General features: G+C 33.7%; 11 protein-coding genes and 1 long non-coding RNA gene across 15 annotated transcripts; 8 read left to right on the forward strand and 4 right to left on the reverse strand.

Annotated features, from left to right (window-relative positions):
- The first annotated feature begins 15,682 nt into the window (after positions 1-15,682).
- On the forward strand, positions 15,683-16,819 carry LOC105799347 (uncharacterized). Its single transcript, XR_008188525.1, has 3 exons — positions 15,683-15,836; positions 15,960-16,131; positions 16,437-16,819. It is a non-coding gene; the product is annotated as an uncharacterized LOC105799347 (long non-coding RNA).
- A 13,854-nt stretch (positions 16,820-30,673) lies between these two features.
- On the forward strand, positions 30,674-32,614 carry LOC105797678 (protein LATERAL ROOT PRIMORDIUM 1). The gene is made up of 2 exons (XM_012627618.2): positions 30,674-32,102; positions 32,176-32,614. The coding sequence occupies exons 1-2, from the start codon at positions 31,382-31,384 to the stop codon at positions 32,523-32,525; spliced, it is 1,071 nt and encodes a 356-aa protein (XP_012483072.2). The 5' UTR covers positions 30,674-31,381; the 3' UTR covers positions 32,526-32,614.
- A 12,069-nt stretch (positions 32,615-44,683) lies between these two features.
- On the forward strand, positions 44,684-48,474 carry LOC105799348 (uncharacterized). Its single transcript, XM_012629856.2, has 4 exons — positions 44,684-45,037; positions 45,276-45,406; positions 47,551-47,655; positions 47,833-48,474. The coding sequence occupies exons 1-4, from the start codon at positions 44,966-44,968 to the stop codon at positions 48,269-48,271; spliced, it is 747 nt and encodes a 248-aa protein (XP_012485310.1). The 5' UTR covers positions 44,684-44,965; the 3' UTR covers positions 48,272-48,474.
- A 457-nt stretch (positions 48,475-48,931) lies between these two features.
- Positions 48,932-49,699, reverse strand: LOC105797679 (AT-hook motif nuclear-localized protein 29). The gene has a single exon (XM_012627619.2). It carries the CDS (start codon positions 49,697-49,699, stop codon positions 49,016-49,018), a length of 684 nt encoding a protein of 227 aa, XP_012483073.1. The 3' UTR covers positions 48,932-49,015.
- Positions 49,700-54,009: 4,310 nt separating this feature from the next.
- On the forward strand, positions 54,010-56,241 carry LOC105799351 (ABC transporter G family member 23). The gene has a single exon (XM_012629859.2). The coding sequence runs from the start codon at positions 54,139-54,141 to the stop codon at positions 56,116-56,118; it is 1,980 nt and encodes a 659-aa protein (XP_012485313.1). The 5' UTR covers positions 54,010-54,138; the 3' UTR covers positions 56,119-56,241.
- Positions 56,242-69,196: 12,955 nt separating this feature from the next.
- Positions 69,197-72,846, forward strand: LOC105799352 (hydroxyproline O-arabinosyltransferase NOD3). 3 transcript variants are annotated; one of them, XM_012629861.2, is made up of 10 exons: positions 69,197-69,426; positions 69,701-69,760; positions 69,841-70,301; positions 70,581-70,648; positions 70,740-70,941; positions 71,085-71,182; positions 71,280-71,349; positions 71,442-71,513; positions 71,640-71,753; positions 72,315-72,846. In XM_012629861.2, the coding sequence occupies exons 3-10, from the start codon at positions 69,918-69,920 to the stop codon at positions 72,384-72,386; spliced, it is 1,080 nt and encodes a 359-aa protein (XP_012485315.1). In that variant the 5' UTR covers positions 69,197-69,426; positions 69,701-69,760; positions 69,841-69,917; the 3' UTR covers positions 72,387-72,846. The 3 variants fall into 3 exon arrangements, with proteins under 3 accessions (XP_012485315.1, XP_052477322.1, XP_012485316.1); XM_052621362.1 differs by having other exon boundaries at positions 69,701-70,301; XM_012629862.2 differs by lacking the exon at positions 69,701-69,760.
- Positions 72,847-78,832: 5,986 nt separating this feature from the next.
- LOC128032599 (secreted RxLR effector protein 161-like) lies at positions 78,833-79,450 on the forward strand. Its single transcript, XM_052621247.1, has one exon. The coding sequence runs from the start codon at positions 78,833-78,835 to the stop codon at positions 79,448-79,450; it is 618 nt and encodes a 205-aa protein (XP_052477207.1).
- Positions 79,451-82,392: 2,942 nt separating this feature from the next.
- On the reverse strand, positions 82,393-88,555 carry LOC105799349 (nonsense-mediated mRNA decay factor SMG7). 2 transcript variants are annotated; one of them, XM_012629858.2, is made up of 8 exons: positions 88,388-88,555; positions 87,236-87,339; positions 86,553-87,158; positions 86,293-86,415; positions 85,481-85,713; positions 83,463-85,393; positions 83,204-83,342; positions 82,393-82,873 (listed from the first exon to the last, which is right to left on the reverse strand). In XM_012629858.2, the coding sequence occupies exons 2-6, from the start codon at positions 87,308-87,310 to the stop codon at positions 83,476-83,478; spliced, it is 2,955 nt and encodes a 984-aa protein (XP_012485312.1). In that variant the 5' UTR covers positions 87,311-87,339; positions 88,388-88,555; the 3' UTR covers positions 82,393-82,873; positions 83,204-83,342; positions 83,463-83,475. The 2 variants fall into 2 exon arrangements, with proteins under 2 accessions (XP_012485312.1, XP_052476648.1); XM_052620688.1 differs by having other exon boundaries at positions 83,454-85,393.
- Positions 88,556-93,226: 4,671 nt separating this feature from the next.
- LOC105799353 (protein CLT1, chloroplastic) lies at positions 93,227-105,511 on the forward strand. The gene is made up of 10 exons (XM_012629866.2): positions 93,227-93,807; positions 97,564-97,709; positions 98,133-98,170; positions 98,760-98,875; positions 103,525-103,624; positions 103,720-103,755; positions 103,881-103,931; positions 104,059-104,185; positions 104,608-104,733; positions 104,973-105,511. Exons 1-10 carry the CDS (start codon positions 93,377-93,379, stop codon positions 105,137-105,139), a joined length of 1,338 nt encoding a protein of 445 aa, XP_012485320.1. The 5' UTR covers positions 93,227-93,376; the 3' UTR covers positions 105,140-105,511.
- A 1,600-nt stretch (positions 105,512-107,111) lies between these two features.
- Positions 107,112-110,662, forward strand: LOC105799354 (ABC transporter F family member 4). The gene is made up of 2 exons (XM_012629867.2): positions 107,112-107,396; positions 108,185-110,662. The coding sequence occupies exon 2, from the start codon at positions 108,198-108,200 to the stop codon at positions 110,373-110,375; it is 2,178 nt and encodes a 725-aa protein (XP_012485321.1). The 5' UTR covers positions 107,112-107,396; positions 108,185-108,197; the 3' UTR covers positions 110,376-110,662.
- Positions 110,663-110,791: 129 nt separating this feature from the next.
- Positions 110,792-112,069, reverse strand: LOC105799355 (uncharacterized). Its single transcript, XM_012629868.2, has 3 exons — positions 112,001-112,069; positions 111,473-111,682; positions 110,792-111,370 (listed from the first exon to the last, which is right to left on the reverse strand). Exons 1-3 carry the CDS (start codon positions 112,016-112,018, stop codon positions 111,323-111,325), a joined length of 276 nt encoding a protein of 91 aa, XP_012485322.1. The 5' UTR covers positions 112,019-112,069; the 3' UTR covers positions 110,792-111,322.
- A 1,909-nt stretch (positions 112,070-113,978) lies between these two features.
- Positions 113,979-116,298, reverse strand: LOC105799356 (calcium-dependent protein kinase 17). The gene is made up of 8 exons (XM_012629869.2): positions 115,589-116,298; positions 115,352-115,495; positions 115,123-115,275; positions 114,929-115,044; positions 114,672-114,839; positions 114,452-114,579; positions 114,257-114,356; positions 113,979-114,065 (listed from the first exon to the last, which is right to left on the reverse strand). Exons 1-8 carry the CDS (start codon positions 116,265-116,267, stop codon positions 113,979-113,981), a joined length of 1,575 nt encoding a protein of 524 aa, XP_012485323.1. The 5' UTR covers positions 116,268-116,298.
- Between the last annotated feature and the right edge of the window lie 12,829 nt (positions 116,299-129,127).

Below are 129,127 nucleotides of genomic sequence, written 5' to 3' on the forward strand. Positions count from 1 at the left end.
TAACGTGATTCTCTCCGAAGAAAACAAAAAAAAATGGTAGCACCATAGGAAAAATGTGCCCGCACTTCGGAGAATTCATTGAATCCAAAAGCCTACAAGACTTGGAATTCCAAGGACCCTCGTTTACTTGGCAACGAGGAGAAGTCTTCGAAAGATTAGATCGAGCGATAGGTAATGAAGCTTGGTGTCAATCATTTCCTCATTGCTTAGCAACACATCTCACTCGAATTAAATTCGACCATAGGCCGTTGCTTGTAAACATTGCCCCAAACTTTAAACTCTCTAAAAGACGGCCTTTTAGGTTTCTCGCTGGATGGACACAACGCCAAGACTTCCCAAACATAGTTAAAAATTCATGGAACTACAGTGGAGACATGTACAGCTCCTTAAATCAGCTCACTGTAGGTCTTAAAGTTTGGAACAAAAACGTATACGGGCACATTGGATTTCACAAATAGAAACTAATGAAATCTTTAAGCTCGATACAAATGAAACTTGAAAGATCATATTCGTATTCCCTAGCCCAGAAAGAAATGAACATTAGAGAATAACTAGAAAATGTTCTTAGTCATGAGGAACTATTGTGGAAGCAAATATCCAGATGCGGCTGACTCAAACTGGAGGATAGGAATACAAAATTCTTCCACAGCTGTACAGTGCACAGAAGGAATATTAATCGTATTACTGCACCTCAACATAAACGGAGACTGGTTGTATGACCCAGAAGACATACAAGAAGAAGTTGTTAATTACTTTCAAAAATTATATGGCGAAAAGCCAAGTAGATTAGAAAAGCCACCCCCAAGTCGCTTCCCTTCATTAGAAAATAGTGACATTGATTTTTTTACAAAAAGAAGTCACGAATGAAGAAATCAAAACAACACTCTTTGATATGGCTCCCCTAAAAGCACCTGGAAGTGATGGATATCACGTATTTTTCTTTCAAAACCAATGGGATAACATAGGACGAGCAGTATGTGCTTGGGTCAAAGATGTATTCAATGGGCGACCCATCGGCCAAGAACTTAACAACACATTAATCGTCCTAATCCCAAAGATTGCTCAGCCCGAAGAAATATCTCAATTTAGACCAATAAGCCTTTTGTAACGTCCTTTACAAACTAGTCATGAAAGTAATAGCCAATAGATTCAAAATAGTCTTATCTAAAATCATCTTACAAGAACCAGTTGGATTTATCACCGGAAGGAACATCACTGATAACATCATCATAGAACAAAAGGTCATCCACTCGATGCGTGGAAAAAATAAGAAATGGATGGCGATTAAAATCGACTTGGAAAAATATTATAATAGAGTCAGTTAGGATTTCATTGGAAAATCTATCCAAGCTGCTAGAATTCCAGATTATCTACGAAAAATTATTATGTCAGCCATCACAACGGCTACTATGCAAGTCTTATGGAATGAGGTACCCACTGAAAAATTTAAATCTGCAAGAGGAGTAAGACAATGTTGCCCTTTATCATTTTATTTATTCGTTTTATGCATGGAATAGCTAGGGCATAGCTTTCAATCCTCCATTTCTTCGAGAGATTGGGTCCCTGTAAAATTATCCAAAACTGAACCCAACTTGTCATATTTATTCTTCGTGGATGATTTGGTAATTTTCTCAAAAGCAGATATCAAACATGGCATGCTGCTAAAGAACATTCTTGACTAGTTCTGCAGTTTTTCAGGACACTGTGTCAACATAAGAAAAACTAACATATATTTTTTCAAAAGGAGTAGCAGAAGACTTAAGCGATAGACTTAGTAGGATCTTGGGGTACCAGAAAGTATAAGAATTAGGCAAATATTTAGGTATCCTTTTACTCCACAAAAGAATCTCTAAATCTACAGTACAAATTGTGATAAAAAAGGTCCGGTCAAAATTATGCAATTGGGACGCAAAGCAACTATCCATGGCAGGATGCTTTACCCTTATACAATCGGTTCTCTTAACTATTCCTAATTTTTTCATGCAATCAATGGAAATTCTAAAAGGGGTGTGCGATGAAATTGAACACCTAGCAAGACAATTCATTTGGGGATCCAACACGAGAGGTAGGAAGCTAGCACTTGTTGATTGTGGGACAATATGCCAACCTCGTACATGTGGTGGTCTAGGCCTAAGACGTTTACAAGACCAAAACAAATCCTTCTTGTTAAAATTAGGAATTAATCTCATCTCCAACCAAAATGCCTTATGGACGCGTGTGTTACATTCAAAATATGGAATGAAAAAGTTAATTCCAGGGAGTATAGGAAAAAGAAATAGTTCTGCACTATGGAAAGCAATTGAGAAGGTTAGACCTATATTAAAAGACAACCTATGATGGTTGATTAAAGCTGGAGCAGAAGTCTGCTGTTGGAAAGACAATTGGATTCCTACAGTTGGGCCACTGATCAAACATGTTCAAAATCCGAATAGACCAACAGATGATTGTTTGCTCGAGGACATGATAATAGCGGAAGGGGTCTGAAACCTAGAAGCATGCAGAGAAAACTTAGCAGACGAAATAGTACAAAAAATTATAGACATACCTCCCCCACATCATTTAGCAGGGCCCAATATTAAATGGACTCCTGCCTCTACTGGAAAATTCTCGATAAAAAATGCATACCAAATGGTAACAAAAAATTCATGGAATACTCGAGACACTAGGTGGAAGAAAATTTGGAAATATCTAAGTCCCCAACGTATTTGGTTCTTCTTATGGTTAGTTTGCAAACAACGACTACTCATGTAATGACCCAAAAATTCACGGGCATCGGAAAAGTATATTATCGGGCCTCTGTCTTAGTAAATTGAGTTTGAAAATAATTATTAGAAATATTTATTAGACTAGTTGTGTGTTTAATTAGGTTTTAGATGGATGAATTTAGCTTAATTAAGAGTAATTAGTAAAAGGATTAAACTACAATAGAAGTGAAAGTTTAATTATAGATTAAAATAAAACATGAGGGACTAAATAGGTAAATAAGCCAATGGCTTAAGTTTAGGCGACAATAAATGGAAAAATCTTAGATTTTTCTTGATTTATATTATAAAATATTATTAAATTAAAATATTGCAAATTATTTTAATTAAAATTAAGATAATATATTATAGGAAACAAATAAGATAAAGACAATTGTGTGGTGATAAAATAATACATGTGTAAAATATATAAAACACACTTGTAATAAAATAAAACATTTTCTTATAATTTAAGTAAAAGATATTTGTGAATAAAATATTATTATATGATTATAATAATAATATATTATTATTATTATTATTAACTAATGCATAAAAGAAAACAAATGAAATAAAAGAATAGAAAAAGACAAACAGAATAGCTAAAAAGAAACAGAGAACAGACGAAAAAGAAAGAAAGGAAAGGGGAAAGAAAAATAAAAAGGAAAACTAGGGATTTGAAGCTTGAAGTTTAATAGGTAAGCTAAATCAAGTCATTTTCTCATAAATTTGATGTTTTGGAATCCTAGAATGAAATACTCTTGGATTTAAGTTGAAATTTTGAAAGTTAATAGATTTTTGAGTAGGGTTTATGTTGAATAAATGATGGAATTGAGGGTTTATTTGATAGAGTTTCTAGTTAGAGTTAATAAAAGGATTAAATTGTGAACTAAACTATAAGTTTTGAATTTTAGGGATTAAATTGAAATAAATTCGAAATTATGAAAATATGATAAAATTAGATAGCTAAATGTGAGTTTGGTAGGAAATTAAGTAGTAAAAGGTATGGATTGAGAAAGAAAATATATAGGCTAGTTAGGATTAAATTAGAATTAAAGTAAAAGTTAGATAAAAATTTCAGCAATTAAATTGTTTTGTGCTAATGATTGTGAAATTATTTTAATTGTCCGTAGCTAATATCAAGCCTGAAGCATCGGCCCAAAAAGGAAAAGAAAATATCGTTGAGGATTAAATCCGAAGAGAATTCCGGTTTGTATTACTATAATTCAAATTATTTATTATTTGATGTTGAATTTAAATTTTGTGTATGGTAAGCATATAATAAGGTAAGTAACTTTATTGAATTGAATTCGAAAAAAATTAAATTGAATAAGGAAAATATGTGTTGGTATTGAACTGTGTTTTAATTAGTGAAGGGAAAAAGTATAATTGATATTGAAAATGAATTCTTGAAATAAAATTGAAAATTAGATTGTGAAATTTATATACCCTATTAACTAATTGGGCTGAGTCGGATATAATTGGCATGCCATAGGATTTAGAAGAGTACGGGATTTATTGGCTTTGCCGATCAGGCACTTTATGTGTCGTATCAAGCACCTCGTGTGTCGTTACAGGCACTTAAGTGTCGTATGCTGATCAGGTACTATGTACCGTTTTAGGCACAATGTGCCGTACTGGTGTGTTTGGGTTGGAATCCGTGTATCCGTCAAAGTCCAGATTGTTAATAGGGTGAATAATTGAAATGAGAAAATCAAATGAATTTGATCGATAGCCGTATTGAATATGAGAAAATTTAAAATTATGATAGGTGATTGAGATTGAAGAATAGCTTAATATTGTATTGTTGTTGTCAAATAATGAAAATTTATGAATAAATTGATATTTAAGAAATTGGAGAGTTACATGCTTGGTAATTATAATTCTTTATTTCTATTATAATTTGAATTATAGTAATACCACTGAGTATACAATACTCGCTGTCACAGTTGTTTCCGTCTGCGAGTTGAAAAGGGTCGAGTCTCGGTTCAAAGATCCGGGACAATCCCGACTCCTGCATAGAGATTTTGGTGATGTTTTCTTCCTTAAATGAAAGTGGCATGTACATAAGGATTATGATGGTTATTTTGGTATGTTATATAGTTTTGTTGTAAAGTAAGATATTATGTGTTTTGATGATTATATTAGTAAAATTGTAGAAGTCCTTTATGGCATTGGTATCAAATTGAAATGGCTTGATTAGTTTTATGTGTTAATTAGAAATGATAATAGGATTTTTATTAATTAAGTTGTTATGTCAATATGTCAAGTAAGATTTAAGTATATAAATGCCTTGGTTGAAATACTGGAATTGGGTTGCTTATGTTTTGAAATTTTGCAGGGGGTTTTATGTAAAAATAAGCAGAAATGCTGCCAAAATTTTTATAAAAAAAATGAAAATGAATGGAGTTAATTAGTGAAATTTATATGTATTTATGAATTATTTTAATATGTTGGTTATTTATTTGTAAATTGTTTGATATGTCCGGTAATGCCTCGTAACCCTGTTTCGACGACGGTTTGGGGTTAGGGGGTGTTACAGCTCACCAATTTAGAAATAGCACGAAGAGGGCTCAGCCACAACACCTCTTGCCCGGTCTGTCAACATAACACAAAAGATGTTCTACACATTCTTAGAAACTGCCCGACAACTAAAGAAGTTTGGTTAAACATTGTCCCTTTAAGCTGGCAAACCCAATTCTTTTCAAGTAATATTTTTGAATGGGTGAAGGAAAATTTAAGACATCACGAGTGGCTGACATGGGCTAAAGCTTCCTGGCCCACCCTTTTTAGGCTACTAGCATAGCGTATATAGAAGAATAGGAACCTATTTGTCTTTCAAGGTTTAACATGGAGTTTAGCATAGACCATCAAGATTTCTATTTGTTGAGCAAGACAGTATACCAACTCTCATGCGTGGGATCCATCTCAAGATTTAAATAAATAATTCGAGCAGAACTTAGAAACAGTTGTTGAGTAAAGACGTAGATTTAGGCTTTGTTTTTCTTTTAATTTAGCTTGTTTTTTCACCAAAAAAAATAGATAAGAGAGATTATTGCCTAGAGTTGGTATTGCACATAAAGTCTTCTACAAACTAGAATCATATTGTTGTTCCTATCCTCAACCATCGTTGCACATCCAAAGCTTTCATTTCTCCTCCTCTTTTGATTAATAGGGACAAATTCCTTTGAAACTCATTTCCTTTATCCTCCCTAAGCTTTGTCAACCTGTGATTATCAGCTCTTATGTCACTCGAGACCATGCAAGTTCCTTCTCTCCCAAAAGACATAAATTTCTAATAAATCACGGTGTCTTGCCCAATTTAGGTTTAAGATTCTCGAATATTGCTTCATTTCTTGCCTTCCAAATTCCGTATAAATGAAGATAATAGAACTCTCTTGCTTCCTTGGCACCAAGATCCTCCATCATTAGTCATTTAGAAATCCATTTCAAAACAATATTGAGACTAAAAGCTTGTATTCTCAAAGAAAGTGGTCCACCAAATCAGATTGTCCTAGCAAACTCATAATTAACAATAATATGCTTCATAGATTCTGAGTGCATGTAGCTTAGAGGGCATTCAACTGTAACAGAAACATTTCTCCTGATTAGCTCATCCCTTATTGGAATGCTTCCATGGCATATCATCCAAAGGAACACAATAATCTTGTAAGGGAGATTGAGTTTCCATGGATTAGACCACTTGATTTGATGCGGTCTCCCTTGACTCCCTCAAAGTTGTTGTAATTCCAAAGAACATAATAAGATAATTTAATAAAAAATTTCTCATTAATTTCAAATTTCCGAATAAATTTGTCTTTCCCTCCCAAAATATAAAAAGTCCTACTCATGATCTCTTGCCTAGGTTATCACCTAATGCGGTCTGATTTTTTTGTAATCCTATAATATGCCATTATTATGCATTAAGTCTCGACCATTATTATGCATTTTGCATGATCCTTAAGTAAAATATTGCATTTTAGTTTAGATTGCTTATTTTGAATCTCATTTGCATTTATTCATCTTTTTTTTCCCTTTATTTTATGTATTTCTCAATAATTAAATTTTAATCAAGTGTTTTTGAGGTTGAAATAGGTGCACGGAAGCTTGAAGCTAGAGTTTTGAAATCATCGAAAGATTAGACAAAGAACCGAGGCAAAGCATAGTCGAAAATGAGGAGTTTGGAGCCCCGACACAGCAATTTGGTGCCCCACACACGAGCAGCAGCGCCCCAACCTTAGCTGACACCCCAACATGAGAAGCGAAGCACCTACGTTAGCACCCCTGTGCCGAATCACTTCATTTTGACTTGAAGTTTCGCTTCATCATCAAGTGAATCAAATGAACTAATTCTAGGATCACTTGTACGTTTATTGAAAGTATAAAAAAAGTTATCATATCTTTATGAGGTATTTGCATAATTAATAAGTATTGCGTGTAGTGATAAAGTATATTGCATTTTCAAAAATAGAACAGAGTAATCACGAATCTCGAACATAAATCATAAAACAAATATGAAAAAGAAAAAAAAGTATTTGCATAATTACGTTCTTGACTTAATTTAGTAAAACAGATAGTTTGGGTTTTGGTTTACCGAAGCAAACCCCGCTTTTGGTCTCCATCTTCTTTCATAAAATTACTGAAATCGCCAAATGAAACCTCATCAATCATCACCCAAATTAGAAGTAGAGATCAAAACCTCGTCAATCATAATCATGGGTCAGGTAGACAGGCTGGGCCAGCCTACAACAGCTGGACCTCCATGTTAGAGATAAAGAAATACTAAGCCAAGCATATACGAAAAGAATTTGACAGGGTTAAGTTGAGTGGGCACATTTTCCATGAAACTTGCTTATCCATCCGATCACGTAAGTTGAAGATTCGAATTTAAATAGAGCTTGAGTCGAGAATTTTTATTTATTAAACAGTGGTTGACCAAGAATAGATTGATCATAAAAGTAAAACACTACTTCCTTGATCATCACAGCAATATCTGCACATGACGTTAGATCATATTAACCAAATGACAGCCGAAAATTAGACCCAACAAGTCGTGTATTTGTGTCTCAATTCCGTACACCTTGATAGCAGCCAAGAATCCAGTAACAGCCAGTTAAGATACCGAAGTGCAGGCTGAAATGGAAAGCTCAACGAGCATGGATAGCAGACCCTGACGTGGTCTTGAGAGAGACTGCACCATCAACTTTAAATACTAACACTGCTTTTCGGACTTAAGTTCAAACAAAACTAAAGTAAAATTTAGGAGTTTGATGAGCGTGACACCACAAAATTATGCTATCAATTGGTTTTAAGATTAACGAGTTTGATGGGTGTGGCTATATAAAAATATATATATTGATAAGAAACATGTCATTATATGTCTATATAAGAAATTTTGATCTTTGGAAGTAATGACTACCGTATTAAGTCCACAAAGAATATGTTAATTGAAAGGTTTGAAATTAAAGTTTTGGGTGTTGCAAATACTGTATTAAGAAATAAAATTTTAAGATGTCTGGTGGATTTTATCTCAATCTCACACAAATCTTCTTAAATATGAGAATAGCATTATCAAAACAATGATGAGCTTGAGTTTGAATCAAGAGAGAGAGGAATACACCAATTACATATTTGAGATACAAATTAGATTTTGGACTTTATTATAGTAAACAAATTAGGTATTTGGTACTAAAGATTTAAAATCCATAAATGGATATGTTAGACTTGAAGGAGTTCACTGTCGTAGAAATCCTTTATGGATATGTTAATCAACAATTGGAAGGGTTCAGAGTAGTGATATCATTAAACAATTTCTTTTTAATAGAGTTATTTTCATTGACCATGTAAAGCCAAGAGAAGATATTGCAGATCTGCTAACTAAAAGTTTAACAAGAGAGCTATATATCTAGTTCATTGAAGGGAATAGGCTTATAGCCTTTAAGAGACCAAAATTGATGATGATAACCCTACCTAGTTAACTTGAGAACCCAATATCTAGCTTCAAAGGGGAAATTAGGTTATATTGCATTTTAGTTGCCCCTGTAAATTATTATCTCTTATATATTATTCCTATGATGAAAATTAAAAGTTTTAATTGCAGAGAAATAAGAATGAGTTGTGCTCTTAATGATTTTCATACCTTGATGTCCAAGTGAGGTATAAATAGAATACTCTTAGTGAGAGACATATGGTCGCTTCTTTAGAAATTTCTAATCATTTGTATTCTCTAAAGTACTCATTGAACCAGGAGTTGTTCATTAATAAACACAAATGTGAGAACTAATGAAATCTTAAAGGAGGTTTTGATTTACACTACAGGTTTGTTAGTATTGACTCATGAGAATCCCACACTGAATGGGATTAATTAATTGTGGCCTCACCTTTACCGTATAAGAAGGTTTTAAGCTTTCGCTTTGTTTTATTCCAAAATTGTTCTCCCTTCTTATAGGTATACTTTGATATACTTTAGGAAATCCTTTAATTAAGGATTTTATTAGTATGTAAACCTCTGATATTAGTAAAGTTATCATTTGGTGTTGGTGTTGGAAGACGTAGGTAATTTGCTAAACCTTGTAAATTTGAAAGTAGTTATTTGTTGGGTTAATTTGCTACTCTTGGGTAGTCTCAATTTGGATTCGTTGTTCCCAAATTAGTATTGGTGTTCAATTTTGAAGTTACATTTGTGTGGGATATTACTCGATGTCTCCAATAATCGGTTTCAAAGCCTTAGTGAAGAAGTGTGAGATATAAGTATAGTTGTGTGAAAGTGCATGTCTAGGAAAAGTTTTGAATGAGAAAGATTTGGCATTTAAAAATGTTTTTATAACCCACTTCTCTTTCCTGCAAACTTACTTGGTACACTCACTATACTATTATCAAGTACTTATTATTGAATATTGTTAGTTGGTGTTAAAATGACATTGATGTTGACTTTTAAGCTCGTAATCTATATTAATGAGGACAGTAATGTCAAATGCAAAGTTTTCAGTGGAGTTGTTTGAGGAAACTGGTCATTTCGACATGTGGTAAGGTAAGGTATTAGACACTTTATTTCAACAAGGTTTAAACATTGCCATTGGATAAGATAAACCTGAAGAAATCGAGAATAATGAATAGAATCCTATCAATCGCTTGACATGTGATATGATTTGATCTTGTCTTTTTAGAAGCCAGAAGTATAGCTTCAAGAATAAAACTTCTACATATACGTTGTGGAAAGATATAAAATTATGAGCTTAATCAAATAGTCAAGTATAAATAGATATGAAACCATAATAATTACATATATACCATGGTTGTTTGAACTGGATTGGACTAATCGATCAGATTGGTTGAACGAAAAACGATTAGGGTATCAGTTCGGAGAGAGACATCAGACTGGTTGACTAGTGAATTGGTATGGATTGGTTGAACTAGCGATTGGGTTAATTTCTTTAATATTTTTATGAATTTTTAATGATTTATTTAATTAAATTGTATGAATCGATCAAACCGATGACATGATTGATTTCGCCACCAATCTAGTTCTAAAAACAATTATATATACAAACATGTAAGTGTTAATTTATACCATTTGGTCTATAAATAAAAGGAGACATAAAAAGAGACTATTAAATGATTAAAACTTAGATGATTAAGAGTAAATTACATTTAAGGTCACTAAACTATTAATAAGTTTACATTTTAGTCATTTAACTTTAAAAAGTTATAAAATATTCACTAAACTATTTGGAAGTTTTCATCATTAGATTGTTAAGTTTTTTTTTTATAAGTCCGGCTAACGAGCTCCAAACGATAATTGGTTCGATGGATTAGTACTCATCGATGAGTAAAACATACCTTAGATCTAAGTCCAATTGACGATCAGTGTTAAAGATCAAAGAAGAAAGTTGTTTGGTTTTCGATTCGTAGATTCATAACATTTAAAGTTGTTTCATAAAAAAAGTGAATTGTAGAAGAGAAAGGGATACGAGCTTTCGGTTGGTGCAAGCGATGCAAACAGAGAAGGCCATGCAACAACGACTTTAATAGTCTATTAATTTAAATGAAAATATTTTAATAGTTTAATGACCATTTTGTAACTTTTTGAAGTTGAGTGACCAAAACGTAAACTTACTAATAATTTAATGACCTTGAGTGTAATTTACCCATGATTAAAGCTTAAACGACTATGTACATGGAAAAAGTACTATAGAAACATACAAAATATCATTATTAAATTCTCAAATAATGAACAAGTTTTTTAACCAAAACATTTAACCATTTGATATCAAAGATTGTTAAAAGGGAGGATCCACTTATATCGATGTAAAACTAAAATAGTTTTACACTATTTCATATCTCTTGTAAGACTAATATTTTAAAGATTTAACCATTGAATTTATCGGTAAAATTGTACTTGTGATGCATATAAAATTTTAAATGAATATGATATTTATATAATATTGATTTAAAATACTATATATTAATATTTATTGAACGGTTAAAAGTTTTTTTTACATAAAACAAATAGTTATAAAATTTTAATTTACATCAAATTTAACATGCATGATCTATGTGGATGAAATATAAAATATGACTGTTTGATCATAAAAATATTAATCGTACAAAGGATACGAAATAAGGTAAAATTACTTTAGTTTTACATTGGTATAAGTGGATCCCGACCATTTTACCAATAAAGGCCCATTTCCAACTTTATTTCCGGAAATCGGCCACTTTTTTCATTATTTACTGGAATGGGCCGAAAACTCCAAAATGCGTCCACGTAGGAGTATTTTAGGGGAAAATTCTAGCAAAACGCGTCTCTGAGGGAGTGATTTTGCCATGTCAGCACAAAACGTGTTGACGTGGATGCGCTTTGCTGACATGGCGAAATTGCTCCCTCATGGATGCGTTTTAGCCCGTATTTTTCTAGGGTTAGGGCTATTTGCATGTTTAGTGCCTAAGGTTTGTGAGTTTAGGTTTTTAGGGTTGTAGTGTTAGTGTTTTGTTAAAATAATTTAGGATTTTATTTATTTAGGATTTAAAAATTTTTAAAAATAAATCAGGGTTTAGAGTTTTTTTAAAATTAATTAAATTAGGGTTTATGGGTTTTAAATAAAAAAATTAAATTAGGGTTTATGGATTTTAAATAAATAAATTAAATTAGGGTTTTTAAAAAAAATAATTTTTGTGTTTAGCATTTAGGGTTTTTGTAAAAGGGTTTAGGTTAAGGGTTTAGAGGGGTTTATATTGACAAGAAGGATTTTTTTTCTACAGTAGTTTTAGAAAAATTAATTTTGAGAAGACAATTCTGAAAAGATAATGTTAAAAACGCTTCAAATAGGATGCATAATCAGCAAAATTACTGAAAAAAGCTCCCACGTGGCCGCTCTTTTTCTACAGTAGTTCCTGTAAAAATAATTTTGAGAAGACGGTTCTAAAAAAATAGTGTCAAAAACATTTCAAGCAAGATGCACTGTTAGCAAAATTACTGAAAAAAGCTCCCACGTGGATGCTCTTTTTCTACAGTAGTTTTAGCTTGGCCTTAGGCTATAAATAAGTCAAATTTCATTCTCATGTTGCATAAGTTATAGCAAAAAAAATTAGAGAGGCTAAGCAGAATAAAAATTGAAGATGAGTGAACATATTAGTGTTGTTATTTACTCCGTGACACCGAGAACGGCGTTGTTTTTTTATTAGAGAGCACAACGCGACTGGTTTTTAACTAGAACATAGATTTGACAAAACTTCGTAAAAGAATTAGGCGCAAAATCTTCGGAACAATGCCAATGAGAGTTTTGTCTATTAAGTATCAATTTTGTGGTTCGGTTGATCCCGTGACATATGACTCATTTGATATCAAAGGTGGTCGTAGCTTGGAGATAATGGTGCAGACTTATCTCGCTAGTGGATCACCCTATCTTGAGTTATATGTACAGTTTTTATCGTCAAATGAAGCATTTGCTACTTCAACATCTACTGCTGTTCGAGAGGAATACACGACCCCTACCAGACACTCCGTTAGTAAGAGGCAGAACATAGAAGCGCCCGTGTTTGGTGGCAGTATGGAATACATAACTCATGCACGACACTCTGTTAGTGGATGAGACATGCACCTAGTAGGTCATTGTTCGATGCTGGAAATATGTATTAGCGAATGACATCAACTTCTAGTGATTGGCAATCCACATCTGATTGGGGACATTACGAAACATCCACAAGAAAAGATGATGTACTCCATACGACGTCCGCAGGTGAGGGGACCTCGTACGTTGCAGATGATGGTAGGTTGGATGATAAGTCTGATGTGGATCCACCTCAAGAGCCCAGGCTTGATAGTGCAGAAGTTGCATTATTTTCTGAACCGGAGCTTGTTCCAACCTAACCTGAAGATGGTGAAAAGGGTTTAGATGAAGATGAAGAAGAATATCCACGATTCATGGTGTACTCGCCTCTAGTCCACATGCATAATGTCGATCTATCGGCAGGTGATGCGTTAGAGTTTTCAGATCTACCACACAAAAGGCGTGACCCTACAAGTTCGTTATTGGATTCAGGTGAATTGGAAGTTGGTAAGGAGTTTTCCAGTAAGGATAATTTTCTTGGTGTATTGAAACAACATAGCATCATGAATGGGGTTACCTACAACGTGGTTAAATCTAAATCCGATAAGTTTGAAGCCAAGTGTGTTGTGCAAGACGATACATGTTCATGAAAAATCATGGCTTCGGTTAGGAAAAAGAAAAGACTGTGGGAGATAAAAAAGTACAAAGGTCAAAATACTTGTGTTGCCAGTACAGTATCACTAGGTGTTAAGGGTTTTTGAATAATACAGTTATTGCTTAATTTTACATTATTTAACATACTTCATTGACAGGTGTTTCACAAGATCATCCTAAGATGGATTCAGATATAATAGCTAGCTTAATACTACCGATTGTGAAGGAGGATCCCAAGACTTCTGTGTCGATCTTAATTGCCAATATTTGTAGCCGATTGAGGCACGCGCTTCTTACCATAAGGCTTGGATAGCTAAGTAGAAGGTGTTGAAAAAGATGCATAGTAAGTAGGACGTTTCATAGAATCACTACACTAAAACAGGCTTTTAGCGGTATTTTTAGTGGAGTTTGGACAAAAAACGCCGCTAAAAATTGAGCATTAGCGGCGCTTCTCATAAAACGCCGCTAAAAATCGAGCATTAGCAGCGCTTCTCATAAAACGCCGCTAAAGATCGAGCATTCACTAAAAATGAGCATTAGCGGCGTTTTTTGGAAAAACGCCACAAAAAATCTAAACCCAACGGCATTGTTTTTTGACCTTTTAGGCCTTTAGCGGCGTTTTTAAAAAAGCGCCGCTAATGCTCAGGCTTTTAGCGGCATTTTTAAAAAAGCGCCGCTAATGCTCAGAGCTTTAGCGGCATTTTCAAAAAAGCGCCGCTAATGCTCAGAGCTTTAGTGGCGTTTTCCAAGAAGCGCCGCTAATGTTCGGGGCTTTAGCGGCGTTTTTAAAAAAGCGCCGCAAAAACATTTTATCTGTCTATTTACTATTTAATTTGTTTAATTATATTAATTAAAATTCAATTTAATTTTAATTGAATATTTTTTAAAATTTGATAAATTTGAAATAATGACACGTAGAAATAATTTAAAATAAAAAACATAGAAAAATATTTGTTAAAAATAGAAAAAGTAAAATACTATTATTTAAAATCATTTTAAAATTTTTTGGGTACATGACTGATTGATTTTTAATTTATATATTAAATAATTTCATATATAATTGCAAAAGATACGATAGTATTAATTTTAAAATATTTAATTAATTATCATTATAGTTTAGGGTTTAATATATATGGTTTAAGGTATATGGTTTAGGGTATAGGGTTAATTTATGATTTAAGGCCGGCTTAGGAGTTACAATTTTAAGGTTTATAGATTATGGAATTAGGGATTATGGATTAGGGATTAGGGATTCTGGTTTAAGGGTTGTGTTTTAGGGGTTAGGGTTAGAGATTAAGAGTTAGGGATATATTTAAGGTTTATGGATTCGGTGTCAGGTTAGGGCTTAGGGTTTAGGTTAATTAGTATGTTTTAATCTATATTAAATAAGGTTTAGGGGTTAGGGGTTAGGGATTTAGGATAAGATTTAGGTTTTAGATTAATTAGTGATTTTTTAATTTATATATTAAATAATGTTTAGAGGTTAGTAGTTAATGGTTTAGGGTTTGGGGGTTGGGATTAGAGGTTAAGAGTTAGTGATTTAGGATTTAGAGATTCGGGGTCGGGTTAGGGTTTAAGGTTTAGATTAATTAGTATTTTTAATTTATATTTTAATTAAGTTTTTATATAATTGTAAAAGAGGGGTTAGGGTTAAGAGTTATGGATTTAGGGTTTAGGGATTTTAGGGTCGAATCAAGGTTTTGGGTTTAGATTAATTAGTTTTTTAAAATATATTTTAAAATTTAATCTAAACCATTTGATATATTTAAATATTAGTTTAAATAGAATTAATAAATAAGTTAAAAAAGTATTGATATATATATATGGATGGATATATATTTAGGTGCGTATAATTAATTATTTTGGATATATAGGACCAAAATTCTAAGAAATGAAATAAAAATACAAACAAAAAATACAAAAAAACCTAAAATTTATAATTTTATATAATTCTTATATTTTAGAAATGAAATAAATTAAAATTTTGTGGCCTTTTTTTTTTTGTAAAAAACGCCAGAACTATGCATTAAAACTTAATAAAACGACGCCGTTTATGATTAGAACTTTAATTTTTAGTGGCGTTTTTATAAAAAAACGCCGCAAAAGATAAGCAATAGCAGCGTTTTTATAAAAAACGCCACAAAAATTATTTTATTTAAAAAAAACGCGCCTTTTTATCCAAATTTTCCCCCGCTGAAACCCTTAATTTTTTCCCCTCTTCTTCGTGGTCTATGAGGATTTCGCTTCTTCACCCTTTTCAAACTCATTTCTTTCTCCTTTCTTTTTCTCGGATATTCTTTCTCCCTCTCTCCAAAGTTCTTCGATCCTTTCCGTCTCCAAAGCTCTCCAAAGTTAGCTGCATATGATTCGATTAGAAACTGGATATTGCAAGGTTCTCCAAGTTAAATAAATTTATATTTAATTTCTCTAAAAAAAGTTTATTACTATTTTCCCCAATCTCTTTCTCTCCCTAACAAAAAGGGGTCGTTTATCTTGTTCCGTTTCAATTTTTTAGGGTTTCGTTTAATCAAAGGCCTTTGAAGGAGGACGATTTAATGGCAGCGACGACGGCGCAAGGGATGGACCCAGCAGTACTAGACGATATAATCAGACAGCTGACGGAAGTTCGGTCAGCCAGGCCAGTGAAACAAGTTTGCTTGAACTCGAAGCACCCATCAAAATTTGCGGTAATGTTTTTGGGCTTTTTTTTTAATTTTTAACTTTATGTTTCATTGGGGATTGTTATTAGAAAATATTTTGTGGGTTTTTAAAGCTTACTTTATCGTTTTTCTGGAGGTGGAAATTGGGTTCCTGTTGTTTTGTTTTAACTGTTTGATTGATATATGAAGCAAATAAAATCATATATATGACATGTTTGAATATGATTGTAAACTCGGATGAATAGAAATGGAGATATCATTCAAATGGGACTTAATAGTAGTACCATCATTTTCCTGTATCTTAATTGTAAAATTTTTGTTTGTGTTTTTAGGTGACATACATGGGCAATGTAGTGATTTACTAAGGCTGTTCGAGTATGGGGGTTTTCCTCCTCATGCTAATTACCTATTTCTAGGCGACTATGTTGATCTTGGCAAGCAGAGTTTGGAAACTTCTGGAGATAACCGAGAAGTGGAACATGGTTTGTCTGTAAAATTGCAAGTTCAAAAGTTAATTCTCCAAGCTACATCACATGAAAATTTGTGCCAGAACTATGTTGGGTATGATGCTCTGCTATTTTACTACTTTCCTTGTTTATATTTGTGGTGCATGTCTGTCTATATATGTGTTCTAGAATTTTGTTGAAGGGTATATATTGGATTTTTATTTACATAGTAGGATATTAAAATGACAAACAGGAAGGCACCTCAACATATTTTGAGCATTATTTTTGGGTTCGATGAGCGACAAATGATGCTAATGTGGTGAGATTGGTGCAGTGAAGATTGCTCTGTAAGTATTTTTAGCTATGAACTGGAAGATTAATGATTCTTTATTTATTGAACTTGGTTCATTGGTGGTGTTTTCTTGGTGTGCTAACAAGGTAATGAGACCATGGTCTTCCATTTATGTGCAGATAATTTACAGCCATAATGTGAATCTGATGTCCATCTATAAGGGATTGTCAGATTAAGTGTCAACCTTAACTAGAAGATAAGTCATCAAGAATCCCTCTTGTTTCTTCAAAAACGGTAGTTCTCTTACTCTCTTAGACAAAATTTAATAATATTGTCTAGCATTGTAATTAAAAGCTCATTTTAAGTCCACCTAAAATACACGTCTTCCAATATAGAAGTTCTTAAGCTTTCTCAATTCATTTGCTCTTATTCAAAAAAAGTTTGGAAACATTTGCATGGCTCCTATGTTTTACTTTAAATGAATTTTCCACAATAATTTTGATTAGATTGTTGGGTTAACATGCTTCTTGCCAAAAGCAGCTAGATCATACATGACTGTTGGGTTAAAATATATGAGTTAAATTCTGTGAATTGAATGCTCCATGATGATTAGTTTTTGCTAAATCGGTTGGGATACTTTATTCTGCTCAGAGGATATAACCAGGCATTTCTGAATAGTTTTGCCATTATTTCTGAATCTTCTAAGCGAGTTTGTGACGTTCATATGGATGATACCCATAGGCCTTCGCATGGACAGTTTTTTAGGCCTTCGAATGGCTATTTCTTCTTATTTTTTTCTACGATTTTTTTGTGTTTTTTGCTTAGAAGGAAAAAGTTAGTTTGTCGAAGTATAGACCAGTAATAAAAAAAGTAATCTGCATTGCTACAGCATGCAATGGTAAGTAGAGTGTCTGTCGAAGTATAGACCAGTAATAGAAATCACCTTGGGGTAATCTAACTCCTGAAATCAAGTTCAATGAAGCATGTCATGACATGATAACAAACAAATTTCTTATACATAATTTTTTTCTTGATTTATTTATGTGTTCTTATTCTTGTAAAATTACATATACAACATGAATTAGTGTAAAAGAAAAAAATGATTCAAGGGTAGCGTTGATGAATTTGTTCACATTTTAATGTGCATTCGGTTTTACTAAGGATAGTTACTAACATATCCGGTTCGAATCTGGATACAATGTATTCTTGTTGAAAGTTTCTTGCTTATGAAGGATACCTTCTGAGAGGTTCTTTTCCCACTACTTTAAATATTTTGCTTGTTCTTCAAGCATTTGGATCTGATACTTTCATCGATATTGCAAATTTCCATCCTAAGTTTGAAATTTAAGTGACAACTTGTAATATACTCGGTAACATTTTGATGGTACTTAGAATAATAGTGCATAATGGTCATGTTCATCTTTTGTAGGTTACTTGTGTTGAAGAAGAAGTTGTCTGTCGAGAAGCCTACATTTTGCTCTATGCTAAACAGGTATACATTGGTTTTCAACTGTAATAGAAGTGCAAAAGCCTTGTGCAGACCACGAATTTCGATTCTTGACCAAAGTCCTAGATGACATAGACTTTGCCTCCAATCTTGAGGTGGAAAAGAGTGCCAATTGCAGCCAATGAAACTAAAGATGTTGCTGATAGAGCTTCAACTCAATTCTCTTGCGATGTGTATAGTCATAGGCAGGTTCAACTAGTCAGTCTGTTTCTCATATGTATTATTTATTTTAGTTTTGATTCCAAATTTTTATTTTTACTTTAATATTTACGACAACTTGAGTTCTAACTTTTGAATTTTAATTGTGTTATTTAATTTATTATTTTAAATTCTAAAACTAAATTCATTCATTTTATATTTAGTTTTAAAGTTAAAATTTTCATAAAAATTTAATTTAAATAATATTTTTTATTTATCCTTAAAAGTATATTTAAAGTTCAAATTTAAAAAATAAAACATAATATAATATTTATCATAAAAATAAATATTATTTGATTAAAACAATTTTTTTAAAGGTTAAAAACGCCGCTAAAGGTCATGGTCTTTAGCGGTGTTTGTGGGAAAAGCGTCACTAAAGGTCCGCTAAAGGTCTTGGTCTTTAGCGGCGTTTGTGGGAGAAGCACCGCTAAAGGTCTTGGTTTTTAGTGACGTTTGTGAGAAAAGTGCCGCTAAAGGTCTCAGTCTTTAGCGGCGTTTGTGGGAAAAGCGTCGTTAAAGGTCTTGGTCTTTAGCGGCATTTTTTTCTAAAAACGCCACTAAAGTTAGCGTCGCATTCTTTAGCGGTATTTTTTTCGGCGATTGTCAAAGCGCCGCAAATACTTTTAGAAAGCGCTGCTAAAAAGCCTGTTTTTGTGTAGTGAATGAGATGTTGTAGTGGTGTCAGGTGCTGGAGATGTACGTTCCAAGTTGCATAACAGACCTTGAAACGGGTCCTGCGTACTACAACAACTGCTTGCTCCGTGGATGCCAAGTGGTCAAGCCTCTATTTTGGAGCTTTAAGTAATATTAGGACGCATTTGTGTACTAAACGTCTGTTTTAGAGCTTTAAGTAATATCAGAACGCATTTGTGTACTACAAGCCATTGGTACAAATTGACGATACATTTATGTATGGTAGATATAGCCATCGGCTATTACTAGCTGTGGCACAAGATAGCGGTGAGAGAATCCTTCCAATTACGTTTGCAATAACACTAGAGGAGTCAGATGATGACTGAGATTTCTTTCTTTCTAGGTTGAGGATGCATGTCTGCCCCAACTTGATATCTGTGTTATATCAGATTGGGACACTGGAATACTAGCCATAATTGATCGATAAGGAAGCCTATGGGATTGCACACACCATCGGTATTGTCTAATGCACGTTGCGTCTAACTACTACGGGCAATATCGATCTACCACTGAACGACGGCAAGTGACTAATATGGGTATTTAATCTCTATTAATATAATTTTATTTGTAATATTCAATTTATTCTGAATGGAATAGCGGTATGTAATTTTCGCTATCAACTTATATTGACAGGGTACGAGATCAATAAGGACCACTTTCATGAGATGTTGGAGATTTTGCGGTCAGTTAACTATTAAGGAGCAGACTACCTCTGTAACATACCTTTCGATCAGTGGACACAAGCATACAACGACGACCTACGATATGATCATATGACCTCAAACCTAGCTGAATGCATAAATTTTGTTTTAAAAGGAACGCGTCATTTATCGATAACCTTGGTTGTGCGAGAGACATATTTTACTGTGCCGGCACTATTTCCAAAGCTAGCAGCAAGTTATAAAGGCCAAATGCAATGAGGCCATGTATGGTGCCGAAAAGTATTGTAAGAAATTAACAAGGCGAAGGCGTGGGCCAATACCATACACACAATGTGTCACGATCGCGACAACCTATGTTTTATGTGACGGAGTTTGACAGACCGAACCAAGGTATTACCGATTGACAGACCATACCAATACCTTTCGATCAGTGGACACAAGCATACAACGACGACCTACGATATGATCATATGACCTCAAACCTAGCTGAATGCATAAATTTTGTTTTAAAAGGAACGCGTCATTTATCGATAACCTTGGTTGTGCGAGAGACATATTTTACTGTGGCGGCACTATTTCCAAAGCTAGCAGCAAGTTATACAGGCCAAATGCAATGAGGCCATGTATGGTGCCGAAAAGTATTGTAAGAAATTAACAAGGCGAAGGCGTGGGCCAATACCATACACACAATGTGTCACGATCGCGACAACCTATGTTTTATGTGACGGAGTTTGACAGACCGAACCAAGGTATTACCGATTGACAGTATCGTGTATATCTAAGAAAAAAGACTTGCGACTGTGGAACGTTTGACGCATTTCATTATCCATGCGCTCATGCAATTGCTGCTTGTCAGAATCTTTGTTTGGATCTCATGAGCTATGTTGATGAAGTGTACAAAATAGAATACATGTACAATGTGTAGAGACATGTATTCCCACCAGTCCGAGATGAACGTAAGTAGCCGTCTTTATCGCTTGCTCTATTTAAGTTGTTATCAGATAGATAATTGAGTCACAAACCAAAAGGTCGACCTTGCTCGAGTAGAATACGTGATAATATAGATATCTAGAAAAGAACGAACCAACAGAAGTTGTGCGGATGATATAGAAACCCAGGTCATACAATTCGAGCATGTCCAAATCGAAATAGTTGATAATTGCTTAAATGAAACTATGTTGTATTATTTTTATTGTCTTATTTAAAAGAACTTCTATTTTATTAAATAGGAAAAAATATAAAAAACAATTTACTATTAAAATATTCAAAACAAATTTTATTTTATTAAATGAAACAATATAAAAATAGTTTATACAAATATATTAAAAAAATCAATATATGTGCCGATCGAAATCAGTTCTACATGGGGGTGGTTGACGGTTATGCGCTGAATTCCTTCTTGGTTCAGCTTTCGGCAGGGTTGTGGTTGCTCCAGTGAGGGTTGTGGTTGCTCCGGCGGGGGTTGTGGTAGTTCTGGTTGTGGGTGTTGGGAGGATGACCCACCTTGATAGAATAGAGCATGCGGAGGTGTTTGCATCACCCATGGTTAAGGTGTTTGAATCTCATAAGGCGATGGGGATTGAAAATGAGATGAGCTCCCCGACGGTGCCTCGTGCGATCCCTCCTACGACGATGGCCTATATATCGTCGGTTGAGACGGAGTCATCAGGAAAGGAGATGCACCCGACCATGCATTCTAATCTGGCATAGAACTGGGAAAAGGAAACATATAAGGGTTAGGATACATATAAGGGCTAGGATACACACCTGGCATTATCTGAATGGGCTGTGGTATGGGTGTTGTCGCTTGAGGCGTTGGGCCTGGTGATTGTGTGGGCACTGTTGATGGGCCCGTGCCGTCATCCATTCTCATTGGATTTAAAAGGCCCCATCGTTCCCTTTCGACACGAATTTGCTGACACATATGCTTTTGTAAGAGTAAATATGGCTTGCTATGGATCCTAAACCATGACATGTAATTCAGCGTATACGCTAACTCTAGAATGATGATCGATTCACGAGTAGGTATATGATCATACCGATTTTCCCAAATGTCAATATATTGTAAGAAGAATATCAGTCAATTCATATTCGATTACCGTAAGTAATATTTTGTGCTCACCATCGAGCACCTCAGGTGTCACGAGAATCAATTGTCGGAATCTAAATTGTCGCAACACTCTATCCATCTGGTGCATATCGACAGTAGCATAGTTGACCAATGGGACCTTAACATGCCAAATATTTAGATTTTGAAAGAATTCATCCGGAATTACTGCCCAAATTATCGGATCCTCGTATGGTGTCCATTGAAACTATATGAATGTGATAAAAATATTAGTTATATACATAATACTAAATACTAAATATGAAACGACTATGTTATGTATATATATTATTTAATACTTATATGTGCTTCCGACTGTTGGTCTAATATAAGCCGTATTTCTTCAAGAGTAGTAGGTATTCCAACATGACTTGCCAAATGTTTCCACCTAGTTAAATAAATTTTTAGCATAAAATTATATTTTAAATATATGTAATAATTGTAATATCTAATATAAATTTTACCTTGTTATGAGTGAGAATGTATATGGGTATTTCATTCGAGGACGTAAAAATGGAAAGTTAAACCAAGCCCATGATTGTAGTAGTGATAGGGAACCTCCGATTTTGGCTTTATTTGGTGGCGTCGCCCCACACATCTCCCGGTACAATGTTGCAACACGGTAGACCCTCAACTAAGTTCGTCAGCTGCTCTAAAATCAACGAGTTCTAGTAGCCACCTCAGATGTACGAGGTTTCGTGACAAGTCCAGCATCAGATAACCTCTAATGATCTCAAGGATGTATGTCCGAGCATATCGTATTCTTTCTACTTTAGTCGAATCATTAATCGGCTTCGAGAATGTGTATCGTAACCAGCCCATCTCAATTCGATCTCCGTAAATATTATCCGGAATCTCACCTAAAAGATCGTAGCATATGGCTCCCCAATCAGTAGATTGAACGGACCCAGTGAGTAAGGGCCCATCCACCGGAAATCCCAATTGTAACTGCATGTCCTCCAAAGTAATGGTACACTCTCCGCATGAAAGATGAAATGTGTGCTTCTCGGGTCTCCACCTCTCTATGAACGCGCTGATGAGTTTCGGGTCCAACTTGCACCCCCGCTTCCCTCAAGTAATTTTCTATCAACGGTGATGAAAGACCAGACATATTATGAATATAACATTGTAACACTCGATTTACAGAGCTATTATAAAAATTATAAAATAAAAATTAATTAAAATTAAATAAATGAAAATAAATTAAATAATATTCAAAATTGAAATTAACCCTTACCATTTTCATTTGTTCGACGGAGATATGTTTATGATTGAGACAAATTAATTCTCCAACCATTGCTAACACGATCAAATATTTTTAAAATTATAAAAAAACACTAATTTAGAAAAAATTAAAGGAAATAATTAATTAAAGAGAGCTTTGAGAAATTTAGGGAGAAATTTGAGATCTTTTTTGAGAAAATTGGAAGAAATGTTGTGTGAAAAAAATAGAAATGGGGTTTTTATATTTTTTTTACCATTGGACCCTTAACGGTCAAAATTTTAAATGACCGTTGGCAAAAAACACGGGCTAAAACGTGTCCCTAAGTGAGCGATTTTGCCACGTCAGCAAAGCGCCTCCACGTCAGCGCGTTCTGTGCTGGCATAGCAAAATCGCTCCCTCAAGGACTCGTTTTGCTGGAATTTTCCCCTAAAACGCTCTTACGTGGACGCGTTTTGGAGTTTTCGTCCCATTCTAGTAAATAATGAAAAAAGTAACCTATTTCTAAAAATAAAGTTGGAAATGAGCCTTTATTGATAAAATGGTCGTGGATCCCTCCCTTTATTGGGATTGAAATTCCAACAAGAATAAAAATCAAAACTATGTTCAACATTGCACTCAATAAAAGAGCTAAATCATATTTCAATTAAAAGATTTGTCTAATGTATTGAAACTCTTCACTAAATTTAAACTTTGCCCCTACCATTTAAGGTTTTGGATAAAAATTATAGAGAATAAATTTGATCTTTTAATACAAAGAGATTATCTATTTTGAGTAACATTGTGTTGATATCATGTTATAAAATTAAAAGAAATATTATAAAAAAAATATAATAAATAAAGAGAAGAAAAAAAATAGAGAATGTAACGGGTTTTTTACAAAAATAATATAAAAATAAAAAATTACCAAACTGTTATAACTTTTTTTTATTTACCAAAATATATCAAAAAAAACTAAAAAGTAAAAAAAATAATAATAAATAGAAAAAAAAACCTGAACCGATTTGACAACTCCCTGGGTGGAGGGAAGCAGGTTGGCGGCACCAAACAAGGGAAGCAGGTTGGCGGCACCAGTCGAGTGAACCAGGTTGGCGGCACCAGTCCTGCCAACCAGATTGGCGGCACTACTCGTGTTATTAACACGACCTCTGTCCAGCTGAAACAAGAAAAATCAGAAGAAAAAGAAAAGAAAGAAGAGGTGCTGTGGAAAAAAAGAGAAAAAGAGAGAAAGAGAAGAGAAAAATAAGGTATTTTTTAAAAATAATTGATTATGTTATTGTTATTGTTTTGTATAATTTGTATTTTTTTTTTGTTTTAGTTTAGTTATTAAGATTAAAATCAATAAAACTCAAATTGATAGTTTTAGTTAGAGTTTTTTACCAAAATATTACAAAAAATAAAAATTTTATATTATTATTATTATTATTATTATTATTATTATTATTATTAAGATGTTACTTAGTATTATTGTTAGTAAAAACTAGTATTATTTTTATAGTTAGTTATTAATAATTTTAGTTAGTATTATTTTGTATATAAAATTATTAATATTATTATTGTGTTAGTTATTAAGATTAGTGGTTAAATGGCTTTCATGTACAAAATTGAATATTGAAACATTAATTTTTTTATTTAAGTTATTTATTATCCGTGCGAGATGTTTTACGAGATTTTGTTTATTTTTTGACAGATTAAATATTGAAGATGGATGCTAAGTTTTTTGTATGCGTTTATTTCGACGGAGTCATCTTGACAACAAGTGTTGGATGTGTATTTGAATGTCAGCAACAAATAGTAATGAGATTTAATAGAAATGTCTCGTTTGATGAAATGAAGGCAATGATTAATGCAAAAATTTTAAGACGTTGTGGGAGAAGGATAGTAAAAATTTTCTACAAGTTTCTAGTTTCGACAAATCCAGTCAAATTCGTCGAAATGGAACTTGCAGACGACGAAGACGTTGAGACAATGGTCAATCTCTACTGTGGGAATGAGAGTGACAAGAATGCACCGATTCACTTATTTGCTGAGTTTGCCGGTATGGAGCAAAATGAAGATGTCAATGCATCTGATGAAAAACACGGAGCTCAAGAACCGTGGATGGTGGCTCCAATATCATACGTTGATAGTGAATCGACTATGGGTGGGATGGGTATCTACCTGAATATTACACCCGATGTTGATATGGTTGGTGGTGAAGAAGAATGTGGTTGCGAAGAAGAAGGTGGTGGCGATCATTGGGATGAAGAGGTCGATAGTGACGGTGATCCGGATATAGACGATGTACCTGATGATATCGACGATGAAGACATTAACGCTTCTTCGATCGGGGAACAAATGCGGCATATTTTGATACACAATAATCCTGGGCCACACATGTCACTCATAGACCCCGACGCAACGTATGTAGCTGAGTTCCCAGAGTACCCTGAAATAGTTCATCGTCACGGGCTGGCCGTAACATCTGATGATGAGGAGTTATTCATAGGCCAGAGATTCAGCTGTAAAGAAGAGTGCGTATATGCCATCAAACGGTACAGCATGAATATATCGGTTGATTATAAAGTCGTAGTGTCTACTCCGACAATATATGTTGGGGAGTGTTGAAGGCGTGAAAGGTCGCAATTAGCGCGTCTGTTGCATTCATTAAAAGTTCTCAGATGTGGGAGATACGAAAATTTGTTGGTCCTCATACATGCACATCAACACGTATGACAGAAGATCTTGGAAACCTTGATTCAAAAACAATCTGTACGTGTATCATGCCAATGGTGAAGGACATGCCGACCATTAAAGTTTCGGTACTGATTGCTGAAATGCAAGCACGATTCCAGTATCGAGTCTCATATCGGAAGGCAATGATTGCTAAACAGATGACGATGGAGCAACTGTATGGGGATTACGATTCATCGTATAACGAGCTTCAAGGTTGGATAGCTGCTATACGGGAGTATGTACCGGGGACTGTGATTGAGTTGCAGACAAGACCATATTACGGCCGGACGGCGATTCTGATCGAGTCAGTAAAAAAGATTTTCCATCGGATGTTCTGGACGTTCGATCCATGTGTGCGGGCATTTCCCCACTGCAAGCCACTTGTGCAGGTAGATGGGACCTGGCTGTATGGAAAATATACACAGATCCTACTTATTGCGGTTGCTCAAGACGGCAACAGAAACGTGCTCCCGGTAGCATTTGCTATCGTAGATAAAGAGAACATGAAGTCTTGGGAATTCTTCCTCACAAACCTGCGGAGGTATGTTATTTTCCTAGCAAAACTAATTTCAACATCCTAAGTCAATTTCATAAAAAAATTCCTAATCAACATATAATGTACATACCATGAATTTTTTAATGCTAAATATATCTCAAAAATTATATATCCTAAATAAAATAATAAAATACGTAAAATGTACTTAACATTATTTTTTAACACACAAATATTACAAAAATCTTAAATTAATAATAAAAATTACCTTATTTTCTTTTTTTTCCTTCCTTCCCTCTTCTTCTTCTTTCTTTTTTTCTCTTCTTCTTTCCTTTTCTTTCCTTATTTTTCTTTCTTTCCTCCCCTTTCCTTTTCTTTCCTTCTTTTTCTTTCTTTCCTCACCTTTCCTTTTCCTTCTTTTTCTTCCTTTCTTCCTTTCTTTCTTCTTCTTCCACTGTCCTTCTTCCCCCCACCAACCGACCACCCTTAAATTCAAGGGTGGTGCTGCCAACAGGGTTGCCTCAACTGGTGCCGCCAACCTGCTTCCCTCCACCCAGGGAGTTGTCAAATCGGTTCAGGTTTTTTTCTGTTTTTTATTATTTTTTTGTTTTTTTTTGTTTTTTTGATATATTTTGATAAATAAAAAAATTATATATTTTTTGGTAAATAAAAAAAAGTTATAACATTTTGGTAATTTTTATTTTTATATTATTTTTGTAAAAACCGAATGTAACCCTTATTGTCTTTTCACATTCTCTTGAATAGTACAAGAGTAGAGAGTAAAAGATAATAATAAATGTTTACAAAGGTAAATAACTAGATAAATGAATCCATATTGATAAATAAAAATTATTGACTTTAGATAAAATAATAATTTATCTCCTATAAATATCCATTATAATATATAATTTTAAAATTAAAAAGAAAAATTATTATTAAATATGTCATAGATCCTTGTATTCTTCATAAATTTAGAATTTAATTTTTCAAAATTTAAAATGTAAATTTAATTATTAATATTATTAAATATTTATTATTAAAATTTTAAATTAAAACAATAATCTTAACAATATTAGTAGTTAAACTTAAAATTGTAAATAGCAAGTAATAATTTAATTCAAGATGTTGCTTATATGGGAACAATCACAGGATCCAATTGAAAATTCAGAGGTGGGTGATATAATAGTAATAGTAAAGTAGATAAGGCTAAGAAGTGTATAGGGCACCCATCCCTTAAAGCAGGGACTAAAGGGCCCATAACTAACCAAAAAGTGCTGTATTTTTATTTCAGAGAAGGGGCCAATCACTATCACCTCACCTCTAAAAGCCTACATCTTTGCTAATAGGGTTTAGGGGAAGCAAGGGACCATTCTATTTTCTTAATATTGTCTTAAGTCCATTAGTTTAATTAATATGCATAAGAGGCTATGGAAAGTAAGCTATACCTTTAGATGCCTTTCAGTAACCCTCTACAACCACGTGTCATGAACCCATTTGCTGTACTACATTAGAAAGAAAATTATGATAATATATAATTTTAGGTGATATTTTGTGTATAAAATTCTCCAACCTAAAAATAGACTCATAAAAAACTGACACGTAACATTCTATAACCCTATTCTCTGTCACTTACGATTCTCGTAGGCTTCTCCTTTTATAGTTTTGCTCCAAAATCAAATTATTATTGGGAAACTCACCATATTCCCACGCGGCAGTCTCTGTGTTTTTCTTTTAAAACACAAAACGCATCGTTTTTATACCATGCAGCAGCAGTGAATTATCATTAACTCCTTTTTTTGGGGGGGGCTATTTTTGTTAATAATATTACATAAAAAAAATTGAATATGAAGCGCAGGGCTCGAGGCAATACCCACTACCTTTTATATAATTTTTTTTTTGTTTTTTTGAATATCACTAACTTTACATTTGGTTTCATTAAACATAAACAAAAAGTAACAAGTAGAAATAAAGCAAAAGGGGGAAACAGTGATGTGGGCATGTGAACCCTAATAACCTATACTATGCCTATACCTAACCCAGTGCCGCTATACCTACGCCTACGCCCGTCGGCCTACTCTCTCTGCTCTGCCGCCCACTACCATTTCCATTTTGAAGCAGTATTAGTAGATCTGTGCTGTAATACAATATCACCACTGCCTTTTACTTTTCATCCCACTTTCTCATGCAACGCGTGTGTTTCAGACTCCTCTGTCCAAACCAGAATAATGCATGGCTGACATTTTTTCTATACCGCCGCTTTCTTTAATTGTATGCCTCACTTCTACTTCTAATCTTGCCAAAACTATTTATTTATTTGGGATTTTTTTTATCACTGCTCTAATAAGTTTTTTCTATTTTTTCAACTCAACTGTCTTCTCAGTATGACTAACTATTAACAAAAGCCTTAAACTTGATCTTATTTTTCTCCATATAATTTATCATTAAAAAATCTCTTTGTCAATTATTTTGTAACATGTGTCATTTTAAAACTAAAAAATTTAAAAGTGTTAAATAATATTTCGTTAAATTTTCTTTTTAGAAAAAATTATAAGCCTCGACAACAAAATTCAGATTTTGATTCCTTTCTTACTATAATTCAAAACTCATCAATCATTTTTCTTAACTATGATATTTTTTATTTTTTATATACTTTGCATAAAATAATTTAACATTAGGTGAATCTCTACAATAAAAAACTCATAAAATATAAAACCCAAATACTTGTAAAAAGCTGAGTAAGCCATGAAAAGAGAATTGTAAAAATAAAAAAAGTTATTTAGCAATTAAAAAGCGCATTAAAAGAGAAAATGGATAGAGGGTAAAAAGATTGAGAATCTTTAAATAATTAAAATTGGTATTTTATCATTTTAATTTTTTGTAAATAAAAAATATTGTGCCAACAAAATACATATGACTATCACTTGTAATTCAATAAGTGTATTTATATAACAGTTTTTGTAAAATCTTAGTAATGTTGTTATAAATAAAAATAAAAAAATGATTTTTTTCTATAAATTTAAAAGAAAGAGAGAGTAAAGACCACGGCAAGGAGGACGGGGCACGGTGCTCGAGGAGCGGAGATGATGGATGATATTCACATGCCTATCCACTTAAACAGCGATAATTTTAAGCTTTTATTTCTCTTAAAAATAATAATCATCTTTTTTGGGGGAAAATATAATTATTCTTAAGTAATACTTAAAAATTTAATAATATTATTATATAATTATAATTATAGCTACAACTTTTATTTAATATATATAAGAGTTTAACTCAGATTTTTAAAAATAAATTAACTTAAAATAAGATTACCCTAAAATTGCTTTTAAACATCCAATAATAACATGCCATCTCATATTCTTTTAGAGTGCATGAATAATATAATATATAAAGCAACATCAAATTAACCCTTATTATCAATTTTAACTCTAAAATTAATATATTTTTATACAAAATTCTAAAACACTAAATTTAGACCTAAATCTTAATCTACCATACCATACCATAAATCATAAATTTAGTCCAACAAAAAAACTTAAATCTTATATTACTCTACTTATTTGTTAATTTTATTTAAATAATCAACACTAATTTAAAATATTATTAAAAAATTGATTTAGTGTTAGAAATTGCATAGTATTAATTGAAAATAATTTTAGAAATATGATGTAAAATAGGTAATGATAAGTATCATAAGTTTTAATGTTTAATTATATAGGCATATTTTTTAACAAATTAACTCACCATAAATTTACTTTTTAATAGTAAACTACCCCAAAATTTATTTTAAAATTTCATTAATATACTGTTTAATCCTAGTGTGTTATATTATTTCTTTAAGATTTAAGATTAAATTTTTAATATTTATTGTTTAGAATTCAATCATGTTGAAGATTAATGTTTGTTTCTTTAACTTTTGGGTTTTATAAATATTTAATATTGTAAGATTTAGGGTTTTATAATTTTATAAAAATATTTAACTAATTTTTAGAATTATATTAATAATAAAATATTATTATAAGTGAAAAATAAATAAATCAAAATTTTAAGTGACTAAAAAATAAAATTCTACTATTAAATCTAAAAATATTAACCGCTTATATTGGGAGTAAATTTTATTGAATCGTATGGACTGTTAGGGAAGTCTTTCTTTCCCTGAAAATAATTATTCTCAGATTTTGACCTAAAATAAAGCAATTTCTATTAAAGTTTTACCTTATTTACAGTAAACAGTAGGACTGCAGCAGTAGCCAGCAGAAGGTCAGTATAGTGTATCAGCTTCAGCTTGCAGCTCAAATTTCCTCTCTTTTTATTTCTCTTCAACAGTCTCAAAATCTTTAGACCTTTTTTCCCAACAGAACCCCAAGAAACTCTCTCTCACAGAGGATTGCAGAAGCCAGAAGAAAAAAATAAAAAGAAGAGATTTAAAGCTGCACTAACTGGAAAGCCACCCAACTAACGTCTCCCTTTCCATGTTAAAACCTTTTCCTCTATCTCGTGCTGCTATAATTTCAGAGATCTTGATAGACCCCACCCTTCTCAGTTCTCACTACCTCATATATATAATATATAACACCCACATATCTCCTACATCGTTTTGTTTCCTATTTCGTAAAGAAGCCTGAGTTTTGATTGTGTATATATGTTTTATGTTTGTAAAGATTGAGTTTTTAGCAACCAAAGGAGAAATCTATATTTATGTAATAATTTTGTTACTATCATCGTCATTGTGGCTACCACAAGAAGGCAACTACCGTCGGACTCTGGAGGAGCCTTTGCAGATTGGGCGACTTCATCGTCCACAGCAATCCGAGCTGGCCCCGATGACCTTTCCCTTGGCTTCAATGCTAATGCTGCCGCCGCCGCCGCTGTTCCCCCTGGATCTACCAACACTCAATGGCCACCCTCAGCTCGTCCAATCAACTACGGGCTTCCCCCTGAAATGGGGATGGTTGGTCTCCGAGATTTCGTCGTTGTTGCTCCTGCCTCGTTTAACCACCACCACCACCACCATCATCACCACCATACTCAAGATCCCATCATGTCAAATGATCAAATCAGTGGTCCAAGTGCTTCCACCGCACTTGGTGTTGGCGTTGGCGTTTTCCCGCTTCTTACAGCAGCTCCATGTTTAGCTCCACTGAATGTGGAAGACCCTGATTTGTTCAATAACAATGGTCGTACCAAGCTCAGCGGGATGCAGTTATGGCAGGATCAAAATTCTTCCCCTCACAATTATCTTAAGAAACCATCCTCATTCCCTGATAGCAATAATTCGTCTTCTATGAATTTGATACAAAGCAGTGGCGGGGGTGGGATGGGAGATAGAGAGAGTGGTGGTTCGGGATCAAGTTCAGCGACCACGTGTCAAGATTGCGGGAACCAAGCTAAGAAAGACTGTTCCCATAGGAGATGTAGAACATGTTGTAAAAGCCGAGGTTTTGATTGCCCTACTCACGTGAAGAGCACGTGGGTACCCGCTGCTAGGAGACGAGAACGTCAGCTCATGGCGGCTGCAGTCACCACTGCTGGTGCTGGCTCGTCTGGGTCGACTTCCGGAGCTAAGAAACCGAGACTAATAACTTCGCAGAACACAACTACTTCTCATACATCAACTTCAAACACTACTCCTAGAAGCTTTGACACCAGCTCAAGTAACCAAGGTTCATTTTAGTTTTATTTTGTTTATTCATGGAGACTGGAAATAGTAGGTTTTGCTTAAGTTTCTATTTACAGACGCAGGTTTTAAAGAGACACTGCCGGGGCAAGTACGTGCACCGGCGGTATTCAAGTGCGTAAGAGTGACAGCGGTGGAGGACGGTGACGATGAGTTTGCATATCAAGCAATCGTTAAGATTGGTGGACATGTGTTCAAAGGGTTTCTTTATGATCAAGGAGTCGAAGGAAGAGATGGATTCCCTAATATATCTGAATTGCATTTAGGTGGTGGCCCAGGCAGCGGTGGCAATGGTGGTGGTGGGAGAAATGGCGGATCATCGTCTTCTCCGGTTCTTGATCCTTCTGAAGTTTATGCAGCCACCGGAGGTTGCTTGCTTGGTTCAAGTTATGGTAATCCAATAAATTAATATCACAGTGTATTGATCAACTTATCAGTGTAGCCTAATTCTTCTTTTGTAGACCTGTATCCTTATTAAACATATGCTTTTTTTCTTCATTTATTTTGATTTTCAACTGTTTTCGACCTTTGATTTTTATTGTTTGCCTTTGCCTATTTGCCTTTGAAATTGAACTGAAAGGATCAGATACTTCATTTGTCCACGAGTCTACAATTCCATACACTAACTCGGATATGTTTTGTACGGTAATTGCAAATCATATAAAAGAAAAGGTAAGAACAAGAAATCCTATACTGAACATTTGAATTCTTCAAGTTGTTGCGTTTGTTTTGTTTTCTTGTTCTTTTCGCATTAAAGTTGTGATTTGCAGAGGTGAAATCTATAGTGTAGAAGTGGTTTTCACCATTAAAAGACATTTGTGTTATGAACCTTGCTTTATGCGTCCGTTGATGACGGTCGTCTTGTATTGAAGGACAAATTTTTCATGGAAAATTTCTCCATGAAAATCATTTCTTTTGTCTCTTCTAACTCTTTTTTTTTTCTTTCATCATTTTGATCAAATAGCAATCATTATGAGATCTAACACAGTTACGCTAGCATTTGTTGTGCTGGTTGGGTTTTTGGTTTGGATTGAACCACAAAGTTGATGTGGAATCGATGAGACTTCAGTTTGAGAAGTAGTTGTTGTGTCCCTATCATTCATAGCCAATGACAAAAGTGCATTACATTGATGTCGCTGTCTGTGGTTGGTCCACTTTGCTGGTGTGGGATTCCTGCAATGTGGACATGCCTTAATGATCTTGCTTCGCCCCACCAGTCCCAGGAGGCACATCTGAACCTGCATGCATTATAGGTCTAATGCCATAGCTGCTTTTTTTAATTAATTAAATGTTTTCTTCCTGTTGCAAATTAGCATTATACAATATATAGGAAATTATGCAATATCCCATTGGTATTCGTCCGGCTTTTATGCGTCTCTTGTGGAAAGTTGGAGATGTCATTTTGGCTTCTGAAGATACTTATCCCCTAAGATACTGCATGTTTCATTCAACTTTTTGACTATATAATCTGTGTGTAAATGTTTGACTAATGTGAACATAAAATGAAGTATGCATAAATTATAGTAATAGGTGGACTGCATTGTGATTCTCTATGGTATTATTAATCTAGAATGCAAATTTACTTGTTTGGTTACAGGTTGATGTGTAATGCATTACGTTGTTTGTTGTGAATGCGAAACGTTTCCGAAATTAGATTTAGGAAAATATTTCTGACATGATCTTTACTATCGATTAATGGAACTCTCGGACTTCATGTTTATGTAGAGGTCCATTTTTTGTTGCATGCAACTGCACATAAGTTAAGGGATTTTATGTGTTGTAAGTAGGTATTATTAGATTGTCTTTGAAGCCCCTTTTTACTCATTTTTTTATATACAATTCTTTAGGTTGTTATAACAAAGATCAACTGAACTAAGACTCGATCTATGAGTTATATTTTTTCATGTAGTGTCTATGCCTATCTTAAGCTAGATTTAGATGAATTACAAGAATTCACGGTGCTTTGCAAGCTGCAACACGTTAAAACATGGTGGTGGCTTGCGAATATTTGTAGGTGATTTGGACTTTGGTGCGTTGGACACTAGTATTTTTATTATGGGAATGCTTGATTATTTTAAGCTTATGAACTCGGAGAGTTTTTAAAAGAGTAATATTTTTGTCTTCATTTTTAAATGCTTTATATATATATATATACAAGTATCCAATTTTAACATTTAAACAAAAAATAATGTGGCATGTATAAAATTTATGATATGCGGCTGGAAAAGCTTCTAAGACTTGTTTACTGTGGTGAATTTACTTGGTTCGGATATTTAATTGTCGTGGCTCCTATCCCGGTTTTTGCAATGCAATGCATTGCTTCAAGCTTCCCGCTTCCATTTGCAACAAGCTTAGTGCTCTTCTCAATGAATTTTAGTGGGAGCGAGAGGGACGAAGATTATGGCTAAACCCATTGGTTAAGTTGGTTAAATTTGACAAATTAAAAAAAAAAGTGATGGGGGCATAGGCCTCAAAGACTTTCAAGGCTTCAATACGGCTTTTAGTGTAAAACAAGTTTGGGGACCCATCAAGAATCTAGAGGCACCTTAGGCTTGATTTATGAAAGGAATCTATTTTCACTCTACTTCCTCTTTTAATGCCTCGCTATCTCCTCTCGATCTCTTTCTTGGGTTTGGAAGTCTCAAAAGAGGAGATCCTTCTTATTAAAATGGGTTCTAGATGGAATGCTGGAAATGGAAACCTCATCTTTATTTGGGAGGATAGATGGATCCATTTTTTATTCTTTCTTTTAGGTCTCTTTCCATCCTCCCCGAATAATGATATTCATTTGGTTAAACATCTCATTAACAATGATGAGAAGGAAGGATGCTGTGACACTCTCTCTTCCCTTTTCAATGCCTTTGAAGTCGAAGTTAAAAAACAAGTCCCGATAGGATCTACTTTGGAGGACTATATTATTTGGCATCACATGAAACATGATCATTTCATAGTTTGATTGAGTTATCACTTTCTTCGTCAATCTCGTGACAACTCCATGAAAAATGCCTCTTGTTTGAATCACACTTGAAAGAAGAAAAAGAATGGGACACAATTTAGAACCTAAAAGAACTCCCCAAAATCAAACACTATTTAGCAAGCTTGCTTTCATATAGTTGTTTCCAATGAAAATCTTGTATGAAGACAACGAAGTTTCTTGGCCTCTTGCCCAAGATACAATGATCACTTTGAATCGTTAGAGCACATTTTCTTCTTTTGTCCTCTGACTTGAACGACTTGGCAAGCTTCACACTTTCATTATGATCCTAATCCAATAAGGTTTTCTATCATTTGCCTAATGGTGGATTCCAATTCAAGATATGTTCACTTCATAAGATTCTTTCCTTGTCCTTGATCTTATTGCATTTATTTGTTGGGAGATTTGGAAAGCTCACGGTATCGCCATCTTCGAAAGGAAAATTGAAAGATTCGGTCAAAGTGTGGAATGAAGTGTTCCAAAGTTACTCTTTTCTATAGGCAAATCCTCCTTTTACTCCAATTTGATCCTTTCAAGATTTGGTTTGGATCCCTCACCAAAAGAGACATTAAAGATTATGTTAGAAGTTGTGTGACCCAAATTCCTGTTAAAATAAAATACAAGTGGCAAGATAGGAGGATCTATAAGGGTGAAGGCCAAAACCTATCGTAGATCCCCAATAAGCAAAATATTGGACTGAGGTCGCAACCGGGGGTGTGTCCGACCTCCGCGGTACGATACAAGCTGCACAAGTAAAATCTATATAGAAATTTACTTCTTCTATTTGATTTTGATTAGAATAAGATGTTTTAATCTTATTGCATTACTTCTATTTGACTTTGATTAGAATAAGGTTTTAAACCTATAAATAGACGTAATCGTCTCTCCTCTTGCATCATTCGAATTTGACGTAGTGAATTATCTTCTCCCCTGCCCGTGGTTTTTTCCCAAAAGGGTTTCCACGTAAAATTTTGTGTGTTCTATTTTCTCTCTTTCTTTGCGATTCATTATCATTATCAATGTTTAATTTTCAAAGATTAACTATGATGTGATTTTCTCTTTTGATTCACCCAAAGTTGGAATAGTGGCCCTTGTACACAACCATCTTAGAAGTGTAATTGCTAAAGCCAACGCACTAATGCCTTCCTCTTCACTATTGGCAGCTGAAGCTTATGCATTGAGGTTTGGCTCTAAGTTAATGCTTAATCATCAATGGCAACTAGTTATCTTGAAATCTCACAACAAGCTATGCATCAGCACTCTGAGCTGAAACTTGGACCACCATTGGGAATCCTCAACCATTGTGGTGGACATTCACTTATTCCTAATGGTTGTAATTGTTTTTTTTTCGATTCACCCCTAGGAATTGTAACATGGTTTGTGATTGGATTGCTAAACTTTCTTTATATGAGGATTGCCCATCGGACTAGGTGCATAACCCTTCGACTGAATTACAAAAAACTACTAGAGTCAATATCCAATTTATTATTTGTATTACCTTTTATTGCATTAATTTATCATTTATAAAAGTTGTTGTATTGAATGAGAGTACAATAGATATGCTTAAATGTGGATTTGCTTATTATGGGCATAATTTATTTTAACATTTTCATTTATTTGATAAAATATATATTATACATAAAATAATAATACAAAGTAATTACTATTTTAGTTCTTGTCTTCCATTGATGATTGACTTTCCTCGTGTTAATGAGACGGTTACCCTTAACATATTTACTAAGTTTATGTTTGAATTGAACAAAAATAAGGAAAAGAAAACTAAGGAAAACAATACCCTTTCTTTTGTGTGGATAATTTTTATTTAAGCAAGAGAAAGTAAAATGAGTTGAATATCCTTTATTTTTCCTTGAGTTACTCAATTTTAATTACCTCAATTTAAAAGGAAACCTGAGAAAAGGAAAGTGATGTTTCTTTTAAGATGTAGTATACCATTTTTATCTTATTAACCTTTTAGGTAAGTTATTTTATAAGAAGGATATAATTGAAAATTTTTATTATAAATAATCATTTCCTTAACTTTTCACGGTTTAACCAAATCAAGGTAGAGAAAATCATTAACTTTTCTTTCCTTTATTAATTTTAACTATCCAAACAAAATAAACATAAACTATTTCCTTTTCTTTTATTATTTTCCTTTCCTTTACAATTATTTATACAAACATAGTGTAAGTAAAAACCTTAGCCCACATCTTATCATTTTCATCTATCAATCTCCAATCCATTTAAGGAGCTCTGTTTCTTAGGGCATCATTCTTTTAGTGCTAGTCACATGGGATAGGTGCAACTCTAGTTGCAACTCAACTTATATTTGGCAAGCAATATAATTTGCCATATTTGATTAGCGTTTTGACCAAAAAAAAAATTTGGGACTCTTAAAACACACTTATGAGGATTTTTAGCCGTACTTTAGTGAAGCCAAAATGTGAAGGAAATCAAATCATGTAAGGATATTTTGAAGACTTTTAATTTGATCAAGTTTTCTTATTTGAAGAGATTTGAATTGTAAAAAAGATTACATCGATAAGATCTTTGTTGATTCATTCCATATTAAAGACTTTACCAAAATGAATTCAAGGAGTTAGAGATTCACATTGATTATACTTTTACAAGCCATTATACGATTGCTTAAGAAAATGCTTGCTATTTTTTTATGTACAAGATTGAGAGATAAATTATCTTGTTCGTATGAGGAACTTATTTTTGTGTAAATTTGTTACAAGCAAGTTGTTCTTGTCATTCAGTTTGCATCTAAGCTTTCGAGATGAAAGTCTTAGTGGGGTAAGTGATCTAGATTATGTATAGGAGTGAGATTGCAACTTGATGAGTGGATTGAATTTAAATCATGCCATGTACAAGGAGATTAGGCATTGCTTAGGAAAATTTGTCACTATTCCCTCACCTCCCTGCATAAAGATGTCAAAACAAATTTTATGACTCATATCCTTAACCAAATGTAATAGGACCAAGAACAAGGCATTTGAACTTGTTGGAAATTGCCAAATATGCCAATATTTATAACTACTTGGGCGAGCTTAGGCACAAAAATCCTAAGACCAAAACTATATGTTACCTAGAAAATATGTTATTTTAAAGGATATAAATACGTCTACAAGTTGTGAAATGTGGGTTTAAAGCTAGATGCTAGTGAATTATCAACCTCGATGTTTGTTTCCTGAAGGGGTATTACGGTGGACACTTGTTGTTTGTTGTTGGGATTGGTCCAAATGATTGCATTCATCATGTATCATATGTTGTTGTAGAAAGTGAGTACTGTGCTTCTTGGAGTTGGTTCCTTGATCTGTTGAAGAATGGTTTGGATAATACAAACTCCTACCACATCCCAGTTATGTCTGATAAGGAAAAGGTACCATGCTTATTAACAACATCCTAGTCATGTTTTGGTTTAGTATTTATATTTTTCTTATTAGTAGTTTCGTACATTCATGTTACAAGGACTTGTGGAAGCATTGGAAGAAGTTTTTGTTAGTTTAATTAATCTTCGGTGAGGAAAATCTCGAACACACAAACGGAACTCGAACAGAAAAAAATAGGACAAGGCTCCAAGACGTGTATCAAGCCACTATCTTTAAGGTTATATTCACCCCCACCTATCTTCGGTGTGCAAATGAGTTCCAAGCAAATTAACCTCGAGGATACAATGAAGCCAGTGACTATTTGTGTTTTGCACTGACGAGAATAGTCCACTACGCACTGAGCAATGTATAACAAAAACTCAATTTCTACAAAAGATTTCTGCAGTAATTCATTATAGAATAATCTAATAATATTAGAAAATGAAGGAAGGAAAGAAAGAATATTAGAATTTGTTGGTGTGTTTTCCAAATGAAATCCTATTCCTATTTATAGGAATTTTCATGTCTCTTCATAAATACATCTTTCATCAATATGTGTCTTTCTGAATAATAATGTTTTAAATTAAACACATAATTATAAATTTAATATTATAACTATTCAAATAATATTATTTAAATAGTTATAATTTTTTTCAAAAATCAAATATTATAATCTTTTGATTAATTACACCCATTCTTTATAGTTATTGGAACACTATAAATATTTGAAAATGTTCCAACAGTTTTCTCTAATGAATAACACTAAACTTGTGTTAGGCACATTTACACAAATTTCAAGTCTAAGCTTACAAATAAAGGGAAAGCATTGAAAGATGTCATTTGGAAAGTTGTCAGGGCTACAATAGTGAAAGAATATGAGGATGCAATTATTGAATTGAAGTTATTATCAGTGGAGGCATACAACTAGCTGAAAAAGAAATACCTTCTCTAATGGTCTAGATCTCATTTCTCAACTAAGAGCAAGTGAGATATGTTGCTAAACAACAAGTGTGATTAGCAACTTATTTTACAATAAGCTAGTTCATTTTGGAACAAAGATATGTTCCTATCTTGGCAATAATAAAGGCAATAAGCACAAAGCTGATTCAAAGGATGGTCAAGAAAAGGATATGCAACTAAGAAGTACAATGAACCTTTGTGTCCAAAGATTTAAAAAAGTTAGACATCGTTATCGAGCAGTCCAATATGTGACTCCCTCCAACATGTTTTTTTTTCATTTTTTATAATGGATACTAACTATGTTTTATTCTCTGTCTTGGTGGTGCAAACATGTTGGTGGCCCAAGGTGACAAGTTAAATATGATTCAACCAACTAGCATGTGGTAGATCTAGACTCTCAAAGTCGTTCACGGAAAAAAGGGATTTGATAGGCATCCTATGCAACCATGTAGTGTCAGTAATGTTGATAAAGAATGAGAGGCCAAAAACTTATGTTAAGGAGTGTTATACTAAGAAAAAACGAACCCTATGAACCTATCTTCCACTACCTATGAGAAATCCACTATGAAGACCTAACAAAAATAGAAGAAAAGAAGTTCATGAAACCTCATCTACTAGTGGTAGATTGAGCAAGAAAAGGCAACAAATCAATTTCCCAAAGTAAGGTAAAATAGGCACAATGTAAGGACATATAAAAGGATAATTGGTGACGGTAACAGACTACACCAACATGTGAGTATTCCTTAGAATAAATTTCTTGATATGTCATTTTTATGTTTTTGGCAACTTGTCTAACTATGTTAGTTGTCCATACAGGTTGCAAGAGACCTAGTTGTTACAACAAGTCAAAAGGCAAGGCAACAACAACCTACAACACACCAACCTTCAACTCAATCAATGCAGCAACAACCTCAAACTAAACAACCTTCAAGGCATAAGTTACTTGTAAAGAGAAAGAAACCTCAACCTTTAAGTCAACAACAACCACCATCTATATTCACTTTCGATGGATGCCTATTGTGATTGAAATTTGTAGAGTGACCATTCCACTCAGTCAATAAAGTTATCTCAAACCTTGTTAAAGATGAAACACTTCGTACAAAAAAGCCAATTATGGATTGAAGGATACATGATTGGAAATTAATTTTTGTAGCTTTTTGTCTTTTGAGAAATATTGAACGCTTGAGTTCGAAATTATTGTATTAGTTGTTTCCATTATTTTGTGATTAGGTTATTTGGCAGCTTGTTATATTAACTACTTATGCCTACATTGTTTTGTAATTAGGTTCTTCATTACATTATTGGTAGCTTACATTACTTTTTTGATTAAGTTCTAAACAATTGACATTATTGACCTTTAATGTTTTATAATTAGCTTCTTTACGACTTACCATATTAATTTGAAATCTTTTTCAATTTCATTTTCTAACACTTGTTAAATTCTATTCTCATTCAAGCTTACTGAAGTTTACAATAAACATTAAAATTTCAAGTTCTATTGAACTTTCAATGTTCCAGTACAACCCCAAATTTCGTTACAATTCCAAATTTGAACTTAAAAATAACCTAAACCCCACCATACAAAAAGCATATCAACCCACAATATAAAACCCACAACACTTTGTTCATAACACTAAATACAAACTAAATTTTATAATTCTTTCACTTCATAATCCATACCAACAAAACACAAGCAAACAAAGAAAAAAATCCACAACATTCTCTCATTTCTGTTTTCCTCTTTCCCATGTTTTGATTTTTATTAATACTCAAGGAGAACATCTCTTACACAAGGAATCATCAGTGGATCATACCATTTAAAAAAGCAACATGAATTACGAAATTGATCTCCATAGTTTTTGCTAAAAGAATTCTTCTACCTAAACTATCATTGACCAAAAAATTAGTTGAAAAACAACAATAAAATAACGAAACCACATTGGGTACCTTTATTCTTTTTGGCATTCTCTTATTTCCTTCTCTTCTTCCCTTTCTTCATTTCTTTGGTACGAGAAATACCAAACTTAGGGTTTAGTAAATAAATTGTGTTGTTTCAATATTCAAACAAATAAGCAGTAAAAAAAGATTTTGGATATTAGGTTGAATTTGTAAATCCACGTCATTCTTTTGTTAGTCATCTAATGGTTGGGTGACCAAAAATATAATGTCGAAGATTTGAATGACCAAATTATAACCTTTCATAATTAGATGACTAAAATAAAACTTACATATAACTGAATGACACATTTATATAATTTACCTTATTAAAATTACAAACTAAAAAAATCTTATTTTTCTGGTTTTCTTTTAATTAATGTGCAAATTTGCCAAAATTTAAAATTTGCAATATATAGTTTAACTTGTTCTACTTATGAACTAAAAGAAAATTACCTTTATACTTTAACTTTATATTGAATTTTATCATTTTACTTTTATTTAATTGATTTTTCCATTAAAGTTGAATTTTTTATTAAATATTTCTATTCAATTTTAATTTAAAATAATTTAAAAATAAAAATATGTTATATTTTATTTTAATATTTAACAACAATAAGTTAATTAATATAATATTAAAATTAATAAAATGGTTATCATATATCATACCATATAAATATATTATATTATAAGGTCTTAGTGCCACAACCGAGCGTGAACAATATAATTTTTTAACACGTGACATATCCATTTTGTCGACATGTAACAATTCTTTATATGATCCATTTTAAACCTATATCAACTAGAGAACATTCTTATAGCTCACACTTACTCTATAAATAAGTGTAACTTTCTTCACTATTTTCATAAGCTCTCTAGATTTTCTTCCATAGAAGAAATTTATGAGAAAGAGCTTACAATTTAAAATTATTTATATATAATAATATCTATTATATGGAAGAGAGAAATAATAATATTTCTATTTAGACCCCAAAATAAATAAAAATCAATTCAATCCTCTTATAAATAGAGAGTATAAATTAATATATAGTGAAATTGAACTTTGTTCCCCTCAAAATGAAAAATTTTCTATTCAATACTCTTATAAATAAAGAAATTATAAATTAACATAGTAAAATTACACTTTAACTCCCTAAAATGAAAAAAAGTATGTTTCAGTACCTTAAAAATAATGAAATTATAAATTAATACATATTAAGCTTATATTTTGATCTATAGAAAAATTATAATTAAATTCTAGCCCTTGCTAAAAAAAATCTAGATTCACCCCTATTTTTATTGGTTCAAGAATAACTTAGAACAATGACATGAGTTATCTGGATGGGTTAGGCCGGGTCAAGCCCAAGCTCGGACTTAGAATTTTGTTTTTTTTAAATTCAGGCTTTGACCTGGTTCATGGACATGTCTATTTATTAAATATTTACAAAATAAGTTTTTAAAAAAAATAAACTTGTCATTAATTTTTTTACTTTTAAAAATAATTTTATTCATGAAAATTTTGCAAAAAAATTAACAAATAAATATAACACATTTTAATAAATATGTACAACCAATTTGTGCGATGCACCGGTTTTGAAATTTTACCGTGATTAGAATTAACAATATTTTAAAATTTTAAGTATTAATACAAACACACATACATGATTATCGTAAAAATTAAAACGAAATACGTTTTTCTTTTTAATGAAGATACCTTTATTAATTGTATACAATTATATTAAATAGAGTAAAATTTTTATTTTAATAGATTTTGGAATGGATTTTACTTTTTAAATTTTTTACAATTTATTTTAAATATTTTTACTAATAAATAAAATTTGATTTTATTATAATTTATACTAAATAAATTTTTATTCTAATTTTGATTCATTATATTCATATGGATTTTTTATTCTAATTATACATTATATGGATTTCATTCTAATAGATTTCATTATATGGATTTTATATAAACATATATGCAAGTAATATATTTAGGCTATTATTCTAATTGTGATTTGGATTTTATATCAATATTTACAGGATTGAGTTTTAATCCATATGAAACTGCTTCTTCGAATGGAACTTATGTTGATATTGGGGGAGTGTTTAAAGATGCTGATGCTAATTGGCTCTGGGTTTCTCATGGTTGCTAGGTAAGGAAGCAATTTTTAAGATCAAAGCAAGAGCTATATTGGAAGGGCTCTGTTTAGTATGGGAGAAGGAGATTTGTCACTTAGAAGTTGAGAGTGATAATGCTCTTTTGATAGAAATGATTGTAGAGGGAATTGCAGAGGATAGTTAGTTAATGGAATTAGGCGGGATTAATCAAATGGTGTCTCAAGGATGGAAGGTTTGTTTTCAACATGTTCCAAGGACTCACAATGTAATCGCCAATCATATGACAAAGGTTACATCATCAAGATTTACTGAGATCCAGGTTTTTGAGTTTTCACTCGTTCCGTGTGGGATTTAGTTCAAAAGGACTATTTAAGATGTTCAAAGTCGAATGAGCTATTTATTAGTTTGGCTTAATGCTATCTTTATTATACAGAAAAAATTAAATTAAAATGAATTTAAAATATTTAATTTAAATAGATTTCATAAGTAAGAATTTAATATATTCTACAAACACATTTTCATTTATGTTTAATATAGGAAATTGTATATAGCATATAACAACAATTTAAGACCTTATTTTTATCAAATACAATATTGAATTATAAATATAAAAAATATAAAATAATTTAAATTTATTTATAGTATTAATCATAAAAGTAAATTTATATAAAATTATAAAATAATTTAATATATTTAATTGATACATACAATCAAATCATGCATCATCATGTAGGAAAACTAATTTTATAAAAGATAAACTTTTTTATATGTAATTTTATTTATCAAGTATTTCTTTACTTAAAATAAAAATCTAAGTTATTTATTAATTATTAACACTTAAAAATTAAATTAATGTTAATTATTAAAATAAAATATTTGAAATTTTTTCTTATTAAATTATGTTTTCAAATCAATATAAGTAATAAGTAATATGGAGTAAATTTATTTGCGAATCACATTATCCGTACAAGCCCAAATACCCGTATGAAATTTAGGAGAATTTAGGTAAAAATAATTTTTAAAATATAATTACAAACCTGAATGAAATTTTGCTTGAATATTGATATTTGCTATTTTATTTCGAGAATTCAAGCAAAATTTCACTTTAACCTGATTTATTTTTATTTTTTATCCTTTTCCGACTTTAGAGGAAGCGGTGAAATGAAAAACATACGTGTTCTTAACAGATACCTGCCACCTTCCAAGCGAATGACTAGTGTCAGCTACCTATGCTCCCAACAGACGGAAAAAAAAGAGAAGGTTTTTTATAAAATTTATAAATACCACATCTTTTTGACATCAATTCTCGGTTTCGACCCCTCTCTTAGCTATTAATCCATCTTCCTCTTTTTCTTTGGAATCATCAGAATAATTCTTTGGCATCTCCACTGTTTTCTTTTTCCTTAATTAAATTAAAGGAAATTGTTTGTTAAATTAGGTTAGGACTGTAAATCAGAAACAAAATTTTAGATTTAGTTCAGAACCATGACTTCAGCAACCAACATCGTCGGTGAACAACTTGCTACCGCTTTCCCCAATCTCTCCCTTCAAGAGCAGGTACTTGTTTTTTTTTTCTTTCAGTTTTTAGAATCAGATCTATTTCATTTTTGTGGTGGGATATTTAATTTTTTCTGGTGTGGTTTGGTTGTTGAGAGAACTGAAAGAAAGAAAAGGAAAAAGAAAAAAATGGAGATTTCGTTTATTAATGGTTATGCACTGTGTAACAGAAATTTTTTAGTGTTCTTTTTGTCAATTATTTGAAATATATTGAAGGAATATTTGAAACTTTGTTTAGAAGGAGATGAAGAATAAAGGGGCTGTTGGCGAGGAGGGTTGCGAAAGTCATAGTGGAATATGCGCTATCTGTTTAGATAAGATAGTTCTACAGGAAACTGCCCTCATAAAAGGTTGCGAGCATGCTTACTGGTTTGTCTAACCTTCTCTTAACCAATATTTATAATTATTGCTTTATGTTTTGCCTTGGTTATGTCTTCCGTTCTGTTCCGTTCCCGTTTTTGCCATGCTTTAAAATTTTAATTTCTTTTGTTTGTTCTCATTCTACTTGTCTCTCTTTTATCTTTTTCTTTAGTGATGTTAACTTTTAGGATTCAGTTTTAAGTTCATTTTTTTTTAGTTTGATTATAGGCTAGTCCTGAATCTTAGTTCCCTATAGTTTTGGTGACTGTTCGGTACGGTATTGTTCTAAGTGGTGCACTGATTTTAAGTGACTTTAGGTTCACGGGAGGAGTTGGGTTCTATGGTGTTGTCATTTTGTGAGAAAGAGAAGACTAGGGCAGGGGCGAAGTCTTGAATTTTGTCTTAGGGGGCCAAGATAAAATTATAAAATTAGGGCGGCCAAAGCTAAAAATTTGTCCTAGAAGGGCTTAAATTGAATTATTAATTTTTGGAGGGGCCAACTACAGTTTTTTACATTTAATCAAGGGGCCAAGGTCCCTCGCCCCTGGACTTAGGTGAAGATTTGGAAGTGGGGCATGCTTTCCAATGCTCATGTTGATCTCACCAACTGGAAATGGGTGTGGGTTTCTTGTTCTGTGCTTCTGGAAACTGTTATATTAATTTGATGGCATATAGTGCGATAAGCCAACAGCCTCTTCTTTTGTCAGACACTCGCGTATATGCCAAAAATGTTGGAAGAAAGATATGTTAATTCCGATTTTTGAGCCTTCAACAGCACCCTTCTAACATTTAAAGCAGTAGTTTGATGCATGTTAGAAATCCTGGACATTGAATGCTTGAATATATTTGTACCACACTTCAATCCACTCGCTCGAGATGCATGGCATTATCTTTCATGATTTGTTTTATTATGTTCTATTTATATAGTCTGTAGATGTTACTACCTTTTAAAGGGTTTTAACTTTGTAGTAGAGGTTTGCAAGAGTGTATGTTTGTGATTTCATGTTTTTTAGCAACTGTTCTTTTTCTTATCTTTTCTTACAACTTTTCTTATTAATATTTTATGATGGCTTGCATGCTATACTTTGTGCCTCAAAGTGGGAGTTAATTGAAAATTTCATTGCTGTCATACTGCCTTTTGAAGTTTTGGTCTAAATTGCCAAAATTTAATAGAAAAGGTACGTTACTTGTCGTCTATCATCATTTGCATGTTTGTGCTAGAGAACTAGGTACCTCATTGCATGTTTTGAGGTTCTGCTTATTACATCTCTAAGGCTTTCCTTTGTATGAAGGATGGAAATTTATTAATCTTCCTACTTTATAGCTTAACCATTAGATTAACAAAGTTTCCGTTCTCACTGCTTTCTGTCCATACCAAACAAAGCCTAAATGTATGCTTTGCTGTCTAGGTTTCTGTGAACTGGTAAAAGTTGGTTGTTATGTTGAACTAGTGGTATATTTTTGAATTAAGACTCTAGAATAAGCTGCTGGAACATTCATTATGTGTTGAGAAGCATGATTAAAACACAGGATGGGCTGTTAGGTCAGTTAGCTTAATCTGTCACACTGCACTGTCATTAGATTTGACTTAAACACTTCGAGCACTAAAATTAACAGACGAGTTTGTCATGTTCAATTATTTTATTAAATTACTCTCAAAAACTATTTTATTAAATTAACAGATAAGTTGCAAGATCTAGAAACTCTGTTTGCTAGTATTCTAACTTGGTAATCATACTATTTCTCATTCAACTCTGTGGATGAGATTGGTTTTGTCTATCCTTCTAATTCTGACTATTTAGAAAAGAAATAGAAAACAGTTACTTTTTTATTAATATTCAGATCAACTTTTTGTTAGAATTGTCAAATAAATGATAGTTGTTAGGGTTTGCTTTATTGTGGAGCTATGCTTCTCAATTACTCTGAGGTTCAATGTTTTGGAACTCAGGTTATATATCATGGATTTATAGACTCACTGCTTCACTTGTTTATTCTGTCTGTGCAGGACTGACTTGGGAATTTGTTTTTTCTTTTGGTTATGTAGTTTTATTTGCTTTACATTTGACATCTGTTACAAATTCTATATTTCACTGCATTTGGATGGTCAAGGAGGTTCTATTTTTTATGGGTGTTCTGTTTCTTTGTTCTTGTAGTGTGACATGCATCCTTCGGTGGGCCACATACGGAAAATCACCTAAATGCCCTCAGTGTAAACATCCATTTGAGTCCCTGAACGTTCATCGTTCACTTGATGGCAGGTAATATTGAATCCTCCATTCTCAATTATTGAATATATGTACTTTATCATGTAGGCATTTGCAAGGGAGGAAATCCTAGTGTCATTATCCCGTGTTGCAAGTGTTGACATATTGTCTGTCTTGACTTCTGCCTAATGAGATTCATTTCTGGTTGCCATTTGCCTTTGGCTTTATCAGGATCAACGACTACATGTTTGAGGAAAGTGTGTGCCTGCTTCTTAGAGCCTCATGGTTCAAACCTTTGAATGTGGAGGAATGTGAGGTGTACGATGATTTGGAAGGTTATTACCATTATTATCCTTACCCTTGTGAAGATGATGATGATGAGGAAGAAGATGAAGTTTACTACAGAAGTTCACCTAGTCTCCGCATCGGCAATCGGAGATGGGGTGACAATGGATATGTAAGATCAGGGCGCCGAGAAGCCAGGCCTGTTCAGCAATCATCCAGCAGTTCCCAGAACTCTGATGCTTCATCTTCAAGTGAACCCAAGAAGAAAGAAGTTTCGAAAAGTATAATGGGGCGACGGGCAAAGAGGGCACTGAAGCGTGAGGCTGCTGATAAGGCAGCTGCTGCAAAACATCAAGAGCATTTGGTGAGGTTGGGGCGGAAGTGATTTCTTTGATGCAATGTCTTTTTATGGAACATTGTAGCAGAGGAATTAGGGTGGTTTGATAACCCAGATTCTCTGTATTATATCCTGGCTTTGTAAGTATTTCCCTTTCTTTCCTTTTCTGTGGAACAAAATAATTACGTTGCCTCAGTGAGAACTTTAACTAGGGATGAACAATGGATATAAAAAATTCGAATATTTTGATATCAGATATCCATTATTGTGGTGGTCTGAATTCAAGCCCAAATCAGAAATTTTAATTTTTAAATTCTTTAGGGAGGTAGGAGATGACAATATAAATATAATTTATGATTTCTGGAGTTAATAGATTTTTTTTAAAAAATTTGAGGTGTTGATGATATATTAATTTATGATTTAAACATTCTATAGTAAAACACGCATCATGTAGTATTTCTATATATAATAAATTTCATGGATTTAATAGATGTTCTTTTTTTTACTTGAGCGCATTGCATATATGATATAAATAAATATACATTGAGAAGATATCTAATTTAAAAATCTAGGGTCTGTTTCACTTCATGGTTTAGTAAAAAAACCAGAACGAGGAGCATACATGTAGAAGGAACTGAGTATTAATCAACGCTAATTTCCTCATAATAAACAAAATATTATAAGATGGATGAAGTCAACAATGGACACAACAAAAAAATAGGGTAAAAATTAGCTTAAAAGATAATGTAAATTTATGAAGTAGCCAAGTTTCTCAGGTAAGTCATTTATCTTCTAGAGACAAGCCCAAGGAATAAATGGAGTGTAACACTGGGAGGCACCATCAATGTTATTAGGCATTGTTTGGTGATGATGGTCTTCGTCATCTCCTTCATACGGAAGTTTATGAAATAAAGGGTTTGCAAGAGTAACCACCACCACTGTTACTGGCGTTGCTGCCATTACTTCCCCGGCTACTATCCCTCCTAAGATTTGGGCTTGTCCCCCTGAAAGAATTATACTAAAAGAAGAGCATGGCGTTGGTGTAGTATTATGATCAACAAAGAATGAGCCAGACAAGGAGAGTATCCCAAAGGTTCCAGCAAAACGATATGGCGCCCCTTGAGGAGAAGGATATCGGAGAATGACGTCTGAAACGGAGCCGGTAGCGCTGATTATACTAACACTGACATGGTTTCTACGGGCGAAGTTGATGATGTTTTCAATAACATTAGAACCAGCGGAGATTTGGAGAACCATTGGCTTCATAACCGAATCGTTGTCTGTGGTTATAACAGTAGGAGTTTTGGGTTTATTTTTAGAGCCTGGAGGCCTGCCTCTGGGCCTCTTTGTAGTATTTCCTTGCAGTACTTCTGAGCTTCCTCCGCATGTTGGGACGCTTAGAGGAGGGTTGCGGTCAGATGAATGATCGGAGGTATGAGGTTGTGATGAAGGGATGTATTCTTTATAATCCGCCATCGACAAAAGAAGGGTAGTTGATGTTAAATTTTCAGTGTGTATTAAATATATATATAGGTTGGGGTTGGGGGAATAGTGTAATTAGGATTCATTATTTGAGTTGGATTAGGATTTTGAATAATGCACTATCAACAGAACGTTGAATAAAAGTTGTTTTGATAATATTACAACAAATATGATTAAACTACAATAAGTATAATTTGTATTCTATTGTGATAAATAATAGTTAAATTAGTATTGTATTTTTATTTTTATTTTATTTTATTGAAATAATAGTTATATTAGTATTAAATGAAAAAACAAAGGGTAAGTTATAAAACAATCACTTATATTTACTTTAAATTAGATTTTGGTTATTGAACTTTGATTTATCACAAATTGTGTTGACATATCATCCCTTATAATTTACACATGTTTTTCTTTATTTTTTAACCTCTTTTTTTTATTCCTTTTCTATTTTCTTATTCCTTCTTACTTCTCACTACTCTTACGTGTCTCCCTCTTTTCTTTTATCTTTCTCATATTGTTTCTGCTCTCCTTTTACAACTCTAACCGTTGTCGTCAAACTTGCCACAAGAATTCCAATCGAAGGCTGCCAAAATGAATCTCTCTTTCCCCTCTACCCTTCACTTGGCTTAGAGCTCCAAAAACATCTAAAAAAATCCCTAACCCAAGCCTAGATCTCCTTCACCAGCCGTTAGATCGGCCTGATTTTATGATATCCTCCTCACCAATCGGCGAGCAAGTTACCGAAGTGCCTCCAATTTCTTGAACTAAATCGAATTGAGCTAGTTCAAATGAGTCAAAATAATCTAATTTAATTGGTTGACTTCCATGAAATACTTTATGTACATCTCTCACGAATTTTGATTTGCAGCCCGTGATATTAATCGCTACTAAGCATATTAGATATTATAAAAAATTTTGTATATATAATTTCTTTTCATTGTTTTAATCTTTCTATTTAGGTAAAATAAAGATAAAAAATATATTCTTATGTTATTGAAAGTCATATTAGCAGCTTAATCTAGGGTTATAATGGTTTGGTTAAGATATGTTTAAATAAAATTAGAAATTTTATTATAGGTGTATGTGTGTGGAAACTATATATATTTAGAACACAAATGTTAGTTTAAAAGTAACATACAATAAATAATAAAAAGCATGATTTGAAACTAATTAATAATAACACATGAAAAATGTACGATATTAAAAAGAAAAATTATATTAAATTGTAAGTAAAAGCGAATTTAACCACATAAATACATCAGATTAACAATCTTGAATGTACTATAATTATTTATCATGGTATCGCCATCAATCGTGAGTCGGTGTCTAGTTGACTTGTAACATTAACTCAATATACAAAATTGATGGAGATAATAAAATATCGTAATACAATTTAAATGTAAATATCATTTTAAAATATTATTTGGTTCAAGAGAAAAAGTCTTGTTTTATAAATATAAATAGCACGGGTTTAATCCCAACCTCATGCAAAATTTTTATTGGCTTTTTTTTTAAAAAGAGAGACTAAAATATCATTGAATAATATAACTTATTTTAATCATGAAAAGGCACTTTCATAATTTTCCTGATTAAATTGGTATTTGGTTGACTTATGACACTAATTCAGTAATAGACTTAAAGAATAGTATAGTTTTTTAACCATGAGGTGTGGTGTGATGGTACTTACCTCATTTCTTAATCATGTGGCTGGAGGTTCGATCCCCTTACATGGAAATAAAACACATTTCATGGTTAACTATTTACTTCTTCGAAAAGCACCCGCGACAAAGAAATTAATTACTACTATCAACGGTGGATACTTAATTAAAAACCCAATGGTACCTAAAAGTTTGTATATATATTTTATGAGTATCTTTGTTGTCTTCACAAGTTATGATGGACAGATGACGGTGCCTAATGTTCGCTAAAACTTCAGCGGCCACCAGTAGTTTTTCTTGGAAAGTGAGCAGCTCTTCATCAACTTCTTAATCTATTTCTGTTTTGAGAGTATTTCAGAATAATAAATGATTTCACGTGTCGATTTAAACTCGTGTTGTCTTAAGTTTTATTATTTTTTGTTTGTTTTTCTATTTTTAATAAGTCTTCTGTTTTATAAGTTTTTGTCTACTTTTGTAACACGTTTTTTAGTCTTGTTTATGCATGTAATTTTAGTTTTACAAGTGATTTTAGAGATAATTTTATTGCCGTCCTCTCTAGTTTGGTGAATGCTCAATTCTTTTATCGATTTTTGCTCGCCACTTTGGACCATCCGGGGCTAAATTCCTTTCATATTAAGTGCTTACAATCACTCCAGATATGTCGGGCTTGAGTTGTGACAAAGTTAATTGTTAACGTGTCATAATGTTCTATTGATGCTGAGGTTAAAGCCTTTGTTATGTTGATGGAGCTTATCCTTCACCATTTATTACGAGTGTTTGCTATTTTTTCTCTAAATTATATGGTTTCATTAATTAAATGAATTAATGAATTTACCTTTTAAAAAAAACAAATGATACCTAAAATTAGAGCCATGTAAAAGAGAGAATTTATTAAATATTAAAAAATTTAAAAAAAATTACAAATACTTTGAAATCTAAAATTATTAGTAAAATGTTACATATGAGTTTAATTAAATCAGTATTTATACTGAGATATTAATCCTAAACCAGTTTTAATTAAATAAGAATTCATATAAAGCTTAAATTAAAATTTGAAGATATGAATTCTTTAGTACGTTACATTTCAAAATTTTAGTGTGGGTAATTACTTGTGAATTTTATAGTATTAGAAATACATGTTCTATGAAATATTGTAATTTGCTATCTTTTGTATAGCCGATCAGAATTTATGTCGTATGTTAAAAATGTAATATAAGACTAGAACTGACATCAACAATTAATCATGAAAGAAGGCTATTGAACCGTGATCACTAACTAATACTAATAGAATAGTTCAATACCAGTTTTGATTTAAAATTATGTGTTTTTTGTTTAAAATTTAAAATAATTAGTGAATTTAAAATTTAAACTTATCTTCGACATTTATTTATTTAAAATTTAAAAATAGTAAGAAAATCAACGTTTTCTTTATCATTATTTAAAATTAATTTTATGTTAAAATGTCAATAAATTAGATAGTCGATGAGGTCAGTGTTCCCTTTCACATTATCAATGTTTGGCTCAACAAATAAAATTTTTAAAATATTGTTAAAACATTGATATGAAGTGGCATTCTAAAAGCAATTTATTTTTGAATTTATATTGTAAGATGTATGATCAGTATATATTATTTGTAATCTGATTATCTCCTTCCCAGCGAATAAATAGGAGGATAATGTGTTTCAGCGCACTTAAACCCATACTCATGCCAATCGAACTAATACTCAATTGGCGGAAGAGAAATATAATTAAAATTTGTATTTTATTTGGAATGTGATTATTAGTTCAAAACTAAAAATTAATTCAACATTACAAATAAAGGGTGCATATAAGTATGTTAAAAATGAAAATTTAAATCTAGTAAAATTCATATGCAAGAGAATAGATAGTGTATTAAATAAATATGTAATGTATTAATATAAATATTATTATAAGTAAAAACAAGAGTTGAAATTTTGTATTAGCTGTAATTGATCACAAGCATTGGCACAGAATAATAATATTTTATTTAAATTAAAAAATTCATAACGTTAAAAATTAATATTAATGTTTTAGAAAAAAAACTCATTGTTAAAAACATTTTATAGTAGAAGAATAGATAACATAATATTACTAAAACTATTTAAATATTAAATTAGATTATATATTACTAATTAAATTTATAATATTAAACACAGTAACTCTATTTTTTTCACTTGCAAATCAAAATAATTTTATTAAATTAAAATAGGGACTAAATTATAAATACGATAAAACTAAAAGGAGTTATCTAGAAATATTCCAAAGAAAAAACTCTTCCTCGGTGTGAATTTCAGGAGGTGCTAAGGGAAAAAAAAAACAAAATTTATTTATTATTTAAAAATAAAATATTCAAATTAATATATTTAAATTTTATAAAAAAATATAAAATATTACATTTCAGGGTCCAAAGAAATTCCAAAAATGGGATATATTTCCTGGCAGCATAAGTATTCAAACCTGCCTTTGAAATTTTGCAAGCATCAGTTTGGTTAAAACTTAGCTGAAGTTTGGCAATCCATTTATGGAACGACTTTACTTGTGGAATGGAATTAGTCAATTGTACAAGAAATAAAAATTTTCTATACATGTGTGTGTTAATGGTCAGCTGCTCAGTTCACCAACCTCTGCCAAATATTTCACCATCAGCATTAAACAAAAAACTTGGTTGTTCCAACCTCCATTTCTACGCTGATTTACCCCCTCAGCCACCTTCAACAAAATGCAGTCCACACTCAAGTTTTAGCTCTAACAATGGCAGCTTGCTTCCACCCCAAACCCACCATCAATGGCGAAGATGACTCTGTTATTCTCTTCTCAACTTCCAGTTCCCCTCAAGGATCCACCAGCCCTTCCTCTTCTTCCTACCACTCACCCCCACCATCCCTTTCATCTCACCATCATTCTAGAACTTCTCACAAATTAACAGTGAGAAACCTTTCCTACACAATTCACTTGAAAGGATCGATCCCTGATTCCTTCCTTCACTTGGCGCAAAAGCCTAAGCCTGTTGAGGTACTTAAATCGGTCAGCTTTGTTGCTAGAAGCTCCGAAATCGTTGCCATCCTGGGTCCAAGTGGCACTGGCAAATCCAGTCTTCTTAGGATAATATCAGGAAGGGTAAATGATAAAGATTTTGATCCATGTAGCATCTCCATTGACGATCATTTGATGATGAGGAGTCCAGATCAGTTGAGGAAGATTTGTGGATTTGTGGCACAAGAGGATAGTTTGCTTCCTCTTCTCACCGTAAGAGAAACGCTGATATTCAGTGCCAAGTTCAGGCTCAAAGAAATGAGCTCAAAAGAGAAGGAAGAAAGGGTTGAGAGCTTGATGCAAGAGCTTGGCCTTTTACATGTTGCAGACAGTTTCGTTGGTGATGAAGAGAATAGAGGGATTTCTGGTGGAGAAAGAAAAAGGGTTTCAATTGGTGTTGATATGATTCATGACCCTCCAATTTTACTCCTGGATGAACCTACTTCAGGCCTCGATAGTTCTTCAGCTCTTCAAGTGATTGAACTTCTTGCTTCAATGGCTAAAGCTAGGGGAAGAACAGTTTTGCTTTCTATCCATCAACCAAGCTATAGAATTCTCAGATACATTTCTAAATTCTTGCTTCTTTCACATGGTTCTGTTGTTCATAATGGTAGTCTCGAGTTGCTTGAGGAAAACATACAGAGATTAGGATTTCAAATCCCAACTCAATTGAATGCTCTCGAGTTTGCAATGGAAATTATGCCTGCACTGGAAGCTTCAACCCCCAAATTGACTGTTGTGGAAGACAAGGACTCATATGAATCGTATCCGCGGGTATGGTCCGACGAAGAATGCAATAGAATCCAACAACGCGACTACGATGACGACGATAAACGGATGGGAAACTTTTGGTTCTTTTCAAATTTGCTTGAAATCATGTTTCTATGCTCCAGATTCTGGAAGATAATTTACAGAACAAAGCAGCTGTTCTTAGCAAGAACCATGCAGGCAATTGTGGGTGGATTAGGATTGGCAAGCGTTTATGTAAAAGTAAGGAAAGACGAAGAAGGAGTGGCTGAAAGATTAGGCTTATTTGCATTTAGTCTAAGTTTCCTCCTTTCATCCACGGTCGAAGCACTCCCAATATACCTCCAAGAACGTCGTGTTCTAATGAAAGAAGCCTCAAGGGGAGCTTACAAAATTTCATCCTACATGATCGCCAACACCATCGTCTTCATGCCCTTCCTATTCGCTGTTTCCATCCTTTTCGCCGTCCCGGTTTATTGGATCGTAGGCCTCAATCCTTCCATTTCAGCATTCGCGTTTTTCACATTCGTGGTTTGGCTCATAATCCTAATGGCGAGCTCCCTCGTACTCTTTCTTAGTGCGATCTCGCCCGACTTCATATCCGGGAATTCGCTCATCTGCACGGTTCTAGGATCCTTTTTTCTCTTCTCGGGCTATTTCATCCCCAAAGATAACATCCCAAAGTACTGGCTCTTCATGTACTATGTGTCCCTTTACAGGTATCCCTTGGACACATTGCTTACGAATGAGTATTGGAGCTTGAGAAATGAGTGCTTTTCATGGCGGCCGGGGAACATGTGTATTTTGTCGGGAAATGATGTTCTAAAGAGTAGAGGACTTGAGAAGGACACAAGGTGGATCAATGTTGGTATCATGTTTGGTTTTTTTCTCTTCTATCGTGTGCTTTGTTGGATCATTCTTGCTCGAAAGGCTTCAACAACAACAATATAGAAATTATATTTAAATTTTCGTTGATAAACCTTATGTGATCTACTCTAACTATAGTAGAATTACATCATTACATTTTATTTCTTTATTTATTTTTTTCTGATCAATATTTTTTATTTTCCACAACTATTCTATTGTTATTCGTATTTACATTTTATACTGCATATGCTAGAATCTGAGATAGGTTTTGGTAATCAAATGGATCACCAGCCTTTTCCTTGACGTGAAAGCTTAAAATTACAAGCTCCTCCAAACAAAATTTAGGTAGTATTTAGATTTATATATAATTGTTTGTAATTATATAAAGGTGACATGTTTTGGTAACTACGATAATAGGTGAGTTTCATAGAATTAGATGTAATTGGAACACCTTAATTACACTCTTTTCAATTTTATTTTTAGGTAGTATTTAGAAAGTCGTCTAGTAATTGGATTTGGGTGTAATTAGAGCACCCAATTATACTTTCCAATTCTTAGGAGAGAGTGAGGATTAGAGTAATTACACAAATAATTATACGAAATTCAATTTTATAAAAGAATTATGTTTATACAAGTTATAAATTTATATTATAAGCATGATATATATAAGTGTTTGGGTGATTATGACAAAAAAAAGTTCTTAAATTATAAATTCTAAAAATTATATTATAAAATAATTATTTATTTTATAAAGTTATAAAAAATAATATTTAAATCTCAAATTTTTTAAAGTTATGACAAAAAATTTATTATAATAAATAATTCACATGTTATAAAAGTTTTATAATATATTGATTTATAAAAACTTATGGTCGAGTATAGACATAACTTGTTTATGTGTACATGCTACATATTATAAAAATAATATATTTATTCATAAAAAATGTTATAGATTTTTTTATCATAACTTATTTACAAAAATAACATTTAAAAGTAATGACAAAAATATATTATTTATAAGAATTGTTATGAAAGTTTGGACAATTTATAAAATATTTTTATAAAGGTTAAATATTATAAAATTGATATTATTTTGACTTAATTTAAGTATTACAAAAAGATATATAACCTAGCATAAGTCTTTTCCAAATTAAGTTTGTACAAGTTTTTATAATTAAAGCTATATGTTATTTGAACTGTGAACTTAAATATTATAAAGTCGATGCTAATTATGCAAATAAAAAAGGTTTATTTACATCATATCGTGGGGTATGGTATCATTTAAGAGAATGATGTCAAACATAAATACCATAGACAACTCGTTAGAGGTGCTCATGGGCCGGGCCCCAGAAAAAATTTTGGCCCGGGCCCGGCCCGAAATATGGGCCTAGAATTTTGCCCAAGCCCGGCCCAGGGAAAAATTCATAAGCAAGCCCACCCTTTTTAAAATAAATACCAAAAATTTATTTTAAAAATTAAAACAAAAATTAAAAAAAGTATTTTAAAAATATTTTAAAATTTAAAAAAATTAAAAAAGTATTTTAAAAAAATTTTAAAATTTAAAAAATTTAAAAAAAGTATTTTAAAAGTATTTTAAAATTAAAAAAATAAAAATATTTAATATATTCGGGCCGGGCTCGGGCCAAAAAAGTGGTGCCCGAGGCCCGACCCATTTTTTTAATCGGGCCTCATTTTTTTGCCCAAGCCCATATTTCGGACCTATATTTTTACCCAAACCCTCCCATATTTCGGGCGGGCCGTCGGGCCGGGCCGGGTCGGGCCGCCCGGCCCATGAGCACCTCTACAACTCGTGAACTCTTTAATTTGACACATTTAAGGCTTTGAAATGTGGTTTAGAAGACATTTGTTGTTCTAAAAAAATATTTCTCATATTAACAACATAACCTTGGATGTTACATATTTTATAACTTTGGAATTGAGATTTTCCATATAATTTGAAGAGTATATAGAAGAAGACGATCTTGATAATCTTAACGATGCAGATAAATTCAGATGATGACGAACGCAATCAAGGACTAATAGATGATGATAAGAAGCATGAATTAAATATTAAATATGGAATAACTTAAGAAATATGCACTACAATAATTAGATAAAATTGCATGTTTATTTTTCTTGCTATTTTTTACTAATAATTGTATTATTTACTTTTAGACTAGCATAATACATATAATGATTTGATTTTAATTTTTATTATTTAGAAATTATTTTTATCATACAAGTGTTTTTATAGTAATTAATATTGCAATGCTCCAAAAATCTCTTATATATTTATTTTTGTATATTTATGATATAAATATTTGTCTACTTCAGTGGTTATGTATTTTGGGAGTGTTTGAGAGGTCCCAAGTTCAAGCATTAGCTTGGGCAAATTTTTGGTTTTTAAATGAATAAACCTCTATCTCTAACCAGTAAGCTTATAAATAAATGTTGGTAAAATATAATAGAATGGGCTTGCTAGTTTGGTGGTTAAGTGGTGAGTTGGTGTGTTGAAAGTTAAGAGTTTGAGACTCTAAGCGAACAAAGGATTTATTTTTACTGCTTGCGCCATGTGAGTGTTGTAGGTTGACTAAAATGCTGAAGTGTTTGAGTGAGGTTTAAATTCGATTGTTGAGGATTTTTGGTGGACGGTTTGAGGGTGAATGGGATTTTTGCTAATTTCGGTTCATCCAAAATTCTATTCTCTCTTCCCCAAAATTTCTTCCATCGTTCTGACGTTTATTCACCCCTTTTCTGCCGAATTTTTATTGTTTCCTCCCTTTTTTCTTTTGATTTCTTTTATGCCTCCATCGTGCTCGACGATTGAACTCGCTCAATTCGGTAAGTATTCGTTTTGCCACTTCCATCATTTTGACGTTTATTCACCCATTGTCTGCCGAATTTTCATCGATTCCTCCCTCTTTTCTTTTGATTTCTTTTATGCCTCCATCGTGGTCGACGATTGAACTCGCTTGATTCGATAAGTATTCGTTTTGTCACTTTCTCTCGTTCCGTGGTTGGTTTTCTGAAAAAGGGTTGTTTTGGTTCTTTCAGATTAGGTGAAAATCAAGTAGCGATATGTGCTTCTACAGAGATTTGAACGTTTGGGTTTTCGATTCGATGTCGATAAGTGACTGAATTCACTTTTTCAATATTCTAAGGTTTCATTGTGAAATATTCTCGGTTTAGCTTTTGAATGTGCCGCTAAAATCGGCCTTGGTAATGTCTATTACGGGTTCTGAAGATATGAGATTACGTATAGGAGCGAAATTGTAATAGGTGTGTACTTGATTGTGTAGAAAACGAAGTTTCGGCAAAAGCCGAAAACCAAACTGTCAACACCACACGGACATTTGGTAGCCCGTGTGGTAGGTCGTGTGATCGACGAGGCTGGCCATGTGCGATTCATGGGCCGGGTTGAATTGGGCCGTGTGGGCCACACGGGTGCGTGGGCCTCACACGAGTGAACCATACTAGCTTGTGGGAATATTGGGCCAGACCATGAGATCCATACGGCTAAGGCCATTTTGGGCTGTGTGGGACTACATGGGCATGCAACATGGGTTGTGGGCCCATTTTCACTGTTTGACTACTAAGGTTGCACGGGTCGCCAAAGTCGACTGTGAACCTACTGAAAGGTCGGTAAGTTTACCTAGACTCTTAACTGACTGAAATGATTGAAAGACTGTTATATGCCTATATGAGATGAATGTGTATATCTGTATGTTAAGCGTGCTATATACACTGTACTGTTTATACATGATATCATGACATGTCTGTATGATGCATTACATTGGGTTGGGGACTGATATTGATTGGAGGAAGTGTACTGAAAGGCTTCAAGCCTAACTCACTGGCAGCACAGCTACAACTATTGTCTAGTGTCGCATACGATACTATTTGGAGTGTAGGGATGGGTGGGTTGATTATATCCCCACATGGAGTGTAGGGTTAAGCGGAGATGGAGTGTAGAGGCTGGCTGGGTAGGATTTTATAACTGCATAACTGTCACTGTTACTGTACTGTGATGGGCTAAGGCTCTAATGCTTATTGATACTGAAAAGGGCTTAGGCCCAAACTAAGATTATTTGTTATTGTCTGTTTGTTTGCATGGGGATTACACACTGAGTTTACGTAAACTCACCCTTTCTGTTTAATCTGTACAGGTAATCCCCAGCCATAGGCAGATCGGTACGATAGAGGACTCAGCGGTGGCTACACGACTCTTTTATCTATTTAATACTTATTTAGGATTATAAGTTTTATTTTGGGGTATTATTATGTAATAATGGCCTCTATAGATTTTTACCTAAAATTTGGATTTTATACTATTTTCTGTTTATATATGCTAGAAGTAGGTAAAACTCGGGTTTCTAAAAGAGATGAACATTTTATCAAAATACCACGCATACGCAAACTATTTATAAAAGCTTCCGCAAAGTATAGCGTTTTGGAAATGAATCACGATTTAAGAATTAATGAAAGATAATGATAAGTTCTAAACGGAAAACGGTTTTAGCAATGATACGGTTTTCAAACGCACTTTCATGTGACATCTCCAAATTCAGCCATATTGTCCAGGTCGGGTTTGGAGTGTTACAAATATTTTTTAAAAATATAAATTATGTAACTGTGTAATTATAATTTATACTACAAAACATGACACAAGGAATTACGATGTAATTACACTTTCATTCAATTACTTTGTGTTGTCCAAACAAACCTTTAGAAGGAAATGTGAGACTTGAAGTAATTTCACAGGTACTTATGCTAATCCAATTATCCAATAGCTTTCCGAATACTAATAAATGATTTAACTTTAAAAAAAAGTATTTTATACAAGCTCAAGTTATAAAATTATTTTTATAAACATGTATGGATGTTTAAAATGATTACGACAAAAATTTCTAAAATTATATTATAAAGGGTTAGTATTTGGTAGCAATACACTTTTTGATTCCACAAGTAGACTTAAAATTTACCGTATGTCTCATTTCTTTTATATATTTATTATTTTAATATTTTACTATACTCTAAAGACACTTATCATCATCTCGACACTACTTATTAATATTTTCCATATTATAAATTCTAAAAATATATATTACAAAATAATTCATGTGTATTGTACAAAGTTATGATAAAATAATATTATTTAAATTCTAACAAATTTCTAAAGTTATACTAAAAAATTATTATAAAAATATTTTAAAGTTATGATAAAAAAATATTATTTATAATGAGTGTTGTGAAATTTATTGGATACTTCATAATTTTTATATAGATTATATATTATAATTTTTACATTATTTTTAATATAATTTGCTTATTATAAGAAGGGTTATAATTTAGCATAAGTCTTTCTCTAAATTAAGTTTATATAAGTTTTTATAATCAAAGTTACATATTGTTTGCATCGTGAACCTAAATATAATGTGATAGATGCTAGTTATACAAATACAAAAACTTTTCTTACACTATATTGTAGGATACGATACTATTTCAGAGATTGGATCCATACACAAGCACTTGAGACAACTTGTGAACGCTTTAATTAGATACATTCAAAACTTTAAAATGTGGTTGAAAGGATGTGATGTTCTAAAAAAAGATTTCTCATATTAACATCACCTCAGTATAGCATAAAAAAAAGGTTTGATTTTACTAGCATGTTGCATATTTCATAACTTCATTCATGGGTGGAACTGGAATGATCCATACTTTAAATAGTACATGGAAGAAGGAGATCTTGTAATCTTAATAATACAGATTCATATTCAGATTCAGTTAAACTCGATCAAGAGCCAACATATGATGATAAGGAATATATGTTAAAAGTAAAAGAGGGAATAACCCAATAAAAATGAAACATTAGAGTAGATAAAATTGCATATGATATTTTTTTGTTATTTTTATTAATAATTGTTATCACTACTTTCTTAAACTAACATATTACCTATGATAATTTAATTTTGATTTTTGTTACTCATTTAAATTTTTTGTTGGATTAATAATTTTAAAAATATAAATTATATAATTGTGTAATTATATTTTGTTTACCAAACATGACATAAGAAATTACGATGCAATGTCAACCAAACAAGTGTAGAGAATTATAATTCTTTGTAATTATAAAAGAGTATAACTATTATCCTAATAATTACACTTTCATTTAATTACTTTGTGTTGTCCAAATAGACCCTTAGTCAACTTTATTTCAAAAACTCTCTTTATGGATATCCAATCCAATATGCAAAAGAAAGGACGCAGTCTTCCAAACTGGTCTTTGAAGGCCCCAAACATTTTCTATCAAGAGTTCTAGGACATTGTAGGGCCACTAATAACCTAATTTATATTGTGTTTCCTTAATTCAGACTCTTTGACTATTATAGTCTCATTAACCTTTCCAATGTGGCATACAAAATTATTTTCAAAGTCCTTGTGAAAGTTGGAGATAATAATGTCAAATAACTCCTTCATACCATCAGATGGAAGACTAGAGGGAAGGACTCCCTAGAAGTATTGAAAATTGATATGAGGAAAGTTTTTGAGAGAATCAATTGGGTATTCCATAAAGCTATTCTTGAGCCCATAGGGTTTAGTAGAAATGGATTACTACTATTCTTCAGTGTGCCTCGATAGCTACTTACCAAGTTTTGGTTAACAGTAACCTCTCAGATAGTTCTAAACCTATGCGTTAATTAAGATAAGAGAACCGTTGAAAGTTGGCAACAATGCAGCAGCAAGCAAATGTCCAATGTGTAATTGGTTGTTAAAACTTTTTGTAACATGTGACTTATGTTTAGTTTGATTGTAATTTTTGTTTTGCTAAGGATTAGTCAAGTACTTAACTAATTTAGTAGCCTCTTAAGTTATCATTAAGCTGATTTTACAGCTTGGATACTAGCACAAGCAATGTTTGTTTTCTTCCAATGTAAATAAGCTACTTATGTACATTGTAATGTTGATTATTCAAGTAATGAGAATTGTCAACTCTTTTCCCAACTAACGCCTATTTTGCTTCTGTTTTTCATCTTTCAAATACAAATTTTATTGTTTTTGATCTTTGGATGCTGACATAACTTAACAAATGGTATCAAGAGCCTGTCATCTTTGAGGGCCTTTTGCTGTGTGTTGTTCATTTTTTAGTGTTCTGTGCTTGAAAGAAAAGAAACAAAAGCTATTTTTGTTGGTTTTTTAGTTACTACAAAAGAATGAGTTTCTTACCACCACCACCACCATATGTTTTTACTGATGAAAACTAATAACATTTGGGCTGTGAAAATGAAAACATACATACAGGCTCATGATCTATGGAGTGTTGTTCAAGCTGACACAAAGCCACTACCTTTGAGAGTTAATCCAACCATAGCTCAAATCAGGCAACACAATGAGGACTGTGTTAAAAAGTATAAGGCTATGTCATGCCTTCAAAATGGAGTTTCAGATGTAAACTTCACAAGGATAATGGCTTGTGACACTCTAAAATATACATGAGACAGATTCAAGGAAGAGTTTCAAGGGTCAGATAAAACCAGGCAGCAGCAGTTGATCAATCTAACGAGGGACTTCAAGAATCTAAAGATGAAGGGGTCTGAATCCATCAAGCAATATTCTGACAGAATTATGGCTACAGTTAACAATATTAGGCTTCTTAGGAATGATTTCAGTGACAAAAGAATAGTTGAAAAGATCATTACAACTCTTCCAGATAAGTATGAGTCAAAAATTTCTTTCTTGGAGGACTCTAGGGACCTATCAATTATATTCTTGACAGAGTTGATAAATGCTCTTTATGCATAAGAGTAGAGAATGGCAAACAGGATGGAAGAGTATTCTGAAGGAGCCTTTCAGGCTAGAAGTAAAGAAAGCTCAAGCTCAAGCTACAATGGTAAGAAGTCTTGGCCTAAAAAGAAAAAAAAATGCAAAGAATGATGCTGCCAAAAAAAAGTTTCCACCATCCACTCACTGCAAGAAGTCCACTCATTTAGAAAAGTATTGTTGATATAGGCCTGACATTCAATGTAGAAACTGTAAGCAACTTGGTCACATGGAAAAAGTTTGTAAAAACAAGGTAAAAACACAACCACAGCAGCAGGATCAAGCTCAAGCTGCTGAGGATGTTCAAATTCAGGAGGAGCATGTTTTTACTACTTCTTATTTTGCAAGTTCTAGCAAAGTCAAAAAGAATTGGTTGATTGACAGTGGTTGCACTCATCACATGACATCAGATAAAGGCATGTTTAAGGAACTAGATACCAGCTTTGTGTCCAAGGTCAGAATTGGGAATGGTGAGTTCATTGAAGCCAAAGGCAAAGGCAAAGTTGTGATCGGCACTCAATCATGTAACAAAACAATTTCAGAAGTTCTTTTTGTATCTGATATTGACCAGAATTTCCTTAGTGTTGGTCAGTTGTTAAAAAAGGGTTACTCCATTATCTTTGAAGGAAAAACTTGTGTGATTAATGATTTTTTTGGTCAAGAGCTTGTGACAATAACTATGCATGACAGATCATTCACCCTAAATGTGAATCAGTTAGAAGTAAAGGCATATATTGCTCTGACTGATGAATCATGTTTGTGGTACAAGAGATTGGGGCATGTGAACTATAAGTCACTTGGTTTGTTGCATAATATGAGTCTAGCTGAAGACATGTCCAAGATTGAGCCAAAAAATGAAGTATGTGAAGTCTATCAGCTTGGCAAGCGGACCAGACTACCTTTTTCCAGTTAACAAAGATTGAAGAGCTTAAGAGAAGCTCTAACTGGTCCATACTGATATTTGTGGGCTTATGAAGACCTCCTCCTTAAATGGCAGTAGGTATTTTGTGTTGTTCATTGATGATTACACCAGATTTTGTTGGGTGAGTTTTTTTAAACAGAAGTGGCTGATTACTTTTGCAAGTTTAAGGCCTTAGTTAAGAATCAAGCAAGTTGTAAGCTGAAGGTATTGAGGTCAGACAATGGGATTTAGTATATGTCTCAAAAGTTTCAGAAGATTTATGATAAAGCTGGAATTCAGCATTAGTTAACCACCATCTACACACCACAGCAGAATGGTGTTTGTGAGAGAAAGAACAAAATTGTTCTTGATATGGCCAGGTGTTTGTTGTTTGAAGGGAAAATGCCTAACATTTTTTGGGTTGAGGCAATAAATACCTCAGTGTATTTACTCAACAGACTGCCAACAAATGCAGTCAAAGAAAAAACACCATTTGAAGCTTGGTTAGGACACAAGCCTACTGTCTCACACTTGAAGGTGTTTGGCTGCATATGCTACACACTTGTGCCAGCTGAAAAGAGAACCAAGTTAGAAAAGAGGTTCATGCTTGGAGTCTTTGTTGGCTATAACAACATAAAGAAAAGGTATAGGGTCTTTAATCTATTCACTAAAAGGATTGTTGTGAGCAGAGATGTGAAATTTAATGAGAGCAGCTGTTGGAAATGGGATGGAATAGATGCAAGCCTGTTTGAGCAAGACCAACAAGATCTTAACTTGCAGCATGTTGAGAATGAAGCTGAAATTGAGAAAGGTTATGATGATGTACCTGTCAGAGGTACAATGACTGTTATGGACATCTATGAAAGATGTGATATGACCATTATTGAGCCTTCCAACTTTAATGAGGCTACAAAGGAGGGCTACTAGAAAGAAACAATAGAGGCAGAAATGGAAATGATTCACAAGAATGGTACATGGGAGCTGGTTGATAGACCAGCACACAGAAAAATTATTTATGTAAAATGGGTATTCAGGATTAAGCACAATGTAGATGAGTCACTAACAAGTACAAAGCAAGGTTAGTTGTGAAGGGTTATAGCCTACAATATGGCATTGATTTTTCAGAAACCTTTGCACTAGTTGCAAGGCATTTATTTGCCTTATCTATTCAAAAGCTGTGGAAAGTGCATCAGCTGAATGTCAAATCTGCTTTCTTGAATGGATTTATCAAGGAAGAGATCTTTGCTGAGCAGCTAGATGGATTAAAGGTTCTTGGTGAAGAGCACAAGGTTTATAAGCTCAAGAAGGCTTTGTATGGTCTAAAACAGGCTCCAAGGCCTTGGTATGATAGAATTGATGCCTACTTGTCAAAGCTAGGGTTCGAAAAGAGCATTAGTGAGCCTACACTCTATTTGAAGAAATTTGAGAAAGAAACCTTGCTGATTGTGTCATTGTATGTGGATGATTTACTAGTTACTGGTTGTAGTAATGAACTGATTGAATAATTCAAGAAACTGATGCAAGATGTTTTTGAGATGACTGATTTAGGTTTGATAACCTACTTTCTTGGCATGAAAGTAAATCAGAATAAGCATGGCATCTTCATAAGCCAACAAGCTTTTGCTCTAAATATTTTAAGCGAGTTTTGCATGACAAACAGCAAACATGCCAACACTCCTATGGCACAAGGAGAAAAACTTTCCAGTAGTAGTGACCATGAACGAGTGGATGAGAATGGTTACAGAAGCCTTGTAGGTTGTCTGCTTTATTTGAAAACAATAAGGCCAAACATCATGTATGCAATCAGCCTTCTATCAAGGTTAATGCATTGCTGCAATGTTGCTCATTTCAAGGCTGTTAAAAGAGTCTTAAGATATGTCAAAGGGACCTTAAACTATGGAGTGAAGTTTGTGAAGGCTGAGGAGTTGAAACTGGTTGGCTATTCAGATAGTGACTGGGCAGGCTCAGTTGATGATATAAAGAGCACATTGGGCTATTTTTAACTCTAGGTTCAGGGGTCTTTTGTTGGAGTTCTAAGAAACAACAAATAGTAGTTCAATCCACTGTAGAGGTAGAGTACATTGTAGCTGCTACTATTGTTAATCAAGCCATTTGGCTTAGAAAAATTTTGAGTGACTTGAATGCTGATCAAGAGGAAGCAACAGAGGTCAAGGTGGACAACCAGTCAGATGTTGCTATTGCCAAAAATCCTGTATTTCATAGCAAGACCAAACACTTTAAGATCAAGTATCATTTTGTAAGGGAGGTAGAACTATCAAGGGAAGTCAATTTGACTCACTACTGTTCGGAGGTTCAGCTTGTAGACATTCTGACCAAGCCACTAGCTAATGCAAGGTTTGAGTATTTTAGGAAAAAAGTTGGATTCTGCTGCTTTGTAGCCAAAGAGGAGTGTTGAAAGTTGGTAACAATGCAGCAGCAAGCAAATGTCCAATGTGTAATTGGTTGTTAAAACTTTTTGTAACATATGACTTATGTTTAGTTTGATTGTAATTTTTGTTTTGCTAAGGATTAGTCAAGTACTTAGCTGATTTAGCAGCCTCTTAGGTTATCATTAAACTGATTTTACAGCTTGGATACTAGCACAAGCAATGTTTGTTTTCTTCCAATGTAAAGAAGCTACTTATGTACATTGTAATGTTGATTATTCAAGTAATGAGAATTGTCAACTCTTCTCCCATCTAATGCCTATTTTGCTTCTATTTTTCATCTTTCAAATACAAATTTTATTGTTTTTGATCTTTGGATGCTGACATAACTCAACAAGAACCCCTTTTCCCCTACCCGTTTGTGCTTTGCTAGAATGTATTGCCTCTAATGCTAATCAAAACTAAATCTGACAATCTTTTACAGGGAGTCAAAATTTTTAGAAGTGAACCTTCTATTAACCAACTTTTATTTGCAAATGATTGATACATCTTTTTCAATTCTAACATTAAAGCTTGCAAGCACCTTAAGGGTATCCTTAATACCTTTCAAATGATTCTTTCCTAAGCAAGCAAGCATGGAGGATTATGAAAAACTTGATTTTTTATTGGCCTCTATTTTGGAAAGCACAGTATTGCAGAACTAAACCCTTGGAGACTGTAGAAGCTAAAACTTTTGATCTTGGCTATGGAAAGAGATTTTACATGGCAGAGACATTTGTAATGAGGGTAAAGATGTTCAGGTTTGGAGTAGCAACAACAGTTGGGCAACCCCAAACCCAAATGGCCTTTATTTCAATATTATTAAAACTCATTCCAACTCTCTGCTAGTTTCAATCTTGGTGCACACCAAATAAAAAATACTGGGATCTCTTAAAAGTCCAAAACAATCTTAATGAAACTGGGGCTAAAGAACTCATGACTAGGCCTTATTCCTTCTTCGGTGGAAAAGATAATTTGGTTTGAAAAAAATGCACACAATGGCGAATTGTCAGTCAAAGAGGCTTATGACCTTCTTTGGTATTCTATACACGACAATACCTTAGGCCAAAACGCTAGTTCAAGTTACTGAAAAGCTCTCTGGAAACTTAAGATGCCTTTCAAGCTTATTATTTTCTTATAGGAAATCTACAATAATTGCTTACAATGTAATGCCGGATATGTCTTGTCCCTTATGTTGTTATGAATTTGAAAGCATTGACCACCCTATTAACTCATTTTGCCTTTGCAAGGCCATTTAGTTCGGGTGCCCTCTCTCATGAGAATTGATCAACTTGGGATAAGATCCACCATAGATAGCAGAAATGCTAGATGCTTTTACACGACATTCACTTGCACACCATCTAGACCATCTAGAAAGCCAGAACCGAGGTCATTTTTAATAAGTCCATCTGCAAGCTTGTTGGGGTGATTCATCGACTCAAGGACCTTATATCCTCGATCAACCTTTTTCAACTCACTGATAAGTTATATCCATCCAGGCACAGGCCGCCCTCCTCCTAGATCACTTCCTTTGCATGATAACTTGATCAATTGGGAAATTTGCTTTTCTATGTGCAACATGGAAGTCATGAATAGGCTCAAATGTATTACAATCATCCATAATCAACAAGGTGCGTTCTAAATTGCAAGCAAGAATCCTCATTATTCGGTTATCTCTTCTTCTCCTCATTGAGCACCAAATTAGTAGTTATAAGTTTGTGAACAAAAAGAAACACTGGACTAATATCCTATTAGGGAAGTCTAATTTCGATTGGGATATCCAAATCGTACTTCAGAATTGTCCAAAACAATGCCAGCAACCGTAGCATAAAGAAGGGAAGCAAGACGCTGTGCTGCTAAAACTTACCTCGATTTTACGTGGTCTGTCGATTACAAAAAAAAAAAAAAAAAAAACAACAACAATGTCTAGTTTAAATGATTTAATAGTTTATGTCCTATAAAGAAGCAAAGAAGTGACCTCTGAAATCCAACAAAAACTTGTCGCACATATGGAAAAAAACAGTGGAAACCAAACCAAATACTGACAACTGACAAGCCAAAAGCAAAGATCTTACCATCTTAAAACATAAACCACATCAGTTGTCCACCAAGTAGGCCCCCATTTTTTAATTATACTATTGCTTAGAAGCAATCCACCCTTTCCATCTTGCCAAGACTTCCGCGTTTTCCACCATTGCCGTTGAATAGAAGAAACTAAACCCCAAATCTCTCCCATGCCTTCAGGTACTTCTACTTCATTCATCTCTCATTTTCTCTTTCCATTTTTTTTAATTTCTTGGGTGTTTACTGCTGCTTTATTTAAAAAAGAAAAAGAAAAACTCAGGATATCAGATCTGATCTTTGCGAATTGTGAATTCTGAGTGATACCCAGATTTGCCGCCTTCTGTTTCTAGATTGAACTATCATGGTTTTGCATTCGTCTGCTTTAAACACTGCCGTTTAGATGCAGCATTGACTCATATTTTACTGTCATGTTGCTTGTGATGGACTGATGCAGATTCTTTCTTTGGATTTCTGAGGGATTTATGATCAATTGTCTGGGATTTTTCAGTAAAGGGTATTCTTACTTGCTGCAATTCTGTACTGTCAGCTTCCAATTTTCACGGTTTGGTAGATTATTGTGAATTTTCTCTCCAGATGTTGTTCGAAAAGCATAAATTGAATTAGGCGTTGCGGCTGTGAGAAGGGCTGGGTTTTGTATTGTGTAGTGAAAGATGAAGCGCGTTTCGCCGCTCTTTTTGGTACTTTTAGTCCTTGGATTCTTCTTTGCAACATATAATTTGTTGACTATGATAATACACTATAAGACATCTACTTCAGAGCAATGGGATTTGTCCAATCCTTTTATACAAATGCCTGGGAATTTGATGGAAGGTGAGGGTTCTAACTCAAAGTACCACGTTGCTCTCACGGCAACAGATGCTCCGTATAGCCAATGGCAGTGTCGGATTATGTATTATTGGTATAAGAAGGTAAAAGAGATGCCTGGATCAGATATGGGAAAGTTCACTCGAATTTTGCATTCAGGGAAGCCCGACAATTTGATGGAGGAGATTCCAACTTTTGTCGTTGACCCTCTTCCAGAGGGTTTAGATCGGGTCAGTCTTGGGTTTAGTATTTCAGTTCTTCATTTCCCCTTTGTATATTTGAACATCTAATTCAGTGAACAAACAGCAAAACTGATGGATATGCCATATATATTATCAAATCTATAGATATAGCTTGTTGAAAACGGCTCATTAGGAGTTGTAGGTGTTCATATTGTTTTTCACTTGAATGATATTTTTACAGTGAATGCTCTAGCAACACAAACTGAACTAAAATCACCTCCTTGCTTTGACTAAATTGTTCTTGTTTTGCCTCAATGTCGTCTTCAGGGTTATATTGTCTTAAATAGACCATGGGCTTTTGTGCAATGGCTGGAAAAAGCAATGATTGACGAAGAGTGAGTTTTCATTTAACCGATAAGACCATTCTTGTTTTATGTTCTTCCTTTTCATTATCTGAAAAGTTACTGCATTTTATGACTGATGCAGATACATTCTAATGGCCGAACCTGACCATGTATTTGTAAATCCTTTGCCTAACTTGGCTCGTGGAAAACATCCAGCAGGGTTTCCTTTCTTTTACATTAAGCCATCTGACCACAAGCATGTTATTAGGAAGTATTATCCTGAGGAGAAGGGTCCTGTGACGAATATTGATCCAATTGGCAATTCTCCAGTGATTATTAAAAAGGTATATCATTATGATTGTCATATAGCTTGTGTGGCACATTTTTTTGGAGCATAAATCACCTTTCAGATTTTTCTTTTCTTTTCTTTTCTTTTTTGCATTAATATTTATACAAATTTAAAGCTTAATTTATTGGTTTATAATAGTCTGTGCTGGAGAAAATTGCACCTACATGGATGAATATTTCTTTGAGGATGAAAGATGACCCAGTGACTGACAAGGCATTTGGATGGGTGCTAGAAATGTGAGAAACTCTTCTTTTTTTGTTGCATTTTGTTTTAATTTTGTTCTTTTGGCTGATATAGCATTTTGACGTGGGTGATCATTCAATTAAAACTTAGGTATGCGTATGCTGTGGCATCTGCACTGCATGACGTGCACCACATACTTCATAAAGACTTCATGCTCCAGGTTTTAATAATACCCTATGTACCTTTTCTTTTCTCTCTCAATGACCTTTAGCAACAATTTGAAGTTCAACTTCCATCTCTGTTTGTTTTCAGCCACCATGGGATACGGAAGTAGGGAAGAAGTTTATAATCCATTATACTTACGGATGTGACTACAATTTGAAGGTACAACCATACAGGAAAAGCTGTCTCTCTTTATTGTTTCTGAATTCTATATGTAATCTTCGAGTTGTTTACCACTTTAAGATGAAGTTTTGCCTACAAGTTCTTCACTCTGAGTTGGCATTACAGGGAGAATTAACATATGGAAAGATTGGAGAATGGCGTTTCGATAAGAGATCGTACCTTAGTGGGCCTCCTCCAAGGAACCTCTCTTTGCCCCCTCCAGGTGTTCCTGAAAGTGTGGTAAGTTCATCCATTTGGGAAAATATAAATGTGGGTCGTGGTAAATATATAAGTTGATAGACTGATCATTGACTAAAACAGCTCAAACCATACCCTAGAGCAAATTTTTCATTTTTTACTATGCTCATTAGCCAGAGCTAGCTAATGGCAGTAATCATTGTCTCACTCATTTCTAGTTAATCAAACTGTCATTGTTGTTTTGTACTTCATTCAAATTATGTTGCAGATGCTATAAGATTGAAGCATTATTTGGGAAATTATGATTTCTTATTTCAGTTCCGTTTTTTCATTATTAAATTTAGTTATCAACTCAATGTTGTTGCTGATTGGTGACATAAAGTTGGTGATATTCGATGCTGGAAGTACTACTGAGTAGCGGCTTGGCACTAATATTCTGCTATTGCCTCAAACCATAATAGAAAAATCAGTCAATCATCCTATCCAGACTGTTTCCCCGAGTCTTGATGCCTATTTAAATAAACTCGGCAAATTAAATAGTTTCTCAACATAAACTTTTGTAGTTGCAAACGGTTTCTAATGTGATCTTTGCAATATCTGCAGGTGAGACTTGTGAAGATGGTGAACGAAGCTACAGAGGATATTCCCAATTGGGATACACTAAATCGTGGCTGAGATCTAATCTTACTAATCTGCGCATCCATTTTGACGCTGGTATCAATCTGCTTTCCAACTAGAGTTATGGACATGAATTACAGAGGTAGCTGAGACAGCAGTATACATAGAGAAAAGGGTATGTTTACAAGTTAAAGGAGGGATATATCATTTTTTTTACACTTATATTTATAATCATGAAATGCCTTCTTTTGTGTTAAGTATGTTGTCGATTTATCGAATTTTTTCTTGTGAAGTTTTTCGGACTGTAAATCAATCATTGGGGTTAGTGTTGAAAGCCTTTTTGGCTGATGAATGAAGCATGGCAATGCTTCTCTGTTTTTTAGCCTTTGCCACTTTGGAGTGTTGGGATGAATCGAAGTTGCACCTGCAGTATCTATTTCAATAGTCTTCATGGACGCAGGAATTAATTCTCTCAAATTACTATAATATGACACCACTTTCTTCCATTTTCTTTTAATCCAATCCATGCTACCTCATCTTTTCTTTCACAAAAATGTTTAAGTAGAAGCCTTTGCATGAAAGACAAGCATTGCTGTATTAATATTATTAGGTCAAAGTACATAGGTAGTCCCTCTATTAAAAATGAAACAATTAAATCCTTGTAATTTTAAAATTTTCATTTTTTTTTAATTTTACTAAGTAAAATCAATTATATTTTATTTATTTACGAAATTAATTAATAATAAAAATTAATCAATTACTTAAACACACGGTAGTTTCTTTAACTCTATTAAGTGGAATTAAAAAACTTCACCATCATTATACTGAATAATACCTTTTAATTAGTACTTATTAAAGTGAGTGAGTCAACTCAAGCTTAAGTTCAAGAAAGGAGAGCTTGGCCATGAGTAGAGATGGTAGTTATTGCTGTTGAAAACTGTATAAATACAGAACCTCTTGTACTGCAGAAGTCAGTCTTGAAATATACAATTTTCTCAATATCTCAATAAGATTTCTTCATTTGCTTTCGTTAGTTCTTTTTTTTTTTTTTCTCTCATCTTGGAGATCTTTCATGGTAATAGAGCCACCACGGTTAGCATCCGGAAGTGTTGTACACAGTGACTTCTTAACCAGTCAATCCTTTGTTACATCTGGGTTCTTGAATAGCACATTAAAACTTTTTATTCAACTATGGATTCTGACACAAGTCCTAATGATCAAGAGGTAAATCCATGGCCAACCATAGTGTTTGCTTTCCACAGAAAAGATTGCACAGCTACTTTGGCGTGGAAATATGTCATTCTCATTCTCAAAACGCATAGATTGCAAGTTTTTGTAGATGGGACTATTCTCATACCCTCACAAATGGTTACAGACGAGTCAGGGACTCCTGTATATGTACTATGTAAGTCCCTCTTGGCACATTCATTTGATTGGTCAAAGTACTCCCTTTGGTATTTGGAGTGCTCTCAATCAAATTTTTTGGAGTCAGTCTCATACCAAAAGGATGAAATTTGAGTTCTTCTTGTATAACACAAAGAAACTTTGTAAGCCTATGCGAAAATATATTGCTGAATTTGGACATATCTATGACACGTTGTCTAGCTGTGAGCAAGTAATTTCAGGCGATGAACAACAGTCGACCATTCTATATGGCTTACCACTAGAATATGAGAACATTGTTTCTATTGTGACTATGATTTACCTAGGGTGGTGTCAACTTTGTTAAATGTAAAAGCTTGATTGCACACCATAATATAGGTGGGGTGAATAGAACCTCAAAGAAAGTGGTATTGATTCACGCCTTGAAATTTCCATTAATTTCTCATAGGTTTATTTTTATCCCCATGCACCAACATTACCAAAAACTTATTATTCGGACAATAATGTGTGTTTTGAGTTTTACCCAACTCATTTTCTTACATTCCAACGCTGTAAATTTTTGTTGGCATTTTAAGCAAAGAAAGAAATTGAAAAACAAAAGAAAAAATCGATTCAAAAAATTAGCAATCGATTCAAAATATTATCAATCGATACGAACAATTGAGAGTAGCAAAAAACTGATTTGCTCTCTATTTTTGAACATTAGCTTGCTCACAAACGTGTAGCAAGGAAACATGAAAAATATTAGCTTGCTAACAAACGTGCAACAAAGGAGCATGAAAAATATCAGCTTACTCACAAACGTGCAGCAAGGAAGCATGAAACAATCTGCTCTCTACACTCTGCTCACATATTCAACTACAAAAGCAATACATCTATAGTCGCTTCACCAAATGCTCTACTACTCCCACTATACAGCATTAAAACTACTAAAATATTACTTGCACACTAAAACAAGTTAACTGAACAAGTCATTTACTAGCTAAAGACATCAAGCTGCCAACAAACTTGTTTATTTTCAAATAAACAACATTACAATGCAACTAAGACAAAAAACTTGTTAATGCAGCATGCACACAAGCTGCATGCAATCATCAAAATACCAACAGTAGCATGGTTGGCCACCTTTCAACAGCCACTTGTAGAGACTTCTAGCATTTTGTCACTTCGCGGGTTAGCTCACACTTGGCCTCTTTGCGGGTCAGCTTGCACTTTATCACTTGTGGAGACTTCTCGCATTTTGCCATTTCGCGGGTCAGCTCGCACTTGACCCACTTGTGGAGACTTCTAGCCGTTCGCCACTTCGACATGAGAGAGAACTGCTGTATGGTTGGCCAACTTCTAACAATTTTGCTTAGTGGAGTTGAGAAAAATGGTCTGTATGAGTTGCAGCATTGTGTTGAAGTAATGGTCAGCATGTAGCAACCAAGACTATCGAAGGCACTACATGCAGAAGCTGCTGGTTGTTCAAGTCAGCAAGCTGTTTATGTTTCATTTTGTAATTTTAAGTTAGAGTAATGTAACTTAGTTGCATTATAACTATGTTAGGTTTATGTTTGATGTAATTTTGATGTTGATTGAGCTGATAAATCAACTTTGTTTATTTGTTCAAGCTAATTAGCACAAGTTACTATGTGTATTAGTGGTAGTAGGTGAAGTTTAGGTCAACCTACTGTTTTGTCAAGATTGTAAACTTGTTTTATGTATTGGCTTTGTGCCATATTCAGTTTGTAGAATGAAATCAATAAAGTTTTCATCTATATGCTCTCTATTTTAGTTTTATTTCAAAAAAAAATCTGTTTTGAGTTTTCTGCTTTGTTTCTACTGCAAGTCACGAGACTTGCTTGACAAGCATTCTGCTGAAGCTTGCTGCTGTTGCACTTAGACCCAACAATTGGTATCTAGAGCCATATTCTTAGAGGACCTGTTGTAGTTCAGTATCAAAACCATGGCATCATCAGGTTTTTCACCAACTTCACCACCTGTCTTCAATGGAGAGGGCTTCAACATTTGGGCAGTTAAGATGAGGACTTACCTACAGGCATTCGACCTATGGGAAGTTGTTAACTCAGATGCTGAGCCAGCACCTCTTCGAGCTAATCCAACAGTTGCTCAAATGAGGCAACATGCTGATGAAAGAACAAAAAGGCACAAGGCCATGTCATGCATATAGAATTGTGTGACAGATGTGATCTTTATGAGGATCATGGCCTGTGAAACACCAAAGGAGGCTTGGGACAAGCTGAAAGAAGAATTTCAGGGGACTGAGAGAACAAGGCAACAACAGCTGCTCAATTTAAGAAGAGATTTCGAAAATCTCAAAATGAAAGAGGAAGAAACAGTTATAAAGATCAGATCGGATTATGGCTGTTATAAACAGCATAAGGCTCCTTGGAGAGCAATTCAGTGAAGCTAGAATAGTTGAGAAAGTTATGTCCACTCTACCAGAGAGGTATGAAGCCAAAATTTCATCCCTCGAAGACTCAAGGGACTTGACAACTATCTCTTTAACTGAGCTAATCAATGCCTTGTATGCACAAGAGCAAAGAAGAGCCAGCAGACAAGAGGAGCACCAAGAAGGTGCTTTTCAAGCCAAAACAAAAGAAGCCTCGAGCACCAATGCTCATAAAGGCAAAAAGTTCTGGAAAAACAAGCCTAAGCCTGATGCTGCTAGAAGAGTGACCAACTCTGCAGACATTGTAAAAGAGCTGGTCATCCAGAAGATAGATGCTGGTTTAGACCAGATGCAGTATGCCAACACTGCAAGAAAAAGGTCTATGTTGAAAAGGTTTGCAAGAACAGAAGCAAACCAAGACAGAATCAATTTCAGCAACAAAAGGCAGAAGCTCGAGTAGCTGAAGAAAGCAGTGATCAAGAAGAACATGTTTTTGCTGTGTCATGTGCAGCAAATCAGAAGAAAAGTTCAAAGGGCTGGCTTCTAGACAGTGGGTGCACAAACTACATGTCACCAGATGCAACTATCTTCAAAACCTTGGACAGAACCTGCAAAACCAAGGTGAAAATTGGAAATGGTCAGTTTATTAATGCTGAAGGAAGAGGAGATGTGCTGATTCATACCTCCACAGGTAGCAAAATCATTTCAAATGTACTTTTGGTACCTGAAATCGATAGGAACCTTCTCAGTATAACTCAACTACTTGAGAAAGGTTACTCAGTTGTGTTCCAGGAGAAAGAATGCCAAATTTTTTATCCAAGTGGATCAAATCTCATAACAGTCACCATGACTGATAAATGTTTTGAAGTAGACTGGACAAATGACTTGCATTCAGCCTGCATAGCCTCCACTGATGACTCTAGACTCTGGCACCAGAGGCTTGGACATGCAAACTTCAAATCCATAGCCCGAATGGTCAATGAAGGACTTGCTGAAAATTTCATCGATTCAATGAAGAATGATGAGCTTTGTGAGATATGTCAGCAAGGAAAATTGGCAAGATTGCCATTTCCTACAGGCACAACATGGAGAGCATCAGAGAAGCTGCAGCTTGTGCACACTGATGTGTGTGGACCAATGAAGACTGAGTCTCTCAAAGGAAGCAGGTACTTTATACTCTTTATTGATGATTTGACAAGATATCTGCTGGATTTATTTTCTAAAGCAAAATCGAAGTTGCATCGTGTTCTTGAAGTATAAAGCTGCTGTTGAAACTGAGTCTAGTTGCAAACTTAAAGCACGAGGTCGATAATGGAACCGAGTACACCTCATTTCGGCCCAAGCCTCTTGTGAAGAAGCAGGCATTAAACACCAGTTGACTAATGTATACACCCCAATGAATGGGGTCAGTGAAAGGAAAAACAGAAGCTTGATGAACATGGCAAGATGTCTTATGTTTGAGAAGAATTTGCCCAAAACTCTGTGGGCTGAAGCTGTTAACACAGCAGTTTATCTCCAAAACAGGCTCCCAACTAAGGCTCTGGCTGAGAAGACTCCGTTTGAAGCCTGGTTTGAGTTTAAGCCATCACTAGCTCATCTCAGAACCTTTGGTTGTCTGTGCTACACTCAAGTTCCAGCTGAGAAAAGAAGCAAACTAGATAAAAGAGCTCAAGCAGGGATCCTGATCGGCTATAGTTTGGTTAAAAAGGGTTACAGAATCCTAAAACCTGCTACAAACAAGATACTGGTTAGCAGGGATGTTGTCTTCAATGAAAAAGGATACTGGAATTGGGAAAAGGCTAAGCCAGAGGCAGTGGCTGAAGATCTGGCATTGGACCAAGCTGAAGATAATGAAAACACACTTGAAATGGATGTAGATGATGTTCCAATCAGATGTACTCGATCACTGGCTGATGTTTATGAAAGAGCACAAGTGGCCACTGTTGAACCAAGTTGCTTTGAAGAAGCAGAGAGCCAGGAGGGGTGGAAGCAGGCAATGATTGAAGAAATCAGAATGATTGAAAAGAATCAGACCTGGAGTCTGATTGAAAGACCAACAAACAGGAAGATTATTGGTGTCAAATGGGTTTATCGAGTTAAGAACAATGTTGATGGTAGCCTAAACAAGTTAAAGGCTAGACTGGTTGTGAAAGGCTTCAGTCAAAGGTATGGATCAGACTACCTGGAAACCTTTGCACCAGTGGCCAGGCTAGACACCATCAGACTGCTAGTTGCTTTAGCAGCACAAAAACAGTGGTTGATACACCAACTTGATATAAAATCAGCATTTCTAAATGGATTCCTTGAAGAGGAGATTTATGTGGAGCAACCTCAAGGTTTCAAGGTGTCTGGCAAGGAAGAAATGGTGTACAAGCTCAACAAAGCCTTGTATGGCTTGAAACAGGCTCCAAGGGCCTGGTATAGCAGAATAGATGGCTATCTGACCAGTCAAGGATTTGAAAGAAGTCTTAGCGAGCCAACTCTGTATGTTAAATCAACTAGTGCTGAAACTCAGCTCATTGTCTCAATATATGTCGATGACCTACTGGTGACAAGAGGAGATCATGAGATGCTAAGCAGCTTTAAAGCCAAAATGCAACAGCACTTTGAAATGTCAGACTTGGGATTGATGTCTTACTTCTTAGGCATGGAAGTAACTCAAGCTAAGAATGGGATTTGGCTAAGTCAAAAGACCTTTGCTATGTAGGTTCTCAACAAATTCTCAATGGAGAATTGCAAAGCAACCAGCACACCAGTTGCTGTTGGAGAAAAACTCTCGAGCCAAGACAAGCATGAAAAGGTTTGTGAAACAACCTATCGAAGTCTAGTTGGATGTTTGTTGTATTTGACTGCTACTAGACCTGACATAATGTATGCTGTGAGTCTACTCTCGAGGTTTATGCATTGTTTAAATGAAAGTCATTTTAGAGCTGCAAAAAGGGTTCTAAGATACATCAAAGGAACCTTGTCCTATGGAATGCAGTTTACCAAGGCTGAGAACTTGAAGCTAGTTGGATATTGTGACAGTGATTGGGCTGGTTCCTTGGATGACATGAAGAGCACTACAGGTTATGCATTCAACATAGGCTCTGCTATGATTTGCTGGAGCTCAAAGAAGCAGGGAGTAGTGGCTCAGTCGACTGCAGAAGCAGAATATGTGGCTGCTGCTGCTGCAGCAGTCAATCAAGCCATATGGCTTAGAAAAATTTTGAAAGATATCAATCATGAGCAAAAGGAAGCAACTGAGATAATGTGTGACAACCAATCAGCAGTTGCTATTGCAAAGAATCCTGTTTTTCATGGAAGGACCAAGCACTTCAACATCAAACTTCATGCAGTTTGAGAAATGGAGCAAGCTCATGTTGTTAAGCTGATACATTACAGTTCTGAAGAGCAAATTGCTAACATTTTAACAAAAGCACTAAGTGTTTCCAAGTTTCAACACCTGAGAGCTAAGATGGGAGTTTGCAACATGCTAACCAAGGAGGAGTGTTGTAGTAATGGTCAGCATGCAGCAACCAAGACTATCGAAGGCACTACATGCAGAAGCTGCTGGTTGTTCAAGTCAGCAAGCTGTTTATGTTTCATTTTGTAATTTTAAGTTAGAGTAATGTAACTTAGTTGCATTATAACTATGTTAGGTTTATGTTTGATGTAATTTTGATGTTGATTGAGCTGATAAATCAGCTTTGTTTATTTGTTCAAGCTAATTAGCACAAGTTACTATGTATATTAGTGGTAGTAGGTGAAGTTTAGGTCAACCTACTGTTTTGTCAAGATTGTAAACTTGCTTTATGTATTGGCTTTGTGCCATATTCAGTTTGTAGAATGAAATCAATGAAGTTTTCATCTATATGCTCTCTATTTTAGTTTTATTTCAAAAAAAAAAATTTGTTTTGAGTTTTCTGCTTTGTTTCTACTGCAAGTCACGAGACTTGCTTGACTAGCATTCTGCTGAAGCTTGCTGCTGTTGCACTTAGACCCAACAATTGTCATTTTCCTCTTGGTGTTCTTTGCGGTTCTTCTACAGCAGCTTTTTCTTCCGTTGTACATACTACTCCTTGTAATAATTACTAGCCAATCCTCAGCCTATGAGCTATGGCATCGTAGTAATGTTGTGAGCAAAGTTCTTCAAAATTGTAATGTTTCTGTTACTATGAATGAAAGTACACATTTCTGTGCTGCTTGTCACCTTGGAAAAAGTCGGATTCCATTTTTTTTTCTTCTACAACCAAGCATGAAGCTCCTCTCGAGTTAGTTGAGCCCGATCTTTGGGGACTAGCAACTTGTTATTCGTATGGTTATCAATATTATATGTCTTCATTGATGCATACTTAAGGCATACCTAGATATATTTCTTGAAGAAGAAGTCCGATGCTTTGTCTGCTTTTCTTATTTTTCAAAAGCAAAGCTGAGCTAAGTCTTGGGTCTCGTAGTAAGGCGCTGCAGACTGATGGGGATGGTGAGTTCTGCTCGTTTGGTTCTCTTCTCAGAGTTTGTGGGATCCAACATCGTATCACTTGTCCTCATACCTCTCAACAAAATGGAATTGTTGCATAGAGATATTGCAGAAATTGGTCTCACTTGTTTGCTTAAGCATCTCTCCCTTTCTCTCACTGGAATGATGTGTTCTACACTGTTGTCCGTCTCATCAATGAACTTCCTACAAAGGTACTCTCTGATGTCTCACCATTTGAGATGTTGTACAAGAAATCCCCCAATTATGGTTTTCTCCGAGTGTTTGGCTGCCTTTGTTATCCTCTATTAACTCGTAATAATAGGAATAAACTTGCTTTTCATTCCACCCATTGTACCTTTATTGGTGGTTACAGTGATCAGCATCAAGGCTATAGGTGCATGGACTCCCATGGGAGAATCTATATTACAAGACACGTGAAATTTGATGAAAGTGTATTTCCTTTTCAGCAACTTACTCAAGGTCGTCAGAAATCAGTCTCCAAAATTCCAGTGATTTCTATACAGCTTCCACCGGTCACATCTCTCAAGGAGTCCTCTAAACATTTCTCACCAGAGATGCCACCTACTAATATTCCCTTGAGCCGTGTTCTATACTACGAGCAGTCCTGTAGACAAGTACATGTACGTGAAGTGGCTAATCCCTCAACTCATGTTTCACTTGATGTTTGCAATGTCCAACCTATGGTCACAAGGAGCAAAGTTGGTACATTTAAGCCTGAAGTTCAAGTTTATGCTTGATCCAAAGTGTAGAAAGGCTGCGCATGAAAATCAAACCTGGTCTCCTAATAGGAAGTTAGTAGGATGAAATGGATTTCCGAAGTGAAGGAAGGATCTGGCGGATCAATGGTTCACTATAAAGCACGGTTTTTCGCAAAAGGATATTCTTAAGCTGGCGTTGGCTTCAAGAGACCTTCAGCTTAGTGGTCAAAGCTAACACTATTCGAACTGTTCTTGCTCTAGCAGTTCATCACAAATGCTTTTTCTAAATGGGAATTTGGCTAAAGTGTTTATGATTTTAGCAACCTGGTTTTGAGACATTTGATTCCACTGGTCAACGTTCAGTATCGAGTTAGAAAAAGGCTCTCTATGGCCTTAGACAAGCCCTTAGGGCTTGGTTTGATAAGCTTTGAAACTATACGGTAATGTTCTCAATTTTGAAAGCTCTGTAGCAGAACTGTCTCTGTTCTTTCCAAGGGATCAACAGGCTTGTGTTTTGCTCTTAGTATACGTCAATGATGCCATAATCACAGATGATAATAGTGAGCTGATTAATAGTATTGTTCCGCAGTTACGTCTGGAATTTTTCCTGAAAGATATTGGAGGTTTCAGTTATTTTTTGGGGCTGAAGTTTACAGGAAAAATGGGTGCCTTCACCTGAGTCAACGGAAGTATGTATTAGAACTGTTGCCCACACAACAGCAGAATACAAAGATCATCTAGTTCAATCATTTGTTGAAAGAATTAGGTGCGTGTGCTGAATTGTGTACCAGTTATTTAGTTTGACAATAGCAGTCTGTCCAGATTACACCAAATCTCATATTCTACATACTAAGAACTCATCTGCTTGTTCTTGATTTCTTTAGTTCTTTAGATTGTTTCAATCTTTAACTCTATTTCTTGTTCAGGGGACTTCATTTCATTTTATACACATATATCATGGCCTTGCTTGATTAAAGAACGGATCATGTTAACCTTTTACCATCTCAAAATAACTTCATCGAAACTCAAATTCATTATATATACACACATACAGAACAAATAACTACGAAGGGGAAGCGAAGAAAGGCAGGTTGGCAGGCACAAACAAAAGAGAAAATCATGCATTCTTTTTATTTCATAACAGAAAATGTTTGGAGTGAACCCACCCCAACTTATCATCATCCATCCCTGATAACATAAAAAAGTATTCGAATCCCATATCAAACAACATACACATCACTCGATTCTCACCCACACATTCTGCCACCACCATAATCCCAACCCAACTGCTCAAACCCACTGATATGCAGATCCTACATACCTAGGAGAGGATTGGTCGAGCTTCACAGCAAAGACATATATTACAACTGCCTGCTTGCTGTTGACTTTGAACCATTGGAAAGTTAATAGGATAGTTAACCAAGTTTATTCTATCAAATCCCCAAGCAAGAGCCCCCAAAACCAACAGATCGCTCTTATTAACACGCTCTATCTCCATCCCAAAGTGACCACTTAAGGCACTAGCTCCTTCAAAGTTCCACATCTTGAAGATGGTTTCCTCATTCTTTCTCCACACATCATGCAAAACCTGCAAAAATAACTGTAAGAGACAATTCTGTCGAAGTAAACAGAAAAATGCGCATCGCGTGACACAATGTGCATCAAATTCAAACCAACAGAATCAGACCTGTGAAAACATTTTGTCTGGTATGAAGTACAGAATGAATTTTAAGCATTAGTGTTACCAAGAATTGATCCAGCATAAAATCACTCATGTCCATGAGCACAAAACACAAAAAGAGAGAAAAGTGAAAGTATTTGGAAATTTCTAACAAATAAAATCACCAAGTGCATACAAAATCAAACAAAAGAAAGCAAGTGGAAAATGATCTAAGAAAATTAATTGGGGCAATCTCACCTGTTGAGCAGCAAGTGCCCACTAGAAGTAGAAGCCAAGGACAGCTATGCAGCAACAAATAAGCCCACAATGCTTCAAAGTTGGAGTTCACTTTGGCAGCAAATGGATGCAGTAAATTCATAGGAATCATTCCCAAAAACTTCAAGAAGAAAAAGCAAGTTGGTGAACAAGTTACGTAAAAAGAACTTTAACAACTATTATAATCAACTCCAAATTAGGAAACAGAAAACGAGCAATAAAGCAAAGCTACCATGTATACTTGCATATTGATCTCACACAAAATAACGTCCTGTCCACATTGATTGTCCTTGAAACTGCTCAGGCAGTGAGGTAAACTGCTGCTGGTTTCCATTCATGAATTGATGTTGCTGCAGCTTCTGTTCATGTTGAAATTTTTTATGATCAAGGGTATTGTAATCCTGCCAGCCGTTCTGCTTTTCCATTTGAAATTGCATCGTTGAGACCTGTTTTCCAGGGAAAGGAAAGCTTATTGTTCCAGTGCCACTGCTACTATTATTGACATACAGGGAATCTCCATGAGATGCATAATTGAGAGAACTATCAAGCCCAGAGCCTTTCAATGATGATGCCAACCGATATCCATCCAGCCAACTATAATCATCCATCACAGGGGTTTCCAAATCTGAGACAGAAACAGATTCACTTGGTGGCTTTGGAGGAACAGGGCCAAAACCTGGTGGGGGGCCAAGATGCCTAACAGCGCCATTAACTGGATTCTTATGCATCCCAACTTGTGAAGCTGAGGTATTTTTAGAAGCCAAAGCATCAGCAGCAACTCTAGACGACACAATTGTATCAATTCCAGATGGGATCACAGTTTCTGCCACTTTTTTCTGACTGTAGTACATACCGCCAGCACTAGTATTGATAGGTTGTTGGATAGCAAAAGAGGGAGCAGCAGGATGAGGAAGGCCTAGATTATCTTGCATCACACGTTTTGTTAAATGCCCATTTTCCAACATTGTCAAAGCCCTCAAACTATTAGACAATGAAGTAGCTTCCTTCACTGACCACCTAGATGCATGCATCTGAACAGGCTGCAACTGCTGAGAGTGAATGCTACCAACAGATGCAGGCAGTGGAGGACTAGCATCAGATGTATTATGCTGGCGAAGACTATCAAGAGAAGACATGGTACTGCCATAGAAATTGCGATCACCTCCACAACTACTTAGATCAAGCTTCAAAGTCTCAGGAGGAGGCCTGTTAGAATTGATCACCTCAATTCTCTTTTCACTCACAGAAGGCTGGAAAACAATCACTTCATCATCATCATCTTCCGCAACATTTCCAGGTGCGGTTGGCAGCATATTTCCAATATTAATCTTCTCAGAGGGAGTTTCATGTTCCACGCCATTTGCTACCAGCAGGGTAGAAGACCCGAATGTGACACCTTCACAAGGCTCAACACCAATAAGAAATTTCTTGGCTTTTGAATCAAAACAAACAGTTTTCTGATCAATCCTAATGACACTAGCAAGAGCCCTCCCAGCAGCTAAAATTCTCTTGACACGGGCTTTCTTTTCCTTATCGCCATCGCTTATAAAGGAACGTTTCCTTGAGAAGTCCAAAATGTTATGTGCTGTAACAAGAGGCAAGAACCCTCGCAACTCAAAGTCCTCCCACAATGCAAGAAGGTTTTCAGTTTCTCCTTCTTCATACCTGCTCATATTGAAAAAGGTCTCATCTTCATCATCATCGATGCACATTGGCCCAATTGTCAAGATCTTATTTAGAAATGATAAGCAATGTTTCCAGAAGAGTGATCTAGTAATCGACTGTTTCTCATCAACATCACTGTCAGCTGTTGCAACATCCGGGCAGCAAGCCAGCCACTCTACAAAAACCAGAATAGCTGGTAAGGTGTAGCTAGAAGAAACATCCCCGAGCTGCAAACATCTCTCTACCACATATCCCATCAACTCAAAAATGGCTGTCAATGCATTCTGAAGCAGCACAGCACACTGTACAATTTCAGCATATGTTTGAGCTTCACTCTCCCTCTTCAGATTGTGAACTGTAAATATGAGAACTGAAACCAACCTAACAAGGAAAAGTGCATTCTCAGTAGCATCTGTGCCAAAACTCAATTTCTCTTCTGGCCCCGAAGACAGAAGTTCGCATAAATCATGGCTAACCAATTTAAGAACATCTGCAAAAGTCTCCGGACTGCACAAAGGAAGCTTCAATAAGGACAAAACCCCAAAAAAAATACTTGGTCAATAACAAAAGTGAAACATTTCAGAGAAAATATACCTTGTGTGTGTAAAAAGAATACCATTTAGACGCACAAATCGAATGCAGAAGGACTTCAAATTATCCTGGGTACCAGATTCTTTCTCCTTAGGAGGCCTTGAATCCATGTTGGCTTCTTTAGATATAGGTTTTGCTTCCGCTTTCCTTCTACCTTTTCCCGATAACGACACTGCAGGCTCCTTGACCAAGGAAGTTTTAGCATCTCGAGTAAGCTGTGAGCAACTATGACGGTTCTGATAAAACAAAAATGAATACATTCAATACCATTTCCAATACTTGCATATAAAAGATAAAACCATCTAACATGTCAAAAACTGGATGCATGCTCAAAAAAAAAAATGGAAAATGCCTTTCAAAACTGTCAAAAGCAACCCCAACTCCCACAACTCCATAATGAAAAAACCGGGTAGCAGTTTGACATAGTGTCATATTAGCTTTTGCTATACTTATTAAATAAGTTTAGCAAGAAAAAACACAATATCTTCAGTCAAAAAATTTGACAATATTAAGCATGTGCAACCCACAGTACCCCATTTATGATCTAGAAGGGATGGATCAATATATATTTTCTTCCCATTAGGCTGGAAAGTACCACCTTTTATGGTAACAACCAGAAACTTTGCAAAAATAAAAAAGACAAAGTTAATAGTTTGCAATTATCTACATTATCAAAAACCCATCAATCACTGCTTCTTAAGACAGTGCACACATAAAAATGTTCAACCAAGCATTCTTCGTTAGCTAGTACAACTCCATCGCACAGAATGAACGAACTTAAATGCCAAAATAAAAACTAATATTTGCACTTATACCTTCTCAAAAGCCACAATCAAGTTATCCCTAGCAGTTGAAAAGGGGTTATCCAATGCCAGACTCCGGAAATATCGATAAACAGCCACCACCTCGTCTCCCGAGTAGGATGCCAATATAGCTAGCTGAAATAAGGAGATAGTTTCCCAAATAAAGAATCAGGATATTGTTGAACAGGAGAAATACAAGTCAGTAAAAAAGATTACTAAGGCATAAAAGTTAAGGATACTCAATCAACAGGGAAAGGAAAATAAAGAAAAACCTGATGATGTGGATTCCCACTTAAGGGCCAAACTGACACAGCTTGCAAGTAGTAACTTGAAGCAGCTGCATACTCGCGTGTTTTAGAGTCTCCATCTCCATATAATCCTTTGTACCGTGCTAGGTCTCCCAAGTATATCAAACAACGGTGACAAGACACCAAACCCATTTTTATCTCAGCAGATTTCTTCCCATCTTTGTCCATAACAATTAGGCTTTCTGAATCATCAGAGAAATACCCAAATGGAAGTCCATACTTTGCTCTGATTTTCAAAATCAATTCATGATAAAATCCTGTTGCCTCAGAAAGGAAAGTCTTAAACTGCAATCTTATTTTTGTAAGCCTGTCAGACCGTGGGGGAACTTTCACGCCCTGAGATGTGTTTGACCTGGCAGAAGTTAGGGCAGCACTATAATGTGCTCTTAGTTCCTCAATCCGTTTGTAATGTAATTGCCACAAAGCATATTCAATATTGTGCTGCTCAGAAAATGCATGGTCCTCGAGAATTATTGCCTCATAGTTCTCACGCATCTGCTGCCAGGTATTTGGATCTGAGGGTACTCGTGCCTGAGCAGATTTCCTACGATTATTTTCCAGCTCTATATTCTGCATGGAGTACCAAATATTAACTTCCATGGTAAGAAACTCAAACGGAACCTCATTTTCTAAAGAAAAGAAGATACCTTCTTATAAAGACACTGTGCACGCTCCCTGGATGAAGGAGCTGTCGACATTTTATCCATCTGCACTATCATCATTCATTTAAAATACCCTGTCAAAATGAAATCTGCAGAATGCACACATCATTAGCTACAAACCATTGGCTAATACAGATTCAATAAACTACACTAAGTTGGATTAAGGGATTGGACGAAAAGAATCTAAAAATCCAAACAGTAAATCACTTTCTATGTTAATAACAACAAACTTCTACAAATTTGGAGAAACTTTATAGCCAGATTACCAGATGAACATAGTTCAAATTAGTAATCAAGCGCCAGTGCGCATCTCAAATGGGAAAAAAAATTGCTAAAAGAATAAACTAATTCAATACCCACGATCAAGATTGCCAAAATCATCAAATACTATGTAGTGGACTCTCGCAGAACATAACACTGCTCTAAAAAGCACAGTTAATCCAAAACCATATGCTGCTCATCCTCTTGAGATAAATTAAACAATACTTGAAAACCCTTTCAAATTCTACGGAAAGATAAGAAAGAACTGGCAATCACTCCAGCCATAAAATCCTAAAACTAGTATTTCTCTTAGCCAATAAAAATGCCAAATCCAGAATACCTTTTTCTTGCAAAAAATTAACAGCCCCAAACACTTTATAATCAATAAAGAACAATTAAATAAAGGAAGGAATTTTTTTTCATTTAAAAAAAACCCTAAAAAAGCATAGTCTTCCAAATAATAAAATTCCCAATGCTCATAGAGGAAACAGAATAAAATTCAATCCCTCTCTCTTACGAAATCAAATCAATTACGAACGTATGTTTATTATTTACCTTTTTCTCTCTAAAATTTTGTAAAGAAAATCAGAGATAAGAAAGCAAAGAAACGAAAAGAAAAAGTTCCCTATATCGATTTACATTTACACTTCCAATTTTTCTTTCACTTATTTAATAGAAAAAATAAATACACATAAAAATATTGGAGTTCATAAATCATAACAAACAAAAATAAGAAAACAAAAAAAGAAACAGCACCAGATCCGAAGATAGCAAAAGATTATAACAATAATTACATCAATCAATCCCTTACTGTCACCAGAAAAATAAATCAAAATCAAAACGAAATTAAAAAAAAAGAAGAAAAAAAGAATTAACCTCAGCTGAGGAGGATAAGATCCGAGTAGAAGCCAAGAATTACAGCATGAGGAAACGAATTAAAGGGAAATAAAAGAAGAATTGGTCGCAGAAGCGGAGAGGGGAAGGTAGGCTAGTCTGCTTTTTGGTCTAACTGGGGATGAATGAGGTTACAATTTCAATATTTCAATATCTTTTTTTATTTCTTTTTTATTATTTATTGACCAAATCTTAAGACTCAGGCGGCAAACCAAACGACACCGTTGGATTTCTAGTGCTGCTGCTGTTCTATTTTTATTTTTTTTATCTAATTGATATCTAAAATTCAAGTTAGTGTTTTTTTTACCCAGTTAACACATTAAATTCTAAAATTTCAACCTATTATATTACGCCACGTGTTTTAAAATAAAAAAATTATATTTTTATTTTAATTAAGAAAATTTTTTTTAAAAACAAATTAGAACTGAAACACCGAAGACTTAGGTGCTCGACAAAGTACATAGGATGGGTAGGTATGCTTCGTGGTAAAGAGATGAAAAAAAAGGAAGAAATCAACAAACTCGCATTTCAAGCCATTAGAGAAGGAAACAAAATGAGCTGAGGTGACTCATGTTACTGTCTGGATGGGGAAGTCACGCCGGAGTGCGGCGGCTTACGACAGCAACACTAGGATTAGGATATCAAACAAAGCGTTTTGTTTAAGAGGAGAAGATGATATGAAAAAGAAAGTTTTTTATTAATTAAAGAAAAATAATTTTTGTATTATTTAAAATAAAATAATGATTATTAAAGGCACGTGGTGCAGCATGATAGGTTGAAATTTTAAAAATTAACGGTGTTATTAAGTATTAATAAAAAATACTAACTTAGGACTTTCAATTTTAAATGCCAATTAAGTTTAAAAATATTAGATATCAAATAAATACAAATTATTAAATTCAGGCGTAATGATATATATTAACATTTAAAAAAAAAGCTTGCGGTTGTATTTTTAGATTTCAAACTAAAATATCAGACTCACATTAATCTTCTATTTAAAAGTATTAATTGTTTAATTATTAGCGTGATTGTGCTATTTATACTTTTAATTTAACATTTTCTATTGATTCTATTTTGATCACCATAATTTGTTAACAAAAATAATGATTTAATCTTTTCTTTGACATAATAACACATTTAATTCTCAATACTTATATATTCTATTAATTTTATCCTAATTTTAATTAATTCAACAATTTTCAACTCTTCAGATTTATGAATTCTATCAATTTATTTTTCGAGCACATTTTTATCATAAATCGAAATTATAAATCAAATTCAAAACCTTTAATTATGTATTTGTATAAAAAATTATTATACTATATTAATATTAATATTTCCTCAAAATATATATGATAATAGAATATTAATCTCTTACTGTATCTGATTCTAGTTTTACTTGATTTTGTTTGATTTTTGTTCCAAATCTTTGTTGTGATGAAATAAATATGGTCACTAGTTTTTTTACTAAAATAATGTTAGTCATATTAGATTCTTGGAGAAGCTTATTTTGAGCTAAAAGATGGAGGTGGACAAAGAAACAACACTAAAAGATCAAGGAGCATGTTGCTGAATTTGCAGGAAGTAGTTGTTAACTACAACTTCTTTTTTCTGTATGAATGGCAAGAGAATGAAATCAATGAATCAAATTGTGTTTTTTCCTTCCATTTTTCTGCTTTGTGTGTTCGTCAAAACTTTTAACAATGTGTTGTCTATTATTTTGATGATGCATGTAAATTGTTCGATGAAATTCCTGAATGAAACATTGTTACCTGGAATTAATTGGTTATTCAGGCAATGCCTTTGAGGGATGTTGTTTCTTGGTCTGTCATGTTGCAACTTTAATGAACAATTGGAATGGAGTTGTGGGTCCTTTTGTTTTCGAGAAATGGTAGCAAATGAGAGGTTGAAACCTGATAAAGTGACCGTTGGATCGGGGAGTGTGCTCACATGGATTCTCTCGGGCTATTGGTGAGAAGATCGGTCTATTGCTTTACACTTACAAATGGGTGGAACTTATGAGCATTGTGTTTGGAAGTGGTAAATTTTCATTAAATTCAAGTGAAATTTATTTAAAAAGTAAATGAATATAGGTGGTCCAAAAAATGACTTGAATGTACAAAATAAATGAATTTTGGATTCGGAGCTCTCCCTCGCAATCTGGATTTATTTGATATAAAAAGCTTAAGCTAGATCTAATCCGTCTATTTCATTATTAAAATAAATTTAAAATAATAAGATAAAATCAAGTGGAGAGAAAACTCAAACAAATCCAAAACTAACATGTCTGCATATTCACCTCATCTTACAATTTTAGATGTCTTATATAACAACATTATTTTACTAACAAAATTAATCTTGAACTGGAATAAACATAAAAAAATTTCATATACAACTATATTTGAGCTAAAACTTCAAAACTCCATTCATCAAACCAATATGTTATCAACTTTTGTAATAGCTTTTCTTTAATAAAAACTTGTTGGGTTTCTTTTATTTTAGTAAGGGGTAAGACTGTTCTTACATCTTATATACTTTTATATTTGCTACCACCTATTTTTGGTGTGCAAAAGAGTTTTAAATAAATTAATCTCGAGAATACAATGAAGTCGGTGACTATTTGCATTTTACATTGACGAGAATAATCCACTGAGCACCAACCAATGCATAACAAGAAACTCAATTTTTACAAAATATTTCTACAGTAATACTTTATAGAATAATCTAATAATATTAGAAAAATGGTGGAAGGAAATAAATAATTTTAGAATTTGTTGGTGTGATTTCCAAATGAAATCTCATTCCTATTTATAGGAATTTTCATGTCTCTTCATAGAAACATCTTTCAATATTAGTATTTCGAATAAATAAATAAAATAATAATTATAATCTAATTGTATAACTATTCAAGTAATATTGTTTGAACAAGAATAATGTTTTTTCAAAAATCAAAAGATTTATTTTTTGATTAATTACACACATTCATTTATAGTTATTGGAACACTATAAATATTTGTAACAATCTCCCCATTTTCAAATATTTGAAAATGTCTCAACATAAATTATATACGGGGTTGTTACATGTGTGTTTTAATCCAATTAGTTGGTTGTTTTTTAGATTTTATTTATTCTTAGTAGCATATAAATATGTCCGAACATGTAAAATCAAAGTATTACCGTACAAATAAATTTGTGTTTGTATTTTAACTATACCATTAGTGTAAACTTAAAATATATAATAAATTATTGTTTTGAACATTTACCCTCTCAATTTATGTAAAATATGTTTACCTCTATGATTTCAAGAGTATATCCATTTATCCCCTCATATTCGAAGAAAATCACATAAATCTTGTGTAAGTATATTTACTATGTAAAATTTAAACCAAAAAAATGATTATACTTTTGTTATTATTTTTATATATTTTTATTCAGTTTATTCATTTCCCTATTGATAGTGTGCTTAATTGATATATTTTAATATTTTATACAATTGTCTAATGTGTCGAAAACGAGTTGATATGTGAATTGTATGAAAATTTTGACACAGGAACTCAAGTTGGTGTATACGATATTTAGAATTTAAGATTATTTTGGCACAATTGAGGTTATTGATTTGAGTTGGGTCCTTCTAGTTCATAAGATTATCGAATGATTAAATTATGGAAGCTGGTTTTAGGGTTGTTCACTTGGTAATGGTTTGTTGTCGTGCTATTCTTGTGGTTAATTTACATACGAAAGGACTGTTGGTTTGAGGTTGTTCATCGATCACTATAACCGACTTACCGATTGAGGGAAATTTTTTATTTTCTTAGAACAATTTGAAACCAAAGTCAAAATCGCACCTGAGGCTAGAGGTTTTCATTTTGTTAATATTTAATCTTGATTTGTTTGTTTCGATTATGTTTTTATTTAACTTCTATTGTTTATTTATATCTAGATTTAATTTCCCATTCTATTTTGTATAGGTTGACACAAGTCGTGAGCATGAAAATTGCGTATGTCACGTTTTGGTTAATAACAAAATAAATATTCAGATAGATCAACTTCTATGGGATCGATCCTACTTCCTATATAGCTCATTTATATTCCGTTCAAGTCTAGAATTTTATTTTTTGTGGATTTGACGCCTATCAAAATTTGACACTACCTAATTTTGTGTTTTCTTTATGACTAGATTTGAATGTGCAAATTGCTCTAAGCATATGATTTAGAAAGTGAGATTACTCGTGCCTTAAGAAAGAAGGAAAAAAAACAAGAAGAAAATTGAAAAATCTGATGAGTTTTACTATTGCTATGAATTATCAATCGTTTGGGTTTATATTTGCTTACCTAATGAGAGTACATGAGATAAATATATCTTCTATGTAAAGTAAATTTAGTGATATTGCTAAAATCGTATGATGTGTTGGCACATAATATATTATGCTGATTGCGATATGTCTTTGCTACACCTAATTATGTTAGTGTCATGTTGACTTGTGAAATCAACTTGGTCAACTACTTTAGATGTAATATAAATATATAACAGTTGGAAATAATAAACCGTGTGTATTAAAATAAAAAATATAAAAAAATATTAAAATAAAATTTTAGTTGAGTAATTTAATTAGCGGGATATTCATATTTTTATTTAGACAAAGAGAGGCTAAAAGTAGGATCCAATTCAATTAAAGTTTTAACCAGATCATAATTTTATAATAGAAAATTAATAAAAAAAAGTAAGAAGAAGAAAATTTTAATTTGGACAACGAAAGGTCATTGTCATACCTGCTATAAATATTTTACATCACATTTCGCCCTCTCTTTCTCTGTGTCTGTGCCAACACTAAAATATAGAGCTCCTCGAACCAAAAAAACAGAGCTCTCAAAATCTCACCAAACTAGTATTTCCAAAAACTCGCTAAAATCTTTTTTGTATAGTAGTATTTTCAACATTAATTTTTTTGCTTTACTAAAAAATTAGTCGACATGACTTCCTTTGTTCGCCGTTTAACGGTCGGTTCAACGATACCCCACGTTCCGGTTCATCATCAGAAGTTTAAACCAACGATTGAGATTCCTGCCTTCCCTCTGTTGCCTCACAATAACCAACGGCCGTTAGGAATCGCTCTGAGATCGAGAAAGTATTGGAGAGTGGAGGCAGTGGGGCCGGTTGGAAGATCGGAGGGCGGAGATGGCACGAAGAAGGCAGGAGGGGGACCAGGACCAGGCCCATGCTCATATTCATTGGGGGACCGGACGACCGAGGTAGAGAGGAGAGAGAGAAATCGGACGGTGGAGGTGGTGGTTGCAGCGGGGGTGACGGTGGTATTGGGAGTAGGGAATCGGGTGCTGTATAAGCTGGCTTTGGTTCCTCTCAAGCATTACCCTTTCTTTCTGGCTCAGCTCGCCACATTCGGGTACCCAAAAACATCTCATTATTGTTTCGCATTATTTTTTTATAATTATTCTTCCTTGTTTATAATTTATTTTTAAAATTTTACTACTATCAGAGCTTTTTTTGCCATTTCCAGTTTCCACCGTGATAAAATTTTTAACCTCAATTTTTTAGTACATATTTAATTTTCCCTTTCCTCGCAGCCTAGGGGCCAAGCCTTGTTATGGTTTTCTAATGCTCAATATTATCCTGTAAAAAACATTTTTTTTCCTTTTTTGTGTTCTGTTTTTCCTTTTTTTAGTGCCCGCTTGACAACAGCACACTGAAAATTACTTTTCGAAAATATAGTAACTTTTAGCATCTATTTATATTTTTTCAGCCATTCTTTTTAGAATTGAATTTAATATAAATATTTTTGTATCTTTCTTCTTCTTCTTTTTTTTTTTTTTTAAGATAGTATCAATTTGTTTATTTATTTTGATTCATATAGGCGTCAGGAAGGAACCTAATAGAGACCTGAAAATAAAATATCATGACGAATATTTTATAGGCAAAACTAGGTTGCTTTTGGTTTCTGCTCGATGGGAAGCGGCCGAAAACCATAACGGAAATTTCGTCTAGTAAAGCGTGCCGTGCCCAAATCAATTTTCCCGATTCATCTACTTTTCAACGTCCACCGTTTTTTCTTTGGTCCCAATGTTTAGTTTTCACCCCAAGCAAAAAAAGTTGCCATCCCATCAAAAGATATATGACAAAGAATAAAAAGAGCAAGACACTACTCATGTTGTGTATATATTTATATAGGTGAAAGTAGTTGCAAAGTGTTTTTATTAGGATTGAATGAATTAATTTCTCTATTATTAAATTTATTAATTTATTTTTGTACTAATAAAAGGAATTAAATAAGATCAAATCATAATAGAATTAACATTTTCTGAAAATTATTATTATTTTTTGCATTTCAACTCTCAACAAAATATAACTTTGTTAAATAGTAAATGATATTCCACCTAAGAAAAATAGTAAATGATATTAAATTTTAACTCTGTTAAAGTTTAGCTTTATTTGATTATTTTTAGTAGTATAGGGACTAATTTAATCTGTTCTCTATAATTGAGGGACTTGCCAGGCACATTCAACTATAAATCCTACACATTTGAATAGTAGTAACTAGCTGAAAATTAGGGATAAAAAAATAATAGATCAGGTCTCAACCCCTAACCCGCACTTTGATAAAAGATAATAAATTCTACATATATATATATTTTTTTGAGAAGACTTGAGGCATACTGTCAAATTATAATCTAGGGTGTTTTTTCAGCGACCATCATTAGTGACTTACAGACTCTTGGTAAATCATTTAGATGTGGCCTTTTATACCCACTTAAATTGATTAAGGAATATTCTTTTTAAGAGCAATGATGGATTTAGCTTAGAATCTCAATTATATGCAAGACTATACAAGTTGCATGATTGACCCACTTGTGCACGGCTTTGGTTTGTTCGTAAGGAAAATGCGGTAACTCTTACTACCTTTGGCTGGTTTTCTAAGCTCGAAAAGCTTCGGTCATGTGAAATTAATACTATCTATATATATATGTGAATTTCATAAGACAACCAGTGAACTTGTAAGAATACTATTTTAGAATACTATTGTTATATATGCTATTTGTAGCATCTTTTGTGCATTATTCAAAGTTTCTTATTCTTAATCTTCTTGTTTATAAATATTGAAGTTAAGGGGATAAAAATAATTAATAAAAATGAGAACAACAACAAAATAGAATTGGCAAGAAAATCAAGTGCTGGGTTTGAATGAAACAGAACCCATAGAACATAGAAGGTATCATAATTAGTCAAAAACAAATATTGTGGAGACAATCGATCACTCTTTGATTTCCATTATAGAAAAAGGGTTGATATGATATCATCAGCGGGATTTCTTGAAGTTGTGGTGGGTCAAGGTGGTGGCTTTAGCTTTATGTTTAGACACTCGGCCTCGTCTTGAGTAGCTTTTTTCTTTGGCTTTTGGATTTCTACATAGCATATTCTATTTTGTTAACTTTTTAATAAATGTAGCCATCACTCTTTGTTCATGTAGAACAATTACCCTTTTCTTAACTTCTGTAAAAAATTCTAAGTAATTCTTCTTTTCAATGAAAACATATATTTATGTTAAAAGATTTTGTTTCTAATTACTCATAAAATAACTTTTATGTATGTGGGAAAAAACAATTGGATGTAGATCTTATATCACTGATATTAAATTTCTTCAAGTTGATCTAGTGTTTCATGGGTCCCATTATCACCTTTTAGAAGGATGGTATCATTGTTCATACTCATTTAGATATTAAAATTTAAAAGAAAAACATCTAAGATATTAAAACTGCACATAGTTTTATATCACTGTTATATTATATAATTTATAGATTTTAAATTTGCAGATTGTAAATGCAACTACATTAGAATTTATATAATCTATAACATACATAAAAGCATTAGTTTGGATAAACTTTTGAACTAACCAATATATCTTTTATTGCTTATTATATTACTAAATTTGTATTTTTAAATATATTTTATTATTTATAAAGATTTGTCACATTTATATATAAGAATTTTGATCTTATTAAATTTTTGGTTAGCTGAATTTATTTAATAAAATATTTATCATATTTATAAAGGACCTTTATTAAATAATTTATATAATTACACATAAAAGGTTAAATTTATATCGAATTATTTTATATTAAAAATATCACTTGTTCATTAAATAAAAAAGAAAAACAGAAAATAGATAAATTATTTAGTTTTAAATATAAAATTTAATTATAATACATTTTAATTATTTATAAAGATTTCTTGCATTTATATATAAGAATTTTGATCTTATTAAAATTTTTGGTTAACTAAATTTAATTAATAAATATATTTATCATACTTATAAATAATAATTCTGATTCTGATAAAAGAATTTTTTTTAACTTTAAAGACATTTATTAAATAATTTATATAGTAACACATAAAAATGTTAACATTTAGAAGTATTTTATATTTAAAATATTACTTTTTCTTTAAATAGAAAAGAAAAAGAAAAAGAATTTAGTTTTAATATAAATAAATATTTTAGGCATTAAAGGAAGAAAAATAATCTATATAAAGAAATATAGCTACTAAACAGAAGATACTACAGCAAAGTTTTAAAATTTCAAATACTCTGTCAATATATCTTATTATTTATGAAATCCTAAATTAAATATTAAATTGAAGATCTTGCACAGTTTAGAATTTAATTAATTTGGTAAATAACTTTTGAATAATGAATTAAATAAATGCTTATTCTGAAAAGAGTTCTAATGTTTTGGATAAAAATATACTGGTACTAATATGAAGCACTTGTTCTTGTATTAACTGTCAAAGAACCTGATACCTTACTAGAAAAAAGGCAGTCTGACTTTGAATGTATCGAGCTTTACTCAAACTCAATTTCTCTGAATGTATGGACCTTGAGTAGTTTTGAATCTATGTCTAAAACTTCTATTTTCTCAAAGACCTCTCCTTTTTAAGTTTGAAGGGTTTTATCCCCATGAAATTTTAACAGTTTCTTTGGGGCTATAAATGTACATTTCTCAAAAGCTTCTTGTTCTTCATATGCTAGATGAATTAAAGCTGCTGAATTTTGTTACTGGTTGATTCCATTAACTCAAGAGTGCACAGATACTTGTTAGTTGGGAATTTTGTTCCAGCCTAATACCTCTCTCACTCTTGGTTTGTCCAGGTATGTGCTTGTATACTTTTCTGTATTGTATCTCCGGTATCATGCTGGCATAGTTACAGATGAGATGCTTTCCATGCCAAAAGCTCCATTTCTTGCTGTCGGCCTTTTGGAGGCTCTTGGTGCTGCAACTGGAATGGCAGCTGGAGGTTAGCTCATCATACTCAGATGCTTTTGAATGTTGTCTCCTAACACACTGATATTTCTAGGGCATCTTTGCATGGTGATTTTGAAGTATGTTTGTTCGTGTAAAATGAATTCTCTTTCCATTCAGAAAAATGAGCCTCCAACTGTGGGATCTTTTTGTTACCATTCGTTATTAGGCCTCTTTTCCGTTGGGATCTTTTTACCTCTTGGCAGAGATGGCTCTGTACTGATGTAGGTGTTAGAAGCTATTAGAGTTTCAAAAAATTTTAATTACTTGATGCTAATTTCTTAATGTTGTATAAATGTTTCTGTTTCTTGCTTCTAGTCAGTATACATGAATTTGTTGGAGTAAATGATAGGAGTATTATATTGAACTTTTGTATACTATTTTTTTTCTTTTGACATTTTTCTCCAACTTTGTACAGCAATTCTATCTGGGGCTTCTATTCCAATTTTATCTCAGGTGAGAAACATTTATTGCTACTGCTCAACATTAAATATAACTGCCATAGTGTCTGTATTAGGCCATTTTTTTCTTCTTCTTTCTCAAGTATAAATTGCTATGGCCAAAGTTCTTGATTTAAAGGCTGATTCTACCTCTATGCCTTCATGACAAAACAAGGCAAGATAGTAAATGGAAAGCTTTTTCAGAGAAATAGTATTTGAAAACAACCAAATAGATTTACACATGTAAAAAAAACTGAATAATCTGCTGATTGCCTTTTCTATTAGGGTTGAGTTGTAATGGGTTTTAGGCTCCAAATTTTACTTTGAGGATTTTATAAAGAATGCAACTGGATGAGTTCAACTATCACACAATTCAAAACCTGCTCAAAGTTGTTGGCCAGAAATGCTTTGAATGAATATAACATGTTTTCATTTTATGTTCAACTAAAACAATAGTTGATTTTGGTGTAATAAACTAATAATTTGATTATTTCATGTTAAAGATTTTTATTTAGTGATTCTTATCTAGCTCATTAGAGCTTGTGACACCAACCATTTTAATGTATAAGCACTGAATTAGTTACTTTGGTCTATGACTTCTACAGACATTTCTTGTGTGGCAAATTCTCCTATCCATTATCTTTCTTGGAAGGAGATATAGAATAAACCAACTACTTGGATGCTTTCTTGTGGCTGTTGGTGTAATTATATCCGTAGCAAGGTAACTTACAATGTTTGTGATTTCTATTGTATGATACATTACAAATTCTCTTGGTGCAACTTCTAGTTGCCTCCTAAGCTACCTGGTAGAGGCCCTAAAACTGAATTAGAGCTGAAATCTCTAGGAAAGAGGATTTGATTGAGTTATTTAAACCTGACCAATAATGCTGTTTCTATTGGATTTAATTACAGTTAATCTCATAAAAAGTAGCATGGTCCTGGTCTAGCTTCATGGAGAGAGATTGGTTTTTGAAGACTTGGTCTTCAAAACTCTTGTAAGATGATTAAAATAGAACAATGAAAATGTTTTAGGAGTAGGAGTGAAAATTTCGACATATGATCATTCTCAGTTGTCTTCTTTTATGGTCACTTTGGAAGTTGCAGGTCTCTGTTTTAGCTTGCAGTACAACCATTATAGCTATGAAAAATGACACTGTTTCCAATCGTAAATTGAATCATTCATTACTGATTAGTGACTTTTTCCTGAAGGTTTTAATCAATCAGAGTGAATAGTCTTCTTGTATCATTTTACAAGAAAATTAAACTGATTATGATTAAAACGTCAGAAAAAGAAACATTTAATATGACATTTTCGTAGAGAAGTAAAAAGGAATGAATAATGCGGAAGGAGAAAATCAGAAGCTTTATGTGCATTTATTGAATCATAAGCATCCTTTTAAATACATGAATATAACAACTCTAATTGAGTTTCCTAAAAAGTAGGAGGTTTTTAAAGCATCAGCGAAAAAAAAAAAAACCCAGTAGGACATTAAAAAAAAAACCAGCAAAAATAGTAAAAGAGGTGCCACGTAAGCACAGTTGGTACACCCTCTTGATGTTAGGTGATGTGCAACAACACCTAATTTTTAGAGATGGCAAGTGAAAGAGGGCCTAGGAAGTTGAGTTTGTTTATCTTCAAAATGATCAACCTTGTGGTTGAGCCATAAATACTTTTTGTCTAGGCATACTTGAAGCAAGTGTTGTTAACATCTGGTTGGTGAATCTTCTAAAATAAGGGGTCCTTTTATAATCATTCGTTTTTCAACCTTGGTGAATTTCTCCTCTCTGCCCGTGTTTTTTCCCTAGAAGGATTTCCAAGTAAAATCTATGTGTTATTATTTTTCTTTTCTTATTGCTTTGCGATCCTTCTATCGCCATTATCGATGTTTATTATAACATGAACAATAATGGTGAGACAACTTGTACTATGGTTGGTTTAATGAATGAGCTAAAGGTATCATGAAAATCTATGCCAGGGTGTCGGGTAAAGCTTTTGGCAACCAGTCGAGCCTTTTAATGATTAGTGTTTCCGTCAGCTTTCTTCTTAATCCTGCAGAGCCATTTGGAATCAATTATGTCTTGGGGTACTAGTTCCCAAGTTTGGTTCTGAATTGAAGCATCAAAGTTTGATGCCATTGCATCTCTCCACTTTGGGTATTTATTTGCTTGCTTGGAGGTGGTGGTTTGAAGAAACTTGAGTTAGATAGTCAAAAGACATACAAGGTTTGAAAATTTGGTTTTGGGACCTGTCATACGTGTGAGGAAGAGCAAAAGGTTGAGAAGGGCTGGCTGGAGGAGGGAGAAGGTCAAGTGGTGGGGTAATAGGATGAAGGTGTGGGTCCAATGATGATGTTTGGACGTCGGGTGGTTCACACCTAAAGGTAGAAAGAGTATTGGTTGACATTGGTGGGTTGTGATGTGGGCGTGAGTTTGATGTACTAGAGGTGGGGGATTTTTTGGTGAAAAGGTGGAAGTTGTAGTGAATTGAAGAATACTTGATATCTTATCTTGTGTTTGCATTGCGGGAATTGCCAAATGACCTTGCTGATTGTTGAGGTTCTGGATGCACTGGTATAGGGGAGGGAGACTTGAGATGGTTGGCGGAGTAGATGAAAACTTGATAGAAGATTAGTGGCGAATTTCCCACATGATATTTGTTAACTTTTTTTAAATTAGGAAAAAAAAGAAGATTTTTGAATGGGAAAATATGCTCAATATTTAACATCTTTTGAAATATATAATTTGGATTGGACCAGGTCAGAACTTAGATGAGAGTAGTGGGTTGTGGAGAAGCCTAAATAGACACATTTAGTGGGTTTGGACTTACGTTTATGATTTGTGTAAGGCTTGAGCCAAGGATAACATAGACGACCAAATGTTTGAAGTGAGTGGTAATTGGACATTTCACCAAAATGTTTTTGGAAAGATGATTTTTTAAAGTAGTTGTAAGACAGATTAATGAGATATACAATACGGTGACATGCAAATGACCAAAAGGATGATGGTAGCGATGCTTCATGTAAAAGAGTTTTAGCTATTTCTATGATGTGCTTATGATGTCTTTTTGTTATAGAAACTTGTTAAGGGGTATATGGGGGAGAAATCAGATGCTTGGTGCTGTTTGATTGAAGATATGACTCGAAGCTTTTATATTCACCCCTTCCATCAGTGTAGATGGAAATTATGTGTTGAAAACCTTTTCCATTGGTGGGGTGAATTTCTGAAAGATGGATTTGATTTCACTTTTATTTTGAAGTGTAAACAACCAAATATATTTGGTACATTGGTCTAAAAAGTTCCAATAATATAGTTTTTTTATCAATAAAAATGAAAAATGAAGGTCCTCGTAAGTTACTAAACAATGTTTTTAGGGGAGCATCACTGGACTGAGTTAGTTTATAAGAAAGAAATCGATGAATTTTACTGGAACAGCTTGAATGTAGAAAGTAATTTGTGTTCGCGAACAAAAAGGAGAGAAATCTTCTTCAAAATAAAATTGAGAGCTTGGAAATGAGGATGTCCTAGATGATGATGCCAAACATAAACAGGTACTTTGGTAGTGGTGAAATTGTTAGTATGTGAGGATGTGGAGTATTTTTTTATTCCGGTTGCACCCTAGTGGAATCTGTGTTCGCACTTCGCAGGTCCTTCACATGAAAATGTAAAAGAAAGAATTCAATAGAAGTTGAGTTATCTTGGCAAAATCTAGAAACAAAATAAGATTTTGCTTTACAGCAGGCACAAGAAGATTGTTAAATAGCCTGAAAACATTACTTGATGCATTTAACTTAGTAGAATCTGTGTAAGTAATGGGAATTGTTTTACCATCTCCCATTGATATTTTGTCATGGCTAGTATGCTCCTGAAGGTTGTGAGGTGTCATGGTGACTTGACGGTTGGTGCCTGAGCCCAAGTTCCATGTGTTGGCATCCAATTGAAGATCGGAGGCAAAATTGGCTTTTATTGCTAAATGGTTATGGATCCTGAGTGACCTAGCTTGCAATATGACTTCTCTGGTTGCAAAGTTCGCAGTGAATGAGGTGTTGGGACAATAAGACTGCCAGTTTTGTTGGTTGTTGGAGTTGGTGGATCAAGGCATTGAGGAGCATGGGTTTTGGTTAAGTGTGAGTTGTCGGTTGTTCTGATTGATTGGCTAGAAGAGGGGTTTTTTTTTTTTGTGCGGTGGCAGCAATAATGAGAGAAGATGGTTTGTGAAGATCTTGATGTCTGAGGAAAAGCTCGTGATTAGTGAGCTTGTGCAATGGAAATCTCAGGATATTCAGGGCCAATATGCTTCTTCAGCTACAGGAGAACCAACAACTTTGAAAGCATCAGCAAATGATTGAATCTTTTGTAGATATTTTGCAGTTGACTTGACTCTGGAGAGGTTAAAACTGGCTTTGACAATCTGCAACGGTTGGGTCTGCTGAAGCCATGATGGCTTGTTAAATCAACTGGTCTTGAAGAAACTTAACATGTTAGTTGGGGTTGTGAGTTTCAATATTGATGAAGCTGGCCTTTTGCTGTCAAGATGACTGAGTAGCACAACAAGCTGAGCTTTCCAGGTAGCGAAGATAATACTACCTTGCAATTTAATGGGTAGTTGGGTTAAATTGAATCACTTGGATGGTGGAAGAGGCAACGGCTGCCATTAAAGTTAACAACAGTGGTCAGGTTAGTGGCAGTCATGTAGTAGGTAGAGGAATTGGTGATGACCGAGAAAAGAGTGAAAAGGAAAACAGGGTCAGACTCACTAGAGTTCTAGCAATACTCTGATACCATGTAGATAAGTAGAAATGAATGAATAATGCAGTAGGAGAAAATCAGAAACTGTCTGCATTTATTGAATCATAAGCATCCTTTTAAAAACATATATATAACAACTCTAATTGAATCTCCTAAACTTTGTAGGAGATTTAAAAAATGGAATCAACAGAAATAGGAAATCAGTAGGATATTTAAAAAATAATAACAACAAAAACAGTAAAGGATCAGAGCCACGTAGTACAATGGAAATGTGCATTAATAATTTTCCTGGTAGTGTCACTATTGATTGCCTCTTCCCCCATTCATAAGGCCATCTAAACTAGCTAATTGGTCTTTCTTTTAGCATCTCAATTAATTTATATTAGTTTAGTGTCATCTTTCATATGAATCTACTAAATTTGAAGGCAAAACTGCATTTTATTTGCAGCATAATTTATATTAAGTTCAAATATTACAAATATAAGTTTTATTAGTTTCAGTCATGGTGATTTGAGACACAGTAGCTTCCTTTTTTATAATGTGTAACCTAACAATTTTCTCATAATGGTTGTTCCTCTACCAGACATTGAGAATTTGACTTGTTGCCTGTGTTTACTTCTGCAGTGGATCCAGCAGTGGTCATTCACTGAAGGAAGCTGGCATGTTTTGGAGTTTATTGATGATAGTTTCCTTTTTATTTCAAGCGGCTGATACTGTTCTGAAGGTTGTTGGCTTTCTTACTGAAACCGAAGTATCTAACCATTTCCAAGTTCTACTATAATGCTTTCTTCTAAGAGGTGATATTTTAATCGTTTGCAGGAAGTGATCTTTTTGGATGCTGCACAGCGATTAAAAGTACGATGTTTACTGTTGGAATGTTTCCTATCTCTTGTTGGTCAAAATGAACTTATAAAGTCGAGAGGTATATTTCTGTGAGTTTCTGCATTGTATTAAAGATCATTTTCTTGTATTTGTTGCAGGGTGGTTCAATAGATCTATTTGTTGTAAATTCCTATGGATCTGCATTTCAAGTAAGTACTGTGTATCGTATAGTGTTAGGTTCTGTGGCAATTTTTGTTTGCAGTCTGCTCTTTAATGCTCTTTTTTTATTACGGATCTTGGCTGGATTTTGATGTGATTGTAACATGTTTAGTGCAGGCATTGTTCATTTGCCTGCTTCTACCCTTTTTATCAAAACTTTGGGGCATCCCATTTAGCCAGCTTCCAAACTATCTTAAAGATGGTGCAGCTTGCTTCTTGAACATTGGTGGCACTTTATCAAGCAGTAAGCATTAATTATTTCATTATCTACTATCTGTTGTATTGGTTGACTGATTCTGTTCTGGGTAGTGTCAGCAATGATTTGCGTTTCAAATGTTAGAAGGAATAATTTCCATGAATCTGCGAAGAAACTGCGTATCTAATACATCATGCAAGAAATTTAGACATTTTTCGAAAATTTTACTAGATTCTTGCACTAGTAGAGGGCTTGGATTGCGCTTATGAGCTCAAATTTCGAAAGGGGGATATTGTTGCTCATACATAAGAAAAAAAGAATTGATGGAAGTTCTATTTGTTGCTTATATAGTTGGCTTGCTATTGAGATTATCCATTCAGTTTTTACATGAAGTCCTATGGTGTGACTGGATTCTGTCTTGAATGGAGCAAGTGATTGATTTAGTTAGTTTGAACTTTCTGTGGCCACAGGATGTGATGGTGCACCACTACTGCCCTTGCTGTTTGTTATTGTGAACATGGGTTTTAACATATCTTTGCTACATCTTCTCAAGATTTCTTCTGCTGTGGTTTCTTCACTTGCATCCACTTTTTCGGGTATGTCTTTGTTTTTTCTTCTTTTATCCTTTTCTTCTTTATCTTCTCAACATAACATGCATGCATGCACGCATACATACTGTCCCAACCGATTTGATAGTGTTGAAGTGCTAGAAGATAATTTCATAAAATCTGATTTACCTAACAGTAAACAAGTCCCAGCATGCTACTCCAAGTAGGAGCTTTTCTTTCCCAGGAAAACATGATTAATAATACGCTATCGGTTTATATAAATGCAGTGCCTATTTCAGTCTATGTGTTCACGTTGCCGCTGCCGTATCTCGGTGTTGCATCATCGCTTCCAACTGGTTTTGTAGCAGGAGCAATCATCCTTGTTACAGGGTTGCTTATTTATGCTTGGACACCATCTGGTTCAACCGCGGCCCTGCCCTCACCCTCCAACTAGAATGTGATAATCCATAGTTATCACCAATTGGCATTTATTGAAGAGCAAAATAAAATCAATAACATCATATCATATCAAGTAAAGCCAGAGCAAAGCCTGACCCTCCAAATGTCTGAATTACGGGAAGATGAGATGTTGCATTTGTATTTGTAGGCTCCTTTGTTGTAAAATGTTTGGTGTGTGTGCATACTTGTATGCAAGTTGAGTTGAAAATTAAAAAAAGAAAAAGAAAAAGAAATTTACAACAAAATTCTAGAATGCTTATAATGCGATCCCATTAGGATTGTCTTTGTTTGTTTGTTTATTTGTTTTTCTCATTTTTCTTAATGTTAACGACATTTTAAATATTTATATATATATAAAAAAAGAAAATAAATGAACAAGCACTTAAGGGACGTCACTGAATAGGAAAATCTGGTCTCCGTAATTTTGGAGTTTTGACATGTTAGAATTTTAATTATACCGTTTTCTATTTAACCTTTTTAATTTGAAAATATGTAAACAGTTAATTGTCTGTTTTACTATCAAATAACTATAATGCTATTCCAATTTACACGATACCTAAAAATATAAAAGCACCATATGAATATACAATTTATTGAATTTGGTTACGCTTGAAAGCAATTAAATAATATTTTTAATATCTAAAATAATATTTATATATTTTAAAATCAAAATCAAAATCAAACAACTAATACAAATCACAAAACATCCTTCTAGTCTTAATCTAGTTTGAGTTCAACTATTGTTTTATTGTTTGATTTAGGAGTGCATACAAAATATTTTTATTTGCAAATTACTCGAGTTTAAGGCTCCATTTGTTTCACTCGAAAATATTTTCCGAAAATGACTTCAAAAATAAATATTCTCTAATATTTAGATAAATCTGTAAAATATTTTCTCGCTATTTGATATATTTCTCAAAAATATTTTATAATTTTTTAATGAAACAAATATACATTTGAGATTTATGATAGGCGTGGATTGATTATAAGGTGACGTTAAGGTGAAATTATAGTAAATAATGAATCTTTATGATGTTAAGGATTAATTTGTAAACTTTGTGAAATTTATAATTGAAACAAGAGAAGTGATATGCATGAAAATATGTTATGTGAAATAATATATTATAATAAATTATTTTATTAAAGTACCTATATGGTGAAAAATAAATTACATGACAATAGAAATTAAATTGAAAATGTACAAAAATTTAAGTGTGAAACAATTTAATATGTGAATAAGGAAATTATGATAAAAGTTTAATGAATGTGTTATGAGATATGAAATATGCATAAAGTATTGTAAATGTGAAATTATGGAAAATGTGGAATTTTTATGATGATGAGAGCTAAATTGTTAAACTTGAAAAATATGTGGATGAAATAGAAGTGAAATACATGGAAATTTGATACGTGAAATAATAAATTGAGATAAATTATGTGATTAAAGTGTAACAATAAAGAAAATGATTAATTAGTGAATATTGAACTTTTATGAAAAAAATGGACTAAATTAAAGAGTTATGAAAGTTTATACGAAAATATTTGATTAGTGAAGAATGTAGTAGAGATTGTAATACCTTGGTGCTTTGACTCGATGTTTGAGTCAAGTATGGGGTGTTATGGGAATAAGAGGATAATTTTACGTTGACCATCTTATTTTACGAAACAAACATTAGAAAATGTTGAAAGTATTTTTCGTAAAAACTTTTATGTTAAAACCAACAGAGTTTAATTTTAAAAAAAATTAAATTTTCGAGGGACTTGAAGTTAAATATCTTATTACTAAAAATAATTAAGAATTTTTATTTTTAATTTATGATTAAAAATTCCAATATAAACTCTAGGTTGGTACATAAATAATAAAATATGAAAAGAGTAGCTATTTTTCGTAAGTAAAAAAACTGAAAATTAAAAAAAGAAAACGATGGTAAGTTGAAGTCGAATTTTTAGAACCTCGAATCTCGATACAAGTTGGGAGTGTTTTGTGGAGCAATAAAAATAAAGGTGGTCGCCGCTCTATTTCACCCCACGAGCTCTCCCACTGAGAGCAATATCCAACAAAATTTTTTTCCCTTTTCTCTGTGTTTGAGTATCTCATCTCATCTATTCTTTCAAAAAAAAAAAAAGAGTATCTCATCTCATCTCATCTCATCACTTCACTTTATTTGTTTTTATTCGATATTTTCTCTCTAGATTTTGAGGATTCACTTCGGCTTTCTCTTCTGTTTTTGCTTCTTTGATTCAGCTAATAGGTGCGTTACTATAAAAGTCCCTGCTTTGTTTTCTCTTGCCATACCTGTTTATCTATCGGGTTTTTATCCATGGTTTTAAACTTTAACTAATTTAAAAAAAATTGTTGATTTTAGGTTATCTGATCATTGAATCTATATGTTGTTGGGCTGCCCAGAAAAAAAAAAAACTTGAAATAGGTTTACTTAGTACTAGTTAAATCGGGCTTGATTTTAGATAAATCTAATTATTATCTTTAAGCATGATATGTTCTAATACTTTGATTTAAGCTGTTGATGTATGTATTCTGACTATGGAATATCTTGTTCAAATATTCTACAAAGAAGCTAATTAGGAGATTCTGCAATTGTTGATGGTAATTGGAATTTAAGAATATAGGCTTAAGGGTTTGGGGGGTTTTTTAGTTAACCTTTAGAATCAAATAAAAAGGTTACTATTAGTTTGTTAGGGCCTGTGATTCTTTTAGCAACACAATAGTAAATAATAACGTTAAGATTGTAGCATTTGAATGACATGTCCATGTTCTTGTTCTAGTAACATTTAGCAGTGAACTAGAAAGAAAGAGCAAAGCAGTCCAACAAACATACATTAGGCAATGGTGCTGGATTTATCTACTTATTTAATTTTTTTAACAAAGTTTCATTTCAGTTTCTATTAATAGCTTTTTCTTTCTAATAACTTTTCTGGTAGCGAAAAGAATATATTAAAAGAAGTTATAAAAACAATAGCAAAGCAACAATAAGATTGAGCTTATTTGATAAATCTTTTCTGTTCATGTTGATTTGAGCAGAGTAATTGTTGTGATGGGCAAGAAAAAGCAAGAGGAGAGTGGTGCTACTGCAAAAGTTAAGGGAGGCAGCAAAGATGTGAAAAAAGAGAAACTCTCTGTTTCAGCTATGCTTGCTAGCATGGACCAGAAACCTGATAATAAACCAAAGAAGGGGGTTTCCTCTTCTGCAAAACCCAAGGCGAAAGGCCCAAAGGTTTCATCTTATACTGATGGCATTGATCTCCCACCCTCAGATGAGGAGGAGGAGCAGGAGGAGTATGCCTCTGAGGAAGAGCAAACACAGTCCAATAGACACCAAAGGCAGGGCTTGAGGCCTCTTGAAACCTCTATAAGTGAAAAGGAGCAGAAGAAGCGTGAAAAGAAGGAAATGCTTGCTGCACAAGCTGCGGAACAGGCGAAACTGGAGGCCCTTAGAGATGATCATGATGCTTTCACAGTGGTTATTGGTAGTCGAGCTTCTGTCCTTGATGGTGAGGATGAAGCAGATGCTAATGTCAAAGACATAACTATAGACAATTTTTCTGTATCGGCTCGTGGGAAAGAGCTTCTAAAGAATGCCTCAGTTAAGATATCACATGGTAAAAGATATGGTTTGGTTGGACCAAATGGGATGGGCAAGTCTACCTTGTTAAAGCTTCTTGCATGGAGAAAGATTCCAGTTCCGAAAAATATTGATGTGCTTTTGGTTGAACAGGAGGTTGTTGGTGATGATAGAACTGCCCTTCAGGCTGTTGTTTCTGCTAATGAAGAGCTACTTAGGCTTCGAGAAGAAGTTACAGCCTTACAAAATTCGTCTTCTGGTAATGGAGGAGAGGATGACAGTGATCTTAATGGGGATGATGCAGGAGAAAGGCTTGCAGAACTGTATGATAAGTTGCAGATCTTGGGTTCAGACGCTGCTGAAGCACAGGCATCTAAGATTCTTGCAGGGTTGGGTTTCACCAAACAAATGCAAGGTCGTCCTACTCGGTCTTTTAGCGGTGGCTGGAGGATGAGAATATCACTAGCTAGGGCACTCTTTGTGCAACCAACACTTCTGTTACTGGATGAACCAACTAACCACCTTGACCTTAGAGCTGTTCTTTGGCTAGAGGAATATTTATTTCGCTGGAAAAAAACATTGGTGGTTGTTTCTCATGATCGAGATTTTCTTAATACTGTTTGCACTGATATTATTCATCTCCATGATTTCAAGCTCCAGTTCTACCGTGGAAATTTTGATGATTTTGAATCAGGGTATGAACAGCGTCGTAAAGAGATGAATAAGAAGTTTGAAATTTATGAAAAGCAGGTAAAAGCTGCAAAAAGGTCAGGGAATCGAGTTCAACAGGAGAAGGTAAAAGATCGAGCGAAGTTTGCAGCAGCAAAAGAAGCAGCGAAGAGCAAGGGAAAGGGCAAGGGCAAGGTTGATGAGGATGAAACTCCAGCTGAGGCCCCGAAGAAGTGGAGAGATTACAGTGTGGAATTCCACTTCCCTGAGCCTACTGAACTAACTCCACCCCTTTTGCAGATAATAAATGTAAGCTTTAGTTACCCTAACCGGGAGGATTTCAGGCTCTCAGATGTTGATGTGGGTATTGATATGGGGACTCGGGTTGCCATTGTTGGGCCTAATGGAGCTGGTAAATCTACTCTCTTGAACCTGATTGCTGGTGATCTAGTTCCAACAGAAGGTGAAGTACGGAGGAGTCAGAAATTGAGGATTGGGAGGTATTCGCAACATTTTGTTGATCTACTAATTATGGAGGAGACGCCAGTGCAGTATCTGCTTCGTCTTCATCCAGATCAAGAAGGACTTAGCAAGCAGGAGGCTGTTCGTGCAAAACTTGGGAAATTTGGACTTCCCAGCCATAATCACCTCACTCCAATTGCAAAATTATCTGGAGGACAGAAAGCTCGAGTTGTCTTTACATCAATTTCCATGTCAAAACCTCACATATTGCTGTTGGATGAGCCCACAAACCATTTGGACATGCAAAGCATAGATGCACTAGCTGATGCGCTTGATGAGTTTACTGGTGGAGTAGTCCTGGTAAGTCATGACTCAAGGCTCATATCACGTGTCTGCGAGGATGAAGAGAAGAGTCAAATTTGGGTAGTAGATAATGGGACTGTGAACACTTTCCCTGGTAGTTTTGAAGACTACAAAGAAGAGCTGCAAAGAGAGATTAGAGCAGAGGTTGATGATTGATGTGGTATTGAGTTTTCCCAACAAAAAATGAAAAATTATATGTTTAACCGTATAAATGCATTAAGACCTGCATATGGTATGATGGTTCACCCGTATGGAGGGCTTGTTTGAAATTCAGAGACTAGGAATTTTGCATTGTACGCTAGGAATAATGCAAGTGTCGTGTCGGTTATTAAATTTTGTTGGAATTTGTATTTGTGTTGTTATGAAATTCTTTTTGAGGTTGTTATAACTGTAATATTTTTGCCAGATTATCCAAGAACAAATGCTGTGTCGGCTTTAATTCCCGTTCCCTGTTTTATAAGTTTATAGATTAAAGTCAAGAATGTTTCATTATTTCTGTTACATAATTGCGTTGTTACAGTCATAAAAGAATGGACCAGCAAGGAATGCTGTATAGGATGCTTGAAATCTGCGTTTCCCAACTGTTACTTGGGATGCTTTCAATCTCTAGTATTTCTACGAGGAAAACTTGTTCAAGAAGAAGCCTAGCAGCTTCTTGAGTTGGCTTTTTGGCTGCAAAGAAGCTTTTATCACAACCAGCCTTAGCTATGCTATTGATCCATTCCATTTTCCTTGTGTTGATGGTTAATGCTTATTCTTGTGTTTAACATTATCAGTCAACAATGGAATGCTTTGAATATCCTCGCAACTTAGCATGAAATCAAGTGACATACAATCATAATTATATACTTCATTCTATGTGTATATTATATTACATACATACAAAAACGTGCATATATATATATATATATACAGATGTTGTACCTTTACATCATTTGGGCAGGCATCTTTTTTTAGCCTTGCGCTCTGTACAACACTGCATGCTAAAGAAGATATATGTACATGGAAAATCATGGTTAAAGAAGCCCTATATATGCTTTGTTCCCCACCGGAAGATGCCTATAAATGTACATATCAAGTGAGATTAGAGGGGCGGAGCCAAATCAAGGTTTGATACAGCAGTTAATGTAGGTCAAAATCTTCTTTTTCTTCTGCAATATGAAAAGGAAAAATGAGCAAGAATGGAATGTGAAATGAGGGGGAGCCCGGGGGGGGGGGGGGAAGCAAAAGGGAATGGAGGGAGAGAATAGTACGGAGACTGGATAATGGTCGTCTGGAGGGCGCTTAGGAAAAGAAGAAACAACGAGATCACGGTCATTGCCAAGGCTACGCCTAACATCAGACTTATGCTGCTTCCTGTTGGCACGAGCTTGATTGAATATCATTGAATAATCGGTGGCTCCTGCATTTTTCTGATCCCACGCTCCAAATTGAGGGACTGGCGTCCATCCTACTACATTGTTCTGCCATTCCCCATTTTAATTTTCAAATACTACTTCCAAAACATCTTAATATTTCATACTCTATTCGAACAAATTCAAAATATCTAGTTATTTGTTTATATGTATGTATGAAATTTACAGTTGTCATATTGAAACAAGCATTATAAGTTGTACAAATATTGAAAATGTTGAAAAAGAAATCAAACCTTAAAGAATAAAAATTTGAATGAAGATGATTATATTTTATATGGATATCAAAACATTAGGAATGCAGATGAAATGAAGATGATTACACAACTGTTGGTATGTAAACAAGATGTTGGGAAGTTAAATAATTACCTCTGTCTGATGAGCCATGGTGACCAGCAAAAGAATTGGAGATGGTGGGGAGCATCTCACAGTAATAAATAATTTATGTTATGGGAATCAAAGGTTGCCTTAGCAGTTGGATTAAATTGAAAACAAAACTAAATAAACCATTTTTCAGTTAGAAACTGGTGGCAAGAATTATGTACTCAACTTCAATCAAGATATTGCCTAAATTAGATTAGCATTTTAGCAACAACAATATAAAATGAACATGGTAATTTTAGACTTGGAATTATTTTATGGTCATTCTTGTTACGATGTTTACCGTTTTTACCGGTACAATCAATTCATATCATTTTCATTTTTATTTTCATATTATACATAGTTGAAATTGTATTTTAAGGTGACATAAGGACATATAAAATGGTGAGATTATAACTATTTTTCCGAACTAATAAAATTAATGAATTTAATGTTGTAGAGGTTTCAGCCAACCTCATAGTTCTTTCGATGATTTGGAGGCTTAATCCAATATGGAAAATGAAAATGATATGGACTGATTTTATTGGTAGAGATTATAAATGATCTGGTAGAAACAACTCAGTAAAATAATTTTTCGTTGTTAATTTATACAATATATTGAATCAAACAAAATTTTAATTAATTATTTATCTTTATTGGAAGGTTAGGATTCAGTTCATTATTTATCCATTCATTGATCTTCGATACAATTATTATTACTATTTAAATGTAGGTTTAATGGTTTAAAAGACCCTAGAATTTTTTTGTAAAAATCAAATAAGTTCTTGCGACTTTTTTGCACTTAATTGAGCTCCCGAACTAATAAAACTAGTCAAATAGGCCTTTTGATTAATGTTGACTGTTACAACGTTGATGTGGTTGTTAACGGCACTGACGTGGTGTTCCGTGTCAACTATAGTTGCTGACGTGATAGTGTCATGCCAACAAAAAACAAACAAAATAATTTTTTAAAAAATAAAAAAAAAAAATTTACTAAAATAAACACGAACATACGATTATCTAGATTCATTTATTTTAAAGCTTAATTTTTTTTAAAAAAATCTTTATATATATTTTAAAAATTAAATAAAAAAACTTTATATATGGAATGAATCAAATAACTTTGATATCAATTTGGCAAAGTCAATAAGTGACGAAATATATTAATTTACTATATTTTTCCAGAGTTAATTCATTGGATTTTGGTCTCATTCAATTTGGCACCATAATTTCATTCTTCCTCTGTTTAACATATTTGTGGTTTTGCATCACATGATGTGGTTAGTGCTCATCCTTGAGTGGTCTGAGTACTCTTTAAATTGAATTTAAGATTTAGGGTTTAGGGTCTAAAAATTACTCATAACTTCTCCTCAACTCATAAATAGGAAGATAATGCGTTTCAACGTATTCGGATTCATGTCCTTTTGCATTAACAACAATGTCAATGCTAATCGAATTAAAACTCAATCGACTACTTTATACATAAGTCAAAACTTTCATTAATTAAATCAATGAAATTATAAAATTAGGGGTGTATAGTGGGAAACTTGAGCCAAATGAAACTAGTGGTGGGTGGCGCCAAATTAAATTTTACCCAGATTTTGTTTAATAATAACGTTTTTTTCTCACCAAAATTAAGCCACTTTTTTCTCCTTTAAAATAGGGATTTATCATCTTTTCTTATTGATCTGTTTTTCAAGTAGAAATGAAAGGAAATTAAAAAAATAAAAAAATCAAGTTGTTAACTTTTGATTTCATAATCTTTTATATTGCCAAACATTAACAAATTAAAAAATTCCCACTCCATTTTCCTAAACATACTAGTAAGCAAGTTTGAATGTTGAAAATTAAAGACTAAACCATATCTTTTCTTTTCCTAAAATAATTTTAGCCATCTCCTCAATTCATCTCTGCATCTTCTCTAGATTATATGTACAAAATTTGCGTTGTATTTCAATCTCTTCTTCATGTGATGCAAGTTTTTTGATCATAAAATATAATCAACATCACGCCGCCTCTTTGGGTTTCCTTTTCTCATCATTGCAACAAATTCGTCATAATTGATCTTTCCATCCTGTAAAGAGAATGAAATTGAAATCTTTGATATACAGTGAGTGATATAAGTTTTAAATATAGCATGGGTTAATTTTTAAATCTTATTTGTGGAGTCTACAAATTTCGATATTAATGTATTAAATAATTTTCCAAAAGATTTTAATTTTTTTAGTGAAAATTGAATATAATATATATAGAAAATTTCCTTACGTTATCAATATCAACTTCGGAAATGATTTCCTTTAGGTCTCTGCCATCATGCATGCCATATTCACGTAGTGCTTGCTCTAGTTCTTCAGTAGTGATGAACCTGATCAAACACGTATGCATACACATCCAGTTACCAGAAGTGGAAAAATGGAATTGCAGAAATAACGAAATTAGCTGCAATAAAACTATGATTACCCGCTATTGTCTTTATCAAAGTGTTGGAAGGCATGGTAGAGATGCTCTTCTCGATCCATTCGATTCATATGCATTGTGGCCGTAATGAACTCATCGTAGTCTATAGTTCCATTTCCATCTGCATCAGCCTATTTTCAAAAAGAAAAACAACAAATATTTTGTCTTATTGACAAAAAAATAATAATAAACGAAATGGGATTGATGTTTGGAACTGACTTACCGCTTCCATTAGTTGTTTAACTTCATATTCAGAGAGTTTTGTTCCTTGCTTAGCGAGACCTTGCCTCAATTCTTCTAGTGTAATTGTTCCACTATTGTCAGTATCCATGCCCTTGAACATCTCCTTCAATCCCATGATTTCTTCCTCTGATAAACAGCCCGCAATGACCTAATCATTTCACCAAAAATTACATCACAAACTAATGTTTTTGAGAGGGTTAATTCAATGAGATGGATGTTTGATGTTGGGTTAAATACCCTTAAAGCAACTTTCTTGAACTGATTCATTGCTTTAAATTGTTTGAGCCTGCTTAGCACTGCGTTGTCAAGAGGTGTATCAGGTGCTTCACCATCCACTTTGATCCATGGATGTTCTGTTGATGGCCATACAATCAATCAGAATCATACAAATAGCACGGCCGCCATAGCTGAAAGCTTAGGTATATACTTACTTAGAACCTGGACTGCTGTTAACCTCTGCTTGGGATCCACAGTTAACATCTTCTTAACAAGATCCTTGGCTTGAGCTGAAATTGAAGGCCATGGAGCAGTCGAGAAATCAACATGGCCACGTAGAACTGCATTGAATATTCCATTTTCGGATTCTATCAAGGGGAAAAAAACTCATCTTAGTTTCGAGCTTCAAGATTGCATTTACCAGGACTGAGAAATCAAATGTACCTGCCCAGAAAGGGGGAACCCCAGATAGAAGAATATACAACATAACACCAATACTCCATATATCAGCTTCGGGTCCATATCTCCTCTTTAGGACTTCAGGTGCTATATAATATGCACTACCAACAATATCTCTAAATTCTTCACCTGTAAGAGATCCAATGAATTAAGAACAATTCCTAGCAATGAAGATATCGTTGAGCCATATAAAAGCATTGAGTTTGAGGGAATTATCTCAACCTGGCTTGTAAAAGACTGATAGACCAAAATCTGTGGCCTTCAAGGGGGAATTTTCGTCTTGGTTCAGCAATAGGAAATTCTCAGGCTTCAGATCCCTATGGATGACACCCATGGAATGGCATGTGTGCACAATTTGAACGATTGTTCGAAGCAAAGAAGCAGCAGCACGCTCGGTGTAATGGCCCTTAGCAATGATCCGATCGAATAGCTCGCCTCCGGCGCATAACTCCATAACCAAATAAATCGAATGATTATCCTCATAAGCTCCCTTGAGTTCCACAATGTTAGCCTGGCCTGTCAAATGATGCATGATTTGTACTTCCCTTCTAACATCCTCGATGTCGTCTTTGTTAGCAAGTTTCCTCTTGGCAATGGTCTTGCAAGCGAATTGTTCCCCGGTTTGCTTGCAAGTACATAAATGTGTGACCCCAAACTGTCCCCTACCCAATTCCTTCCCAATGTTGTAGGTGGCTTTAATGTCTTCCATTTGGCGGCCTAAGACGGGTCCGATTGGGGAAGACTTGGATGGCTTGGAGGAGTCTGCTGGGGAGGCTGTATTATTCCTTGATGGTGAGTCCTGCTTGGAACCGTTAGGACTCTTGGCTTCTTCCGCCGTGATGGTGTCTCCCTTTTCATTGGCATCTTCGGCGGAGCTGCCACAAGAGCAACAATTCCCCATGATTGGGGTCAAATGAAAGTGGGAGAGGGGATGGTAGCCTTAACCAGAAGGACAATATTTTCGTTCTGATTGAGGCTCAACAAAAGCCTTTATTACAAAGAAATAGAAAGGATGTATAGCGTGAGGAAAAAAAAACTGTTGAAAGAAATGTACAGCAGCTTGGAATTTGGTGTAGAAATTAGAGAGGATTGATAATGAGAGATTTTAGGATTAAAGATGTCAAAAATGTGTGGAAACCAGTCATTGGGGGTGTGTTTTGAAACTGTTGGAAATGAACATGTTTGTAAGACAAAGAGTCCAGAGGATTTGTCGGCCTCTACCAAAACCGTTTTATGTTTTTTGTGTCTGTTGGGGAACTTCCATCAACGATCGCTAGCTCCTCTTAGTGTTGCCTTTCTTCTTTGCTAATAAATATGAAAAAACATTTCCCTTTCTGTCATATACCACGACTTGGATTTTCAATTTGGACTCTCAAAATTACTGACAGATGAGCATATGATATTAGCATTCAGATTTCATACTACAAACATATCAGGTTAACACGGTTAATAATATCAACCCAGGTATTAATTACACGACTTTGATGATTAATTACGGATTGATTAAAATTGAAATTGTTTAAGTTGAAAGTCATAGTGCTAATACCTAAAGCGGTGAACCATATACCTACTATAGGCTAAGCAGCTAAGAAGAAATGTAAAGAATGAGAATTATTGAAACTAGTATATTGGAAGATCAATCGGCCAAAATAATCATGAGCAGCTACGATATTATAAGTTTCTTCCTCTTGACTGAATCTGTAATCTTCATTAGCAGGTTTATTTTCTGTGGTTTCCCTGATCAAACTAGAGGTTACCAATGAACCATATATAGCACTGAATAGGGAGCCGTCGCATACACCAGCTACGCCTAACATGTGAAACGGATGCGTAAGGATGTTGTATTCAATCTGGATTACAATCATAAAGTTGAAAGTGCCAAAGATTCCTAGGGGCATGCCATCAGAAAAACTTTCTTGACCAATTGGATAGATCAAGAAAACAGTGGTAGCAGTTGCAACAGGAGCTGAATATGCAACAGCGATCCAATACAAATATAATTAAAAAATTAGGCATATAAGTCGATTGAGTCTTAACTCAATTGGTATAGATACTGCAAGCTCGACTGCGCTGAAGCGTATTAACCTTTTATTTATGGATGGAGGAAATGTTATGAATTGTTCTAGACATTGTGTCAAAAATAACAAATATGATTAGAACTTAAAATGAGATTCTTTAAAAAAAAAATCTCTCCAAAAATTTTATAAAAAATTAAACAAATAATTTAGAAAGAATGAAGAAATTGCAGGAAATTTTTTTCCTTTGAAACTCCTGGAAGAACATTCCTAATTTTATAATGACCACAAGTTGTTCACAGGAAAACCAATGAATCAGTATCTCGCCTAACAAAATCCACTAGCAGATAGCATGTAAGTTCTTTTCTTTGGAGTTCTCTTTCCAAGTGAGAAAGCTTGCTGAAAATTTTCTTCCACTACATTTCCACTATTTCTAGCTCACCACACACCAATTTTATAAAATTTTCTTTCACTTTCCGTTCTCGTCAATTGTGATTGGTTGGAAAGAAAAACTTGGTAAAGTTGATGAGGAAATGGATTTTTTTTAAATTTCTTTTTGATGTTTTTAAAATTTTTATATATTTTTTAAGGATTTTTACTTTGGTATATTTTTTGAATTTTGAATTTTTTATAATTATTATATATATCAAGATTTTTTAGATTTTTATATATTTTGAAAAATTTTCGGATAATGGTGCTATGGTTGTGATGATCACAATTTTAAAGTAAATTTTTTTAAGTCAAACCAAAAGTTGAATTGGTCATGTCACCAATTCATCGGTAAATTAAAAATTATTAAAATTCAAAACATATTATTTTTAACAAAATTGATCTAATCATTGGTTTAACCTATTCATACTGATTTCCAATCTAATTGATTCAAAGCTACTCTTCGAACCAATGCATTGATTGGTTCCTAATCCAACCGATCTAACCAACTAATTCGGACCAATTCAAACAATATTGTTCAAAGTGTCATATTCCAAACTTAAGTTATTACAAGAAAATATCAAAATAGTGAAAAAGAAAAACTGGATACCAAATTAGGGAAAAATCATAAGAAATTAAGCACCAAGATGAATGCCAAATGTATATTTAAACCTTTTAACTGTTAAATAAAGAAAATCTAAATGTAACCGTACAAATTAAATTTCCTTTAACAAAATATTGCTTTAAAAAAACTCTAAATAGGGATAATTGCAAATTATTTATAGAAATGTGATTTTTTCATACTTGACCTCCACGAGTGTGAATATACTTTTGAACATTAAATAATATAGATAGAATCCTAAAGCCCTCAAGATATAAAATAGTATGAAATAATAGATTTAGATATTTTAAGCAGTCATGATATTCAAATTTAATTTATACGAATTTCAAAATCTTAATGAATTGGAAAAGTATGAAATAAAGAACTTCGACAACAATAAATATTAAGGCTCTAGAATCAAATCCAAGCCCCTAAAGATATGGAATGTTACCACACAAAAGGACCTCACAGATCCATATTTGGTGAGGTCCTATTAAATGTAATTATTCAAAACCTTAAGTCTAAACCTTTAAAATAATCTCTCTCTCTCTCTTTTAAAAAAATTTACATAGAATCATAAATTATCAAAACACATATAAAAAATTATCATTTTAAGAAGAATTTTGAAAAATTTTCTTTTAAAAGATAAATTTATACGTGAATAAAAAAAATAATGACAACTCCCAATTTTCTTGATAAAAAATAGGTTTTTTACATAAATAATATAAAACAAAAAAAAATATCAAAATGGCATGTTGCAACAATTATGTATCAAAATGGTATATTAATTCAAATGGGTGGAGGGTGGTGCATAGGCGGCACCACCCTGATTCTGACACAATTTCATTTAATAAATAAATAAATAAAATAATGGTGGAGGCATGTTAATAGGCGGCACCAGTGACCCCTATCTGATAGGCGGCACACCTAGTACCCCCCGGCCGCTCCCCATTCGGCTAATTTTAAAGTATCAGTTTCAAAAAAAATTTAGTAGAACAAGAGAGGGAGAAGAGAAGAATAAAATGTATTATTATTTTTATTGTTATTTTTGAAGAAGAGAAGAATAAAATGTATTATTATTTTTATTGTTATTTTCGAATATAATAGATTATGATAAGAAAAATTATTTTGTTAGTATTATATAATTTGTTTAGTGTTATTTTTATGTTTTGTTTTAAAGTTATTTTGTTTATTGTGATTTGTTAGTAAGTTTTGTGTTTAGATTATTGTGAATGTTATGTTTTAAATTTTTTTAATATATTTGAAAGTTTTAAAGTTTTGTTTATTTTTTAACAGATTGAGTATTGAAGATGAATAATCAATTTTTCGTATGCGTTTATTTCGAATGGAATCATCTTGGCAACAACCGTTGGATGTATATTTGAATTTCGGCAACAAATAGCAATGAGATTTAATAGAAATGTATCGTTCGATGATATGAAGGAAAAGATTAGTGCAAAAATTGTTAGACGTTGTGGGAGAAGGATCTCGAAACTTTTCTACAAGTTTCCAGTTTCAACAGATCCCATCAAATTCACCGAAATAGAACTTGTAGACGATGAAGACGTGAAGACAATAATTGCTCTTTATTGTGGGAAACGGAGTGACCAAAATGCACCGATTCACTTATTTGCCAAGTTAGCTGATTTGGAGCCAACTGAAGATCTCACTACATATGGTTAAGAACATAGAGCTCAAGAATCGTGTATGGTGGCTCCAATATCGTACATTGATAGTGAATCGACTATACGCGGGATCGATATCGATCTTAATGTTACACCCGATATTGATGTTGTAATAGTTTGATTTAGACCCTAGTCGGACAATGGTTTTGGAACCACAAATCTGAGTCAGAATAATATTTTAATATTATTTTCCATGCTTATAGTATGTGAATTGACATGTGTGAAATTTTTGTGAATTAATTTTATCTTTTGTGTGCCGATTTGTGAAAAAAAGACTTAATTGCAGAAAATGCAAAAGTTGTGTGCCATTTGTTAAAGTACCGAATTGACATGGCTTTTTAAGTATGAGGTCCTTAAGATGCAATTGGACCATTGAATTAATGCATGGACAAGTATGGAGATTAGTTAGTGGATTTTTAATGTTATATGACTAAGGTTAAAATAGTAATTATTGTGTTATTATTAATTACATAAAAACAAGCAGGCAAATGACCATTATCATCTTTGTTTTTGCTGAAACACAAAAGAAAAAGATATGTTTGAAGCTTCATTAGGTTCGGCACTTGTTTAGCTAGATTAAGGTATGTTCTTTGCTCGGTTTTTGATAATTTTTACGTTTTTGAGATCGTTGCTTTGTATATTACCTAGTCCGTGTTTTAATTTTTGGAATTGATGATGATTTTGAGAAGTGCCATTGTTGATAATGTGATGAAATTCTTGTTGATGATGAAAAATAAATATTTGTTGATAAATTATTAAATTTTGTTAAGTAATTTTGATAAAAATCTAAATTAGGGATTTATTTGTGAAAATGAAAATTGAGGGTAAAATGTGAAATAAATGAAATATGTGGTCTTATATGAGCTACAGGAACATTCGGCCAAGCTAGGATATTGTTAAATTATGTGTATTTTGTGTTTTGTGAAATAGAGACTAAATTGTAAAAAAAAATGTAAAATGTTAGGGGCTAAAATACAATTTGCCCATTTATGTATTTTTGGAATAAATTGTATGAAGTGTGTTATTAAATAGCCAAATTTGAATTTATATAGATCAAGAACAAAAGAAAACGGAATTAGATCAGGGAAAGTCGAAAGTGGTCAAGTAGTCGATTTCATCCGCTTGTCTTCGTCCGAGGTAAGTTCGTAAGTGAATAAATGATGTTAAATTTAATGTATTTATTATTATACATTGCCGAATTAAATTCAACATAGATTGATTAGTTACAAGCTTAATTCGATTGAATTACGACATCCAAAAGCCCTTACGAATCATAGGATTCTGATATGTGATTTTGTGTAAGACCACGTCTGGGACGATGGCATCGATTTGAGATTTGCATGTAAGACCATGTCTGGGACATTGGCATCGTATATGGTTAAGTGTAAGACCCTGTCTGGGACAGTGACATCATTATTTGATTACATGTAAGACCACGTCTGGGACGTTGGCATTGTACGAGCTTTTTGAGCTGTCCGAGTACTTTTTGATTCCGAATGGTTCAACGAAAAATGTTACGGTAAAACTGAATGTGAGTTTGAATTAAACGATTCAAGTAAATTTGAGTTATATAAAGTTTGGAAGTAAATGTAAGTATTGTAGTATAACATGATAATGCGAATTAATCGCTTAAATATGTTTATATTTATGTGTGTTCAAGATTGGGAGTTTTTAGCCTACTTGTATGAATTATATATGTTCTTTGTTAAACTATTTGCTTATGACTTACTAAGCTATTTAAGCTTATTGTGTGTTCGTTCGTTCGCTATTTTATAGATTTTGGAAGCTAGTTACGAGCTCGGGGATCGTTAAGGAAATCCGTCACACTATCGAGCGCTATTTTGGTATTTTTTTTAGAAGCTTGAATTTTGAACTTATGGCATGTATAGGCTAGCATTTGTTTTGGTTGGTCTTGAAATTTGTATATGTTTGGCCATGCGAAAATGGCTTGATCTTAAAGCTAATGATCAATGTTTAAATAAATTTGGTCATGGTATATGTGTGTGGTAATTTTGATATATGGATGTGTTTTGTTTATGGGTTGTTAATGATGCTAAAGATAGTGATATTCGGTTATGTGTTAGCTTAAATCGCAAATATAAATGATGGTTTTAATCTAATTTATGGTTTGACAATGGTAATTTATTCATGTAGTTAATTGTTTAGTTATATGTTAGTGTTGAAATTGGTTGTATTCGTTATGTGGGAACTATGCTATACTTGGATAGTTGACAATTTGAATTGGTATGATTGCATTAGTAAAATGGATAGAAATGTTGAATAAAGTGTATATGTATATTCGCTAAAATGTTAAACTCATATTATTGAGTATGTGATATGGTTATGTTAGGTATTGAAGTCATATTGGATGTCCGAATACGCAGATAAGTGATTAGTTATGTTATATATGTTAAGCATGCGAATTAGGTATATTTTGGTGTTATATGTGTTTAAAATGGTTCGATTAATATGTCCATATACGCATAAAATTGTGTTAAGAGAATAAGTATATTTGGTCTTGAAATAATGCTTGTTTAAAAGGTATATGCAAAGTGATATGTTTAGTATGGGTGTTCGAAATGATTCAATTAATGTATGTTTATATGTATAAACTTGTAATGAGAAAATATGTATGTTTTGGTTTTATAAATGGATGTATAATTGTCTTGTAAATAGGTCTAGAGTTAGTAATATTGCACATGCAAAATCGGTTAAAGTTAGGCAAAATTGAATGTGTATCTATATACGCATATATGTGTCTTGGTTACTAATGTTTGGATTGTTGACTATTATTAATCAAATAAGTTGTGCATGATTTGAGTATATTTTATATGGTAATTTTAATTAAGTAGAGGAAATAATAAATGGCATGGTGTGCACATGATTTTGCTTGAATGGTTCAATTTAATATGGTTATATGCGCATGAGTATTTTCTTATATTTGATATTCAGCTTATGAAATGTTTGTTTTGAAATTTTATAAGCTTAAAAAGTAAATTTTAATATACGAACGTTAAGCATATAGTAGTATTAAGCTTCGAAAAATTTGAGTAGGGTTAGTGAATTAAAATGATTGCTTTACAGAGCATGAAATGAAATGAATACCTGTTTTGAGCTGTGTTCTGTTCTGTAATGCCTCTCAACCCTAATCCGGGTACGGATATGGGTTAGGGGTGTTACAGATGTGGTTCATGATGATGGATACTATAGTAGTGATCCTTGTGATAAAGAGGTCGATAGTGATAGTAATCTCGATGTGGATGAGGTCCCCGATGATATTGACGACGAAGATCTGAATGACGATGGAAACATTAACGCATCTTCAGTCGGGAACTAGATTCGACGTATTGTGATACACAATAATCCTAGGCCACACATGTCGCTCATAGACCCCGACGCGGCGTATGTAGCCGAGTTCTTGGAGTACCCTGAAATACTACCTGCTCATCGGCTGGCCGTAAATTTCGATCCTGAGGACTTGTTCGTAGGCCAGATATTTGAAAGTAAAGAAGAGTGCGTATTTGTTATTAAGCAGTATAGCATGAATATATTAGTGGACTACAAAGTCACAGTGTCTAAACCGACATTATATATTGAGGAGTGTTGGAAGTCGACGGAAGGTTGTAATTGGCGGGTACGAGTTGCATTTATTCAAAATTCGCAGATGTGGGAGATACGAAAATTTTTTAGGCCTCACACATGCATATCAACACGTATGACAGAAGATCATCGAAAACTTGATTCCAAAACTATTTGTACGTATATCATGCCAATGGTGAAGGACATACCGACCATTAAAGTTTCGATACTGATTGTCGAAATGTAGGCATGATTTCAATATTGAGTATCATAACGAAAGGGGTAGATAACTAAATAAATGGGAATCGAGCAATTGTGCGGGGATTTCGATTCGTCGTAATAAGCTACAGGGATGGATAGATGCTATGCAAAAGTACGTACTGGGGACTATCATTGAGTTACAGACACGACTTACTACGGCGCGGATGACCAACTACAACCGGGAAAAAGAATTTTCCATCGGATGTTCTGGACGTTTGATCCATGTGTGTGCGTATTTCCCCATTGCAACCTGTTTGTGCAAGTAGATGGGACCTGGCTATATGAAAAATATACACAGATCCTACTTCTTGCGGTTGCTCAAGACAGCAACAAGAACATGCTCTCGATAGCATTTGCCATTGTAGACAATGAGAAAATGGAATCGTGGGAATTATTTCTTACCAACCTACGGAGGTATGTTATTAGCAACGATAATATTTGCATCATCTCCGATAGAGGGAAACGATTAATTACCGCCATTAGGCGTTTTGGTGTGCCATGGAGATCCGTTTACTGCATCTGGCACATCGCGACTAACTTCTATCAAGATTATAAGAATGCAGACTGGTGGAGACAAGTTGTGAGAATGAGTAAAAGATAACCTTATCTTTTCAATATAAGTTTTAACGTTTTAGGGCAATACTGTAACTTATCTTTTCTTAATACATATACAATGCACGAGCTAGAGCCATACATTTTTTGCCAAAGAATGACTCGACTTGATAGTGGCATGGAGGGCCAAACGAATACGTCTTTTCGACAGTGGTTGAGTACCATGGAGCCGCGAAAATGGGCTCAAAGTTTTGACGAGGGCTTTCGTTATGGTCAAATAACCACAAACTTGGTAAAGGGGATTAATGTTGTGTTATTGAAAACATGACATCTTCCGATTTCATTTATCTTATCAGCTACATTCTACAGGTTGGCCACCTTGATACCAAGAATGGGTCAACAACAAGTCAACTAGAGAGAGGCGGGACACGTGTTTGTCAAAGATGTCAAGGATGCAATGGTTGCAAACCGTCGAATGGCGAGGTCGATGAATGTAAAAGTATATTCACGACATCTTGAAATGTTTTAAGTTACGGAGACTATTGGTAATCGACCCGGTATACCACCTAGGTCCTATGGAGTTGATCTCTGAAACAGACAATGCGATTACAGGAGGTTCCAAACACTTTATTATCCATGTACGCATGTCGTGGCAGCGTGTGCTAAAGTCTCGCTCAATGTTGAACAATTTGTCTATGATGTATACACCCTCAAGCGCACGTTGCATGTCTTGAAAAATGAGTTCCCCGTCCTGCCTGACCTGTTTACGTAGGAGGTGCCTCCGACGACTTTCGAGCTTGTCTCAGACAAAGGGTTGCGTAGGAATCCGAAAGGTCGTCTGCAATCATCCAAAATCCGTAATGAAATGGACATTTGGGAGAAATCTAACGGTAAGCGTTGTGGATTATGCAGATTAGCTGGTCATAATCAGAGGAAATGCCCGTAGCGAAACTACCATTTTGGACAATCGTCACGGTCGGGTTGGAATTGAGCTTATGTAATCCAATGTACCTAATTTATATTACAAAGGTTGTTCCAATTTTTAATGTTGTAATGTACTTAATTTATATAACAAAATTTATATTACAAAGTTTGTTCCAATTTTTAATATTGTAATGTATTTAATTTGTATTACAAAGTTTGTTCCAATTTTAGTGTTTTAATGTTGTAATGTTGCAATTAATCTAATTTATGACCACAAAGTTTGTCCCAAGTTTTAATGTTGCTATTAATCTAATTAAATAAATACAAAGATTGTCTTTTTCTTGAATTATATTTTTTTAGAATAAAAAAGTACAAACTTTGTAATATTTAAATTGCAAGAAACCCCTAAAATTAATGGTTTGATGGTGTGGTCCTAGGGGTATATTTCTGCGAGGGTCGACGTTCACGTTGTGTGTGATCGCGACAATCAACATCCTCTTCAGTCTTAGGTGGGGGTGTTCGAAACATGAAAGAAAAATCATATGCCCTAAACGCCATCGTTGAACTTGAGCCGGGAGGAGTGCTGTACTGCGGTGGATACAACCCAGTAGGTGTGGAGTAATGCGGTGGATACGGGCAAGGAGAAGTGTTGTACTGCAGTGGTACTGGACTAAAGATATCAAACCCAGAATGATATCCATGTCCTGACGAGCCTGGGAAATAGTCAGTGACTCGCAACTCCAGATGATAAGAACTATCAGCAGAACGTGTCTGCAACAGCTTAGGTCAGACTCCGGCTTTGGCTCGGACTCGGGCACTGGCTCTGGCTCGGCCTCTATATTGGGCACTGGCTCTTATGCCCCAGTTTGATGCATGTGTGGGGGACTACATTCGACTGCCCACCAAGTAAATATGGTTTTCCCGTACTAGAGTACCATTGTATGTACTCTAACAATGATTGCAAATCGGAAGAAATATCCACCTGAGGTCTCCGCGTCATTCGATTATCCCACACTGCAATATATCTCCAGTGCACAACCCCCAAATTATTTTCATGTTTTCCTGTCTTGTTGATCCCGTGAATCTTCTCCAACTGCATTGGAGGATCCGGGATATACTGGATGCAACCAAACTGTCGGAGTACTCAATCCCCGTTATACCACTCGATTGTCTAGAAATTGATAATTGGTGCGTTAATGCACCACAGGTGAGAATGAATGTGGGTAGACAATGGTATAATAGTCGTAATTCCTGGTCTCTGATACGACATCGAGATAAACTGCACGATTAATAACATGGTTAAAATTTAACACGGTTCGAGTAAGATATCCAAAGTAATTACATGTCACGAATATTGGAATAGCTTACCCCTTTCCCCAGCATGTTGTTCAATCATCAGGAGATATATCGGGACAGTGTACGACCTCCCGATATCTGGATAAAAACTCCATCTACGAAAACAAATTACATGTTAGAATAGTATCATTAGAAAAAAAAATGTCAATTAATAACAACTTAAATTTTATCACCTATTCATTAGTGGAAATACGTATGGTTGGTGCCTAACCGATGCCAAGAATAGCATCCAATAAAGAGCCCCTGACTGCAGTAATACAAGGCAACCGCCTATGTCAACGGCGTCAAGCTTTGTCGTCCGACAAAGCTCACGATACAACATAGCCAGAACTACGGAACCCCAACTATACGAGCGAACATTCTGCAAATCAGCTAATAGGGGTAAATGCATCAAATGAACCCTATTATTATTCGCATTCGGCATCAGTACACCCCTTATAATATGCATAATGTACGCTCGAGCTGCGCACATTACCTCATGTTCAGTGGCATTAATTGATAAATGTTCAAAATTGGCTTTCAGCCATGAAAGTTTCAAACCCATAAAATTAGACTCAGCATCGGCGAGCGAGACTCCTAGTAGACTATAACAAAGGGCAGTCGGCTCAACTATTGCACTTACGCCCGTTATAGCACTCCTGTAGATTAGGAGCCCAAGTTGCAATACAACATCCTCTAGAGTGACAGTGCACTCCCCACACGGCAAATGAAAAGTGTGGGTCTCCGAGTGCCAACGCTCGACCAAGGCGGATATTAAATCATAATGCAAATCAAACATCCGAATCAATGTTGCTGACTCGAATCCAACTAACTCCAAGTGTGGCATCAGTCGATCATCCGGGGAATATCCTAAACCATTCACCTGACCCATTAATGCTCGGTACGGCCCCTGACAGTGTTAAATTACAAAAATAGTTATAATAACATAATTTATTTCCGTAAATTACGTAGATATTTTTTTAAGGGAACCCGTGATTAACAAATAACAATATATTATCATATTATTAATTGTGTTTGATATGTGATCATCGTTCTTAATCAATGGAGTCATTGAGATACCTGCAATTTCAAAACAAATTTCAGTTATTAATTTCAAAGTTTGATGGATTTTAAATATTTATCAAAATACCTAAATTTTATATATTGCTTTTAATTACAAAAAAATACCAAATGATTTGTCCACATCATATTTTTGCTATACTACATTAATAAAATAAATATATCTTATAAATTCCAACTCAAACTCCAACTCAATGGTCTCATTCACAAATTCCATCTAAATGGTTTAATCTTTTACCTACATAAAAACAAAAAATTATATTAAAATAATAAAATAGCATACCAATGAAAAATATAACAATAACATAACATAAGCGAAACATAATAAATATGAATATTTTTATTATTATTTTAAAATGATAATAAGTAAAATGTTTTGGTTTAAAATATAATATATATAATAACATGCCAACTTAATTATTGTCAAAAATATAGTTGTTTTTCATATAACTTCAAAAGAAATTTCATTTATAATATTTATAAGAACATAAAATAAAATTTAAAAACATAAACTCTTATTCTCAATTATAAAATCTTAAAAATTAGAACATATAAACTAATTCCTAATTTATCTCATAAATTCCAAATTCCATATCAATAGTCTCATCTTTTACCTACATCAAAAATAAAAAATAAAAAATAAAAATATTAAAATAGTCAAAAAACATGCCAAATAAATTTCATAAAAAATATATATAATCAACCTAAAACACACATAATAAATAAATTTCATAAAAAATAAAACATTCTTTGTACATAATATAAATAGGTTTTTTACTTCAATAAACATTAAAAATAAATTATGAATGAATGAAAATATAAAATAAATACAAACATACCTTAATAGCCCTTTTAACCAAATAATACCTTACAAAAATAAATTAAAATTTAAATCCGAATTAAATCAACAATAATAACAACAAAAATAAATTAAATTAACATTAATCTAATTAATTTACAACAAAAAAATTACATTTTCTTAAACACCTAATTTTCCCTAGACAACAAAACAAACTCTCATTTCCTTTTCTATTTATTTTTTTCCTGCTCTTTCTTCTTCCCTCTCTGTATTCTCCTTCTCTTTTTTCTTTCTTCTTCCCTTCCCTTCCTACCCTCTCCTTCTCCTCCTCCTTCTCTTCTTTTCTTCTCCTTCTCTTTCTTCTCCTTCACTCACCGGCCAAAAATGAACCTTGGGGACCATTATAAGGTCCCCAAACACACAATAAAAACAAATACCTCGCATGAGCCGTCGCATCGCCTGCCACTGTGGTGCTGCCTCTGCTAGAGGCGTCACCAGTGC

The sequence above is a fragment of the Gossypium raimondii genome, chromosome 9 (assembly GCF_025698545.1).
Source record: "Gossypium raimondii isolate GPD5lz chromosome 9, ASM2569854v1, whole genome shotgun sequence".
Classification (NCBI taxonomy): Eukaryota; Viridiplantae; Streptophyta; class Magnoliopsida; order Malvales; family Malvaceae; genus Gossypium; species Gossypium raimondii.

Coding starts and splice junctions, on each gene's coding strand:
- LOC105797678 (XM_012627618.2), top strand. CDS start 31,382: ATGGGGATGGTTGGTCTCCGAGATTTCGTCGTTGTTGCTCCTGCCTCG. Junction 32,103..32,175: donor CACCAGCTCAAGTAACCAAG/GTTCATTTTAGT, acceptor TTCTATTTACAG/ACGCAGGTTTTAAAGAGACA.
- LOC105799348 (XM_012629856.2), top strand. CDS start 44,966: ATGACTTCAGCAACCAACATCGTCGGTGAACAACTTGCTACCGCTTTC. Junction 45,038..45,275: donor ATCTCTCCCTTCAAGAGCAG/GTACTTGTTTTT, acceptor AACTTTGTTTAG/AAGGAGATGAAGAATAAAGG. Junction 45,407..47,550: donor GGTTGCGAGCATGCTTACTG/GTTTGTCTAACC, acceptor TTGTTCTTGTAG/TGTGACATGCATCCTTCGGT.
- LOC105797679 (XM_012627619.2), bottom strand. CDS start 49,699: ATGGCGGATTATAAAGAATACATCCCTTCATCACAACCTCATACCTCC.
- LOC105799351 (XM_012629859.2), top strand. CDS start 54,139: ATGGCAGCTTGCTTCCACCCCAAACCCACCATCAATGGCGAAGATGAC.
- LOC105799352 (XM_052621362.1), top strand. CDS start 69,918: ATGAAGCGCGTTTCGCCGCTCTTTTTGGTACTTTTAGTCCTTGGATTC. Junction 71,183..71,279: donor TTTGGATGGGTGCTAGAAAT/GTGAGAAACTCT, acceptor ATTAAAACTTAG/GTATGCGTATGCTGTGGCAT. Junction 71,514..71,639: donor GATGTGACTACAATTTGAAG/GTACAACCATAC, acceptor TTGGCATTACAG/GGAGAATTAACATATGGAAA.
- LOC128032599 (XM_052621247.1), top strand. CDS start 78,833: ATGGAGAATTGCAAAGCAACCAGCACACCAGTTGCTGTTGGAGAAAAA.
- LOC105799349 (XM_012629858.2), bottom strand. CDS start 87,310: ATGATGATAGTGCAGATGGATAAAATGTCGACAGCTCCTTCATCCAGG. Junction 86,416..86,552: donor GTGGGAATCCACATCATCAG/GTTTTTCTTTAT, acceptor TCCTTATTTCAG/CTAGCTATATTGGCATCCTA. Junction 85,394..85,480: donor ATTCTTTTTACACACACAAG/GTATATTTTCTC, acceptor TCCTTTGTGCAG/TCCGGAGACTTTTGCAGATG.
- LOC105799353 (XM_012629866.2), top strand. CDS start 93,377: ATGACTTCCTTTGTTCGCCGTTTAACGGTCGGTTCAACGATACCCCAC. Junction 97,710..98,132: donor AACTGGAATGGCAGCTGGAG/GTTAGCTCATCA, acceptor AACTTTGTACAG/CAATTCTATCTGGGGCTTCT. Junction 103,756..103,880: donor ATGCTGCACAGCGATTAAAA/GTACGATGTTTA, acceptor TATTTGTTGCAG/GGTGGTTCAATAGATCTATT.
- LOC105799354 (XM_012629867.2), top strand. CDS start 108,198: ATGGGCAAGAAAAAGCAAGAGGAGAGTGGTGCTACTGCAAAAGTTAAG.
- LOC105799355 (XM_012629868.2), bottom strand. Junction 111,371..111,472: donor ACGACCATTATCCAGTCTCC/GTACTATTCTCT, acceptor TTCATATTGCAG/AAGAAAAAGAAGATTTTGAC.
- LOC105799356 (XM_012629869.2), bottom strand. CDS start 116,267: ATGGGGAATTGTTGCTCTTGTGGCAGCTCCGCCGAAGATGCCAATGAA. Junction 114,840..114,928: donor TCAAGAAAGTTGCTTTAAGG/GTATTTAACCCA, acceptor TGAAATGATTAG/GTCATTGCGGGCTGTTTATC. Junction 114,580..114,671: donor TTAAACAACTAATGGAAGCG/GTAAGTCAGTTC, acceptor TTTTGAAAATAG/GCTGATGCAGATGGAAATGG.